This window comes from Vigna umbellata, chromosome 8, assembly GCF_029865625.1.
Source record: "Vigna umbellata cultivar VRB3 chromosome 8, Vumbellata_1.0, whole genome shotgun sequence".
Lineage (NCBI taxonomy): Eukaryota > Viridiplantae > Streptophyta > Magnoliopsida > Fabales > Fabaceae > Vigna > Vigna umbellata.
Window position 1 is genome coordinate 31,000,908 of NC_142172.1, and position 144,179 is coordinate 31,145,086.

The window sequence follows — 144,179 nt, forward strand, 5'->3', positions numbered from 1 at the left end:
CCTCATTCTGCAAAAAAGAATAGATCGAGTCTTCATATGATCAGAGATGATTAATTAACCATATATATGACTTATGGTTGAAGAATTCCTTGATAGTTTGATTCTTTATTTAAATGATGTTAGGGCTAAAGGTTATAATCAGGAGCAATTTAAACATTTGATATGAGTGTAAATGAAATTAAATTGAATTATTTTTTGGTAGATGCAATAGTGAAAAATATTAAAGTTTAGATTATATGGAATATTTTATATTGTGTAGAGAATATAAAGTATTTTGGGAGATATTTCCTCCTTATTGTTAATTTTTACCTTGGTAGTATTTGCACTATTTAGTATATCAAATCTGGATGAATATGAGTTTATTGAGTTTCCAATGCAGACATAGACTGAGAAGCTTGTGATCATACACAGAAGAGTAAAAAGAATCTCCTTTATCAATGGCCTTCAGGCCTTCATCTTTCGTGATCCTACTGGTATTTTATTAGTTTCATATATTTTATTTTTTCTTATCATTTTTTAATGATATATTCTTTTTCCTCAGTTCACTTGAAACATTGCCACGCAAATTATTACTTGTTTTCACCAAGTAATTTTCATGAAAATCGATTCATAGACACTTGAACTATCGAGATGGGGTACGTAATAGTCGAGATAATATTAATGTGAAAAATGATATACAGGATTGTGAAAAAAAAATATAAAAGAAAAATTAAAAATTACAATTATAGGTGTAGAATATTATTTTTTTTGTATTAGTTTGTTTTATTGTTTGAAACTGATGTTAATTATAATTTTGTATGTTTTAGGCATATGGTGCTTTGTTAATTCTGATTTTTGTGACGCCATGCTGGTATGTCATAGTCCTACGTATGGAAAAACATGTGAAATTGTCGAACTCAAAAAACAGTGTCTCGCAATTGCAATCAGAAATTGAACGGTTAGGTGAAGTGTTACGGCCAATGAAATCATCATCGACCAACATGGCCAGATTTTTTAGTTCAAGCCTTCATGATATTACCAATGTCTCATTCTCTGATATAAAGAGCAAGGTTAGTTTATCAGTGCTACTGTGTTTTAATATTTTTCAAAAAAATAAAAACTATAAGCAACCTCTTTTAAAAAATTTATACTTTCATGTATATTATGCATGACATGTTGTGTTGAAAGTTATGATAAAAATAATTAGTATGTATAATTAAAATTTTCAGAGTGAATATATTTATTGATTTTTTTTATCCTTCTTCTTACTCTTTTATTTTACTCGTTTTATTTATTAGTGTTAGTATTTAGTATTATGTACAAATAAAAATATCAAAACTTTTCAAATACATCATTTAAGAAAATTAATTATATATTAGTTGTAAGAAATTGCCTAATTACTAATAATAAGGATTTCTTAACTAGCTTTTTTCATACATTTTACAATCCTTATGTTTTTTTTATTGGTTTATTTATAATTTTAATATATAATAATAATAAAAAATTTTTATTATAGTAAAGAAATGGGCATGCAATTGTATTTTCACTATACTAATAATATTGATATTATCAATTTTATAATTATAAATACTATTTATTTATTTATAAATAACATATACTTAATTTTTTAAATAACGTATTTTAAAATTCTTAATATTATAACGAGGTAACTAATACTAAAAAAATAAATAATAATAATAATATAATTGTTGTTTATACATATATGATAACTAACATATAACTAATTTTTTCAAATAATATAATTGGAAATTTTTATATTTTAACATTTTAACTTGTACTTATACTAAGAAACAAACAAATAAATGAAAGGTAAAAGGGAAAAGAATCAGAGAAGAGAAAAAAAAAACTGAATAATGTAATCCCGAATGTTTGTAATGATTTCTATCGAACGTAAAACATATTGTTATTTATAATAATAACAATAATATATAATTAGAGTTGTCTTTTTCATACTAAGCAAGTGTTTGATAAAAACAAGTTTTTGGTTTAAACTTGGGAAAAATTTTGCTTGTATTATGGTACAGGTGGCTCCGTTTCTGTTTGCAGCATTTGAGACAATTCCATACTTGGCCGAAATCTCATACATAGGTGTGGAAGGTCTCTTTTTCTCCCACTACACTCATAATCATCAACTTCTTGCAATGTACTGCAACTCATCATCAACTTCTGTTGCTTCCAACAAAATCTTCACTCAACCTGTGAATCCTGAAACTGGAGAGCTTCATGGTGAACCCACAATCATGCTATCTAACCCCTTTATCAATGCAAGCTGGATTGGTGAAGCACTTAATGTCTCAACTGGGTTTTCCTCATTCAGAACCAACTGGGTCAATTCTGATCTTTTGTTCCTCACTTCAGCCAGAATCATCAGAAGAGGACTCGTCTCTCTTGGCTTTTCTGCAACGCCAATAACTGATTCTGTCATTCGCATTGACAAACAACATGGCACAAGCTCCTATTTAGCTACCAAAGATGGACAAGTTGTTGTGCCAGGGATTCAACTCACCCATTTCCTCATTTCTAATGATACAGTTTCGTTTCAATCACTGAATGCAAATGCTGATGGGGCCACTGTCTCATGCAAGGATCAAACTGCTGCTTCTAGTTTCAATATTAGAGATATTGCATATTCAATTCACTGCTACACCATCGATATAATGGGAATCGAATCGGTACGTCTTTATATTTGTAGATATCATAAGGAGATATTTACGTTAAATCGATTTCAGTATTGTGATTTCCTGTTACTACCCAATAAGTGAATTGAGTGTGACTGATTACTTTGTGTAAAAGTAAATTATTACAAATATGTGATCATAATTAATTTATAGGCATGGCTTAACGACAATTTTTTATACAACTATAATGGTTCTAACAGAAGTGAATTTTTGTATTACCAAATCGGAAGAAAAGAACATCTTGTGTTGTGTCAAAGAACATTGTCAAATAATAATGAAACGTCCTTTGTTTCTTTGGTTTAATGAAATTTCAGGTGTATGTGTTGGCTGTCCCAAAAGAAGGACATGCAATCATTGATCGGAATTACAAGGAAAAGGGCTTGATAGTGTTTGTGGCAACAATGGTGACTATATTCATAGCTTTCTTCAGTTTCCTATACGTAAACTGCAGAGCCTTTAGGCGAGAAATGCATTTGTGTGCCTCACTGATCAAACAGTGTGAAGCCACCCAACAGGCCGAGAAAAAGAATATGAACAAGAGCACCGCTTTTGCGAGTGCCAGCCATGATGTTCGTGCTTCTCTCGCAGGGATCACCGGTTTGATAGAGATATCTTCAGAATTGGTTGCCCCCGGTTCCGAATTGGAGACCAATCTCAAACAAATGAATGGTTGTACCCAAGACTTACTAGGTATGTAACTCTTACAAATCATATCTATGGTGGTTGTTAATTGTATTTAGCAAACTGATTTTTTCATTGTTTACTCCCTGTACTGTATTAGGACTGTTGAATTCTATACTAGACACAAGCAAAATTGAGGCAGGAAAAATGCAACTCGAAGAAGAGGAGTTTGATGTGTTCAATCTCTTAGAAGATGTAGTTGACTTTTACCATCCTGTGGCTGCGAAGAAAGGTGTGGATCTGGTGTTGGACCCTTGTAACGGTTCTGTAGTGGGATATTCACGGGTGAAAGGTGATAGGGGAAAACTAAAACAAGTTCTGAGTAATTTACTGAGCAATGCTGTGAAATTTACCGATGAGGGACATATAGCGGTACGCGCATGGACTCGGAAGCCAAAACTACTGCAGAACTCCACAGTCACTTTTAGCAAATTTGGTTTCAAGCAATATTTATCATGCTTATTTCGTAACAAAACCGAACCACGTAGTGACGTGGAATCCACGCGTTCAATCCAAGAAGATCCTCATTCTATGGATTTTATATTTGAAGTGGATGACACGGGAAAAGGAATTCCTAAAGAGAAATACAAGTCTGTTTTTGAGAATTACGTCCAAATCAAAGATACTGCTCTTGGCCAAGGGGGAACTGGTTTGGGACTCGGGATTGTTCAGTCGCTGGTAAGTATTACTAATTGCCAGCAATCGTGAATCGTCTGTTCATTAGTAATTGTTTTAAAAGTTGTATAAAAAATCATGTGTGTTCATTAGAAAAAATGTTATTGTGATTTCTTTAGGTGCGTTTGATGCATGGAGATATTGAAATTGTGGAGAAGGATACCGGTGAAAGAGGGACATGCTTCAAGTTCAATGTGGCTCTCAGTGTATGTGAGAATGAGGGAGTGTCAGATGGTAGCCGAAGGGAGGGTGTTGGTTGTGGATCAGAAGACAGAATAATAGAATGTGAGGAGCAGCAGACTGTGCAGGCTTCGTGTTCTGGTTCTTCTAGAATTTGTTCCATGAGTCCTAAGTTACGAATGTGCAGCTCCAGTCCAAAGCCTGAGGCTTCCCTTGTGGTTCTTTTGATTGTTGACCAAGAGCGCCAAAGGACTTCACGAAGGTTCATGGAGAGGTTAGGGATCAAAGTGAAAGTTGTGAATACAGGGAAAGGTTTGTTTTATACTCTGAGGAAGATCAACCTGAAGGCTAAGCATTCTAGTGGCCAAAATTCTCCAGCTTCTTCGGATTTGAGTCACTGGTCTACACCTCACAGTTCTCTCGACATAGCCACTAGAGTTTCTTTGAGTTCTATGGATGGAACTGAGCATATGCCTTTAGTTTTCAAGAAAACTGATGTGGGAGCTTCTCCCGGCTTCATCCTTGTTGTGATTGATGCAAATGCAGGACCGTTTTCTGAGCTTTACACGATTGTGTCCAACTTCAAGAAAGAGCTTCGCAACCCGTGTAAGGTTGTGTGGTTGGATAAGCCCTTTATGCGTAGAATAAACTTGAAGGCCCTTAGTCAAGATGACATCGTCACATCCAAACCATTTCATGGTACTCGTTTGTTCCAAACCATAAAGCTCCTTCCTGAATTTGGAGGTTCTTGGCAAAGCAATTCTAGTAGAGCTAAGAGGGAAATGGCCAATGAGAGAGCTACATTGAACACTTACAAGGATCCAGGTTTGTCAAAATACACGTCTCCTCTGCTGGACAGATCACACGTCAGTTCTTCAACCGACGAAAGTACATTCCAAACCGGTGAACAAATTTTGAAGGGAAAACGATCATCGAAGGCAAAAATAAGTCTTGTTCATCATGGAGAAACACAAGAGATTGGAAACTCATCAGGGTCTCAGAAACCCTTGAGGGGTAAGAAGTTTTTGGTTGCTGATGACAGTGCAATTTTGCGCAATATAGCTTCTGCCACTCTGATTTCTCTTGGTGCAACCGTGGAGCAATGTGAGAATGGTGAAGAAGCTGTGAGGTTAGTTGATGAGGGTCTACCTCGGGAGTTTCCTAATCCTCCTTACGATTATATCTTAATGGATTGTCAGGTAAGTAACATACATTATTATTTCTTTTTGTTGGGAATAATCTAAGTGTAACTTTTAATGAGCACAATTGATTCGACAGATGCCAATAATGGACGGTCTTGAGGCAACAAAGTGGATACGAAAGATAGAGAAAGCTTATGGTGTTCGGATTCCTATCATTGCATTGACTGCTGGAACAGAAAGAATAACGATAGAGAGTGGAATGGACTATCATATGGATAAACCCATCAACAGACAGGATTTACTTAAAGCCATCACATATATAAATGGTAAACTGTGACACAATGTATGTGTATATGTTGCTTCTGCTTATATTTGTGGCTATGTATATATATATATATATATATTGAAGAATAAGAAACTGAAATTTAACTGATGTAACTGAAGGAGTTGAAATTTAACTACCCTACATTAGCAATAGATTAAAAGCTTGGATATTGTATTCTAAAAATTAAAGTTAAATACTGTTAAAAATCTTATGTTACTATTCAAACAACATTAATTCGAACATAAAAACAAGTTTAATGCTTTTATCAAGAGAAGAAAAAAAACTTTTAAAGGTCTGTTTTGTGATGATTCATGTAGTGCGACTCTATATGACTGTATTAAAAATCTTTAAAAATTAAAAACTTATTTTCATATCATTCTCCAAGAAAGTAAAAGGCATTTCTTATGTCATAAGAAATTTAGAAATTGCATAACCTAAAGATACAATTTTTTATGTTCTACTTATTTGATGTTCTGCGAAAGACCTCCGCCTTAGTCCCGTAAAGCATTATGGCACAGAGATGAATACGTAGGAAGGTTGTAATTCAATTGTTATTCTAGAAAAAAAAAATTATTTTGACTCTGTTTTTCAAAACACCATCTCCTTTATAATTCTTTTTCATAATAAAATATTATATTACAATTAAATAATTATTTTATATAGTTGTAAAGTGAATATATAAAATCAGTTAAAATGTGAATGTAAAAAAAAAAATTCTAAGTACTACGTTTTGAGGCGGAGAATTCATCATTTCATGGCTTACTATTTGTGAATTATGACATAACTTACATAAATGATGACTTTTCAATCATTTTTTTTATAAAACATAATATGAAATTTTATATCCAAATTTATTTGAAATTTCATTTACATCAATATATTATACAACTGTAAAAATATTTACAAATATAAACTATTTGATAACTGTTAATTTTTCTTTTATTTTACACTAATCAATATAATTAATATATGATTATAATCTGACGGTGAAAATAATAAAATGATCCATACATACATATATATATATATATATACATACATACATATATGTATACATACATATATATATATGTATATATATATATATATATATATATATATATATATATATATATATATATATATATATATATGTATATAAACAATCATTTAATTCGGTTTATTTAATTCTTTGATTTATTTTATTTTTACATATAACATATAACTTTTACTTTGAACTAATCACACAAACGTATTTCCAGAAGGTAAAAGCTAATTTAATTATATGAATAACATGTTGATACTAAAATTTTATTTAATTTTAGTACAGTTTACAAAAAATCGTATTTACAAGCCGACGCTGCGCATGAATACTTTTACATATTTAATACATGTACATACATAACACATACAAATACAATCATTGACTTCTTTTAATTCATTCTTTTATTTCAAAATTACAAATAAAAATTTCCACTCTTTAATACTGTTTTGAAACAAAATATTTGTATAGCTTGACTCAAACTATATATTTTCTATTTATTACTGAATATTTGCATAAATAAAATCAATCTATTAATAATCTATATAAATGATTGTTGATAAAAGCTAAATCAATCAAATATTACACTAACTAAAATTATTTAAAAAATAATGCTAGTTAAAAATAATAGTCCCGTGATTATAGTAAACTACTTTAAAAATAATATTTTATACATTATACTTTAAATTAATTACTATATATATCTTTAAATTTATCAAAGAAAATGTAAATCATCCAGCACTACAGTAAATTAATGTCAGAATAGGAAATCATGTGGAATGGTGGAAGTTGAAAAGTATGAATTGGAAGGTTTTATTGGTTCTAGAGCACTCTATATTGAATATTAAACTCGGGTTCAAAGGAGCCTAGGCAAATCCATTAAAAGATTAAAATTTGAAATCAAAGTTATAAAGCCGAAGATGATTCAAAACGGCAATTGGCATTAAAAAGGATGAGTTCGTATATATACACGTGATAGCTGATATTTACCCACCACCTATGCCCTTCACCATTCTATAAAACCAACTTAAATACCAACTAATTCTCCAAAATTGGATTAAAGAATGAAAAACAATGTTAGAAGAAACCTATAAAACCCAATTTGGGCCTTCTATACCCTTTCAAGTTTCTTTCTAAACCAGTCTGATATTCTCCTGATCTTGCCCAACAGCTGAACACTTTTTGTAATTGTAAAGAAGTCTTCGGCATTTGATAACATTACCATTATATCATGCTTGACACCTTCCACAGTACGATAGTAGTCATTCTCCAACCTTGACTGAATCAATTCAGGATAGAGTGGGACGGGAAACCTGTAAAACAAATCCAAAGATGACAAATTAACTCAGGCTTAACCTAATTGCTAGAACAAGATTGTGTACAAAACGACAGGCATATCAATCCTCTCTTTTTTACTAGACAGAAACTTTGTTACCTGTTTGCAAACTCTAATTTTTCAGCTACTTTGTTCAATGCTTGGATATCAAATTTCTCCTGAGTTGAGGGAAATACAAACAATGAAAAACGTTCCACCCACCACCCTTTCAATCAAAATTATAACTTTGCATCTTGCAAGTATCAATAAGCCTCTAATTCAGTGAAAGAACATAGGCTAATAAAGTTTTATATTTACTTACCCTGCGATCTAATTTAGTGAAGTAGGAAAGCAGCTTATCTCTGATTGTGTGATCAATATGGGGATGCTTCCATTGAATCTCAGGATCAGGATCACGCAGTTCCCACGGACTATGCAGATGATTCTCGGTTGGATCATTCTTGTACTGGATCTGACACCGTTCCCAAGGACTATCAGGAAAGTCATGAGATTTGGCCTGCACTGAAATAATTCTACCATCCCACCAGTTTCCACCATCCCCGTCTCCATTTCTCCACCAGACCTTGCATTTATCTCTTGAAGACCAATTTCTCTTCATGGCAGTATCATACCATGTTTTCTCAACAACAAAATCAGAGAAGTCATTCAATTCAGGTAGGGTCAATTTAAACATTTTTCCATGCACGTATGAAGAAGGATCCACAAATTTAAGTTTAAGTTTACAACAGCTGTCCCCGGAGCCTGGGAGCTCAGCATACTCAAGCTCTTCAACCTTGCAAATTTCAGAAAAGCCTAGTCCTGTAATTGATCTCCATGGACCTGATTCAGATGATGCACATGACTCTAAGTACTCTTGATGTCCCTGGCAATCAAATATCAGGAAGATGAATTAGGAAGCAGATTACAAAACCAACCAAATAAGGATAAGAGCATAAACTAGGAAACAGATTAGGGAAACTTGTTTTCCAAGAGTCTATGAACTATTTATTACAAACCATAACGGGAGGATGAATTAGGAAGCAGATTACAAAACCAACCAAATAAGGATAAGAGCATAAACTAGAAACAGATTAGGGAAACTTGTTTTCCCAGAGTCTATGAACTATTTATTACAAACCATAACGGGAAAAAAATGTAACCTACCTGTCTAAAGTACACAACTTCATCACCATGTTGAGGAATATATCGGTAACTATCATCGTGCATTGACAGCATCAACCATGACGAATTTTTGACATGATGGTTTGACACCCTTCGAGTTAAAGAGCCACCAGGATTACTGGAAATATGTTCATCACGCCTATGTCTGGAAGTCCTAGTTCTACGATGAAGTTGATCAGACACTTTGGTAGAACAGTCTTCCCAATCAGATTTTCCCCTCGAACTTTGACCCCCATGAATTTTAACCCTTCTGTTTGAAGTGCTTGGCTCCTCAGAAGTTGTTTTTATCCTTACAGATCGTGATCGACGTATAGGATCACTTAAAACATCAGACAAACCAATTTGTAAACCAAGTTGATTGCTGAAAACAGAATTATGTTCTTCAATATCACAATCAAAAGATTCAAAACCATCTTGATTGACTTTTCCTTTATGCGACTTATCCCTTTCATGAACGTAATCTCTTCTCTTGTCAGAATATGAATGCAGTAGCTGTGGAGTACTAAATTTTATGTCATCTTCACCTTCAGGTAAAAGATTAGGACCTGTAATAGAGGAATTTCCAGATATAACAATACCTCTAGCACCAGTTGAATCTGCCTTAGAACTAACAAATTTTAGTTTGCAAGGAGCTTCAGTTTCAGATGAAATCTGTTTCTTTTTAATAATTAGCTTGGTTGATTTCATAGGTGCTTTCATTTTCAGGTCACCAGCGTGGCTTGAGTGAACAGCTTCATTGTTTTCTATCGAGTCCTCCGCACATTTGCCAGACCCAGACTGGCTTTTATTAACACCATTGAACTTCTCATAACCAGATGTCCAGAAGGCATCAGCATTTGGCTGAGCATTTCCAGATGAAAAAGGTTCGGGTGAGGAAATTTTAAGTGCATCTTCAAAACCAGTCAGCCCTTTATTAATCATACTACCGGAAGTCTCTAACTTGCCAATCATATGTTCTGATCTCCTGCAAAACATGGTAGTGAAAAACATTGGATTCTGAAGACATTGCCAAATATAGAAAGTGAAGCAGTATCATAAACATTTTTTTTACATTTATCTTTACTTACCCATTGGCATTGTGTTCGATATGGTCATCATTTTCAGCACCAGTCAGCAAAGCATCCCCTGATCTTGACAGTTCATACGTGTGTGTCTCCACCTTTCCGCACTGATCTGTGTTTTCCTCAACATATCTAGATGGATCCAGATTATTTGTAGCATTCTCAGTTTGAATCTTATCATCATTTTCATCTCCATTGTGCCTTTGGGGAAGTTCAGAATTAGTTGCAGTCATAGAAGATAGCACAGAGTCCAAAGATTTTGAATCTGGAAAAGTTTTATGATGGCATTCTTGGGGTTGAGGTCTAGAAGACTGACATACCATATTATCCTCAGTCTCACAAGTAGGTTTTGTGTCCTCTGTGGGCACACTCTTCTTAGAATCACGAAGTGAAAACTTAAGTACCAGTCTTGGTCTAGTTTCAACATTTGACTGGGATTCAGAGCATACAGGAGACTTCGACACATTTGCAAACTTTTTTAACTGAGACTTTTTAAATTCATCATGCTTCACGTCCATTTCCCTCTCAGGCTCACTAAAATCGTCTGGATCTTGGAAACTGTCTGATGATTCATCATTGGAATCATTATCTTCCTCATCAGTAGATGTTTCATCAATTTGAGAGAACATATGGCGAGCATTATGTGCAGCAACTCTCTGGGGTCTTGATCTCTTTGCTTTTGAAGATTTCCTTTTTGATGATTTTGAACTGCCCTTGGATTTCTTACTGGGTCTGTTACTTCCAGAAGTATTACCATTACACTCATCCAAATTCCTTTTTCTAACGCGCCTTCCAGAGGAAGTTGTTACCTCAACCTGAGAAACATTAAGATTAGATAATTTGTAATTAAGTATTGATCAAACAAAAAAGAAGACACTTACTCCAACGTTATGTTTTTTCCTTCTTGATCTTCTAAGGCCATCCTTATTACTAGAGTCATCTTCGCTGCACTCTAGATCACTAGAAGAGATGACACTCCCTTGTGCAGCTGCACTAGAAGTATCATCATTCACATTGTATTCAGAATCAGTATCCTCACTTACAATCATGTCATATTCTGGTTCCCATAACGTGGCATCTATGAAATCTGGTTGTGGCTCAACCATTACTTCAAAATCTACCAAAGGCATGACTGGGAAGTCTTGACCTTGGCTACCACTAAAATCTGGGCCGACAGCATATTTTATCTGCGAAGGACGCCATTCAATGCCAAGAGCACCAAGTCGACGTTGCTGAAATTGACTCTGATAAGGTTCTGGATATGGCACCATGCCTGGTATAAAAGAAAAATTGTAAGAAATTAGCATCCTATTAAACATAAGAATTACAAAATAAACCACAACATACTAGAATAAAAAATAACATACTAGAATCACACAGAGGTTCCTGAATGTTTCTTCGATGTGGTGGAAGTTGAGTCTCCTGCATCAGATGTGACATAGGTTAGCTGGGTATGCCACAGAAAATTTCAACAATCTTATCAAGTCAAACATACTGACAATCAACAAAGTACAGAAGCACATCGACTATCAACCTGATCAAGAACATTTCCCAGAGTATCTTGAATAAGGGGTCGATAATCTCCAAGAAAAAACTGCCAGAAAAAAAGAGATAGACATAAATTTACTTTCCATAAAGTTTATATTGATTTCAAAAAAAGGTAGGGGAGGAATATTTTACCACCTGATCATATTTTGCATCTTTTTGGGACTCGCCTTGACCTGTGTTCAGAAAATATATTTGTCCAACATCATCTGAGAGCACAATTGATGTTCCATCCCTAAGATGACAACATTTTAACAAATTATACTGTCAGAGATCGTGATGGCTAAAAAAATGACAATTCATGTGTGACACGAAACACTAAAGATCCGCAAGGTAGACATATAGTCTACAGGTTTTTCCCATTTGGACACAAAGCAGCTTAAGCTCATAGCTTGACATAATTAATACACAAAAATGATAATGGTATTTCAGTGTTAGCATGGGTCCAGACAATTAAAATTGGTAACAACAAAGTAAAAATATTACACAGTTGAACTGAATATAGAACAGATAACTATAGTCCACATATGACAAGATAGCGGTGAAGTGTTCTTATTGGCTTTCACTTTAAAGCAACATAGTGGTCTAGTGTTTAATGCTTGCTCTCCATTCTTATATTAAAAATTGAATTTAAGCAAAAATGTTGAGGACACATTTGGTTTAAATTTAAGAAGAATTACTTTTAAAATAATTGATGCTAAAACAACTATTTCAGATAAATTAATATTAAAAGAATTAGTTTGGGTTTGAGTTTCAGAAGTTACAGTAGAGAGAAAATACAATAAAAACTGATGAGGACCTCAAAAGAATATCAAACATTTGAAGATAACGAATGGACGAGATGGTTACTCAAGAGAGAGCGATAGCCGCAAGATTAAAGAAGGTTGAATACCCTTTGAAGTCCTTAAAGGTGTATAATGCCTTCTATTTCATCCCTAAATATGTCAAAAATTAAAAAAAAGATTTGGTATTCCCGTTTGTCCTTCAAATGGATGACACCATCAGTTTCGCTGACATGGCACATTATGTGCTGTGTCGTCACCGTGTTTTTCACGTGGCTGTCAACCAAACTGAAATATAATTAATGTTGACATTTAATATTCAAAAAGTTTTTATGTCTTCAAACAAGTCCTTTTTCTTATAGTAACCCATCCTTTCCCCAACCCATCACCACCACTCATCCAATTCAAAATTCTAATCCCCACAAACTGGATGAGATTTCGATTCTGAAGCTACTCCTAACAAGGGAACCCGTGTTCCTAAGTTAGGGTCAGCTCCAAAAATTAGTCATGTTTCTGAAGTTGCTCCTAACAAGGGCAACTCTGACCCTGAGACGGTCACATCTAGAAATTAGTTGTCCAGATAATTTCTTCCATATAAAATATCAATGGAGACAAAAGCAACCCAACCTGATCCATGAACAACACCAATGATCTGACCCAGGGGTAAGTGTTCCTTCTTCTGACACCCTTGAACATTTGGAAAATTCCTTGAATAATTGTGAACCTCATCTTGATGACTTGCCCATTGCTTTGAGGAAAAGAACTTGATCTTGCACCAAGTATCCTATTTCTCATTTTATGACTACTAAAAACCTATCTATGCAGCACCAAAGTTTCGTCTTTACCATTGATGCAATTAGAGTCCCTACTTCCGTTCAAGAAGCATTCAAGGATGAGAATTGGGTCCAAACCATGAATAAAGAGATGAGTGCCTTAGAAAAGCGCCAAACATGGGAAATTGTTAACAGGCTACTAGATAAAAATGTAGTAGGATGCAAATGGGTTTATAATGTAAAGTATAAATCCGATGGCACATTAGAATGTTACAAAGCAAGGTTAGTTGTTAAAGGATTTACTCAAACTTATGGTATTTGATTATAAGAAGACATTTGCTCGAGTGACAAAGATGAATACAATTAGAATCATTCTCTCATTGGCAACTTATTTTGGTTGGGAATTGCAACAGTTTAATGTGAAAAATGCTTTCTTGCATGGACAATTAAAGGAAGAAGTCTATATGGAAATTCCCACAGGTTTTAGGCCTACTGAAGAAGAGAATAAAGTTTGTAGGTTTAAGAAAACCTTGTATGGACTCAAGCAGTCACCTCGGTTTTGGTTTGGTCGGCTCACTCATGTTATGATCTCCATGGGGTTTCGACAGAGTCAAGGTGACCGTACCTTGTTCATCAAGCATTATCCAAAAGGTAAACTTGCACTACTTTAAGTCTATGTTGACGATATGATTGTTGCAAGAGATGATGAACATGAGAAACAAATCTCAAAGGAAAAACTTGCTTGGAAATGAAGTATCTAAGAAAGTTGAAGTACTTCCTTCGGATAGAAGTAGCTTCCTCAAAGAAAGGCATCTTTATCTCCCAAAGAAAGTATGTTATTGATCTTGTCAAAGAAACTAGTATGATTGATTACAAGACCACGTTATTGATCTTGTCAAAGAAACTAGTATGATTAATTACAAGACCACTGGAGTTGCTATAGAACAAAAGGATAAAATTGGGAGTAATAAATAAAGGCCAATATCAAAGACTTGTTGGGAAGCTCATTTACTTAGCTCACACCAAATTGGATATAGCCTATGTTGTGAGTGTCATTAGTCGGTTCATACATGATCCAAAGGAGAGATATCTAGAAGTTGTTGTTGGAAGTCCCACATCAACTAGAGATAAGATCAATTTATAATATATAAGTGAATGCAAACCTTACCCTATAAGTCAGTTTTATGGGGTTGAGTTAGGCTTAAAGTCCACTTCTTAACATGGTATTAGAGTCAGGTTAGAGCCTATCCTGGCAATATTTGTTGTTTGTTGGGCATGTTGTTTCACCCGCTATCAGGCCGTTATCGAACCACCCATTAATGTCTAGACTCACACTCAAGATATATATATCTCGACGTGAGGGGGTGTGTTGGAAGTCTCACATCGACTAGAGATAGGGCTAATTTATAATATATAAGTAGATGCAAACCTCATCCTATAAGTCAGTTTTGTAGGGTTGAGTTAGGCTTAAAGTCCACTTCTTTACAGTGGTAAACAAAATCCTTCAATATTTGAAGACAAGTCCAGGACGGGGATTATTGTTCAAGAGAAATGAAAATTTAAAAATGGAAATGTAAATTGATGCAGATTGCAGGATCTATCATAGATAGGAAATCCACCTCAGGATATTGCATGTTCTTGGGTGAAAATTTGGTGACTTGGAGAACTAAGAAAATATTGTTGCAAGGTCTAGTGCAGAGGTTGAATTCTGAGCTATGGCACAAGGGGTGTATGAATTATTATGAATGAGAATTATTCTAAATGATCACAAGGTGGAATGTGAAGAACCTATGATCCTTTATTGTGATAAGAAGCCAACTATTAGCATTGCTCACTCTTGAATTTAAGAGAGAGAATATATTATTTTCTATTATTTGTCTCCTTACATGCATTGGATATATATACAAGAGCTCATTGAATGAGCAGCCTATTCTACGAAATAAATCCCTAAAATTGTGGGATTGTTATTCTAATAATAATAGCAAGATACAGGGAATATAACAAATTAAATACATGGAAATAATGTTTAAAGTTTCCTAAAATATATTTTGACACTGCCCCTCAAGCTGGTGAATAAGGGTTTTCCATTCCCAGCTTGGATATAATTCTTTCAAAATTACTGCCTCAAGACTAGCATTCTTATTTCTTTTGAACAAAACTCTTTTTCCCGGAGTCCCTTTTAAATACTGGACAATTCTAAGTGCAACTTGTAAATGTGCTTCCTCTGGTTGGTGCATAAATTGGCTAACTAAGCTCACAGCAAAGGCAATATCTGGTCTAGTGTGAGATAGGTAAATGAGTCTTCCCTTGATACATTTCTTTATCCACAAAAACATCCTCCTCTACACTTCCCAACTTTATATTTGGATCAACAGGTGTACTTGCTGGTTTGCAGGTTGTTTTACCTGTCTCCTGTAGCAAATCAACGATATACTTTTGTTGGAATATGAAGATTCCTTTCTTGGAATGGGCTACTTCAATCCCCAAAAAATATTTTAGCTTCCCTAAAGTCTTGATTTCGAATTCCTTGGCAAGGCATTGGCTCAACCTTTGTTGTTCCTTTTTATCATTCCCAATAATAATTATATCATCCACATAGACCAATAGTATTGTCACTCCCCTTGAATCAGAATGTTTGATGAATAAAGTGTGGTCCCCTTGGCTCTGTTTGTATTTAAGACTTGTCATAACTTTGGTGAATCTCCCAAACCATGCTCTAAGTGACTGTTTCAACCCGTATAGCGCCTTTTTTAATTTGTAAATTGTGTTGGCCTCAATCTGTCCCGTATACCCCCGGGTGGTATTTCCATGTATATTTCTTCTTCAAGATCTCCATGTAGGAATGCATTTTTTACATCAAATTGTTGCAGTTCCCAATTGTAGTTTGCTGCCAACGACAAAATTACTCTAACCGTGTTCATTTTAACAACTAGTGCAAAAGTCTCTAAGTAATCCACTCCATATGTTTGGGTGAATCCCTTAGCTACCAACCTTGCCTTATACCTCTTAATAGTCCCATCAGCCTTGTACTTCACTATATAAACCCACTTGCACCCAACAGCCCTTTTTCCAGGTGGTAGGGAGACTAGCTGCCAAGTATTGTTTTTCTCCAACGCCTCCATTTCCAAGTCCATGGCTTGTTTCCATTTTGTCAATTAATGCCTTAGACACAGAAGGTGTAGTTGTGGTGTTTAGGCTTGTGAGAAAGGTTTTATGGGTAGGTGAGAATTTTTCAAAGGATAGATAATTTGTCAAGGGGTAAGGTTGTTGTTTGGTGCATGTTCTGGTTCCTTTTTTAATTGCAATTGGGAGGTCTAAATTATGATCTATCTGTTCAACTGGTTTTTCAGAAGGAAATTCATCACAAGCAGTAGAGATAGAATTTATAGGATCAAAAAGAATTACCTCAGGTAATGTTGTAGGGTTGGATTCTTGAACATGAGTAGATCTTGGAATGGACTTTTCTCTTCGTGTGTACACCAAATCTTTCCCAAATTTTGTATTATCATGAGGTTTAGTTGTTGGTCTTGCAGATTGAGGTATTTGATTCACCTCTACTTGTTCCTCTTCAGCTTCAACCTCACATATAGTGGTCATATCCTTTTGAGTTTTTGTTTCTGGTCCAAAAGACAAATTTGGTAATATCAAAGGTTCATCTTCCTCTCTTAAAGTCTCCCCCTGAAGATGAGATTGGTCAAAGTAGCTTACTCGTTCATTGAAAGTAACATCTCTTGACACAAAGAATTTTTTGGATGGGGGATGGAAACACCGATACCCTTTTTGTGTGGCTGAGTACCCCAAGAAAATACATTTTATTGCCCTTGGGTCAAGTTTTCCTCTTCCATTACTATGAACATGTACAAAGGAGACACACCAAAAAATTCTAGGTTGAAGGTTATTTGTATGGATTATATGTGGGTAGAACGAGTTTAAGACTTCCATGGGACTTTTTGAGGATAAAACAGTAGAAGGTAATCTATTAATCAAGTAAGTAGCAGTGAGAATGGCTTCCCCCCAAAATCTTTTTGGAACATTATTTTGAAAAAGAAGAGCTCTAGTTTGATCTAATAAGTGTCCGATCCTTGGGAGCCTCTGACCGTGTGTTTTGATTGCAGCCTTCATTGCTGCCTAACCCTAGAGTTCCATCACAACCTTCATTGCTGCCCAACCCTAGAGGTCCATCACAGCCTTCATTGTTGCCCAACCCTAGAGGTCCATCCCAGCCTTCATTCCTGCACATTATCAATCTTCGCTTTTTGTGCCTTAATTGCACATTTTTGTAATGGCTGAAATGGAAAATGTAGACAAGTTCCAAAGTACGAGAGAATTGCAGAGTGTTCATTCAACTTATAGATTGAATGGAAAAAATTATCTTAAATGGTCTCAACTCATTAAGACCATTCTAAAAGGGAAAGGAAAGGTTAGCCATCTCACTGAAGATGCCCCTGCGAAAGAAGATGCCCCTGCGAAAGAAGATGCCAGATTCAAATCATGGGATGAAGAAGACTCCATGATCATGGCATGGCTATGGAACTCAATGGTTCCAGAAATTAGCGATACATGCATGTTCCTCACTTCTGCAAAGGCTATATGGACTGCATCAGAGCAAACCTACTCTAAGGCAAAGGATCCTGCCCATATTTATGAGGTGAAAGTAAAAACAATGGCAACCAAACAAGGCACTAAAACTGTCACAGAATATGCTAATCAACTCAAATCTTTATGGATGGAGTTAGATCATTACAGGGTCATAAAGGCCAAGTGTTCTGAGGATTCAGCAATTCTAAGAGAATACATTGAACATGATCGGGTGTATGATTTCTTGGTAGGCCTAAGTCAGAATCCAAATATTAGGCAAGGAGAAGGTTCCTGGACTCAATGAAGTAATGGCAATTATTCGGAGTGAAGAAAGTAGAAGAAGTCTAATGCTAGAGACCCCAATTGTGGATAATTCAGCAATGCTTGTTGAAGGAGCAACAGTCATGGTTGCAGAACAAAAAAAAGTAGGTCCTCTTCCAAGAACAGAGAAGAAAAATGAAGGAGTTTGGTGCACCTATTGCAACAAGCCACGTCACACAAGGGATAAATGCTGGAAGTTACATGGAAAACCTCAACGTAAAGATTGGGGACACAAAGGAGGCCTTCCAAGGAGAGGGGGCAAGCTTATGTTGCTACTGGTCCTGAAAGTTAGGAAGGATCTATACAACTCAACCACGAGGAGTTAGAAAGAGTGAGGTCCTTTCTTAGTAAATTGGAAAAACCCACAGGTACGTGTTCATTGACATACTCTGGTAAGTTTCCATTTTCTTGTGGATTTAATGTCTCAAATACCCCAGTTTCTCATTATTGGATACTAGGCTCTAATACCATCTTGAATTTAGGAGAGAGAATATATTATTTTCTATTATTTGTCTCCTTACATGCATTGGATATATATACAAGAGCTCATTGAATGAGCAGCCTATTCTACGGAACAAATCCCTAAAATTGTGGGATTGTTATTCTAATAATAATAGCAAGATACAGGGAATATAACAAATTAAATACATGGAAATAATATTTAAAGTTTCCTAAAATATATTTTGACACTCACAATCCAGTTTAGCATGATAGGACCAAACACATATGGATAGATAGACCCTTTATTAAAGAGAAATTAGATAGTGACCTTATCACTACTTCCTACGTCCCATTTGGACTTTAGTTAGTAGATTTGTTACAAAAGGTCTTCCCACCGAGTGATTTTATGATCTCAGATGCAAGCTAGAAATGACAGATATCCCTTTCACCAACTTGAGAAGTGTTGTTAGTTGGATATTAAATGCAGTACAAAAAATTTGTTGGTAGCATGTTAAATTACTAGAAGTTGTTAGAAGAGTCTAGAGATCTCTTGTAATTATTACTTTAGGGTTTGAGTTCTCTATATATAGAAGTGAATATCCTGTTTTGAATCAATTGAATAAAAATCTTCATTCTTTTATATTATTTCTTTCAAGTATAGATATCCATTACCAGTTTCAGGGGGAGTTTTGTTAGTAGGATATTAGGTTTATTGTTAGAAGTTGTTAGAAGATTCTAAAGATTTCTTTGTAACCAATACTATAGGGTTACAATCGTCTATATATAGAGGGTGATGTATTGTTTCAAATTAATCAATTACATATAATCTCCTCTTATTCAGATTAATCCTTTTCAAGTGGCCCTACAACGGCTAGATGTCAATATAGATCCCTAAATGTTATGCTTCAAGATGAGATATATATGTCTCACCCCTCTGGCTTTGTAATGATTAGTCCTTGGTATTCAAATTAAAGAAGGCAATTTATGGTCTCAAATGGACTCCTATAGCCTAGTTTGACATACTGGAATCCACTGTTACAGTTTTAATTTAAGGCTACAAATTTGCCATTCTCTTTGTTTGTCTATTCACAGTCCTGCATTGGTCCTCATCTTTGTCTATGGGAATGATATAATTGTCACTACAACAATTATTTGCTGATTCAGTCTTCCTGCTGTACTCTCTTGCACCCTGTTTGGATAGTCATCAAAATATAAAAGAAATAGGAAATGGTAGAAATTGGGATGAATTGAAGTGGAATTTTAAAGCTGTTTCGTTAAATGGAATTAAGACGAGAAGAATTATTTCTTTTTAGTTGTTTAATTAGATTGAAAAATGAAAGGAAAAAATTAGTTGTGTGGTGTACTTAGTGTGGTTTTACTTTCAGGTTCTTTGTAAGGATATAAATAGTGAAACCTTAACTCAGTTCATTTTTCAGCCTTTATAAAAATTTCTATTATCTTGATACCTTAACTCAGTTCACTTTTCAGCATTTATAACATTTTCTTTAACTCTCAGCTCTATTATCACTTGACAGCGAATACATAGCTGTAAAGTTTGGATCACCCTAATGAGTTTCTGTACCAAACAGATTATGAAAAGTGAAAGACAGATGGGTGTGGAAGACATTCACTGCGTATCACCAAAGTGAGGAACAAACCAAAATCTATTAAGAGAAAAAAAATAGATACAAGAATGGAATTATTAAATGAAAAAAAAAAAAAGACCACTCAAGACAAGTATTCTAGATACTTACGGAGAAAACTTCCCATCAACCAACTTAAAGCGTCCAATTTCATACGTTCGAATTGGTATGCCCTCCCATATCTGGAAAAATAATATACCAGAAAAGCATAAATTAATGTATTGCAAAGAATGTTTAAACCTTGAGATTTTTAAGGACCCAAAATAAAAGAAGCTTACATCCCAAACAATGGTTCGTCCATCATATCCAGCACTCATAGCTATTCGAGGGTTGAAAGGGTGAACATCCAAAACATAAGACTGCCAACCATTAAAGAATCACAATTTAGTCATGATATGACTGTAAAAATTCAAATCAAGAAAGAAAAAAATAAGAGGCTATAACTTAACCCAATAAGAAAAGTATGAGAAAATTTTAACTTTTAGTCCAACAAATAAAAGTTAAGCATGTTTACCAATGGAGAAAAATTAGCCCCACACAAAATACAGAAAGGATGGGGGTAGAGAAAGATAGATGACAGATTTTGCAGATTCTCAACCAAAAAAAAAGAATTAGGTCTTACTGATTCAGTATGACCAGTCAAAGAGTGCACTAAGCTTCCATCAACTGCATTCCAAACACAGATTCTGCAATCTTCAAGAAGAGAAGACAAGTACTCAGTTAAAGCAAGCAACAACCTTCTCTCCACATCAAATAACATAAGATTGATTATCTATACAAGAGAAGGGAAGGGATCACAAAGTTGTGAATGTATGCTATGTCAAATGAATAAAATTATCATGGCAATTATCAATCAATGTGATTGGATAATATTGCAAATAAAAGGAGTTCTACGTTGGTTAAGAATGAGAGCAGCAAGGGGGGTATCACATAAGCAAAAGATGTACAAGTACAAATTGCCTGATGGGGATAATAAAATATCAATTGCATAGTAAACCCAGGAACATATAGATAGTATATAATGCTTAGTGATATATGAAACAATAGCAAGCATATTCTCTACCCCACAATCCACATGGGATAAAAAAATCAATTGTGACACTAAACTGATAATCTCTACGCCATGTGGTGATTATAAAATATCAATTGCATGTGAAACCAACATACATCTTGAGGCAATATAATGCTTAGTGATATATGTAAAAGCAGCAAGCAGTAGTACACAGTAGTGGCAAGTAGAAAATTATGTATGCTCTGTGGCAGATTTGTTTATAAGAAAATCCAATTAGACAACTTGGATCCTTTACATATTCCAGCTACTGTTCGGACCTCGAGTTTGTTGCACTGATAGAATACTCGTAATATCCAATATAGTTTCCACTTTCATGCTTGTCTAGGCCTCAATTACCATGAGGCTTAAACTCACAACCACAAAGGGTTTGAGCCCCACAGTGAGCACCAAAGACACTTTTTAAGAACAAAATCATAAAGCAACAATCTCTCAAATGTAGTGAGTCTAACAATATAGTGTACTTGAGGCCAGAAAAGTTCTATATTATGTAACTGTAGTTAGTTATCATATCAAAGAGTTAGTATTTAAAACAACAGATCTGCAACAAAGTGAATTGATTGTGATTGACCATGATTTGCATACAAGGTGCTACCAGTTTAATATACTTAAGTATACAAAAAATGTATAATTTGCAGGTTAAAATTTCCCTGCTACAGTATTTCTTTTAGCAAGTACATTACCCATAATAGCTGCAAGCACAAAGCGATTGTCCAGACTCCATATAATCATATTAACACCACGAGGAGTAGGTAGCAATCTCTGCCTTGGACCACCTCGTGGAGGTTGGGGAGGCAGCGGTGGTGGTGGCACTTTTAGATGATATGCACGAGTCCAACGTCCTACTTTTCCCTGAAACAGAAGAGGAAAACATATTTAACATGGAAAGCAAAGGGGGAAATGAACCTACTCATGCCACATAGATCCCCAAACCAATTCTGGAAAAGAAAATGTCTTCAAGAATAAAAATAGACCAAAATTCAATGGTAATCCAATTAAAGGAGCTCACATGAGATTTCCGTGATCTGGGAACCCATATAATTGCACTTCCATCACGAGAGCAGGTAACTATGTTATCATGACAATACCTGAAATATCATGACATAGGTATGCAACATATATTTAGTAATGAGAGAAGGGGAGTTGTTACATTAAATGAAACTAACCAGGGTAGAAAAAATTATAGCAAGCGCTAGCATATACCAGAAATTTCGAAACTTCAGTGTATTTTCTTCTTTCCAGGGGTCAGATGTTAAAATTTTTGAAGCCACAGAGCAACCACTGCATGCAGAATAGCAAAGATAATAAGGATCATTACAAAGCAAAACAAACAACCATAGATCTAGCTGGGATGGCTAACCTAAACTGTACATAATTAACATCATTTTCGTGACCAGATAATAAATCCATCTCATGTATTGGTTGTTCTGAGTCATCAGTGCTGGGCTTCATCGCACTCCACACCTGCAAATTGCAGTAATTTTCAACATAGCATAGAAGCGATATTAAATAAGCTAATAGTATTCCTGAGAGAAAATAGGAAATTTGTGAAGAGCACACCAATAAACCTACCCTGGCAAAAGTATCAGAGCTACCAGTAACAAAAACAGTTCCATTAGCATTATATGCACAACAAAGTACTTGATAGCTTTGTTGACCATTGCTTGAGGATGGCAAACTAGCTGGTGGAGCATTGCTCTTCCCTGAAAAAGTTTATAATTCCTCAATAAATAATAACCTAATAACAAAAAAGTAATTATTTCAGTCAGCAGGTCAGACTACTGATCTGGAAGGTTTAAGTAACAAGTCATCCATTTGACCTAAACTCGCATAGTTTGACTTGAACAAGATTTGATAATTCCATCCATTATTCCAAGTGTAGTGTTTATTTAAACAAACGTGTTGAAATATAAAAAGATCTTTTTTTATTTTTATATTGGATTTAGATTATAATAGAATATAACTTATCCAACTTAAAAACTGAATAGATTGTACCACCATATCAAATTTAATATGGTAAAAAATGCAAAACTCAGCCACTTCCAATTCCATGCCTGTTCTGTTAACAGAAATATAAGCAATTAACTGACCATTTATAGCATCTGGAGGCCGAGGCACATATATTCGGGGATTGTGTGAGTTCCTTGCATCCCATATTCTACAAGTTCCATCGTCGGATGACCTACATAAATCATAAAAGTTAGATTATTAACACTACAATGATGTACATGTGTGTAAAATAATGAAGAAATTAGTAGAACCCCACCCCCCTAAAAAAATGAAAAGAGGTCTGAAGTTGAGGATGTGATCACAGACACGGATCTATACAAAGGCAAGTGGATACAGCAATGTAAACAATGGTAAGCAGCATCTAAACTTGTGGGAATGAGGAAACAATGCAATAGATTATCAGTTGCTAAGAAAACAGATGCAAATACAGTAGAGCTCTTGATTTACAGAACTTGATGACAAACAAATGACATGGGGATGGCACCATTCTGATACGAAGTTGAAATTAAAAGGTTTTAAATATTGAGGAAAGGAAAGAAAAGAAAGACTTTGAAAAATGATTTTATTCATATTGTAATGAGTTTCAATTTGATAATAACTTGATAAACATGAGGTATTAACCCTTATTTATACCAATACTGGACTCTTAATCCTAAAGAACAAATAACTTCCAAAAGATAAGATAAATCCCTAAGAATAAGGATCCTAGAAGACAGATTTAAGATGTGATAAGTTATTATATAATATATGAACAAGATAGCATAAAATACTTTTCATATATTCGAACAGAAAAACTAAGTATAGTTGAATTTATTATAAATAAATAATTAATCTGCACAAGAATGAAATCATGAAATATGTTTGTCACATGACAGGTGAATCTAAAAAACATACAAACTTTGTAACTCATTTGGAATGGGGCAAAGAGATTCAATGTCATGCAAAGGAGTATGTTAAATTCACAACATTAGTCTTAGAGAATGAGCTTTAAGTCTAACTCAACATCATAAAAATGAGCTTGTAAGTGAAATTTACACTGACTTATATATTATAATTTAGTTATACCTTTAATTGATGTGAAATCTCTAACAATTATTATTTAGTAAAATAATAAATATCCAAACAAAACACTTGGTTTAACAAATAAAAAATAGTAAAGATTTTTGTATGACACAGAACATGACCTTAGCAACTGTTTTACAATTCAATTATGTATGAATGAAATAAATAGATTAACATCAAGACTTATCTATTGAGTCTCAAGAATCACTAGGACAATGTATAGAAAGGCAACAATAGGCCTAACTCCTAAACTTACGATAGCAGCTGGTATACAACACTGGGACTAAAAGTAATAGTATTAACAGCTCCTGTATGTCCCCGCAAAACTGATATTGGCATCCCATCTGGTAATCGCCACTGTTGTAAAGCAAATGTCAACTTAGATGCCCAAGGTTTGCATGACAACATACAAATTAAGCTATACTACTTACAACTCTAATGACAAAATCATTTGAAGCAGATGCCACCAAAGCATTGTTTGAGCTTACAGCCAAGTCAGTAATATCACCCTTCAGTTTAATAACAACAACATCAGATGAAATGATAATAAAAGGAAAACACTTGTCAAAATTACTTCCATAAACTATATTTTTTACTCACTTCATGTCCACGGCAACTAGCTAAGCAAAATGCAGTTTCCATAGACCAAATCTTGACAAGACGGTCATCGGAACCACTAATAACAAATCTCCCTGATCCGTCAAATATGGCTGCAAGGTAAAATCATTTTTTAAAAATTTATAAACCGTTAGTCCATCTATGAATGTAATGACTTATATGCATCTAAGTTCATAAAAAATCAACATTTAACTTCATAAGGAAACTCTAAGAAGAGAAAGCAACAATTATACTATAAAAATATTGGAATCAACTCTTATTGGTGTCATGTGATGCACATCTAAGTAGTGACTTTCATAAGAATAACTGAACATGAACTCAGATAATCCAGCTGCATAAAGTCACCATATTAATGGTAAGTTTAGAAGAAGAGCAACACATACCACAATAGACAGCCACACGATGCCCCCTTAGTTTTTTAATATTTTGCATTTTTTGCACCATAGTAGATGGTTTGGCAATAGCATAACATGCACTACGAATAGATGGAGCACGATGGTGTTTTGTAAAACCACCTCCAATCTCCCTTAAACTTAGCCCTTGAACCTGATTAGCCTTCATGTGAGGCCAGCGCATGTAAAGTGGAGGGCTCTTCACAAGCTTGTCAGCTGTTTTTCTATCACCTGTACATACACAGGAATAAAAATAGAGTAAATATCCCATTCCTCCACTTATCTATTTTGTGATTAATGTTGGGGCATGGCCAACTACAGCAACTTCCAGACATATTTAAATCCAACTTTGTTAATACAAGCTTCAGACCAGAACAACATTTGTCAAAAGGGAACACCAGGAAGAAATTTTAAACTGTAGACAACTACCTAATCAAGTTTTTAAATGTTTGGGATCTTGGACCTTCACATTTTAAACATGCTAATGACTACTTGCCACACAATGATGACATTGTATATGCTAGTACCAATCTTGGTGCAGAAGACCAAGGATGGCAACTGTAAACCGTGTACATATATAGAAGCAAACATAATTACGTAAGATTCATGTCTTCAATCAATTATCAATTTTATCAAAGCATATAAATCAAAACAGGGTTTGATACATACCCACTCCTAACCTTTAAAGAAAGCCCTAACATATGAATCATTGCCTTGAGAATATTTCAAATAACTAACAGAAACTCATTAATAAATGTGTATAAATTGCATATTCATTAAATTCATATAATAGACTGAAATTGCAGACATTATTTTCAGTTTATGCTTTAATGACTTGCGATCTTAGCTTGAATGATCAAGAAAAAGATTACTGTAACTTATCACGTACTGTCAAGAAGCGAAAATGAACCATATCCAAGTAAAGTAGGAACATCAACTGCATTAGGACTACTTCCTCCAAGTTTTCCATGCAAAGGATGGACCGTACTCAGCATCAATTGTTTCAGAAGCTTTACTAAGTGATCCTTAGTTATATGAGGATACCTAGTAATAAAAAAAAAGATGAACAATAATTAAGACTTAGGTGATATCAAACAGCAGCTAAGAGAAAAGATTTCAGAACCAAATAAGAAAACATATTTGGATTAAAATATGAAGCATTCTCTATTGGAAAGTAATCTCTAGATGGAGATACCTCTAAGAGTATTAATCAGACACTTCCAAAATAATTTTATGTTCGTTTTCTATTTTTAAAACAAACAATTCCAATATACCAAAATTCAAATAAATAAAAATTCTCTCTAAATGCTTAATAGCAATAAACATTTAAGTATACTGACATTGACCATAAAATTTGGCAGCCTTTTTTTAAATGATAATCATTCATATGCACTTAAAGGTCAAGTGATAACCCATCTAACTGAGAGTAGCAGTCAACTGTCAACCCTTCAGAGATAACTATAGTACAGAGTATCAAAGTACCACTAAATGTTGAAGTTTAACACTTTGACTCACGAAAATACAGGTTTATTTACTTTATATGTATATTTACTATATCTGTATTTATTCTCCAAGGAGATCTTGATGAGAAGGTATACATGGAGGAACCTCTGGGATTTACTGTTCAAGGGGAGTTGTTTGATAAGGTGTCATCTTCACAGGTCCATTTATGGCCTTAATACGGCTTGGGTGTTTTTGTGTTGTCATCCAGCAATTTGGAATGACACGAAGTAAAGTTGAACATTCATTATTTTAACATTATTTTTCCCATGGATGCATCTACCTAATTGTTTATGTGATAAGGAGGGTATAATCTATCCAAAACAATCTTGTTCAGAAGTTCCAGAAAAAAGAGCTTGGTAAATTGTGGTACTTCCTTGGTATTGAAGTTGTTCAATCCAAGGGTGGTTTGGTCAAACTGCAGAGGAAATATGCTCTAGACATTTTGGTAGGCATACCAATGGACCCAAGTATCAAACTTGTACCACACCAAAGAGAGTTGAATTCAAATCCTAAAAGGTACAAATAGTTAGTTGGTAAACTAAATTATCACATTGTGACTTGCTTGACATTGCCTTTGAAGCGAGTGTAGTAAGTCAAATTATGAACTTTTTTCTGTCAAGACCATTGGGATGCAGTTGTATGGATCTTAAGATATATCCAAAATAAATACCCCTAGCATTATTTATGAAGATAAAGGGAGTCCTCAAATTGTTGGATATTCTAATGTTGATGTATAGGTTCACCTAGGATATATGCTCTATTTCTAGGTATTGTGTTCCTGTTGGGGGAGATTTAATATCATAGAAAACCAGGAAACAAAAATGTTGAGCCAAAATCAAGTGTAGAAGCAAAATACAAGGTATGGTTTTAGTCACCTTTGAGCTCATATGGCTAGAGCAACTGCTCAAAGAGCTTAAATTGAATAAAATTCCAAAACTGACCTCATATTAGACAACCATATAGCATTACGTATTGTCTTTGATCTTATCTTTTATGAATGAACCAAAATTGTCATTTCATAAGAGCAAAGGTGGAGTCTAAGAATACCATCACTAGATTTGTAAATGAAAGTGAATAGTTGGCAGACATATTAGAAAGGGATCAAGGACCAATCATAGCTGCAACCTAATCATATGACTTGTATGTTCCATCTTGAAAGGAAGTGTTATAATTATGGATCTTTACAAAATAAGGTGTAGATATTCATAATCAAGAATATATTTGCATTATTAGGAACATAATTATTATTTCTAGTATCATACCTTTATTATTAGAGTACATCAAATCTCCTCAATTTTTTGTATTTATTCCGTTTTCTCAATATAAATGAGGCACTCGTACTGTCACAAAACATACAATTTCAGCTCAATGTCTCTCTATTTCTATGAACATATGCACGAAGCAAGTTCACAAGGATATAGCATATAAAATTTTAAAAGAGTCTTTTCAATGTAAACAAGTATATGCACCAAACTATGATCACCTTATCACAACATCTTCCACTTCAAAAAACATGTTTTGTTACAATTTTCTATCACTTGAAAAATTAAGAAAATAGTATAATGTTTTTCTAATTTTATCATTTGGTAGCTCCACTAAATAGTTGAGAGACTGCATTAATGAAGTGATCATACTTTGAGACTTTTGGGCCTTTAGGGGTGGTTGCAAGTTTTAGGTTTTGGGTTTTCAAAACAAAAACATGTTTGACAAAAATGAAGCTGAAATTGCTTTTAACTCTATTTCAAAACACTTTTACATTCATTTTCAAAACTAAAAAAAAAAATATTTGTAAATTTGGTTTATTGTTTAACAAAAATACATAATTGCTACCCATGGCAAATAGCCCTTCTCATCATCATCACGTGCACTGCAACCACCATTTAAAAATACCTTTAAACTAATTTAACAATTAAAGAAAATTTTAAACTAATTTATTTTGAGATCAAAAAATTTATAGAGAAAAAACTAATTATCAAAAACTAAAATTTATTTTTTTAAATATGAAAACTGATAGTAGTTTTTTAAATCTAAAAGCTTACAACTACAAACCATCCCAAAAGGACCTTTAACTTATAAGTAGCTTGTTCAAACAAAACTACAATCTCTTATTGTAATTAACCATATATAATAACCTTCTTAATCCCAGAGTATAATCTTAAACAACATATATTTTGGAACTTAGGGAATAAGTATGTTTCTCGTTTACTGATATAATGGAAGAAAAAACGAGCTCAGGCTGATATAATACATGTTTCTGGTAGGAGTTAAAAAACATACTAAAAGTGGATCATCTTTCAACATGAAGTGTAACGAAATTTAACTTCCCATTTTACCAACATCTTGCCCCGGTAAAAAAGTATCTATATTGAAAAACTATGCATAAAAAGTACAATCTCACATGGTAATAAAATCTCTAAATATAAAGCAAAAAATACCTGCCCACTAAATTGCTATAATCTAAAGGTAAAGAGAAGCCATCGTCATCTTCTTCGGCATCATCCCCTCCGAGGTCACCACTTCTTGAAAACCAAGCATGATATCTTCTGGGTAGAAGTTGATGCTCTAAAAGTTCTTCCTTAAAATGTAGAAACGTTCGCCTACATGGTCCCGCAGACAAAAAGTGCATGATTAAAAAGTAAACCTCCCTAAGGTCTATATCCAGATCAGTCGGAACAACTCCCACATCCCCAGGGGGCGCCACCATTTGATCCACCTTATTTGAAACACTTAAATGTGCAACACTAAGCGAAGATGCACGACAAGAAGATTTGCCCTTCCGAGAATCCATGTTTCTAAAACACCCTGCACATAACAAACTACAGTGCATAAAATGTCCTGAATAAGCTACAAACTCCAAAACCAATCCCTGAAAAACAGCAGCATACATACATTGTGCACTATTGCATCGTCACATCGTACAACACAAACTTCGGCTTAACAATATGACATCACCACATCATTCCACACAAACTATGGATTAACAAGAAACCTATCCGTTATAAATCTAAATTGAATTGAATTCAAAACAAGCGTCACTCTTCTAGTTCTCCTGCATGTATGGCAACGGAGAGAGTAATTGATTAAGGTAAAACCTAACCGACGTCTAATCAGTCTCGATTTAACATTTAGTAGAAGCAAAGATTTAAAAGGAACTGGCAAGTCGCAAGTCGACGACGCCTGGGAGCTCGCGCAAAGCGAAAATAAAAGAAAGCGAAACAGTAAACTGAATAAACAAAAGTAACTGAAAATCCTAAAGAGGAAGATAGACCTCGAAAACGGTTGAAGTTGCAGCTGCGAAGAGGGGTTGCACTTCAAAAGCCGCATGCAGATTGAAGAATGAGGGCAGAATCTGAAACCGAAAGGTGTTATTTATTTACGAGGTGGAACGGGCACTGTTCTCAAGAAAGGGTTCGGGAGTGTAATTCGATTGAAGATACAATTCCAAAAATGCAAATCCAGAAACTGCAAGAAAATTAATCGAACTTCCACCACCACTGACCTCTTCTGTTACGATGGATTTGGTGCAAGTGATTAACTAGGTCTTGCACTTGCAAGGGGATGGAAAAGGAAGAAAGGAAAGGATAAATCCCTTTCGAATTGGGGCTCTTGTTTCCGAAGCAATCTTGCGGTGTTTCTTGGGTGTCCGCGACGGAGCCGGGAAGAGAGCCGAATGAAACTTCAGGGGATTTTATTTACATAAAATTTGGAAGGATTTTATAAAAATATTAATTTCAAGAAATTACGTTCAAATAAGGTACGAAAATATAACTCGCTCACTGTATCTTGCAACAGACCAAATAGGTCAAAATAAAATCTCGAGTCTTGAGAAGTTAACGAGATTTTGAGAATTCGGGGTACTGCGGAGATATGCTCTCGAATCGTTTGCTTTAAATGACAAATGTACCCCTACGTGTCGTCTGTTTTGATTTATTTTCAGCAATAATCACTTCAAAAAAGTTATTACGTAACAGAATTTTTTTCAGAATAAGTTAATTAAACTATACGACATCATCTTATTATAATATAATAGAGAATATAAAACAAGTAGAACGTAATAATATGTACTTAAACAAAATTTTCAACAATAGCATTAAAATACATTCATTTATAAACAAATTACTTAATATTGATTTTTACTACATTTTTAAGAAAATAGATTAAGTTTAAAAATATTATTTCAACATATATCATAATATCATAATATCATAATATCATATATATATATATATATATATATATATATATATATATATATATATATATATTAAATTGTTTTATAATTATGCCCTCATAGGATATAGTACCTTTTTTATATTCGTTTACTTTTGATAAATTTTCATCTTGAATATATGATAACAAAATTTATTGATAAAAGATTGAATATTTTATTAAGACGTTTTTATAAATTATATTAAATTCATGCAAGGACATATTATATCTTTGAATAACATCTTTTGCATAAATCATATCAATGTATATCGCCAATCGACATGTTGGTAAATAATAATCCAATCTGAAAACTTTTGACCGATTGGTAACATAAAATAATTATTTGGCTTGCAATAAAAATATTTATTTTTTATTTATTAGATATTTATTTAAAATATATTTGTGAATATTTTAAAATTTCATGAATATACGTGATATTCACGAATAATTAAAATATGTAATTTATGAATTTTTAAAATAAAATCTAAATAAAATTTGAAAAAATATAAAATATAACATAAATTTAAATTAAATATAAAATTAAATTAAAATTTAATTAAATTTAACTTAGTTAATTTTAGTTTTAATTAAATTTAACTTAATAAAATATAAATTAAATTTTAATTTTAATATTTTTGCGGATAATGGATATCCATGTTCGTCGTATCTCACTCATTTATAAACAGGTTAAAATATTTAGTATTGTTAAAATAGGTTGAACTCATGAGTCAACCCAATCCACCACAAGTTTTGGTCGATTGGACTAAAAAAATGAAAATTTTGGTACATAGTAATTTTGAACTAAACTCACTAATAATACTTCTTAACCGGATTGAACTCATGGTGAGCCAGGCTGGCTCTTCAACCCATCTATTTTTTCTTTTTTGGTGTTTGCTTTTGAATTATATTTGAAGTTTAAGATGACTTTGGATTGTATTACATTTTTTTTATTTTGCATTGTCTTTGTGATTTAACATCATTTTAGGTTGAAATTTATTTAAATTTAAATTTTTAAAAAAATTTATTTTTCTAAAATTGAAAAAAAAAAAGTTTGTCAATGAACAAATCCATGTAACCCACCAACCTCTGGTGAGTTAGGTCAAGTTCGAATTTTTACGATTCGCTAATAAGTGAACTAGGTTACGTTAACTCACTAAGTTATCAACTCGTGGTGAGTCAAGTTGGATTGAACAGATGATTTGTTTTGACAATACTAAAAGTATACATTGTCTCAGATAATAAATATTCGCGAGTATCAACTATTCATTACGAATTTTAACCGTAGATACCCACAAATACTAAAAATAAATACATAAATTATATAGTAAAAACATGTAAGACTTTGTCATACACAACTCAGATGGAAGATTGTATGGAGTGACAATCATAGACCAACCAGAATATGGTTATGAGGATTCTTGATTATATGAAATAAATTCATCCAAACATAGACCAAATCGCACATTAGTGTGAATGTTTGTGCTACCCTGCATGGAACTTGAGAACCCTGCATACATAAAATCACTCAAATACTTATCCACATTGAGGTTCGTCGACAAAACAAGATCATTCGATTTCAAATTGGAATACGAAACCCAAACGTTTAACCCTTTGCTCGATCCATCAAACTCAGTCCACACATTAATTAGGTCATCGCTCCTTAGATTGATTCCAATGCTCTTCAAATCACCAACCTTAAACTTTATGTCCATAAACGTATTAAACTCTACGAGAATAAACCTGTCGCCATTGTTGACAAGATATATAACAATAAATGTTTGTTACAAAACTCGTTCCCTGTTATTTTCACACTCTTTCCAAAACCCTAGCTTTATTCGTCTTGAAATCCCTGATTAATCATGGTCATTATGCACTAAATCTTCAATTATTATGCTAACAAAGCTCAACAATTAACCAATTTCATATAATAAAATAATTCTCAATTTCACATGACAAAATAATTCACATTATCATGTTTACATTTACACAATGGTAACTATTTAAACTTATTTATTACACATTTTAAAAATAGAAACTCAATTAAAATTACTTAAAATTTGATAACTAAATTAAAATTTCAGTATTAATATGATATCATACGAGGAGGATTTTAACCAAAAGTTAACCAATAATTATAATAAGAAAGGAAAAAACATTAAAAATAATAAAATAGAAAAATAAAAAAAATACTTCTACAATTATGTATAAAATACCAACAAAATAATGTAATAAAATGGAAAAATTATAATAAAAGTATAAAATAAAATGTGTTAAAAATAATATAACGAGTTACAAAAAGAGTATGTTGTACTGATGTAAAAGAAATGAAAAATCAAATTAGTACAATAAAGAATAATAAATAATCACAAATTTTATAATAATTTTCAAAATAATATCTTCAATTTAAAAACTATGTTTTGAAAGTTTTTAACATTAAAGAAGAAAACAATAATGATTAACAAAAGCATTAATAACGGATGAAATTATTTTATGTAATTGACCATATTTCATTTCAGACTGAAACGAAATGAATTGCTATTATTTTTTACTTTATTTGATAATTTTATTTAAATGGTGTAAAAAAATTGTCTGGTACATATGATCACAGTGATAAAAAAATTAGGATCAAAACTGTTTCTGTTATTAAATATAATCTTAATTTTTCTATTTAATTTCACCGTTGTATAGTTATTATATATATCACTTTTTTTAACCTTATACTTTGGTAGGTTAAATTTGTCTTTTCGTACTCCTGTTATGTCAAGTGACTTACTTACGTTTTTTTTCTTCAACACTTATGATGTTCGTTTGGAGGGAAAACACTGTTCACGGGAATTACCGTGAACGGATTTCCAAAAATAAGGTCGTTCGTTTTGGTGGATTTGTGCGGATTTGGTAAGACAGATATTCGTTGATTTGCGGGATTCCACTGTTCAGCTCATCTTGCAAATGTGTGAGGATTTGCAATGATTTACGAGAGAAAGACTGATATACCCATTTGCTTCAGCCAAAAATAACACATTAATAACCGGTTACAGCAGAGTGTAACCGATTACAGAGAAGAAGAATTTAGAAGAATTTTGCTTGTACACGCGTAACCGGTTACGCGAACGTGTAACCGGAATATATATTTTTTCAGTTTTTTTATAATTATTTTAATATTATAATTTAAAAAGATGTACATTTTAATAAAATTAGGTATATTATATTTTCTAATTTATTAAAAATAAGTTGATTATTTAATTTTTATAATTTTTAAACATTAATTTTATAAATTATTCATAATTGTTTTTTATAAACATTTTTATAATTAAATATAACATTTTATATTACTTTTATAACTAGGGGCATTTTGGTAATCTTTAATTTCTAGCAATTAAATTAATTTTTAAAATCTATCACATCGATCAAATCCTACACTAATTCTCACAAACTTTACTCCCAAATCCACTCTCAATTACCCACAAATCCACTCAAAAAAACAACTAAAAAATTACCCTCAAATCCACTCAAATCCATTCAAATCATCTCTCCCAAATCATGTCCCCCAAATCTATCCAAATGAACACAGCTTTAATAAACACAATGCATTCGCTTTTCCCTCTCTCTTACTCTATATACATTTGTTCTTGCAATATAATAATATTCGTACGACTATAACTAATGTCAATGTTTGTTATCAAATGGAATTTTCTGAAAATTAATCATTGCCAATTCAAATTCTAGAAACCAGCTTGATGAAATATTTATATATAATGTTTTATTCTCCATTCTATCTATATTTGTTATGAAGTGATTTTATTTTAGAGGATTAAACTTAATATTTATATTAATTTTAATTTATATATGATGCTATTTTATTTTTACTGAGTTAAAATTTTATATTTGTATAAATTTAATTTCATGTATTTAAATTAAATTATTTGTGTTTTAAATTTGAAAACGTAGTGCCGGGGCCCACACTTTCACTTTATTAAATGTAGTTATTTGTCTCGCACATGTCACGATAAGGTTGTTTGTTTGTATGAATTGCATTGGAAAAATGGTTTAATACTAGAATAACAAATACTGAAATTAAAGTAATTTATATGGTTATAAATAATATATATATACATTACATTCTCCATTTTTTTTTATAAATGTTCATTTTTCTAAAATCAGATTCTTTAACTTCTCCAACAATTTAGAGATTATTTCCTTGTTTTTCAAGAGTAAATATTTAAAAAGAAAAGAAAAGAATAACTATTAATAAAAAGAAAAATAAATGATAGACATAAAAGAAAAATATAGATTAATTTGGTTATGCTTGAATGTCGAGTTCAATCCAATCATGAATTATTCCATCGTTTTTTTTTAAATTCAACATAAACATACATTTTTCCTATTAACTTATCATGAAATTTATTATTAGCCTATCAAAAAAAGCAATACTAAGTATAGAAATATACTACACTAACGCACTAAATTATGTGTAGAAACCAAATCAACTAATGAGAAAATGAATTGGAAAAGATATCACTTAAATGTCCCTGATTTCTGAATGTAAAAGGAAAACTTTTCATAAAGAGCTTGTAGATACAACTTCTTTCAAGAGCACTACATTTAATAAAACTGAAAAGATGTATTTTAAAACTACAGAGAATCTTGAACAACTCTTAGAGACCTTTTTAACACATGTATTAACGTAAAAAGTTTGTTTTAATTTTGTGAGAAATTCTTATCAATATATAATTGAGAAATAAGATTAATTGATATCATTTATGATAACAATTATATTGTTTTTATTAAGATATGAAATATACTAAATACAATTTAATTAATTATTCAAAACAATAATTTATTATTTGCACAAACAATATTAGAAAACTTTTAAATATATATTATATTTTCAAATAATCGATTATCATTTTATAATAATTTCACGATAATCGGTTATCTTTAAACTCAATTCTCTTCTTAATTATGACCATCTTAAAATAATCAATTACATTTCTCTCAAATCAAGTTCGTGCATCTTTTTAGATATATAGAAATTTTATTGTTTATTACATAAATCTTTAGTCATATTTCAGCTGTGTTCTTATTTTTATACGTTAAAAAAATAAATATAGTTTTGTTTAAAATTAGCAAATTTATTTGTTAACGTCAGTATTTAGTAAAGAAATTTGTTTTAAGATTATATTTAAATAATTATAAAGGGGGCGGAGGGAAAACCGAACCCGCTTTAATTGGTTTCTGGATCCCTCCATGAATGAATATAACTTCCTCATGTTTCAATGTTCACAAAAATAAAATGGCAATATGATATATGTTACAATAGATTTACAAAGTGAACAGAAAGTTAGTTTTCAACGGCCAAAACCAAACCATAAATTCTACGAGATGACAAACATATATATCCAATGCTTCCACAAAAATATTTATGAAGAATCTGTATTTTGCTGCTCGGTTTTAGCCAACTTTGCTCGTATAAGTTTGTCCAATATGGGAGGCTCCAATGGAACCGGATCTAGGCACCGTTCTGCGGTGGCAACAATCACCTACGCCCAAAAGATACAAAAATATAAATAAGCACAACAGATGCATAAGCTATTAAGAATTAAAAGAAGCTAGGGCATACGGATGAGTTCAGAACAGGGGGAAAAGAAAACTGCGTGACATCACCATGAAAACTATGTTTAAGAGAAATTTTCCTACCTCATCAAGCAAGAAGTCGATTGCAGCTTCATCTTCAACTATATCCCTTAAAGGGATCCTTAGGAACTGGATATCCACTTGAATTTGCTGGAATCCACTTCGGTTAAAAGTCTGGAGTCGGGCAAATTCTTGTAAACTTTTAAGACACAATTTAACTAAAGTTGTAACAACAGACTCCTGCGGCCCATAAGGAAAATGATATCAGGGCTCCCTCCCAACCAACTATTCACATTTAAGTCTCCAATATAATAGTCACAAAATACCTGTGTATATTCTACTTTGTTAAAAATTTCAACTTTTTGCTTAAACAACTTTGCCAGATGCGTTTCCAAAAGCTGGCTCCTTGCCCTTTGAGTGTTTGACCTACCCAGTTTCTCTTCCCGTAATGGGTTGCTCCTTGAGGAAGCACTACTTCCATTACTATCAGTCCTGCGGTGCTTACGTCTACCTTGAGGCAATATCTGCTTCACTTCCTTAACTATACCTTCAAGCTGGAACAAAAAGAAAATAAAGGAAATTAAAATTTCCTCCAGTTTGCTTCAATTAAAATTTGATCTTTAACCAAAGCGAACAGTGTTGTGTAATCCACAAAGTCAACCTCGCCGAATGGAATAAGATTTTTTTTATTGTTGTGCTTCAATTAATTACAGAATATTCTCATCACATAGACAAATGTAAAGCATCATGCTCATTCATTATATTCCAGATTTAATATGACTAGTATTCAACTGCGACGCTTAAACCATTCAGTGCAAACTTAAAAGACACATAAAAATGTGGTTGATCTTAAATATATAGATATACCAACCTCTTGAAGAAACAGATCAACAAACATATGAACTTCTCTTGGCTCTTTATGCTGTGTAAAGAAAAGAAAAAATTCCAGATTCAAGCTCTTTCAAAGACAATCAATCACCAAAAGACGGATACAACAGACTGACCTTAACCCAATTAGGGGTGGTAAACCTCTTCTTCAGGAGAAATGATATCCTCTGAGTTCTCATATTTACGTACTGAAAAAAAAAGTATAGGGAAACACTGTTCAATTTGAAAAATTTTAGATAATAAAAAAAATAGAGAACTTGTAACGGATCAGGCACAGATAACTGGAGATTAAATATCCACCAAAACCGGAGAACTCAAGAAAGTGTACTACGAAACAAAGAAAGTGAAGTAAAGCTCGCTAGTTCGCTTATAAGAAATGATCCCAGAACATCAAAGCAAAGCCATAGGAGCTATCCATCCTTAATAAATTCAAAGGACAATCAAATATTCTAGAAAACACGACCATTTTACAATCAAATGCACCATACGTACATAGGATTACAAAGTCCACTACCAGTCAAGTAAAAGCCAAGACAAAAATCAACAAAAGCCACAGAAGAAATTAATAAGAACTGCTCAAAACTCAGTTGTCAACATTCCTGAAAAAACTAATACATCGTTCCACATAAAATTAACCGACAGTGTAAAACTGAACAGGCAGCTAAAGTAGTCAGTTCATGAGAGAAAGCTCACAATACATAATGTAACAACTGCATCATTTCCAGGTTTTGAATGGGATTGTATTTCACATGCAAACAGACACTGTCAACAGGCTTAAATGGTCAATCACATTGGAACTCATCTTTTCCATGCAAACATAAATATTATCTGGTATTAAAATCAAGCTGAAAAACACTAAACATGCTTTAGGCATTACCTAGGGACTGTATGAATAAGAATGAGTGACATACGGACAAGGACAAAACTAGTCATCAATTGCAATTTCATTAAAAGCAAAATATGAACTTAAAAACGTACGAAGTGCAGGAACTTTTCACCAGCTGACCGAAATTTTCGACATATTTCTCCAGGAACAAAGGCAGGTCCAGATTCATGACCTCTAATACTACCCCCAGAAAAGGAAGAAGCTATTTCCTGAAGATTACAAGGAAAACTTTTAGGTATACCCAGAGGATCTGAAACAAAAAGCAACATAGTGAAATTCCAGGAATGGAATTATAAGTCTATAAAGTGAACCCTTGCCTCGGTGACTTTTGGGATGACAGTTTGTTCAATGAAAGCAGACAACTGGGCCAGCACAAGGACAAGGCCAGCAAAAGCTTTATCCCCTTGAGCACCCTCTGCCAAACCGTGTGCTTGAATAGATGAGTTACTTCTACCTGATAATAGAAGGAACTGATCCTCCATTTTCGTAAAAAAGTCCTGAAGTCCTTCTTGAACCCAATCAATAATTAACTCTCTTAATCTAACTACGATCCCAGAGTTTTCATCTAAAATTTTGCGGAAATCCTGAAGGAGAGTGATTAAATGTAAATCAAATGACATAAAACGGAAATGGGAGAAAATCTCAATGGCAATACATGCATGATGTATACATAATTGCATATAAACTTGGTTAGAACAATCTAAGCATAAAAACGTGCTTACCAACAAGACATTCAAGCTTCCTTGAAGAACTGATTTTGTACTTGCATCAAGAACAACATCAAGAGAGCACTGTTCTGCACCATCCTTTTTCAGGATTTGTAAGAGGGAGCCTACAAAACAGATGCTATCTCAGTGTACATTTAGGAAGACAACTTTCTAAAATTTTTCCAGTAGCCAAAACCATGTGAATACATAATAGAGCTATTTTTACAAGTGAGGATAAGCAACAACGTAATTTATAGCATTCTATGCTTCTGATCATTGTAAAAAAAATAAAATCTGTCACATTGGTGCAATCATCTAACTAAGATTTTTAATTTCTTGATTCTCCTACAAGGTAGGGAAAGTATTTTAAACTTTAAGCTGAAACCTAATATCAGAAACATTCTGATTACAAGTCAAAGAACTAACCTGAGATGTCTTGCAGAAGATGAGAAAATGCACTTCTAACAAATGACATGAGGACAACCTTTGCAGCCTGGAAATATTTAGGATTAGTTGATTGAAATTAACTTTTTAATGATTATATTCTAAAAATATGCGAAAGGAGAAAATTGAATAGCTTCAACTTAGGTGAACGAAAAAAGATAAATGGATAACCTCAAGAGAATGGTTTGAGAGAGCTGCTTCCTGCAAGACTTCATCTATTAGGAGCACATCATTCCAGATAACTCCTGTAATTACAAATTTAAAGAAGTTTTGAAACTGGTTTAACAATTATTCCCTTTGTTTCCTTTGAACTATCTAAATTTTGAAAGATTTTTGTTTTTATTTAGCTTTCTTCTTCAAATTTCAATACAATACTAATTACTCTTTTCTCATTTATACATTTACTCTTCAACCAATCTTGTATTAGATTACGTATATGCATTTATTGCAGCATAGAAATGAAAAAGAGTAAAGTAAGAAATCTTATAAATTTTTATCAAGATCGAGAAAATTTAAAACATTTATTGATTTCCCCAAAACAACCTTAACCATAAGTTTTTTTTAACTACACAAAACATAGGGAGTGAAGAAAAGTGAAGAAAAGTGAAGAAAAGTGAAGAAAACTTGAAAACAAAACCTTAAAAAAGGGAAAACTAAACAAAATTTCATACTTAACTTTCCCGACGAAAGTTGAAAATTTTGAACATAATAATTATGCTTAGGTACGTTTTATTATAATCTAATAAATAATTAAAATGAATAATATTATAATAATAAGTAAAACAACTTAAATATTAACATTTTATAAAATAAATTTTAATATTTAGTAATTGATTTTATAAAACATTAAATTTAATCAATTAAATTATAAATTAGTTTTATTATATTCTAATTTTTTAAATTGATAGGTAGAAAATAGATAGAAAATAATTATAATTAATTATTTAAATAAATTAAATATAATTTTAAAATAATTTTTATATTATTTTCAATTTTATAAAATAATTATTTTATAACTAATTATCTTTTAATTTTAATTTACATTTATTTTAATTAAATTTTAACAAGAGTGCGTTGGTAATTTATTATACTTTCAATTAATTTTATTTTTATTTTTATTTTTTTACATCAATAAACTTAACAACAACCTTGTTATTCATGGTTCTCCCCTTTCACACTCTCTTTTCTTCAATTCAAACATCCTCACCTTCCACTCTCTTTCTCCTTCTTTCTTTCCTTTTCCATTCCATCCCCAACAAAAAAAAAAACGTAGAAATGACACTAAAAAGGAAACGGAGAAAGTAAAATAATATAAATACAAAATCTTGACAAGTTTAAGAGAAAAAGAAAAGGTTCGGACACATCAATTACTGAAAATTAACACAAGGGTAAATGGGGAAAACAGGGTCAAGTGCTTCCTATTGTATTAAGCAGGGCAAATGGAATTTAGCTCTTCTCTTTGGTATAGCTCTTTGCCAAGATGTATTAAGGTGAATGCACTCATTAGCATCTTGAAAATATTTCGCAAAAACATATCCATATTACTGATTAATATTATAGTGGTTCCAATGGATTAAATACTGAAACCACATAAGTAAGAAACTTTAATTTATCATACATAACACAATCTATGAGATGAATATATAGCCAAATACAAATGGAGATAATGACGAGTTTCTCCTTATGGTCCAAATATATCATCTAAAATACATGATTAGAAAAACACTCCATTGCAATAAATGATATCAAAAAGACATAACCACATGAATGCATATAGGCAGCACTTTTTTTTTATCAGAAAATGTAAGTTGTTAGTATTTTGTTAGTATAACGACACACAGACCTTTTCAATACATTTGGACGCTTTGGGAAAAAACTTAGTTACATTATATAAGCATTTTTGTATAAGTTGTTTCTAGAATTATTTTCATAAGTCATCCTTGAAAGCATATCAAGATAAGCTGAAAACAACTAGGAACATATCAAACACTATTTTCATAAGTTCTACCATACAGTGTTTATGTGTTCATATTGATAAGCAGTAAATAAGGCCCACTAAGCACAACTTGTGCCTTTGAGAAATAGAACTGCATTGCTCAGAGAGAGAAAAATTCCATGTAATTTAAAAAATCCAGGCATATAACCAAATGGTAATTTTTATATTAAAAGTAAATATCATATAACGGGCATGGGACGAATGTCATTGACTCATTTAATGCAGTACTGAAAGTAAAAAGACATATAGTTTTAGAAATCAAGTATTTTTCCAATAAGCTATGAACACACACACAAAAAATACTGAAGTACTAACAAAGGGCAACTACTTACGAAGAACACCAAGTAGATCCTCTGGGCAAATCCGTGTCTTTACATATTCCTCAGCAATTACAAAGTTCCTGACATACAGTAAAAAAGTGTGCATATATGATATTATACAAATTTAATCAAATGTAAATAAAAATGTTTCCTGAGGAAAAATAATGATACGAACTTGGTGACTAAGTCTTCAGCAAGTTTAACCAATTGTTCATCGGAATCAGGAAATATAACTCTAAATGCACGAACTGCCTCCACAAATTCATGAACAGCTGCCTACATTAAGAAACGGGAACAATGATAATTCATCAATCTTATAACATCAGTTACAAGAAAAAAAGATACATACAAATGGAAGTAAAATAGGCTGAATAGAAGGGGAAAAAGTGGAATTGGATTTGAAGAGTAATAATATTTCATTCATGAATTCCCTTGGCCGATTATTTGACATAACCATCCATGTAATCATTACTTGTTTATTTCCTGTTATTGGCCAACTCCTCAACATTCTTGTCCAGCACATGAACATCAACAATTTTAGAGCTACTTGCATAAATACAATTTTACAAATTCATGTATGAGTAAAAAACCTCACATTGAATAGAAATGAGAAAGTTAAATAATATATAAACACCCATAAAAACAAAGCTTTAAGATTTTGGGTTGGAGGCAGTGTTATGATCTCTTATATAGTTGACTCACGGCTCAGTGGTGATGAATCTCCCAATGTATCCCCTAAAGAATTCCCAACAATAGTATCAGGTATGGTTTGTCTTGGAAAATGGCTTAGATGAAGGTAAGTATGTCTTGTTATAGTAAAAAACAACAATAGTTAGGATCAGGGAAAATGTGTTGAGGTTGATAGATACAAGCATGTTCCATTATGGTAAAACTCAACTCACGCTTGAAAGAGAGATTGTTAGGAATCCAAGTATGAGTTGAAAATTTCACATTGAGTAAAAATAAAAAAGTTGAGTAACATAAGAAAAAAAAAGTCAAACACAGTCTTAAAGTTTTGGGTAAAAGGTGGTGTCATGATCTCCTATATGATGACTCATGACTCATTGATGATGAATCTCCCCAATATATCCTCAAGAAAAATCCCAACATGTATATGCCTAACTGATGCATGAAAACTTAAGATTAAAAAAGAGAAAAATATATTTTAGAGGACTTGAAAGACCCCTCTTATGATCTTCTATTTATAATAATAGAAATCCAATGCAATGAGAATATGAAAGATCAAAAGACTACACTAGACTCCTAGGTACAAAACTAGGTACAACTCATAGGTACAACAGGAAGTAGTTCCCAACACAACTATTTCCTAGCCAGATTTTAATACTTATTCTAACAACTTCAATTTGTGTCACATATTCATATTCAACACTTCAGGACACTAAATCACTACTTATGGATGAAGTATGTAATCTATGGAGTGGTCATACTTTTATTATGACAATAATTTTGGTTGGTGAAGAATATCTTGCTTAAATTGGTGCTCTAGGATACACACATAACCTCAATGTTGTTTTGTCGTGAACATCTTAAGTAGCCAAAGATATGATAGTAAATTAGTAATATCAGATATCATTGGGTAAGAGAGAAAGACAATATACAAAAGGATAATGCTTTGGCACTAGTTACCTCGTGAGCAGAATAGTCTCTGGATGCATTGTTTATTTCTATAGGGTTAAGTCGAATGTCTGTAATAGATTGTTCTAACTTTTCAAATAACTTCGTCTTTAAATTATCCACCTGCCAATAAATTGAAAACCTAGCATCATGCAACATTTATTGATAACACACACAAAAATATGATGCGATTTCTCTCTGAAAGGTAGGGAAAGAGAACATGGCAGTTCTTCAACAGTAAAATTCAGAAAATATTTACTAGTTGATCATATTCCATCATATCTTATCTAGCATGAAAAAAGAAATTCTTCTATTTATAAAAAGTGAACAAACCGGAAAATCCAACTGCTTAAGAAGCACGGCTGCATCAGCTCTCACTTGTATTGATTCAGAATCTGAAAATAGCTTCCCCTGGTTAGAGAGAAAAATGTCAAATCATGATAACAAGCTTCTACTAAAAACAAGAGACTATATATGTATGTTAATTTTAATAGTGACCAATTGAACATTTTAAGTTTTACCGTGTTTGGAAGACCAGATTAGAATGGTGCATAGGGTAAGCTAATCCTATCCAAGTTTACTATGATGAATTCAGTTACTACAAAAGATAGCATCCAGCTATCCATCAATTGTATTACAACTTAGCAATAAAATAAGCCACGATTAATTTTCCGTGATTGCCAAAAAAGGAATAGATAAATAAATTCAGTGTCAACTTGCATTTTAGTTTATGGTTCATGTCCGATCAGTCTGACATAGACGAAAGAACTATACCTGTAAGTTTTTTACTATGATAGCCATTGCTTCCTCAGAAGCTTGCTTACAATCCCGGAATGATGAATCTCCATAGGCCTAATAAAGAAGGGGAAAACGAGATATTCCATCTGAGACCTGGATTAACATGTTGTATGTAAAAATAATAAAGGGATTGAATCAGAAACTATATAGGCCAGGCACAACCTTAAAAATTGGCATTGCTCCAGTATAGAACCTGACGGCATCTGCGTAAGCCTCTGACTTGATGCACTTACCTAGTCTATCGGGTAGATCATATATGAACTACTCTTCGGCAAAGGTGAAAAGTATGTCAGTCCTATTCCATTTCCACAAAAAACGCTCACAACTCATATCACTAACGGATATATGGAACACGAATATTCCAGTGATGCAAAGCCAGAATAAAGAAATAGGTACGCTTGCTTTGATAAGTAATACCTGAACTTTACGAAGAAGATTACAAGTCCGATGCACCTTCTCAATATGCTCCCTTTTGTCAAATAAAGAAGTGTTGACATTGTCACTTCTTGACTGCACAGACATGATCTGCGTTGGAGAAAAATGTGAAGTACCATCAAACTCCCTTTTCTTCCACTTGCTATTTTGATTCTAATATTTTCAACAAAGTAGGTACGTTACGGTTACCTTCTCAAGAAGCTGTTCCATGTTCGCCTCCATCCCTGAAATGTTACTCTTCATCCTGTTCGAAAAGCAAGCATTAGATGCTGGAAATTTTGATACGATAAAGCAAGTGAGGGAGGGTTATATGTATACATGCCTCTTTATAGTGTCTGTTGCACTAATGAACTTGTTGTAATTCTCGTAGACCAGCATTTGCAAGTCGGTGTCGAGATTCTTTATTTCAGCAGCCATTTCAACGTGACGTTGAAGCAGCCCTTCCAAATTGGACTTGTACGCCTGCATAATTCATTCGTTCGTTCAATGAAATCGAGTGAAAGTTCAATTCAAGTTAGTTCAAGTTCGTGTTTCACGATGAGAGTGATTAATTGAAGAAGAGTGATACGATTTTACCAGGATGTTCATGTACTGATCGGGATCGAAGGAGGTGGAATTGATATCGTCAAGGGAAGCGTTTTTGGAGGTGGTGTTGGAGTTGGAAGGGTCTGGTGAGTAGAAACTCGATAGCAGATCTCTCATCCTCTTCGCCTTGTCGTCCATTGGTACTTCATCAGTCCCCATTTTCTTCTTTCTCTTCTCGTTTCCTCTGTTGTGTCGGTTGAACCAACTCCGTTCTCTCTCCGATCTGTGAAATGTAGTGAAACGAGTTTGATCTTTGTTGAAAGTTGAAAGCGAATGACCATGTTCGAGGTGAGTGGAAAACGGGCCTACATGGCTCGTTGGCCCATGTCTAGTTGACCTGGGCTGACTACTCATTCGGAGCTCGATGTCAACGACTGGTCTGGCCCGGCTTTCTTATCCTGATAGATTCACCAAGAAATTAGGTTTTTCTTCCTACACCACCGTTGGATCTAATAAAAGTTCAAATAACCCTTGTGAGTTTCGTCCTTCAATTTCTGATAACATTTCTGACCAATAAAAAGTAAAAAATGAGAATTTTTTGTTTGATTATGTAATTTGAAAGTTTATCCTAAATTACTTGATTCGATAGTTTTAAAATCGTATAATTTAGAAAAAAAACTACAATTTTTATTTTCAAAATATGTAATTTATATTGCGTTATTCATTTTTTTTTTTAAATGACACATTAATATTATAGTAAAAGTATGTTTATCTACTTAATGAACTCATTACAAAGAAAAATTATATTTATTTCCCATCAACCAAAAAGGCTGGGAAGTCATTCTTACCATTTATTTTCAAGTCTTTTTAATGTCACGTAAGTTGATGACCTTCGTAAGAGAACTAAAATCTAATAAAACGAATTAAAATGTATTTAAACAATCTATAGTAGAAAAATGTGAAATAGACTTTTTTTTTTATATTTTAACTTATTTGAAGTACCCATATATTAATTTTAGAACAATAGTATGGATAACCAACTCTAAGTAAGTAGATTACCAAATCTATGTGAAGAAAATGTTCAAAAGTTGAAAAACTCATTTGATGTCTCACTTAACCTAAAAAGGGTAAAAAGTAAGAGAGATAGAAAAATAAAAGTCACAAATCACTTAGAACACAAGCATATTGAGAGAGGAGAAGAGAGAAAACTATTCACATAACTACGATTGTAAAATCGGTATAAATAACATGGCATTACACATGAGAAGACTTCTCTTAGAACTCCTCGACTAAATGGTTTAACTGAGAGGATGAACAACGTAACATCTAAAGTTTTTAAACCAATAAGGACATTATAATTAAAAAGATCTTCTACAAAACAAAATACAAATATAAGTTCACTAAAATTAGTATTACAAATATTTACAAATGATAACTGAAAATAATCATATTTGTCTTAATCCAATTATTCTTCTAGCATTTGCATCTATATTTTTGTTAGTGTGTATAGTTCAGAGGAATAAACAATTGACATTAAATCATAATACATATAACATTATTATCATTAATTTAATTCAAACAATTCATATCATATAAAAAGAAATATAACATAAATTCTTGATGAATTCATTGATTTCACTTTATATTACATTTATAAAGATTCGAATAAATTTTCTCAAGTGGCTGTTTAAGATAAATGAACTAATAATCTACTCATTTAAATCTCAAAGGCTACAGCTCTAAATACAATTAGTAAAATTATTTAGTAGTAACTAATTAGGATAAATGAACTGATATATACTCATTTAAATTTCCAAAATTATACTAATTATAGTAAATCAAATCTTTATTTATCATATTATATATATATATATATATATATATATATATATATATATATATATATATATATATATATATATATATATCTGTGTGTGTGTGTGTGAGATATTTATAATAATAATTAGATATTAAAACTTATTCTATAATTTAAACATAAAGTAATTAAATAAAAACGAGATTGAGGTTAAAAGTACGTCACTGAATATAAATATAGATAAATGAAAATGAGGTTAAATGCATCTCACTAAATAAATGAAAATAATAAAAATAAATAAATAAAAATTATTAACCCCTTCTAATAAAATAATAATAATAATAATAATAATAATAATAATAATAAATAATAAACAAAAATAAAGTTATAAATATCTTATTAAGAAAAATAAAATAATAACACTATATAAATAAATTTGAGTTATAGACACCTCACTAATGATAATAAATGAATAAAAATGAGGTTGTAATTAATGAAATAATAATAATAATATAAAAAAAATTATAAACACTGCACCCATAAAATAAGAACAATAAATATAATTATAAACACCGCACCCACAAATTAATGAATGTATTATGTAACATTAATACATTATCTATTAGTTTATAAATTAGTTTAATTAATACAAAGATATTTAATACACAATATTTAATTACTTATATTTTAAGAATTTAATTTATAATGTTAATGGTTTTTAGCTAATTTTTGTAATATATCATTTTAATAACATTAAACTAATAAAATAAAATATTTCATAATAATAATTAAAATAAATAATTTATAGTATAAAATATTTTAATACGTCCCTATAAAAAATATATTATAGAAATATGACATTTATATATTCATACTAAACCAACAAAAATCATATATAAAAAATAATAATTATTTATTTTTCTAGAAGGCTCCTTACAATTTTAACTATCTTTAATAGATATATCTAAATTAAATTTTCATTTGCTCACATCAATAAGGTAATCATTACAAAGAAAAAAAAAGAAACAACACACGGACAAACAACATAAGATGGTAAACTAATTTGCAAAACAAAAATCATATATTAATAAAACATGCTATATCACAAAACAATGTAATCAAAATAATCCACTAGATATAAACCATATAATCGAAGACTATTCTATACTCAATTTTCTGGATATATGCATTGACATTAGATTCACTAGAGGTGTGAACTTGTAGTGACCTCTATTTCTCTGTAGAGCCATTGCTAATGGATTTCACCCTGTCACACATAAGATTAATCCCTTCCACGCTCATAAACTCGAAGCTCCTACTACTATTTGTCATGTAATACATTCTATTCTATTTAAGTATGAATTATTATTAGAGCGTAAGAATACATTCTTACTTGAATCCATACATCAATGCATACACTATACAAATGTCACCATAGAATCTCCACACAAAATTCTTGGAATTACACCAAATACAATGCTCATATCATGTCAATCATCGTCATAATTTTACACATCTTCATAAACATGCATATTTATCCATAAATCCATAAATCATTCAAGCCATCAACATGAATGATGTCAACCAATAAAACTACCAAAAATAGCTAAAGAGCGGATCAGAACAAATAACGAAACTAGAGCTCAACGATGAGATTCAACACCAAAGCTTTTGCAAAAACTAGCACTCAATGACATTTTCTGACCCTCAGTGACAAATATTCTGGAGTGTCAAAGTATTCACAAAAAACAATGTTCAATGATACATTTTGACGCTTAACGTCTTGGAGTTAAAATGTTTTCAAACCTTACTAAAAAAACTAGCATTCAACACCATTTTGTTGCAACTCAACATTGTATTATAAATTAGAAAAAGAATTATGTGATAAAGTGAATTTGACTTATTGAATTGAAAATTTGATACTTTCCTCTTCGTGCTTTGAGTTAAATTTTTTTTACATATTATGTACTTGTTGGAAATTACTTAAGTACTCATATTTCAATTATTTCATTCACACACAAAATCAAATTACAATAAATCACAACCACTCAAGTATATAGTTATTATTCAATTCACACGATATCATATCAATTTTACATATTAAACTAGATTTAAAAATTAAAACTAATTTTATCCCTAATTTATTCTACAAGATATACAAATCACAACTAATAATTACAACATAAAATAACGTATAAATATTATAAATTTAGTTTTTCCCACTTGACTAAACTCTTCATATTGTTATCAACATCTCCAAATTTAAATATGCACTATTGTTTATGTGTTATTATTTCTCCAAATTCATAACTAAAAATAAATAAATTTCAGTTATTTTCTTTCAATATAAATTTGTTATTTCTTAACTATTTTTGTACTGAATATAAATTTGTTATTTATTGATTTTTTAAATATTAAAAACAAGTTAAAAGTAAAACAAAATAATGTGATTTGGAAGAAATTTTTTTCAACTAATATTGGTTAGAAAATAAGTTTGAAAGCAAAACAAAACAGAGGGATTTGGAAGAAAAGTTTTCCGATAACCACGTAACTACGAGAATAATGCATGAAATTTACATCCATGTAAAAATAATTTAAAAAACGATAATAACTTATAAAAAATATGCCGAATGGATTATGAACTTTTAAATACACAAGATAAAATATGATAATATTATTAAAAGTATACTTGGTTGTTTTTCTGTACAAATTTTCAAACTTAAATGTTTTTAATAAAATAAAATAAATTTATATTAAATTTTAAAATATAATTTTAAAAAGCCTGCGACGATCATTAATAATGTTAGATTAAATATATAAAATGCTTTTAATTTAAGCTTAAAAAAGCATGCTACAATAATTTACAAATGGAGTATTTTAATTTAAGTTTACTATACTTTCTTAGTTTACAAAATATTTAAATACTTTGTATTTTTCAATTTAATTTTTTTAATATTCCATTATTTTACATATATTAGGGATTGTAAATTTTTGTAATTAATATATACTTATATCGTGATTTATGTAAGACGATAATGTTGGACAAAATAATGAAATAAATATTAATCATACAGTATAATTAACAAAAAATAAAATATATACTCAATTAAAAGTATAATTTTCAATATAACAATTTTTTAATAAAAGTTCGATTAAAAATAATGATATTTATAAAAAATAGTCATGCCTAATATTTTAATATAAAATCATTTATGAAAAAAAAGTAAGTAGATAGGAAAATTGTTTTATTTTCTGGCCAAAGGTTAGGATTGAAAATGTTTTTATAATTTAACTGAAAATACAGCTTATATTTGAATGAAATGTGCGTTTCCTAGTTCTAGTCATGTTTTTGAATTACTCCGGAAGAAAAATAGCTGTTTCTTTCTCAGTCGTCACGTTGGCGCCAGCTGTGACGCGTTGTCATTAAGCTCTTAAAGGATCAAAATTTTCAATTAATTATTCCTACCCTAGTGCACCCTAGCACGTTTTCCACCCCAACCTAACCCCACATTTTTTCTATAAAACCTAACTCTTACACCTATTGAAACCTTCTTCGGATAAACCTTTTCACCTTCCCCAGATTCTTCTACCTAACCCAAATCCCCCTTTTGTGTCTTCATAATCCATATCCTATCTTCGATCAAGCTACTCTGTTTCTACCTTGTTCGAAATCAAATGTTTACGGAATTTCTATGACCCTGGCGAACCCCATGCGTCGAATCCGTCTCCTCCACTCCTTCTCCGTCGTCTTCCTCTACTGGTTCTACGTCTTCTCATGAACTCCCTCTCAATCTCCTAGCTTCTTCATTGCAGCCACTATTTTTTCGAATTTCTGACAATTAATTAGATCTACAAAACGCTAATTTCCCTAACCTTGGCAAAAACCACCAATTTCGAATTCAATGGCTTCGATTCAACGTCCTGCGAGTTCAGGATCGTCGGAGGGAGGAGATCCGGCCGTAGACGAGAGGAAGAGGAAGCGGATGGAGTCGAACCGCGAATCGGCGAGGAGATCGCGGATGCGGAAGCAGAAGCAGCTGGAAAACCTAACCGAAGAAGCGAGCCGATTGCAAAACGAGAACGTACATCTGGCGCAGAGCATAAAGGCGAAGGAGGAAGCGTACGTTGAGATGGAAGCCGCCAACGACATCCTCAAAGCTCGGACAATGGAGCTCGCCGATCGTTTGCGGTTTCTGAATTCAATTCTCGAGATCGCCGAAGACGTCGGCGACCTCTCCGTCGAGATCCCGCAGATTCCGGACCTTCTCTTCAATCCTTGGCAGATCCCCCACCCTATGATGGCGTCCCCGGACATGTTCCTCCATGGAACTGAAGGACTGTTTGCTTCATAATTGAATTAGGTCTTCGGGTGGTTAGGTTTAATTATTGCTGGTGTTGACAAATAAATTAAGGGAACGGTGGTGTTTACGAGTGATGGTGTGCGTGGGTTTTAATTTTTAAGTTTGTGTTTGCTGTTCTGAATGTATTTGCTTGTATCGATATTGTGTTTGAAACTACAAATTGGAGTATGTGTTGTATTTAGGACAGAATATCCGTCATGGATTGTGGTTGTCCCATATTCGTTAAGCATTGTGGCCCTCATTGATTTTTTTGGATCGATATTGAAAATGGGTTTTTTATTTCATTTTTAAATTTATTCATATTAAATAAAAAAAATCTATAAATTAATTAATAGTTCTTACAAATATAATGTACTTATTTACAAATTATAATAATGTGAATGTTGCAAAGTAACTTTATTTTTTCTTTTCCTCTCCTGAATTTATCAAATTATTATCCTCTCTAGGATAGTAATATGAAATGGTCTTTTAATTTTTACATAATAAATAGTGTATAGTCAGTTAAATATATATTTCGAGATATAAAAATGAAACGTAAACGTGTTTCATTGTTTTCGAAGAGATTCATAAACTAATCACGCAGGAAATACATTTTTGACGGATTCTTGTTTGTTTCAGTTGCAAAGCACTTCAGCATTATTGTTAGACTCTACATTTTGTTATTATTTCCATATATTCACGTTTTTGTTAGGAGTACACATTTCTACATTAGAAACATTTTATTAAAACAACAAATACATATCCAAAAATTATATGAAAAAAATATTTTAAATAACCTCCTGATAACATAGCTCATAAAGTAACTGAACAAACTTCATCTCCTCTTTCTTATTTATAGCCTGCTCAGTAATAAACAATTATATCATTAAATAAAAAGAAAAGTTATAAATCTTGATAAATTGTTAGTATGAAATTATTTACTCTTAACTAATTAGATAATACTGTAAATATAATTTCTTTTAGAATAATATTATGTTTAATCAGATTGTCAATAAATTAGCTAAGTCAAAATGAATAAACTTTATGTTGCTAATTTGATATATTGTGTGACGTGTTTAAATTTAAAATACAAAGTTGAATTGAACAATTTATCTTTCAATTTTAAACATATATTTTTAAAAATATCAGCTGATTATTTTCATTCCTAATTTAAATATAGTTGACTTTAATTCTTATAAAAACAAACCCCAAAATAATAATTATAAGTGTTACTGCTGAATAATTATCATATTTTGTTTTAATCAGTTGTTTGGTCTATATGCATCTCTGTCTACAATTCATTTTAGTTCGATTATCAAACAATCGTTAGAGCCAAATATTAAATTAAAGGCAGTTTGATTTTATTTGATTTAAATTTAGTATACATTTTGGATCAAATTAAACTAAATCAATATATTTACTTCGATTTGAATGTTGTTGTGACTTTTTGTATTATAAAATTATTAAAAATATTAAAACAATTTTTTAAATTGATAATAAATATAAAAAAGGCATTATTATCTTTAATCTTTTGTTTTTTTTTATTTAAAAAGTCTTTCTTATATAATTTCTTTTTGAATTATTTACCTAAATTTCTAAGGTATTTTATTTTTTCATAATACTTTTTTCATCACTTACACGTAACCGATTATATTTCTTTAAAAACTCATTTTTCTTCTAAAGATATGAGTATCTTTTTACGTTGATTCCGATTATTCCTTTGCTCACTGTTTGCGTTGCAGTACGCTCGTAGGTTGGCGCGTGTGATTACCAAGTGGGGTGAGATGCCGTATTTGAAATGTCTCGTTTTGATTAAAATAATGTCACCAACCACTTCGGGTTTCGCAGTAGTTGATTGATATTTTCACTTTCCATGGTTGGCAAAATTGACCTCTCAATTTCTTTCTTTATAGGCTGATGAAGATGAATATGAATGTTGCTCTTATATAATTAAATATATTATATACTTTAATTTTAAAGTAAGACCACACTTTCATTTCTTTAAAACTTTAGGTGACAAAAAAAGTAATATTAAATGACGATGATTGGGAAATCATTTTCTGAATGGACTAAAGTATAGTGCGTTTATTTATGGCAATTACATGGTGAAATATTAATAAATACTATTTTAAAATGAAATTACCGAATGATATAAGAAAAAAAGGATGGAACCGGTTCAGATAGGTAGCCCTAGTGCACACAAAAGGCCATTTTTTAACGACTAATGAGATATGGACACTTCACTTTTTTATTATACACTTCCTTAAAAAAAATAAAAATATTAACTTTTTTTTTATGTTGAATAGGTGTAATAATATTTAAAGATTTTCATATTAATGATTGTTTTGGAATTGATTAATAAATAAACTTGTCTGACTATTTTATTATCGCTAACAAAAAAAAGGGGTTAAATAAATCTATTGAATACATGTTGAAGCCAATATAAGAAGTTGCCTATTAACGTTTGAATATGAAATTCCTGATTTATATTTAATTATTTTTTTCCAGATATGTATTTTTTGTTGTTATTTATCTTGATTGTTATGTTAGTTTAGCTATTGTTAGGTTAATAACTTGATTGATTGTTGGAAATAATACAATAGGTATTTGAATTTTGTGTGTTTTTTTAATAGATCTTATATTTCATTTGATAATCTCAATAAACGCACTATTAATTAGATTAATAAAATGTCAATATACAATCCTATGTAGTTTTAAGTGAAAGTGAAAAAAACAGTTAATAACATCGTCATTGCAAAGTCATTTCGAGGGTCATAAAATCAAGACTCTTGTCAACAGAATAAAACAAAAATTGTTTTGGAAACATAAAGAAAACGAAATGTTAATTAGGGTGTGAGTTTTATAAGACCTTTCTAATAGAATAAAAGTTGCAAGAAGGTTTTAAAATTGATGTAGCTTAATGAAACCCATAAAAAGTAAATTAAGATTTCGTATTATAACTCTTATAACAATCAAAGATGAGTTAATTGTTGTTTTTAATACCACTCCAAAATACCTCTTACTAAGAGAGGTATATAAAGCTATGTGTATTTCATATTTTATCTCATGTTGGACTTTATTTGTACCCAACACTAATTAGATTGATGAAATATTTGAGTTCACAATTCTTAACATTGACTGTAAGTGAAAAGGTAATCAATTAGATCAATAAAATATCTATTAGTATATTATAGGTATCTTGGAAGAAAATAATTTGATAGACACAATATTAATAAGATTTAAGTCTAATTATATAAATGATTAACACTACTTTCAACAAAAAAAAGACCTTAAGATAATTGGTTCATTAGTCTTTCTTTCTATAAGATATTCAACTTTCTCACTTCTACTCAATGTGGGGATTGATATTCACTTGCATTCTCAACAATCTCTCTCAAGGGTGAATGTCTTCCACATTGGTACACTTCTCTTCAAGTGAAAACATTTCCAATCATGAGTATTCCTTTTGTACCGTCGTTCATTTTTCTAACTTCACCACGCGCGACTTGAGGCAGGAGTCATTTTTCTGACTTCCTGCGTTGAGCGGGGATTTCTGAAGCCATTTTTCTGACTTCCCCCCGAGCGGCTTGAGGCAAGAGTCATTTTTCTGACTTCCTGCGTTGAGCGGGGATTTCTGAAACAATTTTTCTGACTTCCCCCGAGCGGCTTGAGGCATGAGTCATTTTTCTGACTTCCTGCGTTGAGCGGGGCTTTCTGAAGCCATTTTTTTGACTTCCCCCTGAGCGGTCCTGAGGCAGGAGTCATTTTTCTGACTTCCTGCGTTGAGCGGGGATTTTTGAAGTCATTTTTTCTGACTTCCCCCGAGCGGTTTGAGGCAAGAGTCATTTTTCTGACTTTCTGCATTGAGTGGGAATTTCTGAAGCCATTTTTCTGACTTCCCCCGAGCGGCTTGAGGCAGGAGTCATTTTTCTGACTTCCTACGTTGAGCGGGGATTTCTAAAGCCATTTTTTTAACTTCCCCCGAGCGGTTTTGAGGTAGGAGTCATTTTTCTGACTTCCTGCGTTGAGCGGGGATTTCTGAAGTCATTTTTCTAACTTCCCCCGACCGGCCATTATAACCTGACCAAGTTGAGGCTTGAACCTTCCTGCACATAATATTTTATAATTTAAAATTAAGAGTCGTTAGAACCTGAAGGTTGAACGCAGCTCTGAACCATCCTGTGCATAATATTTTATAATTTAAAATTAAGAGTGGTAGAACCTAACAAGGTTGAACGCAGCTCTGAACCATCATCTGCATAATATTTTATAATTTAAAATTAAGAGTTGGTAGAACCTGACAAGGTTGAACGCAACTCTGAACCATCATGTGCATAAAATTTTATAATTTTTATAATTTAAAATTAAGAGTCGTTAGAACCTGACAAGGTTGAAAGCAGCTCTGAACCATCTGTGCATAATATTTTATAATTTTTATAATTTAAGAGTTGGTAGAACCTCACAAGGTTGAACGCAGCTCTGAACCATCTTGTGCATAATATTTTATAATTTAAAATTAAGAGTCGGTAGAGCCTGACAAGGTTGAACGCGGCTCTGAACAATGCATAATATTGTATAATTTAAAATTAAGAGTTTGTAGAACCTGACAAGGTTGAACGCAGCTCTGAACCATCCTTTGCATAATATTTTATAATTTAAAATTAAGAGTTGGTAGAACCTGACAAGGTTGAATGCAACTCTGAATCATCCTGTGCATAATATTTTGGCTTAATACCTCTTTTGGTCCCTCGAAAAGGAGAAATGTTCAAGTGCGTCCTACTTTTTTTAAAAAGTTAAATGTGGTCCTAACTTGTGAAAAAAGTGTTCAATTTAATTCTTTTTTGGTCACAACGTTAATTTTTTAACGGTCCAACTGCCAGCGTGAACTGAACTGTGCAACGTGTCTGTTAAGGGTGAATACGTGGCTGTCTGAGGGTAAAGATATAGATAATGTGGCTGTCTGACTCCATTGTCAACCACCGCAACCCTGGCGGCTCCACCGCGCAACCACCAACAGCCACCACAACCCTAATCGAAACAAAAACACCCTCCAACGTGAAACCCAGAAAACTCAAAACGTGAAAACAGAACCACCCCAAATCAAAAATGAAAACTCCATCATCGCTAAACTCAAAAACATAACAAGATTAGAAACCCCAATTTCAATTATTTTGAAATTCCAATTACATCAGAGAATCTTAATTTCCCACCCTAAAACACAAGAATCAGAATCCCCAAAATTTCCAATTTCAGAACCCAAATATGCGAAATCGGAAGATTAACTCCGTTGCCGCGTTGGTCTTCCTCAGCACGCGTCACCACCATCTTCACCTGTCATCACCGTTCGCACCTAGACTTGCGTGCGAAAAAAATAGGAAACCCCTAAACTCAAACGAAAACAAGAGAAGGAGGAGGAGAAGGAAGCTTAAACCCCTAGAAATTGATCTTTTTGGTTAGTTCCCAAATCGGAGGAGGAAGGGCTTAACCATGCTTACTTTGCTGCCGCCACTTTCAAAGGGTCTTCAAAATTAAAAGAACACCCATGGGAAGAAGCCATTCCTATCTCGCCCTAAACACTTCCCTCACCTCAGAGACCAAGTGGCAGGAACTGAAACCCTAACCCCTCAGATTGTTTGACCACTGCCACATTATCTGACACGTTGCACAGTTCAGTTCAAGCTGTCAGTTGGACCGTTAAAAAATTAACGCCGTGACCAAAAAGGATTTAATTGCACACTTTTTTCACAAGTTGAGACCATATTTAACTTTTTAAAAAACGTAGGACGCACTTGAACATTCCCTCCCTTTCGAGGGACCAAAAGAGGTATTAAGCCTAATATTTTATAATTTAAAATTAAGAGTCGGTAGAAGTTGACAAGGTTGAACGCAGCTCTGAACCATCATGTTCATAATATTTTCACTCACAAAAATATGAGTTAAACAATTATATTATAATTTGTAAATTATAATAAACTGGAACCTGTCAAGGTTGGATGTAGGGCTGAAGAAAGTTCTTAAAACAAAAGACATGAATTAAGTAAAAATGTATGTTTGCATTAATATGTTTGGTGTATGGATGATGATCAAGTATTATATGACCTATTTGAGTGTTAGACAGTGTGTAATTATAATGTTTCTGATGTTGTAATTGTGTATGGTGAAGTGGTTTGATGGTTTAAAACTAAGTTCAAGTGGTTGGAGTGAGGGTTGGTCAAATTCTTGAGTTTTAGGTCTAAAAATGGGAGGTTTGGATGAGTGAGTTTGAGAAAGAGATGTTGAGGTCAGAAAGTAACTGTCTTGGTGTTGTCATGAGATAATTTAAGTCTTGTTAGAGGTGTTATTTAATTAAAATTTGTAAGGAAACAAAATGGTAGTTCTTCGGTGAGTTTTGTAGTGTTTTTAGTGTACAACTCGTTATAGCTCGACAATCATTTTATGTCCGGACAGTCCATTCATAATAGTGTTTGCATAAAGTGTTTGTTGATTGTGTTGTGATATGTTTTCCTTATGTATAATGTTTAAATAATTATATATATAAATAATTTGTTTTGAATCTAGCTTACTCTTGCTTCTGTGTTGTTTGTCTTTGTGTATGTTTTCTTTTTTGCGATGATCACCTTAATGGTGTGAGCTTAGGGAGACATTCTTTAGAGTTGCTCCAGCGCAAGGTGAGGGTGAAACGATTAGGAGGTCAGATTATTCTATAAGTGTAGACTTTGTTTTTCGTAAGCTTGTTTTCTCATTGTAGTTCCAATATCATATATGTAATATTAATTTTAGTAGTATTTTATTATTAAAAATGGGATGTTAGAAACTATCTTTTAATCAATATTATTTTAGGAGTAACTACATTTTTAGATTAAAAGTTTTATTATAAATCCAAAGTTCTTTAAAGATTTTGAAAGTGAGATTCAGGGAGAACGGTAAATTAATTTAGTATGCAATGTAATGATTATTTTTTTCATTTTTATATCTTAAATGAGAGTTATTTTATAATAATAATAATTACTATTAGCCTTTTCTAAAATTGAATTTATTATGAACTAATCGAACCAAAGGCTGAGTCAGCACGGTGAGAGGGTTGAAGCTGTCTCATGGGAGTTCGAACCAGTAAAACTATTTTCAATGTCGAAGTCTCAAATGGGACAGCCTGGGTGAGCTGGAGTTTCTATGGATTCAAGAAGTGATGTATTGTAGAAATGCTTGCTTTTATAAATGCCATTTTTCATTTCTTTTTCAATTTTGCAATCTTTACTGTTTTTACTGATTGAATCTTTAATTTATCCGTTTCTTTACATTTCCTACCCTTTCTGTTCTTGAGTTTTGTTGTACCCTTTTGATTCTTGCATTGCTTTTTATGTTCTTGATAAACATTTCCAGCCTTTACAATTTCTCTGCACGTGTTATCTTTCTCTAGGTTAAGAATTATCTTTCTTGGTTTTGTTTGGTTAAATAGAATTTTTAAAGTTTTGCATGATTAAGGTTTGATTTAAACTGTAAGGACTCCAAAGTGAACCTTCTATGACAAGATGTCTTATTGAGGAAAGCTAAAATTGAGAAAAGCTAAAGTTAGATTTATCTATTGAACAAAGATCGCCCTGAATTTTATTTTTAGTTGATACTTTCCTGCACTTTACATTCCCATTACTTCAATTCACTTCATGTTATAATTCATTCTCTGTTACCTTTAGTTCTTTAGTGATTTAGAAAGTGAGAGTTAGGGAGATCAGTAAATTAATTTAGTATGACATGTAGTAATTTTTTTTCATTTTTATATCTTAAATGAGAATTATTTTATATTAAATAATTATTGTTATTGGCGTTTTCTAAATTTTAATTTACTATGACCTCAAAATTAATGTAATGATTTTTTTTCATAGAGAGTTATTTTATATTAATACCAATAATTATTACTATTTTTATCTTTTTTTAACACACTTAACTGTTTTTACCTTTTAAATATTGTTTAAATCTACGTTTTATATAAAATTTAATTTTAACAGTAGTCAAAAGATATCATTATCTTTTTTTTAAGATTTAAACCTTTCATCCACATTCATTTTCTGAAACTCTTGAGATCCTCAAGCATTCCATTGTTGTATTCTGGATGGCTTACGCAATACACCACAGATATTATATTATTATAAAATTTAAATATTATATTGCAAAATATATTATATTAGAAAGTTGATGTTGTTTCACAAGCTTCTCGGTGATTTCTTATGCAAAGATTGAGTTTTCTCTTTCCCAAAGCTCGGGATTAAATTGTTGAAGTCTTCCTTAAGCCACGAGATTTTTTCCTGATTTAGTAGGCACATTGACTCCCTCCTAGCTCTATAAATAGAGCCTTTCTTTCATTCCTAAATATCATCAGAAATTATTCTTCTCTCATTCTCTCTTCTCTTAGTTCAATTCTTTCTCTTTTTTTTTTCCCTAAAAATATTCAGGGTTTATTTTATTATCTTTTTAGAGATACTTGTTAGTTCTGAAATTCTCAAAAATTATGAGAAGTTTCTGTTATATCTTGGGGGCTTGTGCAATACACCCCGATAAGTCCTTAAGGACATTGATCTACACGCCTCAGAAAATCCTTTGTTCGTGATCTTTATTATTTTATTGTCAGCTTTTACAACACCCATTTTCTCTGTTTTCCTCCTCTCATCTTCACTCACTTAAACACTGATTCAAACAGGCTATTATCAATGAAGTAATGTACATCTTTGAAGAGATGCTAGTGATAAGGTATATCTTATATTTTATTTAATTAATTGTTTATATAATTTTTTGTTTTCAGGTTCCTTGAGACAGAAGTTAAGAATTATGTTTTCAATATTGGTCTTTGTTAATTATCTGGAATTAAATTTGAAGAAACCAAGGAGTATATCTTTTTTCTGTTATTATTGTTTTTCAAGAATTTATAAACTCTTTTGTTTTCTCTTTACTCTCTTAATTTTATAAACTTTAAATTTTTTTCTTAAAAGGTAAGATCAACCACTTGATTGGATCTTGATGGTTCTACTATTCGGTATGCATTGTATATTTTTTATCCCTTCTCTTTCTCTTAGATTTTTCACTAAATGCTTAACAAGATCACATGAATGGTTATAACTAAGTATAAGACTCACTCATGCATTAGTTTTGCCCACATTATGGTATTATCATGTGTTTTAGTAACATTTGTCCGATGGTCGGTCGTCCTTCCTTAACTCTTCAAGTAATTCTTCCCAATTGGTGGTTGACCCGCAGAAGACACTCCGACGCTCAAGTCAGATATGTTTCATAAAGAGGTCTATATTTTATTAGGATAGAAGAAGATGATTGTACCTGGACATCAGTTGTCTACTTATAAGACTTGTGACAGCCACCTCCATTCATTAACCATTAGTGCAATATATTTTAGGTAATCAAACCCAATAATTAATCATTAATGTAATATATTTGTAAAGCGTAAGGCAATCTGACCTATTAGTACCTGCTTAATGACAATCAATTCCGATCGGTATACTTCATATAGTACATAAGCCCCCTAAGTCCGAGCAAGCTCTTTACTAAAAGAGGTGCGTAAGGATTATTATGAGCTTTAAAATAGGTCTTTAGGAAGTCTATCTTCGATGCTTTAAGTCTTCATTGCTCTATGTACCGAGCGGCGAACTCTAGGAGTTCTCTTTGGATCTGTTCCTTAGACTGAACAGAAAATACTAAGAGTTCTCTTTGACACTTTTTCCTTTGCAAGAGATTTTCACTCCAAAAAATATGCTTTTAAATAAAGTAAACGCTTCAATATTTATTTTTATAATGAAAAGACATTGGAACCTAACAAAGCTGAACTTGTTGAGTAGTTGACTGATAAGAGTTCTTTTTCGAACTTCCTGCATTGAACGGGGATTTCTGAAGCCATTTTTCTCACTTCCCCCGAGCGGTCCTGAGGCAGGAGTCATTTTTCTGACTGTCTGCGTTGAGCAGGGATTTCTGAAGCCATTTTTCTGACTTCTTCCTGAGCGATCTTGAGGCAGGAGTCATTTTTTTGACTTCCTGCGTTGAGCGGGGATTTCTGAAGCCATTTTTCTGACTTCCCCTGAGCGGCCATTATAGTTGACCAAGTTGAGGTCTGAACCTTCCTGCACATAATATTTTATAATTTAAAATTAAGAGTCATTAGAACCTGACAAGGTTGAACGCAGCTCTGAACCATCATGTGCATAATATTTATAATTTAAGAGTTGATAGAACCTGAAAAGGTTGAACACAGCTCTGTACCTTCCTGTGGAAGATATTTTATAATTTAAATTAAGAGTTGGTAGAACTTGACAAGGTTGAACACAACTTTGAACCATCCTGTGCATTTTATAATTTAAGAGTTGGTAGAACCAGACAAGGTTGAACGCAGCTTTGTACCTTCCTGTGCATAATATTTTATAATTTAAGATTTGGTAGAACCTGACAAGGTTGAACGCAGCTCTGTAACTTCCTGTGCAGGATATTTTATAATTTAAAATTAAGAGTTGGTAGAACCTGACAAGGTTGAACGCAACTCTGAACCATCCTGTGCATAATATTTTATAATTTAAAATTAAGAGTTGGTAGAACCTAGCAAGGTTAAGAGTTGGTAGAACCTAGCAAGGTTGAACGCAGCTTTGAACCATCCTGTGCAAGATATTTTATAATTTAAGATTAAGAGTTGATAGAACTTGGCAAGGTTGAATGCAGCTTTGAACCATCCTGTGCATAATATTTTATAATTTAAAATTAAGAGTTGGTAGAACCTGACAAGGTTGATCGCAACTCTGTACCTTTCTGTGGAGGATATTTTTACACACAAAAATATGAGTTAAATAAATATATTATAATTTGTGAATTATAATGAAAACTGGAACCTGTGAAGGTTGAATGTAAGGTTGAACGTTCTGAAAGTTCTCAAAACAAAAGTCATGCCTTTAGGAATTATTACGGAATTTTTTACTCTTGTTACAAAACCTGGTGTTGATCTGAATAGCGATGTCAAGACCTAGCGCGTGTCTGGTTCTTCGTGGCTTCATGGGGATGCCGCTCGGCCCCACGGTGGGCGCCAAAATGTTTCTGTAACAATTGTCCGATGGTCGGTCGTCCTTCCTTGCTATGCTCCGATCGGCCAACTCTTCAAGTAATCCTTCTGGATTGGTGGTTGACCTGCATAAGACATTCCGACGCTCAAGTCATATATGTTTCATAAAGAGGTCTATATTTTATTATTTTATTAGGATAGAAGAAGATTATTGTACCTGAACATCAGTTGTCTACTTATAAGGCTTGTGACAGCCACCTCCATTCATTACCATTAGTGCAATATATTTTAGGTAATCAAACCCAATAATTAATCATTAATGCAATATATTTGTAGAGCATATGACAATCTGACCTATTAGTACCTGCTTAATGACAATCAATTCCGATCGGTATATTTCATATAGTACATCATGCAAGTAGGTTAATGCCATAAATTCGATCTTTGCCACTGTATTCCAGCACTTGGAAGTTTTCTGTCACCCATGTGCTTTCAGTTCTTCCTGGAAAAGGTGATTCTTTATAACAAAAATTAAATACATGCAACTTTGATTTTTTATGTGAAGGCTAAGGACAATCTCTCTTCTATCGCTGGAAAAGGTCTTGGGGTGGATGGTGATAATTGGGGTTGAAAATCTGGGTTGTTAGTGCAGGTTAGAGTTTGTCTGGAAAGAAATTGTGATTTGAGCGAAGGTTTCTGATCACGGCTCTGGAGCTTCTTGAGTTTGAGCGAAGGTTTGCTTTCTCAAAAGCCATAGGGAGAATGCATGGGTGAAAAGATTCTTTGCCACCAATGCCTGTAGATGGTGATACATGGTCTGTCATGCAGAGTTGGGCTCTGCCTACTAGATCCTTTTTGGAATTTGTAATGTTCTCCAGGAATAAACAAAGTTCATTTCGCAAAATAAGAAAATTGATCTCTTTGTAACTTGTTTGAGAATTAAATAACTGATTTAAACCATAATTTGTGCAGAATGTTTGTGGATGCAATGGATGCACAAATGTATGATTACAATTGATGCAATGGAGTTAAATATTCAACAGGACACTGTCCTTTGAGTTTGTCAAAAGTAATTTTCTTCCTCAAAGGATCAAGTATTTTTGCCCCCACTTGTGTAAAAACATGGATGAAATAAAATTCCAGGGTAAGCATTGTTAGTCACGACTTGAGATTAAAAGAGAGAGAGAGAGAGAGAGAGAGAGAGAGAAATTTAAGGCACAAAGCGAAGGAAAAGAGAAAACAAAAAAGCATAGAAAAACAGAACAAAATGAGGAACCAACAAGTGATCTCGGTTGAGATTAAAAAAATTAAAAACACTCTACTGCCTCAGTTGTCTATGAACTGAGGCAGAATCCAAACCCTTTTGACTCGGTTTATAATCGAGGCAAAAAACTACCCTTTTTTACTTCGCCTGTATATGCTTCGATTGCGGAACCGGTGCCTATAAGCAAAAATAACCACTATCGTTTTCCTTGACTGCACTAATATATACATTATTCTTTTTATAATATAATCTTTTCTTTTGAATTTGTCTTTCTGTTATTTCATATTCATCTTCAATTGTTTTTGGAATATCTTCTTAAGTTTATTCTTGATAATATCTCGTGATAATTTGTTTCTTTGAGCATCCTAGTAATCACATTGTGTGTAGTTAGCTAAACTTTTTTTAATCTAATATTTTATTTTAATCCTCAGCTTGCATCATCTCTTGGTCCACACTTTTATTCTAACATTTTCAAGTGCAAACAAATATCAGAAACTCAAGCTCTGACTATTTTAATTCCTTCCGTTATCATGCGAGCTGGTTTACGTTTTATGGATAAATAAATAAATTTATTAGAATGGAAGTACTATGAAGAGGATAAGGTATTTTCCAAAACCCAAAATTAAATTAAAGAAAGAAAAGAAGGACCTCTTAAATACCCTATTCAGATCCTAATCTTGAGCCCAAATGATTTTGAGAGAGTACAAGTGCAATATTGGTTGTGTAATATGCATCCACATTGAGACTTATGTAACATAATTTAAATTATTTAATCATAATCAGGATAGTGGATGAGTATATCTGAGTTAACACTTTGATTTTCTTTTAGATGAAAATTTTTCTTCATCATGGAAAACAATGACGGTTTAACCTCATTTCGTGTAGAATTGAGATATTAAAATTGGATTTATATTGAATTTATCGGTAACCAAGATTGCTTTTGACCTTCGTAAGAATTTGACAACTTACAAATATATTGCTTTATTCACTTAATAAATATGATTTTATAGTTTGACTCCAATTTTGTAAGCTCTATAACTCTAGATGAACATACACCCTAAATAGAACAATCGAATAACATTTTGATGTTTTCTATTCACACGGCAAGTTTCATAAAGATATATTTTGAATTGTCCCACGAGAAATTCTTGAATTGTACTTTAATTTCTTGATTCTCTGTATAGATTTCATGTAAATATCTGTCGGATATCCATTTAAAAAATACACATAAATATTATAGAACCATCATATGTAGATATCTAAAAAAATGTTTTATAAATTTTTAAAATAAAATCTAAAATAAATTAAAAAATATATAAAAACTACAATAATCCTGACAATCCTTAATGACCTAATCATGTTGAACAACCAATGACAAAAACCACGATCACTTTTATTTTTTATACAAAACGCACTCTATATGTTCCATCTCACTAAACCTTAATATTTTTAATAATATAAACAAATTCAAAATTTCAGCTATTCATGTGGTAAGTTTATTAAAAATGTTTTGGTGTACAAGTCACCATTTGCATCATTTACGTTGAAGTGTTGACATTTACAAGTATATAAAAGTTGCACCTAAGCATCCACCACAACACAACCACTGGGAAGAGTGGCAGAGTTTGAATTATTGGTATAATTTATAAATAAGAATTAATTAATACAAGTGGATTCATTGAAACATGTAACACAAGATAACTTAATTATCATAAGTGCGGCACTCATCGGTTTCGGGGTTATCCTTGCAGTAGCTCTCCAGCGGGTCAGACTCCTTCTGCTTCGCTCTGGCGTGGCTAGCCTCAGCGCTCAGCTCCTCCACCTCATCCCAAGCCGCCGCGCATTCCGCGTCAGTCCCGCCTCCCGAGCAGGCCTCCTCCGCGCTCTTTATGCTCTCCTCCACCTTATCCGCTATCTTTTCCGGCGTTGCACGAATGAGCCGGGCCTTCCCCACCCCTACCAAAGCGGGCCACTTATGTGTGGGCCTGAAGAGTGGGAAGCTAATTGCCTGGGCCTTTGGCGCAGAGTTTGATCCCTTGGCATTAGCAAATACTCTCCTTGGGCTCGAAAGACTGACACCACCTGCTATTGTTGCCATTGTTTTGTTCCTCTTTTCTTAGCTGAAACGACTAACTCTGCAATGAAGAGGTTTTGTGAGGGGATAGCGGCGATTTAGTTAGGTATATATAACCAACGCTGATGAATATGTGTACGCATATTACTTATCTTCTCACAACCACATGTTGTCTTCCACGTCCAACACTTAACCTTTCTTTGTTTTCTAGCACAACAGATATTTTCATTTTGTCAAGAGAACACATGCACAGACATTGCTCTTTCCAACCTTAGTTGCGTTTGGTTCGGTTTCTTCATAAGGAGGTTCTAGAATGTTGGACTGCTATTAAAATCTTGATATTTTGCTGCTCCCGAAAGCTTTTGTGTTTGGACGCGAAAATATCATTGACGCTCTCACATTATAGCCAACCAGATGTTGTGATAGTTGCCTAAAACATGACAAACAAAGTAGTTACAAAACGTTGGCTATCTATATATCTAATCTAATCTATTGCGTGCTTCTTCCAAATGTAAACTCCTTTTTATTTCTTTTTATTCGTTTAGAGTAATATTATCAACCATTATTATCTATAAAAAAATACACACGTGTATCTTGATTTTATTTATTACATCATATATTTTATAAATTTTTATTTTTTAACATATGTATTGATTGTTAATTAATCGATTGTAGTAAAGAATAATAATACTTTAATAATATTTTTTTGACAATATTTTGACACTATTTACTTTTTATTTCGTGACTAGAGTCTATATTGATATTTATGATTATTATTATTAATTGTGAAATAATTTTGGACTAATCACATAATTAGTATGCTGTAATAAATTCTGTAATCTGTAACCCTGTTGCAGATTGTCTTCTCAGAAAGAAACAAATAACTCGCAAGTTACTTTGACTTGGGAAAAAAAAATACACTCTTTGAATATATAACTATTTAAATTAAAAGTTAAGGTTTATTTCTTCAACTCTATGGAAAATAAAATAATAACTCTACTAGATGTATATATTACATGCGTACTTGTCGGTGTGAAAAAGAGAAAAATGGGCACACATACCTTCTTCTACACGCCAGCCCAATATATTTTGTTATTATATCTACGTTTTGAATATACAGAGAACCATCAAATTCTTATAGCTTTTACTAAATATTTTTGTTAATGCTTCTAAAATTTTCTCCATTTAAACGTTAAATTATATATTTATATAATTATAATTGTTTATGTTAAAGCTACATAATAATAATTAATTAAAATATTTCCGTTTTAGCATATTGTGAAAAGTACATATATGGAAAAGTAGATTGTTATCCTTCACGGATAGTATATATCTTATAAATTCTGACATTTCGTGTATCTACTATTTCTCTTTCTTTAAAGTGTCAGTATGTAATAAGTTTTTATAAGTATAAAGAAACTTTATTTGGAGATGGAAAACTGAGGAAAAAAATATAGTTTGGAATAAATAGGAAATTTTATACAAAAATTAAGGATGAAGAAAGACTGGGAATTAGAAATATTGAAAACTTCAACAAAGTTCTTTTGCAAAATGAAAATGGAGAATAAGTATGGATAACCAAGGTTTGTGGAAAGAAGTATTAAAATCTAAATATGAATCTTGGAAAAACTTAAATGAATCCAATAGAGCACATAACGAATTCTGATGGTGGAGCGATCTACGTATTGTACGTGGAATAGTAGCCACCAAGGTTTATGGTTTGTTAACAATGTTGGAGAGTAAGTTCTGGGAGAATAAGTGGGTACAACTATCTGTTGTAGGTTCCCTAGAATTATAGGGGATTTATGGAAGAGGGGGGCACTTGGAATTTAAGTTAGAAAAAAGCTAGACTACTATGAGAAAGTTTTCAGGAACAAGAATTTATGCAACTCATATCTAGCGTTCAATTGAGATAGCGTGGGCTCTTTCGTATGAATGTAGGAAGATGACAGATCATTTTCAATCAAGTCAGCATATAATATATTGCAAGGGAATCTAAGTAGAGAAGACAACAAAGGTTAACTTAGCCTGTAGGGGAGTACAATCAGTAACAACATTGTGTATAGAAAATGAAGAGAGTTTTAAACATCTGTTCTTTAAATGTAAAACAACTCAAGTTGTCTCGTAAATAAAATAAATCATGTTGGAGTCAACTTCAAACACTTTTATCTCGGAAAGGTTTAATGTTGTGTGTCAATTTGATCTCCATTTTTTAAAAATACGAACTTCATCCACACTTAGTTTAATGTATACATCAATTAAGTTCATTTCGTTAATTTTTTCATTGACAACGTTAATTGTATGATGTTAGTAACCCATGTTGTAACAATTAAACCTAAATAATAAAAAAGGAAAATGACACAGAGGAATTAAACCTAAATAAAGAATCATCATATTCTTTATCTCTGCACCTCTGTTCTTCCTTTCCACTCACATATTTGATCAACTTCTCGCAGCATCTCATTCTTCCCACATTTTCTCCACAGGAACAAGCATTAAGTTCAAAATTTTCAAGATTGTTTTTCATTCAAGACAATCAAATCTTCCCCTCGTTGTGTCAATCAAAACTTCCTCTTGTTTGTTGCATTGGGTTTGGAAAGAAAAAGAAAGGGTTGGGTTTGACGCGTGGCTGCAAAAGGGGCTGTGGGAGTGACTCTAATAAGACTGAATCTACTAGCTGTGAATAGTAACAGCTAATGCAATCAGCCAATTACTTCCATTTTTACGAAAACATCAAAACCCTGAAGCTATAAAATTAGCTATCTTAATATATTAAGTAAAAATATTTTTTTTCTCACCGGTAGGGAGACTAGTATATTAAATAGGGTAGCCTAATGTATGAGGCTCTAAACAAGTGTGTGATTTGGAGAGGGTACATATACGGTCTTACAGCTGCAAGCCATAAACAACCTACTATTGCACTAAGAATCACTCCTTGAAGACAAATATTACACAGAAATTTAAAGTTTTTATTCTAGAATTGGAATATACCACGTTTTGGAGGGATTTTATATCCTGGATGAACTGATGCCTATTTACATAATCCAATGGTACTAGTTTTTGAAATTCAGGGATAAGATGGAAAGGAAAGGAAATAAAATACTGATCGTTACCCTTACACTAATTTTCTAAGTCAAGCCCAAGTGCAATTGCAACAAGCCCAAACGTAGTCGAACAGCATATACTAACATAATAACATATTACATCTAGCAACTTCCAAAAAGGAATTGATTGAGTTCTTAACATGTGACCAAAAATATGCAGAAAACAATAAAACAGAAAATAAAAACATCTACAGCTGTGCAACAAGAAGAGAATAATCCAATCATAAAATTAAAGCATAACTGTATGAAATTTTACAAGGCGACATAGTACTCAATCAGTGCAAGAAACTTATTCTTTTCAATCTCATCAGTTAGTTGGCTCATTTACATTTAAAGAGCCAATTGAATATAGCAGGGGAAAAAAGCCTATATATATGAAGAGCATAGGCAACAAAGCAAGAACAGTTCTACTGTTCCTCCACAACAACACCGATCTCACCTTTTTCAAGTAAATCGTAGAAGGTCCTGATTTTCCTCTGCTCATTCCAGTGGTGCATCTTCCACACACTACCAGCAGCAATGCCGAGTGTTATTCCAATTAATATCTCCTTTACCACACTTGGACCTTTCAAGGTAGCATGGGCAATCCTAGGACCAGCCATTTGAGTGTGTCTTTAGGCTTGTCAATTCTACAAACTACAAAACATCGATTTTTAAATATTTAAATATATTAAATATGTAAATTGGAGACAGTTCAAAAGAGGCCAGTTAAACTTTATCGATCTGATAGCATGATTTAATAAAACAAAGCAAGAGAAGTAAAAGAGATGAGACACCAAAACATTTCATTGACTTCTTGTTGAAACTTTATCTTTAATGACAAAAGGAGGGAAACACAGGAGTTTGCCCCTCATATGTCCCCAAGATATTTTCGCCTACCAATAAAACTGGGGATGAAAATTTTAAGGAATTATTCGTAAATTTTCGATCCTATTTATCAGGATGTACCAAACTGTAGACAACCAAACAAATGATAAATGCCGACAGCTGCATTCTCAATTAAAACAAACAATCTTCCAAAATGAATACATCGATCATTAGAACATGAAAGTTATAGCAACGTAATGAATACATCAATCACTAGAATCTAAGGTCGATCCTTGGCGCAATATTTAGCCAGACTTTTCTTAGTTCCCGGCCGAGCAGAACTAGTCGGAGAGAAAGTCTTCAAACACTGGTGGTTCAAATCTATGGACCAAAAAAAGTAACCATTATTTAAACCTAATACACTTATTCATATCCACCAGTATAGCTTCGTTTGATTAATTATCCTTCAAGTGAAATCAATTCACGAATCACATCAAATCCTATGACACGAAACCCACACAACCCAAAACATAAATAAAAAATCTAACATAAAACCTACAAATTACTTCCCAACAAAATAATAAAAAACAATTCGTATAACCAGTCTTTCACCAGATGTGATCATGATGAACATCGATAGTTTAATCCGATGCAATGTTTGAACGTTTAACAACTATAATTTTAATCTTAACCCAATTGCCGACTTCCCCCCCAAAATTTTATTGTAAGTAAAAAATGGTCAACAGAGTGGACAAGAATTTCGTCGAAACAAATAACACTGAATGGGGAAATTACTACCGTTAGAAAGAAGAAGAACCAAAAGTTGTGGTGCGTGAAGAAGTAGGGTTTGAAGATCTACAATAATATCGATAACCGAGGAAGGGGAGAACTCACCAAAGGAAACCCAGGCGAAGACGATCGTCGAGAGAGTGCGGGAAAAGACGCGATGAGGGTATCCATTAGTGTATATGAAAGGCCACGGCTCGTCGTGGGCCCTAGGCCCAACTCCAATTGAGTTTGGGCCTTTACATATTTGTTTGAGATCATCCAACCCAATATATCCCATATTTTTCTTCTGCACATTCATAAAAACGAAAATTCTTTCTCTGATTGTAAAACATGACTATTAGATTGTTTTTACTTTAAAACTGTGCAACTTATATTTCTTTTTGACTTATGAATTGCAGAATTTAAAAATTATTATTTTTAAGAGAAAAAAATTCAGTATTTACATTTTGAAAGACATTATTTTTGCATAAAAAGAAGTTTTATATCATGTAATCTAAAAGTATTTTCTAGACCGTACAATTCAAAAGTTATTGTTTGATTTTTAAATTGTGTTATTTAGAAGTTTTTTTTTAAATTGCACAATTAAAAAAAAATTCTGTGAAAAAAAATATATTTCTACATTGTATAACTCAAAACACATTTATTTAATTTTCAAATTATACAATCTTAAACTTTTTTTCTTGAGTTGATTCACAATACAATATATAGATAATGATAAAAGAGACACTTTAGTCTTTTAACCACCTATAGGATACAAAATAGAAAGTATGAAAGTGCATAAAGAAATGCCATTATTATACCTTTTACATTTACTTTTCAACATGTTTGTAACAATTTGATGGAGCTACACTACGAAGCACCACCACTTTTTTTTTTTTTTTTTAACTGAAAGGGCTCTCTTTTTTTTACCCCGATAATAAATATATTTTCATGGATGATATTCTATTAGATATTTGTTGTGCTAAAAATTAAGTGGTGTTTGGATTTTTTATATGACATAATTAACATTTTAGAAAACTTAGTAATTTTTCACTCTTGGAGGGAGTTTTATGAGCTTTTATAGATATAATTAATTAAATTAAATTTTAATCTACAGTTTAAATTAATTAGTTTTTAAGTGATAGATGCTTGTTAAAATATATTAATTTAAAATTTTGTGAACTTAGGAGTAAGGTAATTAAAATCAACGTTATAGTTAAGATAAAGAAGGAATTTGTAATATTATGATCAAAGGTTTCTGTAAAAAAGGGTTTGTTTGATGAGGCATTGACGGTCCAAAATGGAAGACAATGGTTGCTTGCTTGATGCACTAACTTAGGCAGAGACATTTCGTCGTGAATTTATCTCTAGCGGCTCGTTGAAATCATAAAAGGTGAAACCTCATTTCTATATCAAGTTATGTTTATTTGCTATATAGTATGCTCGAATAATTTGTAAATTTTGTATCTGTTTGATTAGGGAATGTGACCTCTCTAAACCTGATGTTTTCCTAGCTGCATATTAGATGTGAAGAGTTGATATTTTTTTTATTTTGCACCCTGCATATTAATTGCTATGTAACTTCTGTTTTCTTTGTCATTGTAATTTTATTGTAGAATTTCTTAACTGATTAATACAGGGATTGGAATCAATGATTTCATTGTCTGTCAAGACCAAAACTGTGACCTCACTCCCTATGTCTAAAATCCTAATGGTTTTTTGTTCCAAGTTCATTTTACTTCCAGAGGTTCTCTACCCCATAACTCATTACAAGTTTTAAATTATGTAAATAAGCTTCAATCCAATGAAATTAGTGCCCACTGATAAATATTTTAGCCCGAACTTCTTCAACATATCCCACACTATCACACCATCCTTCGTGTGTGTATGATTACAATAAAGTTGGATCATTATCACAGGTGACTGTCCCATATATATATATATATATATATATATATATATATATATATATATATATATATATATATATATTCTATTCATTTTTTTATGCTTCATGCATCTGTAGTTTACATCTATTACCATATAAATTGTAGGGAGAAACCAAAGCAATTGAAGGTCAGTCAACTAAGTTTGATGTGGAAATGTACATCACAGATATGTATTAATGTACGTGGTTTACGTAGCAAAAAATGCGTTAGCTGCGATAGTGAAAGTTTGTGTGAAACCTGATGATATTACATATAGTTCTTTAATATATGATTATTACTTAATGTTTAGCGCTACAATATCACAATTAATAAATTATATGAGTAGAAGGGTGGATGAGATTATAAATCTCTTAAAATAGATGCACAGAAGAAATTTAGCCATGTCTACTCAAAACTAGGACCAAGGTAGAAGACCATCCTAAAAAACTCACATTCATTAATTCATTCAAACACATATAGCTAAATGAATTACTAATTCACTTCTTAAATGGCTTGAAATGAAAACTTGATTATTACCACTGCTATAATATTATGCATTTGCTCCATTCATTCAATTGATTTTCTTTAAACATGAAGAGGATGTAATGGTTGGAATGTCTGTATCATCTGTCTCAAACACAACTTCATCAATGCCAATTGATTTTATTTTAAAATCTTACAGCATATCAGAATCGGATGAGCTTTGGACAATGTTACTATTGGTTTGTTGGTATTGTTAAGAGAATTTATCTTTAATATAATTAAATACTTTCCTTAATAATGATTCAAATATTTCTTTGCAAAAAAGTAATTATTCAAATATTAAGTCATCAGATTATAAAAAAAACTGAACCTATTTTTATTTTTTATAAAAATGGACAAAGACATAACCGGACAAGCAGACAGTGAGGCTTAAAAGACCTAAGAAAACAATTCCTTGGAGACATAACTAAATTGTGGATCAAATAGTATTGAAAACACAACTTTGAATGGTCTAAACATGTGTTCATGGTTTCTAGAGGATGCTGGTCTCTGGAATCATGGAGGTGACTACATAAGGATCCATGTTAGAAGCAGACCTTCTATCCTCAAAGTAGACTTTCCTTTCTTTCTCTGTGTCTCTTCCACTTCCACCATTTGCCACACCCTTTAGAAAAAAAATGTCAAACTATTAATTGCTAATCTGTGTATAATTTTCAACACTTAAAATAGAGAATTAGTTAAGGTTGGTCCCTTGAAAATTTTATTGGGACGCTGTTTACTTCCTTTCAATATGATTCATGCTAACGAAATATTGGGTGCTTTTGTCAATCCCATCAAAACAACTTTTATCAAGTTAAAAAGAACTTGATACAATGTTGGTCTTATCCAATAGACAACAATTGTACAGTGGTCTATTTTGCAGTAATAATGTTGTAGATGCATATACTACTGCAAGCATATTATGCAGAAAACTCACAAGGATGTGTATCTTTTCCTCTTGGTGGAAGTATATTAAACTTCGAGAATAAAAGTGATTATGGTGTTAATGAAGCAAATAAGTTTTGTTATCAGAAAGGGTCAGGATGAAATTGAATTATTCCAAACTGACCCTATGGATCTACCTAAATTACTTTAGTAGTTAGATAGATTCAGATGCAGGTGTGGTGATACATGCATACAGTGCAGGAAACATTTTCTTTAATAAAACTTGTATGATAGTTTTGCTGTGTGCTGGTAATCACAAGGCTCTGCAAGTGTATATATTTTCAATTTTCCATTGAAGATCATAAGTTACAACAGTTAATGATTATATTTACAGTAGAATAAAGTATTCTCTGCTGAGGTTATTTCTCGGTTTGTGCTTCACTAGTGGTCAAAGTGATTTGGAAATTCTTGATGAAATTAAACAATGGAAGTTGTTTTATTTTAATCCTATACTGATATACTAAATACTTTGTCAAATTGGATTATTTCAAGATGCTATTGATTATTAAAAAGTCAAATTAACAATTTATCATCCTTTAAAATAATTTTAAATAAAACAAATAATTAAAATATTGGTTATAAAATTAAGAAAAAAATAATTAATATATATTTTGGAATTTTCAAAATTAATATATATAAATTTATAAAAATGCATGCAGACTCATAAAAAGGTCAGTCAAGATTGTTTTTTTTATGAATACCAGCCTTTAAGTGCACATTTTTGAAATATTTATAAATTAATTAAATTTTAAAAGTAGTAATTGAAAGAGTGAAATTGAAAAAAAATAAAAGATATATATAATTATAAATATAGTTATAGATAAACTAAATTATAGTTATTAAAATAAAAATTATTATAGGTAATACGGTGTAAATAGTATTATTAGTAATTATTTAAGTTTGAAAATTAATTATTAAAATGATAAAAGAATAAATATTTTTTTATAACGATTAATTATTTGAATTAAAAAATGTAATTACTAAAATGCTAAAATTTAAAATTATTTTTTTATTATGAATTATTTAAAATCAGTAATTATTTTTTTATTTAAATTTTAATCCCATTTTCTTAACTACAGCTAAGGAAAAAAAAATAAGAATTAGACACAAAAATTTTAAAAAAGGAAAGAGAAAAAAAAATGAAAGAAAAACGGATAAAAAAAGACAGGTGTGTGGGTCTTGCAGAGATTTAGAACATGAATAATATTTAACAAAAATACTGACATTAAATTAATCTTTAATTTTGATAAGTTAACGTTTAATTATAATAATTAACTTAGTTTTTATTTTAGAAAAACTAAAATGCAAATAAAAATTATAAAATGAAAAACCTCTTAATATAGTTGTTTAAAAATTTGCCACATAATCACTCAATAATATATTAATACCACATAAAAATTTATTACAATACCTTTTTCACTTGTGGGGATACTTAAAGTGTCATCGATTTTGAGAATGAGCTATGTGGTGTTGCAGACTGTGTTGTGTTGTTGTGTAGTGCAATTGGCTCCTAATTAATACTCCTTTCTAATTTCATTTTCATAACACTTTCCAACATACCCAACACACATTCCAAAGCTCTCTCATGGCACTCTCTTCAAAGTTTCTGATCTTAAATTTCTCTCTTCAAAGTTTCTGATCTTAAATTTAAAATGTAAAACTTAAAAAAAAAAAATCTATGGAAGTTCAAAAATTAAAACATGAATCTTAAAAAACAAAAGAAGTATTTTTTCAGAATATTTAACACCTTAAAACAAAACATAAAACATATAACATAGTCAGTCTATATTTTAAAATAAAAAAGATAAAATCATTTCTAAATCGTGTGTCGAACACGAAATTAATTCCTAATAAATTAATTTTTAAGAAAACTGTATAAAAGGAATTAGCCAAATAAAACAATAAAAGTAATAAAAAAAGACTAAAATAAATAAAAAATTAAATAAAAAAAATAATAGTAACACCAATCCCCACCCAATGAGATCCCTGCTCTGCCTCTCTGTTTTCTATGTGTGTGAAGGTAGAAGAAGACATTTGGGAAAACAGTAATCAGTAAAAATGTATGGGAAAGGAGAAGAAAAAAAAAAAAAGGCGTGAATGAAAAATAAAAAAGTGAACCTCCTCATTTCCAACAAGGCTTAGAAAACAAAACCAAAATGAAAAAAGAAAATATAGCCACGTGGAACCTGCCACGTAAGGTGTGTCAGAATGGAATCAATAGAACTGGGTAAGAGTATCATTTTTTCCTTTAAAACCCCTTCCTAATTTGATTTGCATAACTTGCTTCTGTCACCTGCACTCTCCAACACCCACCCCAAAGCTCTCTCTCTTTCTCTCTCTCTCTCTCTCTCTCTCTCTCTCTCTCTCTCTCTCATGGCTCTCTGTTCTCCAAAGCTTCTGATCTTTCTGCTTCTCCTCACTGCTATACCCATCGGAATCATCGTCACGTTGGAGCGAGCCCACCCCGCCACCCATGTCTACCACTACCACAGTTCTGGCTGGTTCCGAGAATGCGCCAAGTGGGATTCTCATCACGGTCGCTTCATAGTTTCTTTCTTCGAAGGTGGTGTTGGCCAGGTTAAGTTGCCGGAAAAGGATTCCGACTTATCGCTGCCGTTAGAGGAAGTGATGGTGGTGAAAGAACCCAATTTGGCCGGAAACGCGTCTTTGGGTATCGCCATCGACCCACCTAGAAATCGAGTTCTCGTTGTTAACGCTGATGCCATGGGCAATCGATACGGTGCGCTTGCTGCATACGATCTCTCCTCCTGGAATCGCCTATTTCTCACCCATCTAAGTGGCCCTAGTAAGCTTCTCTCTCTCTTCACTTTTAACTGATTTTTCTTTGGATACTTTCTTTCTTTTAATCTATTAATCTTACTGTTTAAGTTTTAAAATCCACTAATTACAAATAGTAGCAAGCATGGAGCATGATTATGATGAACTAATTAATTTATTTTTGAAATCAATTAATTAGTTTAGTATAAATTATTGATTGTTGTTGGATGATAGATAGTGGAAGTCACACGGTATTTCTTTTCGTTATTAATTTTTAGGAAGTTGTGTATACATTTGGTGGGATATTATTATGTTTAACATGAGAAGTTATTATTTTTATTGAATCAAGTAAATAAAAGTCTAATACTTTGTCTAGGAAATTATTGATTTTCTATATTTTTTTCTAATTAAGTTTTGTAAAATCATCACAAGTTATTTTTCTACCTTTCTCAGAAGTGTCCTAAATTAATTACAAAAAATTGTGGAAAATTAAATATCCAATTTTTTTATTAAAGAATCCATTTTAAATTTTCAAATATTTAGAACCTATTAGCATTTTTAACCATAAATTAATGCATGTTTGCTCATTGGAAGAGAGGTGTCAGAGTGAGTCCGTGACCACCTTTGAGGTGAAAATTAGTCCTTTTAAATTCACTAACTTTTTATGAGTTAAAGAAATTATAAAAATTGTGAAAGAAATTTTAAATGACTAAAGTTCTGTATGATTTGTGGGTTAAGGTAGCTGAGTTTAATTTCCAGATTTAAGTAAGTTGAGTTTATTTATATTCATATTTAAGAAAATTACAATTTTTTTTCCACTAAATCAATCCAAATCAAAATTTATAATGAAACTGAATTGACTCAGAAGTATCAACTCATTTTAATATTCCTTATTGTGAAGTATAGACAATTGATATGATATAGATATACAACGAGAATTTTTCTTTATAAATCTAGGAAATGATACGGTAATATCAGTTTGTAAAATATTTTACCTACGACGAATATTGTTAAATAAGGTAACAATGATATTTTGTCATTAATTCATAAGTAGGATGGTCACAACTTTCTTATTAATAACATTTTTTATATAATAAACAAGTGTAGTTTTTGTCTGTATCATAACCAATCTGTACTATTTGATTAATAAATTTCAAAACAAATAATGACTCCACACAATGGCCTAACATTTAGAAAAAAGCAATGTCAAATTTCTATTTAATTGTATACGTTTTTTCTCCCACCTTGTTATCATTTAGAACATACTCTCTAAATTTATTTTATTAAAAGATAACTCCAATTTAAGAAGTCCAACACCAAAAATTTATTTTATCATTCACTAATATATTATGTAATCTTCTCTCTATTATTTTATACAATAGTATCTTCAATCTGTTTTAAACAAAAGGCAAAGTTTCCATATACTATTAAGACATATTCAATTTATATATAGAGGAAAAATAAAAATCAAATGCAATTGTTTTATCGTAAATTTTGTAATGGCATTTGAAATTTAATGAGATTACATGGTATGGATCGTTGCATAAAACTTAACGATGTAAAATGTTAGTTTTCTAGGTGCGAATTCCACGAGGAAAGTTTGACACGCAACATGCCATCAACATCATTTGCAGTTATTTTTTTCATCTCAACAAGTCTTAAAGCGTTAAAGTCTTTGTTTTTTTTCTCAAACTAAAGCCATGAGAACTCCCTTTTGAAAACTAACCACTATCATTTCAACTTCAGGACTAGATGATTGAAAGAAATGCTAACATTTTTAATTTTGGTGGTTTTTTTTGTTGGGTATTTTTTGAAGTTAATAAAGAGTTTTTCTTTTCTTAGCTTCTACCATATCAGAGGAAAAAGTCTTGTGTGTGGCTTACCTAAACAAAGTCATTGGGAAATCGCAGGGAAAATGGGTGGTAGTTGGTACTTGGTAGTTACGATAGTTAAAAAGTAGGAAAATAATATATGAAAAATGTTACTTTCACCCACATAAAATTTTTTACATTATTATTTTTTATTTTTATTTTTTTTTCTTAAATAAAATATAAAAATTCATATCTTTATAATTATTTTATCTTTATACTGCATGTTAAATAAAAGTAAAAATATCTCGTCTCATCATTATTCATAATCTATATATGTTTTGTTGGATGTTAGATGACACTTCCTGTTAGAAAAAAAAGAAGTCAGTGGTAATATATTCCAATACATCCTCTCATATTAACCTGACTTTTTTATTAATCCATTAATCAACATGTGAAACACAGACATAGTAAGAGATCATTATGGATATTTATTCGAACATACGTAATTGTTTTATGATAATAAAAATGTATTTTTTGTCAAAATCTTTTGACATTTGATCTATACCATAAAGTTGGTTTGCTCTGTCTGATATGCATAAAAACATTCACATCAACGCCACAAAAACTTGTCAGCGCATGCACGTATGCATGTGGGCAAGAAGGAAGCAAGAAAGAAAAAAACACAGGGATGGCAGTGAATTGCATTGGCCAATGTGAGTTATTATGAACCATGCATGACAATAATAAAACCAAAAGGAAATGGCCTACCTATTCAGTACCAGCTATTTATTGCATGTCCTATTATCTTGTTCCGTCGGCAAAGAAGTAACTTTTCTATTTGGGTTGGCTCATGATAACAGCTAGTGGGTCTTGGTGACATTATTGTGACAGTGTCGATTTTGTAATGGATGCAGGTGATGGAAAATCTTTCGCAGACGATGTTGCAGTGGATGCTGAAGGCAATGCCTATGTTACTGACGTAAAAGGCAATAAAATCTGGAAAGTTGGGGTGGAAGGGAAGCTTATATCAACCATTACAAGCCCGTTGTTTTCTGCAAAAGAGTGGTACAAGAACATGGTTGGGCTAAATGGAATAGTTTACCACCCAGATGGGTTCCTGATAGTGATCCACACTTTCAGCGGGAATTTGTTCAAGATTGATTTAACAAAAGGAGAGGAGGTGAAGATGATAAAGGTTAAAGGGAGTCTTTTTTTTGGTGATGGTTTGGAACTAGTGTCTCCTACCAAGCTTGTAGTTGCAGCAGGGAACCCTTCGGGAAGATTAGTTGAGAGTTCAGATGGGTGGAACACTGCTTCTGTTGTGGGAACATTTTCAGGACCTAGGCATCGTTTGGCCACAGCAGCAACTGTTAAGGATGGGAAGGTGTATTTGAACCATATGGTTGGAATGGGATACCCCAAAAAGAAGCACGCACTTGTTGAGGCAGTTTTTTAGTTCGTACTTTCTACAATTCTAAACATTGGGGATGTGGGGATCATAATTTAACAGGACTTTTGGTTTAGATTTGTTGTACCTTCCATTATTTATGTTTGGTTTTCGTTGCATTACTTGTTCCAATGCTTTTTTCTCTTCAATCTTAGCTTCGCATGATGCCCGAGTAAGTTAATTGCCTCACCTGCAAATGTTTTCTTATTTCCGTTTTTGATGATCATGTACTTCTTTTTATTCTAGGAATTTAATACATGCTGGCCCAATCAATTCTGCAACAATTAAGTTATTTTAAATTATAGATTTTTTATTGATGAATATGCTAGATAAGCATTCTTTAACACCATTTTTTTCATTTGTTATAATTTATTAATTATGTGATTAACTATAGATAAAAATATGATGAATTGTATTTTATTAATGGTTGGAATAAAAACTAAGTTGAACATTAAGATTTGAAAGGGTACAGTCAACGAAAGGGATACTTCATAAATATCAATAACAAAATGTATAAATAAATTCCATCCAGTTATTCTTGCATAAATGAGTGGGACCCATTTTAGTTTATTTTTAATATGTTATTTTGATTCCACGTTTTAAAATAAAAATATTTAATATTTAATTCAATTTTTCCAAAATTAATAGTTTTAGTATAATCATCCAAGTTACGACATTGTCAATAATATATTAATTAATGCTAACTTTTACATAACACTCAACTGTGTTTACTAAAATTATTTGTTTATTTTAAAGAAATTTAACTTTACCTTTCATGTAGTTGCATAATTTTTTTCTTAACTTTTTTTATGACAATTCAAATGAGAAAGAAAAATATCATTAGAATGTGTCAGATGTGAATCAAAGTTAATATCAAAGTCTTAAATTAGATTGTTAAATAACTATTTGTTGAAAATTTTAAAAATGAATGCATTTCTTTAAGATAAAAGGATCAAAATTGTAGAATGCAAAAAATAGGAGCATTACATTTTTTATGTGAATCTTCATAATTATACATCCTAAATTTGAAATAAAATAAATACTTAACTATACATAAGCTTTTAAGTAATATTTATTTATATTGTTTAAAAAGTAAACATGAAATTCATCGATAAAAATTAATAAATATAAAATATCAGATCTGATTGACACCAACAATAGTAGCGTGTAACGTTATGACTATATAATACTTCAAGTATAAGAGTATATCTAATCTATGCATTATAGATACTGTAATACTGTACTGAACTTAAGATACATATTTTACAAAAGAAAATTCCATTTGAACATATTAATTTGACGAGAAAACATTGAATTTGTGATTTAAATCATAAAGATAAAAAAATTGTTTTTCATTTTGGAAATACTATATTTGCATTGAAGTATAAATAAAAAATTATAAATGTATAATTTTTTTTAAAAGTATCTTTAAAATGATAACATGTAATAAAATAAAAACGCATAGTATTTCTCTTTCTCTGCTGTCAGAAATGTCCTAAAGAACACTTAAAATATATTTCTTTTTCATTTGGCAGCACTTTATTCTATTTATAAATATCTTGGATGACTCGTAAAATGAAGGGCAAAATCAAGTTGGCCGAAATGTCATGCCTAGTATCGAAATGAAATTCTATTGCTTTTGTTCCCAACGGCTAGGCTAGTTTTCAGCTTGTTGGCCTCAACATTACCTGCTTCATCATGCCTTCATCTCTTGCCCATTTTATTACCTAGCTCTGTCCTATCCATAATTTAAGGCATATTAGCATCAGCAAAACCGATTATTTGTTTCCTTCTTCTGTGACAGTTTGATGAGACCTTCTTCTGTGACAGTTGATCTCGAACCTATCCCATGGGATGTCACAAATTTGTTTATGCAGAGAATATAAGGTAGTAGAAACCAAAAATATGTATGTCTGGACCTTGGTCCAGGATTCCAGGATCATCAATGAGACTGGTGTTTCTTTGCTCTGCCTTGACAAACTGTTGATTCGTCGCTCTTGGAACCCTCAGGTTTACGTGCCCATGGCGGTGCTTGATCTGGACCATAGCGATAATCATAGAAGAGCTCCTCGCTAGCATCTATGTGTTCCTTGGAAAATATGCCTACTCGGTGATCTCCAGCAACCAGCATCACCTATGCCACAAGTACAAAAAGAGGCCAACAATTATAACATAAAGCAACTGAGTCAAAAGTGTACTACTTTAAATTCCTAAAATTTGAGTTTCTGAACTCACCTTTGCATAGCAGTTGGGATTTGACGAGTGGTTTGCAAATTTTAACTTGTCTCCTTTGCGATAAGCATCAAGAACGTACTGTTAAAAAACAGAAGGCAGCTTTAAGGTCTAAATTAGATTGCAGTGCCAACTTGTTATAGCTTGCCTTGAAAGAAATTTGACAGAAAAGACTAGGTTGGCAAAAGTAACAAAAATATAATAAAACAATTATACAAGGAAACTTATTTCAATTGAGAAAAGAACCAGAGCAGCACAAGAACAGAAGAAAAATGTAGAAGATGCGAGATACCTGATCATTCAAGTCAAAAAGGAAAGAAGAGTTGGCACGGTCATATATTTTCCCACGCTTATCGGCTTCTCGGTGGGAGATCAGTTCTCCTGTGTACTCTCCTAGATAATCATTTTTGTTAACAGGGTTCTGAAATATCATCATCTTAGCAAGGTGAACAAGCTAATGTTAGAATTTAGAAAATAAACGAATCTGTTAATCTTATCAATAACCTTCAAGAAAGCTCCCCATCCTGCAACATCAGACTTTGCCAAGAGAATCTGACAGACACCAATAAAGCAACAGTGAGACCCAAATGCATGAGTTATGCATCAATGGTCTTGATTCATGACATGAGAATGAAATGTGGATAATTTTAAACGCCTAGTGACTTACTCTCTGTTGTTGCCTTAAAAGAAGCCTCATATTTCCACATTGACCTTCTCCACGCCGGGGTGGCTCCCCTAATGAACCATCACCACAACTGTTTACAAAGAACATAATTTTAAAAGGAAATCACAATGATTTGAGGTGGAAGGGCAACATATAGTCAAAGTAACATACAAAAGGGGAAACCGCTGAGAAATGTTTTACTTAAACAGCATTAAAGGGAAATACTGTGGTTCTAAACTAGAAGATACTCGCTAAATAGAGAATTATCAATTCATGGTTTCTAAAGTTTTGGGTGGGGCAGGTGGGGCTTGTGGAGGATATGAGTTCCTGTGATGAATAATTTAATAGCCTAATTATCTGTTCAGATTTACCCAATTGTTTCCGCACAAGAATTGCTTTACCTGTATAAAAAAAGGATAAATTCACCTAATAAAAGTTCTAAGAAGTAAATGATTACAATCAATGTAGTTCATTAAGAATTTAAAGGAATTTAGGATAGTTAAATCATAGAAAAGAGAGCCATCGAACTGAAATAGTATGTTTTTGAGACAACATAAATGCTTTATATTGAGAAAACGGAATAATACAACATATAGAAAAGATTTAGTCTCCTCTAATAATGAATATGTGATAAAGGAGTAAATAAAGACATTCCTAATAATTTATATATAATCTAGTGGTATTGTACCAAAACTCAATTTTTCACTTATGAAATAACAATCTACCCCAATTGAAAAACTGGATTAGAGGTAATGTGTAATGCTACCTGGTTGCCACATACAAAGTTTTCTTCAAATTTAAGCTCTTTGAGAAGTTGTTTTAGCCATATTAGATCATAAGTGACAACTGCCATTGCCTATATTTTGCTTTTGCATTTGATGTTGTCACATTTTGTTTCTTACTTTTCCACAATACTAAATTACTTTTAGTAATAACACAATATTGCTTGGTGATCTTGCCAAGTCAACATCAAAATACCCAAAAATTTAAGTATTTCCCTTAAATGAGGTCTTTGTTATGAACATTTTTAATATATTTTAGGATCCTTACGACTCCCTGCAAATGGTCTTGACAATGAGAGCTTAAAAATGGACTTACTGCACTCAGGATGAGTTAAAATGAAGTCTTTAGTAGGATAACAAAACAAATAATGATCAGTATCAGTTTGTATCATTTCAAACTGCTAGATGATAGTTTGAAAACCCCCAAACCATAGGTGATTGCTCAAGGCGGCATACAATATTATTATATGACTCCTCCAAGAGATTGCTTCATGTAGACTTCCTCATCAAAATGACCATGTAGAAATGCATTATTGATGTCAAGCTAATAACATCTAATGGTGAATAGTAGTTGCAATGGAAAAGGGAAGTCGAATAGATATCCTTTTGGCAACTGAAAAGAAAGTCTCAATATAATTTTGGCCATAGATTTGTGTATATCCTTTGACAACCAAACAAAACAAGTTTTATACTGATCAATTTTACCAACAGGTTCCATTTCAAGAGTGTAAAATCACCGACACAAACAATTAATTTGCCAATTGGAAGAGGAACAAACTCCTAAGTATCTACTTTGAAGAACATATCTCATCAAGCACGCTTTGTAACCACTTTAAGTGAGATAAAGCTTTACCTGGAGACTTAGGAATAGGAACAAAAGATAACAAGGACAAACAAATATATGTATGGTGAAAGGCGGTGATAAATTTAGTTAGTATAGTGAAACAGGTTATGCATCGAATGTGTACCTTTTCAAATTACAATAGGTCAATAATTTCTAGAAGAGACTGAATTCAGTATGAGAGATAGGGAAAAGATCAGACATAGCGTCCACTATAACATTATTCGGTGAAAATAGGTCCCATATTAGAATTTTAATAGGCCTTAAACGACATTGATATATTTGAAGAAGTGTTGGAGAAGCATCTGGGTCATGGAAGAGTTGCCAAATGGTGATGAGAGAAGATTGATGTACTGTATGACCGCCTAGTCAGCTATTAATCGAATGGTCCACGTTAGAGAAATGGTCCACGTTAGAGTATCCCATCAGAGCTTGAGTAACCAACCGCTCAGCCAGATCTAGAGATGGCCAAAGGGTTATGATAAAAAAACTTAAACATCACTAATAATCAAGTTTACCGATAAAGTATGTTTATTGATTATTGGGCCATGATTAGGCATATGCTAATCATAAGTCTACCTCCAAATCTGTAAATACGAATCTTAGGTAAAATGATAGATAATTGGATTTATTGTGAATTTAAAATTTTATTGTTCTAACCAAATTGTCATATAGTGACTTGAGCATTTTTTTTGGAGACCAAGTTAAGGGTTTTCGAGAAAAGAAAAGTGTGACTGTGAAGTATTTTTGACTGTGATCCTAGATCTCGGACCCGAAACAATTGATATTGGTGCGAAAGTGACTACATGGAAGAACTTGTTATGAAAGTTGATTTGGTGCTGGAAGATATGTTTTTTCCTTGAAATTTAGAACAAAATAATCCAAGGAGAGAAAAATAGATTAGACCACCGAACAAACTCCGATGGAGGCACTACCACAGGGGAAGGAATGTATGGAGGAGGTGACCTGAGCACAGGTTGGTCAGTCATCAGGCATTACCATGCACCGGTTGGAGTTGTGCTTGGAACAGGGGAGAGATGTGAGAGAGGGCACAAGGATGGATGACCTGCGTTGGCCTTGATGTTTGGATAGTTCAATGGTTAAGCACGACACAAGCCCAACCTTGTGTGTGCCGAAGAAAACAATGGTCTCCAGAAACTTGTAGGAGGTAGCACTAGAACAGTGCATGTGAAAGTCAGAGAGATTCGCCAAAAAAATCCTCAAGAAACAATGGATCTACTGGGCTAACATGATTATACTTCTGTTAGAATAATTATTAAATCTATGTATGTTAGAGTAATTATTAAGTCTAAAGTAGGAGGTAGTTGGAACCTCTTCCAGCTGTACTTAGTTCTGTGCCTAGAAGTCTAGGGTAGTCTTTTGATCTTTCATGTTTCCATTGTATCAATTTTTTATCGTTATGCAAAGGAAGATCATACGAGGGGTCTTTCAGGCCCTGCAAAACATATACATTCTCTTCTCTCTGTTTTAATATTTATAAATCCCTCTTATCCTTAATATAAGACACTTCTAGTGCAATCACAATACACCAATAAAAAGTAATTTATTTCAGTAGATTTTGTTGAAATTTTAAAACAACGTTACCAATGTATCAAATTTACCCACATTATTAATGAATTATAAATTTTTTTCTTGCTATTTATTAATAAAAACAAACATTCATTATATTTAAAAGGGACAAATTAATATTTGCTAAAATGTATGCAAATTAATATTTGGTAAAATATAATATATTTATATAAACTAGATATAAAAAAAATGATTGCAAGAGTTTAACTTTGGTTTCTCAAGTCAGTCAATATATATGACTGAAAATTTTCCAAAAGTTTAATACACAGAAACAACCAAATTGAACTGATACTACTGAAATACTGGATTATTTGTGCACAAATATTACAGGTGATTTTTTGAATAATCACTTTCTTAATCAGGTGAAGCAATAGAATGGAGATATGTTCATTCAAAAACTAGCAGTCTTAAAATAAATTTCACAGCAAAAATACTAGGCATATTACCTAACCCAGCAATTCCGACAAACATCTGGGTCACATTCCCGTCCTGCAGCAAAACACGGACATTGTCGACTTCTGCACTGACTCTTGGCACAATGGCATCCTCTGAATCGATTTTTGCAGCTTTTTGAACAACTGAAGGTAGAAAAGCCAATTTATCACATTAAATCCTGACTTACGAACACAACTACATTTATCAAGTCTTAGTTCACACATTAAGTTGAAAGTTGCATTTTATAGGAACCTAACCACTGAAAAACGAGTTTTGTAGAAATAGCTTTATATTGACAGTTATACATCTGTTGCTCCTCAGAAATAGATGATTGCTTCTTGTATTATGTTCAAATGTTTGCTAACCAAGGGAAACCATATTTGACCATCAATCCAGATTACCCTTGTTATATTACAACCACCAATCCAGATTACTGCCAAATTACTTAGTGTTAACAAGAATAATTCAAATAGTGCAATATATTACACACAGCTACGAGAAATACAAGATGTCTTGCAATTTTCTCTTCCATTATATTAATAGAAAAGCTACATACTTAATTAAAGGAAAAGTGAAATACCCGCAATACTTTTCACAGCATGTTCCACCATTAACACAAGTACATTCCTTTCCACACATTGACTGACATCCACATGGTGTATACTGCTTGCAAGATTGGTTTTTCCCATCAGCAATTCTTTTCCATATTGATGGGTGGCCAGTAGACTTCCAAGAATATTTAAACTTCCTAGTTTTGCCCCTTTTCCTCAGCAATCGTGACCTAGATGGCATCTCCTGGTCCTAACATGAAAACCCAGATACAAAGGAATTTAGTGGGCATCTAAAGTAGAATGTGCTCATAAAGGTTGGTAGAAGTTTTCAGAACAAAGAGTAGCACAATAAATTTAAGTGCGGCCAATGTACAAAATGATGTTTTATTTAAAAGAAAAAAAAAAAAACTCATCATACAAATGGAGTATGTGGCAGAGGTAATAAAGAAGGAATATTTATCAACTCAAAAGTAACTCAATCTCTTCACATGTTCAACGCATAAGCACCCTATTTATGAGGCAGCCAAATAAGAAAGCCAAAAGAATTCCTTCAATCAAAGATAATTCGTATATTTTAAGTTCGGTGCCTAACTAGCCTATTGAGATACCAATTATCTTATTTGCAAAGAAATTTCAGAAAATATTGATGTTGGTTCTATAATTTTTTTAAATAAAAAGATTGGCCATATAACCTATTGGTATATTACAAAACCTACACAAGAATGTGGTAGGGCAAAGAAGATGGAAACAGGAAAGATTGAAATTCTCACTGTGTACTCTGCATCAAATTTTCCCTTGTCATCCATGATTGAACTAGGTGCAATGATAGATCCGTGGGGCATTGACACTCCTCCAGCATGCATGTAAGTAGCTATTTCCATGCAAGTCTTTAAGCCAGAAAGTAAGTTCCTTGCTATGAGGCAGCTGCAGAGTACGAGTTTCACTTTACATGAGCACAAAATTAAATTAGAACTAACATGAAGTAAAATTATATAACAGGAAAATGCAATATGCTTTAGTTTCATTTGCGTAAGAACCATTAGTAACAATTGGAGAAGCTTCCTACAAAGCTTTCAAATTATGCACTGAATGGGTTGCTTATTACTTTCCGTTCAGAGAAAATCAATAGTTATTATTAATTGCATAATACAATGAAAAGGGCTGTTGCAAATTGCAATAGACCACAACACTAGCACAAGAAATAAGATTATTTCACAAATAACTACATGATATGTTATATGGATATAATGTGTAATACATCAAATTCCACTGACAGTTGTGAAGGTTATTTATTTCAGAGGTACAGAGTTTCCACTACTTGGACACAGGTATTAATCTAAATTGTTAATACAATTTTGTGATACAGGCGAGGCTACTACAAGATGACATTTTGGCAACATTTGAAGTTGCTTGTTGCCCTCCCCTTCCCCCACCACTCCATTACCCTCCCCTCACTAAACCCCATCAAGCATGTGGAGGGTGGGTTCCCTCTCATTTACATGAACTCTTTATTTCTTCTACCCATTTTTATTTTCTTTTTTGGAGGGTACTGGAGGGGAGAGATCAAGTGCTCAATGATTTCTTCCAGAACATGAGTGCAAGACAATTTGTTACTTTCAAGAAACACAAAGCACTCATTTCACTCAGTAGATAACATATGAAAGTACAAAAAATTTACAAACTCCTTCGAAGTTAAAAGCTTTATTTTCAGTAATTACTCACATCTTCCAGAGTATTAATTGAAATTGAAGTTAAAAGAGAGGTTGAGTTTGTAGCATTTATAGACAGAAAAGTGTAACTTCCACATCAACAACAACAGTGATAAGTGAAATAAAATAAAATTATACCAAAACAGTGTGCAAACAGGCAAAAGAAACATGCTAGACATGAGAAAGTGAACAAACACACTATAAATTAAATTTGGTGACATCCTTGCATTTCTAAAATAATAATGTAAGGTGAAACACAGAAAGCTCCATACCTATTTCTTCCAAACATCTCTACTCCCTTCAAGTATAATTCTTTCTCTAGAGGTTTCCAATCTGAGAGACCTGGCATCCCATCAACTTTCCCTTCCATTGAAGGGGACAACTTCTTCAATTCTGTTTTATTTGTAGGGTCTTTGGGTCCATCCCCAATACTTTTGTCATGTTCATCCGTATCGCAAGTGCTAGAAGAGTCTATTAATTTATTGGAATTATTATTAACAGATTTGTCCAAAATTGCACAAGTAATAGTATGTTTACTTTCATCGCATGCACCCAAAAGGTTATTGCTAGAATCACTATTTACAGTAATTACATCATCTGAGATACTCTTCAGTTTTTTATTAGAATTTTGAGAACCATCGGGAAGGGGAGTTGAGTCACAAAGTGCTGTGTCAGACACATTTGTGACTTTCCGTTTCTCCACACTTACTGAGATAGGAACATTTAAATTGAGAGATCTATGACAATCAACTTCTGTTGGAAAAGGTGATGTACTCTGATTACCAGGTTCCTCTATAGTGGAGGGTGCCAATATCCCATCTGCCTCTTCCATAGTTGTAGTTCTCTTATTTTGATCAGACCCAGAAGTTGCATCTTCTGACACACCTTTGACTTCATTTAACTGCTGGTAATTGAAATGGAAATCAAATACAAGAAACACCTGAGTTGAAATTGAAGCTGGGTGCAAAAGTGGGCACCCATAGATAAACAGACACACGCATAGAATCAATCAGCATATACTACATCTAAAGCACACCTTAATAAGTTAACATGCCTCATACAAAATTATTGACTGGGATTACTTTACTTCCAATATAAACCAACAGAGCACAGAAATGCCACCATATCTATTGTATAATAGTCTACAGTCAATGAAAACCTGTTCAACTGAATACCAAGAGAGGGGGAAGGGGGGGACGGTGTGATTAATTTCATCTTTGAGAATTGAAATCTAGTAAACAATTCAAAATTTGCAAATATATATCTCAGGCAAGGAAAAATACCTTAAGGTAACACTGATCACTGCATGGTTTCTTGTCACCTTCAGGATCAGACCATACTGTCTGTTTTTCACTCTGAAGTAAACCATCAAATTAGCCTTGTGGATGAGGTGATTATGAATTGAGTTTAAAATAACACAGGATACAGTTACTTACAGGATATACTAAAGGTTGAGAACAGCCATGAAGACGACAATCAAAAATCTGCTGTATGAAAAGCAAGAAAGAATGGATGCACTTACTATGAGATGATAGAATGATAAAAGTATCATGCTTTTAGCACATACCAGGCACCGGCGACAAAAAAGATTATCAAAAGAATCTAATGCAGCACTCAGGGTTTTCTCTGGAGAGATGCCAATAATAGATTCAGGATCTCCTGAGTTTTCCGAAGGCTGATCCAACCTACCAATGTTCTTTTCCTTAATACTTTTGTACCTCTCCTGCAGATTGTTTTCAAAATTTCTTCCAGAAATAAAAATGGCTTCTCAATATAAATCACCACATGCATTTTTTTCTTTTGAAGTTAGATTAACAACCATGAAGCATAATCTCGTTCCACAAGTTATGCAAGATTACCTGAATTTCTGAACTCTTGCCCCCAACAAATTCGCTAACAATATTCAGTACCTCCTCATTTAACCCATATTCCTCAAATGCCATCCTAGTAAATCAAATAACCAAGACAGTAATTATAGAAAGGGAAAGCCTTGAACATTTCATTAAAGTTTATAAATGTTATTAAAATTCTTGTGCGATCACAATAAAAGTATTGTTTCCTGAATACTAAGACAGTTATTTGCACTCCAACAGAACATTGATCTTACTTGTCAATTAAATGCTATTCATATAGCTAATGAGAAATGTTACAATCAAGATTATTCTACTTCCATTGAATCTTCACAAATAAATGGACCTTGTAAACACAGCTCTACCCTATTCATTCTAACTTACCACAGAACACGGTCTTCAGCCTCAGAAAATTCATGTTTTTCTTCCTCATGTTCTGTTAACTCTTCCTCACTGTCACTACATATCAGTGCTTCACTTCCATGTTGATCATAGTAGATTCGTCTTCTTCCAACAACTGACTGATCTTCAGCCATTCTCTGATTTCTGATGCATGTGAAAGATTTAAAATAGCATAAAAATATTATACAATCTGGGTACTCACTGATCAATAAACTTTGAAATCTTGGTTTCTGTTTTAAAATGGAAAGTAGGTAGCTTCAATTTGAAAAACAAAATTGCACAACAGGCCCATCAGGAGAGAACAATAATTATTTGAAAGTTAAAACACCTGTCCAGAAATATCCAAGAGGTATATGGCGGTAATCTTTCAATATATGGTATTTTGATACTTGTAGCAGATAATACATCTTGATTGTTGTGGTCTTTGTCTCCTGAGACCGGAGAGAAACCATTGAATTTACATAAAGGACGGTCAATTCTAGAAAGAATTGGAATTTTCCTATTTTCCTCTGTCTGTGAATAACCCCTTGTTGATATTGTTGATAGGACTCCTGAGGTATGACATTGTAGCTTCTTCTCATTGCTCTGAATTTTTTCCTGCAGAAATATAACTAAGGTTGATTGCAATGAGTACAAAAAGAGCCCTCTCAACATTGAAATTTTCCATTAAGTGAATTCAAGTTCAAATTAGCAATCATAACATAAAGTTGTACCCAGAAACATTAAAAGGAAAACTGCTTGCACCTCACACAAAGACTTGTCACCAATATAACCAAATTAGACTAATTGACTCTCTGAAAATGTCAAACAAGAACTGAAATAAAATTTAAATGTTACGAGATAGAGATTAAGACAATCTTCTCGAATAAATAGAAACAAAAAGTTATGTCTTCAGCAAACAAACTATACAAGTCTGGATACTTTCCTAGAAGAATAAAGCTAAGGCAGCATAAACCCGGTGTCAATCTTACTTTAATGTATACAATTCTCTCCGCCTGGATTTGCTTTTTCAACTGATTTATCTTGAGGGACAAGGTTCCCAATGCATCATTTGCAGCCTCTCCAAGTTGTTTCTGTCGACATTACAGAAAAAAGTTACCACGTTAAAAATACAAAAATAGAAAATCATAAAACAAAATCCGCTATATGCAGTAGCATGTAAAATTTCAATTCTCACTCATGAAGCAAAAAGACCATTCAATTAGTAACGGAAAATCTACAAGAAAGCAGAAACCAACATTGAAGACTAAGCACAATCCAAAAGCCCTACTCGCAACTCAAGTGTTGCGATATTCAATTACAGAGAGATAGAGGAACAGAGAGCTCTTAATGATGTTCGCTCGTGAATCCCATCAAATTAAAAATTCTATACAGGCATAAGCAAATTCTGAAAAGCAGTTACAAGGTGAATCAAGAAGAAAAAAAATAGGAATTGAAACATTAAACAGCAAGTTATTCAGTTATTCTTGAATTGAAGGAAGAGAGAGAAACTGACTCGAGGTCTGGAAACGGAGTCTGTAGGTTTGGACACCATCGATGATGTGCCGTGCAGTGTAGAGTCGATCAAAGGAGGAAGAAAGACTCACTAGCTGTGTGCTGTGTGCTGTGTGAGAAAGAAAGTAACAGTTTCCTAGCTATGACACGTTTGGTTACATGGCCTACCGCGGAAACAAACGCAACGTAATTTTTGGTGGTTGCGTATAAATGGTAAGGTATGCACTGCTATTTTCTTAGTTATATTTTACACTATTGCCTGTATTGTGGGAGTTAATTAAGTTTCATTTGGACTGATTCTTGCACTTTTTTTCTTGTGGTTGTGGTTATTGGGAAACGATCATGATATTTTAACCATTCTTTTTAATAATTTTTTGACAATATATTACTATTTTATTGTTCTATATATTTAAAACGGATGAATTATAAACTATTACATAATTATTAAAAAATTGTCAAAAAATGTTGTTAAAATTATTGGGAACGTCTTTCATTCGTCTGGTTCTTTTAACTGTACGAAAAAAAAAAGTTCAAAAATATATGCTAAGACCATTTCACTAGGTATAATTGCAATGAAAGTATCTGATGAGTTTTTTTCAATTTCTTCTTGCAAAAATTATATATATATATATATATATATATATATATATTAAAGATTGAGATTATTTTTAACTTAAAGTTTCAAAAAGGAAGTTTATAATTTTTTTCTTATATAATACATAATTTTATCATTTTTATATAATATAAATATTAAAGATAACTTTATATAGTTTTTTTCTTAATATAAATTTTAAGATTCATTATTCCAACAGCATTCCCAGTATTCTCGGAGTCAACCTCACGAAATAAGGGGTTCGGGTAGAATGATTTAGTGCTCTGTGACACATCGGAATTGATTTAACCTACCCTGTCCTACATTTATTGTGTCCCCTTCATCTTCACCATTGAAAATATTAAGATTTTTTTAGAATATGATGATGGTGAAAAAGTGTCAAACTTCATTGAAGTGATTTTTCACAAAAGTTCATTTATTTAATATGATCCACTTTCAATCAAAAAGTATATTTGAAAATCTTGAAAAACAATTGGTCAGGGTGTAGAAAAAAAGATGACTAAGATTTCAAAAACAAAAAGAAATAAATCTTGAGCCGGTTAAAGATACAAAATTTCTGAAGAAAACAACACTTATAAATAATTTCAGGTGATTAGGAGAAAGACAGATTAAAACAAGTGATGACAATGTAGATGATCAATGCTTAGGTGTGTAAATCTTTTAATTTAATCATTAAGCCCACAAGTTTGTCATTTTAAGGACAAAGAGAAATGCAAATGTGTAAGTGTTATTCATAGAAAAATAAATCGAGAAAAAAGTAATAAATAATGGTGGATTATTTGAATGAAAAAAGAAATATAAGTCTCCTATTTCTAAAATATATGAAACTATTCGACTAAGAACAATTTCATGTTTCTACAAAAGGATTTATCTATTTTGTTAAATTGAATTTTGAAGTATTACTTATCAAAATTTTAACTTTTTTTTATATATATAAAAAGTGAGAACTTAATGATTTTTTTTCTTAAAAACAAAAATTTAATTGAGTAAAAAATAATATAAAGATCAAAATAAATTAAAAATTTAAATACAAGAATGACAATTCTTTTTAAAAAAGAATAAGAGTAAGTAAAATAAAAATGATGAAATGTTAAAGGTGGTGAAAGACACATGAATCTGAACAAAAACAATACATAAGGAACACAGAAGGAAAAACACCTTTCAAATAAAAAGTTTCAAGTTATTATAAAATATAGGTTTAACAAATACATGGATGAAAGAAGCATGAAGGGGAATTTCATGGAAAGAAACCACAATTGAAATCAAATTAAAGAAACTTCCAAGCTGAGATTGAATGAATTGTGGTTCCTTTCCATCCAATTATTAGGCATTTCCCGTTTCTTTCCACAGTGCAGAAATTCCCACACTCAAATTTTTTGGTAACCAAGTTAGCTTGGTACAATGATGAATCGCTAAATGTAGTCTCCACCATTCTATACCTTGCAAAGAATCTTCTCCAAACATCTATCTTTACATCTCTAACCTTTCTTTCTCCATCTTCCATAGCAACAATGTTCCGTATCCCTTCTGATAATATTCCCTCAATTCGCATTCTGCACTCATAATCTTGCTTCATGCAGGTGTAAATGCAGTCAAAATATGCTGCATAGAAGAAAAATGCTTCAATGAAGCGATTCACAAAGGAGGGTGAATTGTGCTTTGCTTCCAACTCAAGAACTATCATTATAGTTGGTCTGATTTTTGTCATCACCCGCATCAAGTGTTCCAAAGAGACAAAATCCGACACCATCGTCCTCAGCATATAAGGAGAATAAACAGCTACAGCTTCGTCATCTTCAATTCCAAATTGCTCAGCCTTGATCTCTGTGATGCTTCTGACGAAAACTATCTTATATAAAAAGGGCAAGTTCAAGGATTCAGCAAAACTCACTAACCTTTTCCCTGTTTCTTCCAGTCTGGTCTTACCTTGAAGTCCAATGGCAGTTATCTTCAGAAGCTCAACTTGCCTTTCATGCCTCTCAACCAGTGCTTGCATCAAAGCTGTGCATTGCACCCCACATCCAATATCAAGGTTTATGAGATGGATTCTGGTTTGAAATGCCACATGTTCCACAATTGCTTGCACCCCAGCAAACTGCATTACTTGATTGAAAGGAATTTTTTCATGGCACGTAACAGCCATGTTAGTATCCAATCTTAGCTTCTCAATCATTTCCCTTTCCTTGTTTTTTTCACACTTGTTCAATGTCACTTTTCCTCTCGTTTGTCTTTTGATTCTTTCGAGAAGTGCTTGAGAGAAATGAAAGACAACTCTCTGAACGGGGCTTCCACCACCACCTGAGGAGTTCCACAGCAAATGGGAAAGTAGCATGCTGGCACGTTCAAATTGCTGGCACCCTACCCTATCAACAGCTGCCAGAAGAAACTGAGCGAGCTCCACGCCTCTATTTTCTTCTTCCGATAAAACCTGAAGGCTCATTCCATAAGGGTGCACGGGGATGCAAATATCATGATGCCACTGTGTAGAGTGTTGAAGATACCTTGCTCCGGCCAATCTTATTAGTTCTTCAGTTGATAACTTCTGAGGACTAAAGCAAGTTTCAACACTACACCTGATGTTTTGCGTCCCTAGCTTATTGAACCTGCTTCCATAATTTCTCAGGAGCTCTAATGATGCTAGAGAAGATGGCAGCACTTGTTTATCCTTTTGTCCCTTAGTTTCTTGAAAAGAAGACTTCTTTGGTGGCTGAACAGATTCGAAGTTGAACTCCTCTGTCATCACGTGATCAAAATCGAAACTACGTTGCTGCTTTTGAGTTTGATCTACGTGAGTATCTATCCCTGTTAGTTGCTCCGTTGTTGAAGAGAAAGTGTGCTCCCTTTGGAGCACAACATCCTCTCCTTGTATTGAGCCATAACCGCCAAGGAATTCGTTGAATTTGAAAGGTGTGAAGGAAAAAGGACCGCTTCCCATGTTGCGTTAGCTGAAATCTTGGAGGGTATTAACAATTTAAACTCGAGAGAATGAGCTTATAAAGAAAAATATCGACAATGGTGTTTGCACAATCATTATTCATGGTCGGAAAGGAATATTTGTGAGGGGATATATAATATTTCTAGAAGAAATCAAATGCCGCCGTCATCCATGGTTGGTTTATCATTATTGAAACAAATGTTCGAATCAATACAAATTATGAGTAATACTTAAAAGTTTTAATCCGATAAGTGTTCCTAAGAAGTTCAGCCAGCGTGACCAAAGAGTTGAGGAAAACGATGGATGGCCTTTTTTAATTAGGGAGTGGCCATTTCCAAGAAAAGTCCCACAATACCAGACAGACTTTACCATGCACAAAAATACCAGAAATATGCTATAGATTGCTGATGGTATATCTCTAGATCCTTTGGCTAAGACTAAATTTGTCCTGCAGCAGGAACTGTGCTACATTATGAGATGTTTCCTAGGAATTTTTTGGTTATATTTATGGCCATATGTCTTTGTCTAGTCTGGTAGGATGCATATACGAAGGCTTTTAATTGTAAGACCATTTTGTTGAAACTAAAGAAAAAGAAGTACTTCTTCTTTTCAATTAATACTTTGTTTGCATTATAGGGAGTCAAAAAGATGAAAATGGAGAAAAAAATGATGGAAAGTTAGATTGTTTAGATTAAAAAAAGTGAAGAAACACCAAAGAAAAATTGTGAAAGTTTGAGTTACCCGTACAACAAATTCCTTCAACGCATGACCTACATTACACCATTCCTATATTATTCAAATTCTATGCTTGAGTTTCTACATGTCATTGCAGTGAATTCTAAGTCATGGAAAAGAGTTTACCAAACAACTAGAAAATAGGCTAGATGATGAGGAGGTAGATGTGTGTGCGCATAATTTAAGGATGAGAACAAAACTAACCCCACATGGTTTAAGAAAAATATAAGAAATTGTTGCAACCCAATCCGGTAATACCTTATGGAACATCTGATTCAGAAGATTTATTTTTAATGTATTTTAGAATACATATTTAGAGTATACTTTTGGATCCAAATATATATTTAAAAAATGTTTTTAAAATACATGCTAGATTGCGTGATTTGGAAGGTTTTTCTAAATTTAGAAATACACTCAAATGTATTCAAAAAATATATTTCAAAACATGCAAGAAGATATGTTCAAATATGAAAATACGATTTGAAATACACATGTCAAATATATTTTTTAAATGTATTTCAGAGTAACTTTTACCTTTCATAATTTTAAAATGAGGAATAATTTAAGGTTTATGGGATTTATAGGGGTGCAGAAAGAATAAAAGGAGGTGGAAGAAACAGCCAGAAAGAAAATGTCAAGATCCATGCACCAATTACTTCGAAATTAAGTTTAAACAAAATAGTTTTACACTAAAAGAGTCCTACTAATTAAGTTTAAATTAAATAGACTGAGGGTTATATCGAAAGAAAACACAGTCCCGTATCTAATATATTAAAGATTATATAAACGTAAAAGTAATTATATCTGTAAACACTCTTTCACTGTTATTACATTTTAACTCAATAAATGGCAATGTAATAGGTTAACCCACTAAAACCCCTCACCTGTGTCAGCTAACCTTGATTGTCTATAGAAATTTAGGATCTTTGCAAAATTTAAAATCAAGTTATAATGTAGTTTCATTCATTAGTTTTACTGTATCCTTTCAATAAATAACACGTTTAATGGATTTATTCTAACTAACATTATAGTTTATCTTAAATGAGATTTAAGAAAAATTCATAAAAAATAGTAATGATGGTATTCGTAAGTATTGGCAATATTATTATTTTGGTTAACGTATCTATTTTAAAAACAATATACGTTGACATTATATGTATGATTTACGTGTGACACTATTTTCTTTTATTATAACTTCTTTCAATATTTTAAAAATCAATAAAAAAACTATCAATATTAAAATATTCATAAAAACTTAAAATTGTTTGAGAAATAATACAATACTTTTAGTTCATTATAATCTTAAATTTAAAATTTTTAAGATTCAAATAAAACACCAAGCACGATTTTATTTCTTGAAAACCAAGCAAGTTGATGTACAATTATCAAAACTAAACGACTTTAATGATCAACTACTAATAATATGCCTTTAATCATTGATGCCTATAGCGAGTAATAATCCAAAGTTTTGCTAACATATCCAATACGATCGAGTTTGTACTTTGAAAACTCTTGGTACACCTATCTTTAAAAAATAAATAGGACGACATTCCTTTGGTGAAGTAAAGGTATATAGGATTAACACCATCACAACGAAATCACGACATTAGAGTTGGTCGTGGGAGATTAGCATCAAAAACCAATCTTATTAGACGGTTTGGAATGATTATTTCAGACGCGGTTCTAACAAAACAACTTATATATTATCTAAACGATAAAAAAAATATATCATATTGATTTGTCGCGGGTCATGCCAATAAATAGCCACATCAAATAATAAGCCATGTTAAAGAACTAATCATCGACATGTTGAGCAATAACACGTTTCCAATACAATATTAGTGGCGCGTTTGTTACAATTTTGCAAAAGCATACAATATTGTAATGTCTCTGACCAGAGAGAAGAGGAAAAAATTTGAGGTAAGAGATGGTGAATTTGAAAGTAAACAAAAAAAAAAACAAAAGCAAAAGGAGAATAGAGAAAATCGGTCAACTCTATCTACACCTTGTCGTCGTTCTGATTCGATTCCACCTCTATTGTTGTTGGCCTTCTTCTACAGAGAGAAACCATGAACATCCACATCATACCTTTCACAATCCTCACCATCCCAATGGTCACAACGAGATAATACAACCACCATCCAACAAAGTCACAAATTCCCACATCCATCAATTGCTCATTCTTCACTTGGGCCACAACCACCAGAGTCTCCACCTCCTCCCTCAACCTCCACCACCACAAGATGCCCAAGCCCGCAGCCAGGCCCACCCTCTCCACCCACCTCTCTTTCCGGGCCCCGGCGAATACAGTGTCATCCACGACGGGCCTCACCACCATCCGACACCATACATAGGTGGTCTCGTGCAGGCCCAGCAGAAAAATCATCCTGCTCAACAGGCTTCTCTCCGCACCGAAACCGGACACGTCATCATCGTACTCGTAAAGGCCAGCTGCAATGCTCCCCTCGATGCCCAAACCGACGCAGACTTGGAACGCGCATAGGAGAATCCAAGCTAGGGAGAGAGAAGAGGAGTTGGAGGGTGTCTGACTAAAGATTTTGTTTTTACCCATGAGCCCCTGGATGAGGGTCCCTACGCTGACAATGGAAACCAAAACGTAGAGAAGACATGGGTTGATGTGGAGGGCAAGGTGGAAAAGATAGGGAAAGTCTTGTGTTGAATACTGGAACAAAGTTAGGGTCTGAAGGTAATATTGGGCACCGGAGAGAGTGGCCAAGAGAAGAAAAGACAGAGGTAGAAGGAGGCTGAGGATGACGACGGTGAGGAGGTAGAAAACCTCTCTTAGGTTGAACCACTCTTTCATTTGTTTCCAAGCTCCAATCATCATGAATCACTCCAACCAACACCCCTCTTAGCTCTTTATTTTCAGCCCACGGGAAGTTCAACGTTAAGCTCCCTCTGTTTGTGACTTAACAACCATTTTCTCCACCTCAAGTTTAAAAGTGGTTGCCACGTCCATTGCTATTGCTTACTTCACATTTTATATATATAGGACATGCTCTTCATTTCCTCACTATCTTTTCATATTTATTTTCGTTTGGCCTAATTAAATATACGTATCAACGTGATTTATAACAAATTCCTTGTTTAGTTATTTATCCTCTCCCGTGGGTTTGGTACAAATGAAAATACTGCTTTGAATAATGGTATTGTGTTTAGCTGCATGTTTGACGGATGATGGAGCCACTTTGAATTTTCGAGGACTCCTCTTCCTCCTTATGATCAAGCATTAGTTACTAATTTCACTCACTCAGATTTACAACTAGAATAATTAGTATATGTGTAGTTATTTGATGTGCATTTGCATGATAAATCGTATGCTGTGTGGTATCTTGTTGTGTTGAGTTTATCTGAAAATGATGGGTGTCGCCATGTTGAACTATACCTGAAGTTACTACCTTAAAATATCATCAATTGTGAACCACATTCTATAACTTTTGGCTTGAATTAGATATAATTGCAGTTGAAGTTATTAAGTGAAGAGGAAGTAGGAATTGTATCTCATATAGATATTTAGTTGAAAGTAGGATCTAAATCTATTCTTAGAGTTTAGGCCGTCCGGTAAAGTGCAATATTGTGTAAGAGTGTTAAAATCAATTTTACTCCTTTCTTCTTCTTCTTTATATTTTACCAAACATTTTTTTAAAAAAAAATATAAGTCAAATTAGTCATGAGAATCTAATAGTTATAAGGAATGAGCTCACCCACCCGTACTTTTAAAATACGCAATTTGACAAATAAAATAAAAATGTGTACCAAACTTGATTGATTGTGAAAGTCAAAACAAGAGATACAAATCAAAATTACAATTTGACAAATCTAGATAGATGGATATAACTCGTTCAGACCACTGTCAAACTGAATTGGTGAATTTCTAAAATCAAACTAATTAACTAGTTAATATAGTTTGATCGATTCATCAATGCTGCTGAAGGGTTATAATATTGGTCCCTGTTTTGGTACGTTGAAAAGGGCTTTGTCTCTACTATAATCATTATCCGTATCGCTGTCCACAGAGTTTAAAATTTATATGGAAAGGCACAATGACTAAGAAGATCCGTATGGATTATATATTTTCCTCTTTTTCTCATAGCTGCTTTGACATCTTCTGGAAATGAACGTTTAAAAAGTAAGTTAGATTAAATATCTGTGAATAGCGAAATAAACAACAAATAAACCACCAATAACTGCAATCTTAATTCTGGTGAAACTCTAATTCCGCAAGACTCCAAATTAGAAAAAAAAAATTATGTAAAGTGATATTTGCTGAAACTTTGTTATCACAAACCCTTTGCAGATTTAAACATATATAGGGTATTTGAAATATAATTATAACAACTCCAACGTGGGAACAGGTTTTTTAGTTTGGGAAGGGTTGACACGGACGCAAAACTCAAGAAAGTATTGTTGTTCATGCTTAGAAAAAAAAAAGTATTATTATTTATAAAATATAAAAGAAAATGAGATAAGGGTTATGGAAGTGTTAGGTGGGGATGACGTGGGCCCCAGTAGGCAAGGAACATCCTCTGTCGTGTTCTGAAGTGAACAGGATTCAATGGTATGAGACCCAACATCCCTGTAATGCCAGATAAATAAAAGTCATAAGTGGGTTTATAACCCAGTTCAATCTCCCTGTATCATAGCACTAAACAAAAAACATAAAATAGATAATCTAGTACTAAAAAATAATGGTATACATAGATTGATAAAGTAGACGATAAGCGATTATCTAAATTAATCTACATCATACATATTTCTTAGCATATGTTTCTCAACCCTAATTAGTTTTCTCTCGATTATTTTTAATTTTTTATCTATTTTTTCTGTAGTTTTTTCTTTATCTGTTTCTTTATAGTTTTATGTTATATCCATTTTTATTATCTCATTTTTTTTATATGTTCACTTTGTTCATAATAATCAATGTATGTAGTCAATATTATATATAATGTTTTTCTTTTTAGATATTCTCACATTAATAATTAGATTCTTTATTTATCTTGGTAACTCTCATCTTTAAGAAATAACTCTATTATTTCTTATAGCATCATTTGTGAATATCATGCCCTAAATACCATCGTCTTCAATAGCTCACCTGTTTCCTTGACGATGTAGTATTATGTTTCAACATTAAGTTTTAATCGATTTGCTCTTTTCGAGATCTTAGTTCTAAGTTCGACATTTTTAATATAAATTTGAGGACAACTATAATCAGTTTTTGTTTTTTCAATGATATTCAGTTTCCTGTTTATTTGTTTTTTTTTATAATTTTTCTGTTTATTTGTTTATTCTGTTATATTATCTCATTTTGTATGTATTCATCCAGTTCACAATAATCGATATACCAAGTAAGCATTATCATGTTTCCCTTTTAAGATTTCTTCCCTTCTTTCTTCAAAATATTTTCGCATATTTATGCTTATTTTGTTAATGGTTTTTCTGAATGATTTATAAGACAATCACAAATTTAGAGTCAAGTATTACATTATATTAGTATAAAATACATTGCTTTTTAATTTTTACAAAATAGTGAATTGTTTAGAAAAAAAAATTAGTATCCTAAATTTAAAATAATTATATATTCATATGAACAATTCGAAAAAGATGAATAAAACTTGAAAATCCACATACCTAATGTTACGTGGAGTGCAGATGTAATTTGGAAGTGATGAAAGTTGACGATGATAAGTGTCTGTCAGCAGTAGGTCACTTTTTTCAGAATGTTGCTGACTGGTTACCAAGAAGCAGAGGTGGTAACTGAAAAATCCTTCATGTTTACATGCGTTTTTAAAAACAACTCCTATGATATCAGTGTGTACGCACGTCTTTTTTTTCTTTTTAATTGAATAATATAATAATTATTATTATTATATTTAAATAAACAAGTTATATATATATATATATATATATATATATATATATATATATATATATATATATATATAATTGTTATAGTGATATACAATAAATAGATGTGCTTCAGAAAAGTTTAGAACTAGTTCAACCTTTATTCATCTTGATTGTCTTGTTATAACATTTCTGGTTGATAATTGTCCAGCTTGAGTTTCATGTGACAGTTGATCATTATTATTAAAAATTAAAGAATAATTGTTATACACAATTATTTATTTGAATCATGATGTTTTTGATAAACTATGTTGGTAAGATAAAGTAGAAAACAATATATCTTTGTCTAATAACAAAATTTATTATTTATGAATTCTTTACAATACAACTCTCATAATAACAACACCTAAATCACATTGTGAAACTAATCCTACAACAAAATTAAAGCAACATGAAGTTTAGATTTCAAATTTTAAATAGAAACATATATAGAGAGCTTAAAAGACTAAAATATATTAACATACGGAATCAGAAAAAAATAAAGTCAAATAAACAATGTTCTCAGCATGCATATGACACTAACTAAAATGAACAATAAGAATAATTTTAATCCAGGGAAACAAATACTCAACTCAATATATATAATCTTAAATTATTACCTCTTTATTCAAAGGAACTTGCACCTGATATTCTTTTTAACATAAAAAAAAAGTCACAAATGTCATGATACAAAACAAAAACCACAATCATAGAAGTAAAAAGGCAACTTAAAAACATATCTCTTTACCACTTGTTCAACTAAATTCAATCTTATAACTCTTTTTAGGAACACATCTCAAACAAAGTTATCACATAATATAAATACACAAAATAGATTTATGCACATATTACAAAAGGCAAAAGCCCAATATATATACTTATTTTCTTGAATTCAAAATTGGAAAAGCTTATGTGAATCCCAAAATTAAAACATGTACGTCAGGTAGCACATAAAAAATCGTATAGTAGAACCAACATACGAGTGGGATGAATGTCTTCCTGAAAATATCTTTGGAATTAGGCTAGTGCGTTCCGAAAAGCAAAATCCAGTTTGATGGGTGAGATGCAGGAATAAATTTGATGGGTGCAGAAAGAAACATCATATTTAATGTTATTTCCATGAGAGTTTGGGCTTGAGTACTCATCCAAACCCAACCATTATAATTTTGGGTCCATTTTCAAGCCTAAAATGTAAATTGAAAAATCTTAAGGTCTGTTTGGCGTCATTATCTTCTGTGTTCGTCTTCAAAGAAAACAAGAAAGTATCGGAAGAACGTTTAGTTGATAATATTTTTTATAGAAAGGAACAAAATACATATTAGTTGATGACCTTCAAATATTAAATCGTATTACTGTTTCCGCTGTTTCCAAAGAATCCAAAGGAGCAGATCTTTATTTTTATCATCTAAATTTAAAAGTTATTACTTTTGAGCTCTTTTTTTGAACAAAAATGGCAATTTTTAATTGAGAGGTGTAGCATATCGTTTCATTATTTAACGAAGCACGAAGCATGTCAGTATCAGATAATCACAGACGAAAGGGTGAAGGAAAAATTACATTCAGGATTCATTAATTAAAGAACCATCTGTGAGTATAAAATCTAAAGCAATAAATAGAAGTATGAATTTGACCTCATTTTGGTACAGGTACACAGATATCAACATCCGTTAAAAAGTTCAGTTGAACTCAGTAACCAAAAACATCTTACAGTTTAACCCTACCTCGGTAACTAAAGTGCAACAATGTGGTGCTCAAACACTGGCCCGATCTTTACCCTCTGCTGCAGCCTCTAATGGCTGGAGAGCTTTGAGAGGATTCATAATCACACCATCAATCAGTCCATAATCCTTGGCTTCTTTTGCACTCATAAAAAAGTCACGGTCTGTATCCTGGTTAATCTTCTCCAAACTTTGGCCGGTGTGATAGGAGAGATATCCATTCAGATTTGCCTTGTGATGCAGCATTTCATTAGCCTGAGAATTTTCAATCATAATCAGTTATGTCCATCAAGATATTGTAGGAAATTAGGAATATATGATGTGTACAAAATAGTAACAAATATGTAAGTTCTACACTTTCCTTTTGTAGTGTCATACACAGTATCACTTATTGCAACGGTGCTCACACTCACAACTAGTGGAACAGTTTGATTCAATACAATCTAAAAAAATGCTGGATAATTCCAAATATATAATAGTAGGAAATGGGATATAAATAGCAGGTTAGTAGTATAGGAAAGAAATCATAGTATGTATGAATGGAGAAATTACTAAGCATATTTGTATACTTAAATTTAGGCTATTAGGAAACTCACTACGATATTAGGCATTCATCTTGATTTAAATTAATTCATTAAAGAGTTTAAGTACTATCCTAATATTTTAGTTTTCTATGATAGAAAATGTATATAAACTATTAGAAGTAAATCTGACATTTGTTCAATAAAAATTAAAAGGAGGAAAATGAGGTTTGTACCTGAATATCTATGTCAGTTTGGCCTCCTTGAGCACCACCAAGCGGTTGATGAATCATAATCCTTGAATTTGGCAAACTGTATCTCTTTCCTTCAGAGGTTTTGTAGAAAGGGATTTAAAGTTAGAAAGAAGCATTTTTTCACTTTTGGAGGAGTAGAGATGACACATTCATCAAGAGAAGGATACAATGATTTCATACAATGATTTCAAGTTACAAGAATTATTACCAATGGTCCCAGCGCTAAGCAGAAAAGCTCCCATACTGCACATGAAAAGGTTTATATAAGTAAGAATGGGAACTAAATTTTCTTCAACAAGAAATGATAAATAACTGTAGTATATAATTGACTATCATTCACTTTTCATTCTCAAACTGTAAATATTGATGTGATTTTTAATTCTTGGGAGTGTTAAGAATATTTTTTCAGAGGCAAAAAGCCTAAAGACTTTCAATTCAACAGTTAATATTTATCTTCAACAGCACTACCAGTCCCATTTCACTATATGAAAGTAAGAGGGAAAATCACAGCTCCACCCCCTTTACTTTCGCAAAGGTATCGGGAACTAATATCATACTGGAAGATTGGATAAAACGGCTATAATATAACCAACCACATAGCAACTACCAATGGAGTAGATTTTTTCAAATGAAATGCAGCAGCCTTTAAATGCACACCATGATAGGGAAACTATTTGTTCTCAACATTGACAAATGACTAATCCTGAAGCCGGTGGAAACTCATTTGAAATATATCATTCCAAGATACAAGGCTGCACTAAACCAAAGAGTAAATGAGCAGATTGATATGCCTTATTTTATTTTTATTAATTGGCCTTACCAGGGTAGATATACAAGTCAATAGTGATAGGGAAAAGACAAATTGGAAAAAGGATCAAGGGGTCAACCATCCAAATTAAAGAAACACAGATAAAATTGTAATCTCGTGTTTTTAACAACGTAAATTTACATGATACAGTGTGGCAGCCAAATATCTAATATAATTAACAATTAATCATCTTAATTCTCCATGTGTTTTCAGCATAAATAAATAAATCAGTCTGTTCTGCCAGCAGCATGCACCAAGAACAAATTGGGATAAAACTTTTAACTTTCTACTAGCGGTGGTAACCAGTAACCTGTCAGCATTAGGGTAATATTGTCCGGAGAAAGAACAAAATGTTACCTAGCCGCTAATCCAACACAGACAGTAGACACATCAGGTCGAATGTGCCTCATTGTATCAAATATTGCCATACCTGAGGAAAGAAATAACAAAGGAAGCATTTAACATTTGAAATACACTAATATTCTTTTTGAAACCATGTGTAGATTGAATATAATAAAAACAATGCAATATAGAAGTTAACTCAAATAATTACCAGCTGTAACCGACCCTCCTGGAGAATTTACATACATGACAATATCCTGTTCAACATAATGAGAAAATTGGTAGTTGACTAAGTACGTGCACAACAAGATTGAGTTTATTACACAACAAAAATTACCAAAATACAAATTCAAGATAACAATAACAGCTGAATGAAGAAATACCAAACTATAATCATTTAACATCAGCTCAAAAATTCAACAGAAAACTTTTATATGGAGAAAGATTAAGAAGATACACCATGAGTTTTCAATGTCAAAGAACAAACCTTGTTAGGATCAACAGCATCTAGGTACAGGAGCTGAGCAACTATGATATTTGCCATATCGTCATCAACAGCTCCACCACAACGAATTATTCTCTAAATACCAAAACACATTATTAATACTAGCCAGATTAAACAGAAGCTGAATACTCGACCTCAAGTAACAAGAGTAAAAATTGCCTACATATTGGAAAAGCTGACTTATAACACTTTGGAAACGCTCCTGCACCATAGGAGGTGGCCCTTGTCCTTGTGCATAGGTGGGGAAATAAGGGGAAGATGGGACTTTCAAATCCCTCCTTCAAGAACACTATCCGAGTCAATAAATGAGGCCTAAAAGCTAAAACATAAAACTAATAACAGAACTAAATCTACCTTATGGACCAAATATCCTGACGTGAACTGCTCTCAGGTGTCCAAAATTGATCACCATACACTGCCTTCACAGCAGAATTTTTATTAATCTTTCTACCTTCCACCGATTTCCTTAGTTTCCTGCAAACCGCAGCAAGACTTCATCCCCTTAATAGACATAAATATATCCAGCATAACAGAGAATACTATAGTCTCTTCCATGATAAATTGCCAATCTTTTTAAAAAGGGAAATTTAAGCACAGATAAAAGGTAGATAATAAAAATTCAAGCTTTAGCTATTAAAATTTTAAAAACCCTTCACAGCAGACCCACCCTAGATTAATCATTTTAAAACTCAGACAATTCAAATTCTATAATGATATTTTATCAAACCATTTTTCAGTTCGAAACACAACCCAAAAGTGACCCAAAATCTCACTTTCACCCTTACCCATCAGCATAAAAATTTAGGGTCGTCTTCCACAAATCGGGTGTCCATAATTCTCTAAAATAAGCAAGCAATAAAATGTAACAAATCGAAAAACCACAAACTCGCATATTAGTCATCAAAATGCAAACTTTACGGCAATTGAGTGTTTAAAAACCACCGCAGTACATGGGGTGCCATAAACAAATTGATAAAGAAAAAAAAATACCTGGAGAGGGTGGGGAAAGAAAGGTTGTGCGGAAGAGAAGAAGAAGAAGAGGGAGTGGAGGAAAGAAGAAGAGGGTTGAATCTGAGAGAGGAAGAGGGAGTGAAAAGGGACGTGTGAGCCATTGTTAATGGGTGGAGGAGAAGGAAGGTGCAATGGTATGAGAGTGTTTGTTTAATAAGAAGAAGAAGAAGAAAGAATAGGGATAGCGGAGTTGAGTGTTGGGGCAAAACTTGTCGACAGTGAACTCAACCCAGCGTTTGTTAGTGTTGAAGGAAAGCCTCCCTGTATCTGATAATCAGGTCAAAAATAAATAAAAGAATAAATAATAGATAATATTGTCATACATAAATATCTTATTCTATTTCGCAAGGTAATTTAGTAGGAAATAAACTACTAATTTAAATTATGTAATATAAAACAAGTTATTTGAATAAAATATTATGACTGAATTTTTTAAAATATTTACTGACTTTTACAGTTTAGTTCGATAAGTTGAGATCTATACAAATTTTCAACCAAATTCACCTATTAAATTTTACGCATAATTTTAATTTTTTTAATATATTTTACTATGTTTGCTTGATCTTGAATTATTTTTCTACAATTTTAATCCTTTGATTTTTAATTATATAATTTTTTTTGTTTCCTGGATATTTTTATGTAAATTTAATTCTTTATTTTTAGTTAGTGGTAATTTGTTTCATTTTTAGTTTTAAAAATATATTAAATCACTACTAAATTACATTTTCATAATATGATCATATTTTTGTTATTATTTCAATAAAAGTCATTAGAGTAATGCTTTTTGTCCATTTTCATTAATTCATGTCTAAATAAACATAAAAATTATAGATGGATGATTAATAATTAAGAAATTAAATTTGCCTACAAATTAAGAAAGAAAAGTTTATGAATGATTAGAATTGTCTTTATTTTCATAATATGTTTGGAGTGTATGATATTTTTTTTATTTGATTTGTCCGTGTGTCGGGTTTGAATTTTTTCACTTCGCTAATAAGTTAGTCGAGTTGGGTTGACTCACTAAGTGACCAATCTGTGGTGAGTTGGGTTACCCATTGGGTCAGGTTCGAATTGTTTCAGCTCGCTAATAAGTGAGCCGGGTTGGATTGGCTCACTAAGTAACCAATCCGTGGTGAGCCGAGTCGGGTCGAGCTGTGTTACCTGTTTTGATAGCTCTTGGTGATTGAGAATATGAAGAAAGAAATAATAAATATTTTTAAGTTTATAATTAAGTTTTGAATATAATCAATCTAAAAAATGATTTATAGGTTTAGAAAGTTAATATATCTATAAAAATATAAATAGTACAATTTGTCAAAATACAAAGGATAAAGCATGTACAAAAATAGAGTTGTCTTTCTAAAAATATAAAGGATATGCAGAAATATGTAAAGTAGACGGGTTAAAATTACAAATTAATGTATCAATAGACTGTCTAATGTATATTGTTAAACTCGTCTAATTAGTACATTGACTAACTCGTTTAAAATGTGATGTTAGATTTAGGGCTGAGCAAAAATAACTGATCTGTACTATACTATAGTTAACTATACAATATTATACTTAAAAAAACTGATCCACTTTTACTAAAAGTTCTGGTTTAGTTTTAAAAACTGAACTTATAACAGTTTCGGTTTAGTTAACTGTAAGAACTGTATCTACTCTTTTCTATTCTCTAGTTCCCGTTCAATTGCTCCGTCTTGTTAAAAAAACGTTATTTAATAATAAAATATTAATAAAAGAAACGTTCAAATAAAAAATTAATAATGAATTTTTTAAGCCAAATTTTTTTATCACAAATTTTTATATTTTTTCATCAATAAATATATATTACTTTTTAAATAATATTATTTTAAGTCATAAAAGTAAAATATATTTTTTTAAATTTAATTTTATTAAATGATTAAGTAATATAAATCATAAAAAAAAAGACTATATAAAAAAGATAATACGTTAAATATATTATATTCTTTAACATATTATTAAATATGTAAAAATATGTTAAAAAAACTTTTAATGATATTAAAATGTGTGTAAACGCACACACTAAAATAACTATTTATTTTAAAAATCAACTTACTTTAAAATAAATATCAATATTATTATTTTTAAATGATATTTTACATACTAAAACTAAAATATATTTTTTAACGTTAAATTTTATTAAATGAATATATAATGAAATATCATAAAAAAATAGTAATGTAGCAAAAATAATTAATATTGTAAAAATATCAAATGACAAAAAAATTAACAAACGTTTATTAAGAGTAATTTTTCTAGTATCAGATCTTTTATTATATTATAATAATTAATAAATATTAGTTTAATTTTTACATAATAAAATATAAATAATAAATAATTGATTAATAAACAATTTTACGAGGGAATAAAATAAATATAAATAAAAAATTATTTTAAAATAAAATAAGTAGCTAAAAAAAATAAATTATATACACATATAAAACAAAAAAATATAAATAAAAAATTAAAAAAATAAATATAAAAGTAAAATAATATTCATGACAAAATAAATATAAGTAAAAAAATAAAATAAAATATAATAAATAAATAAATAATAAAATAATTTCCATACACATATAATAATAAAAGAAATATAAATAAAATAGAAAATAATAATATCAAATAATTAAAAAGTTAATTTGTAAGACACTGAATAAAATAAAATAAATATTAAAATAAATTTCAATTAAAAAAAACATGTATTGATATACTATTAAGTTTAAAAACTAGTACAATTCAGTTTAAAAACTAGTACAATTGAGTTTAAAATTAGTATAATTCAGTTTAAAATTAGTATAGTTAGTAGTTCACTTTAGTTTATATTGTAGTTTAGTACAATTTAGTATAGTTCAGTTCAGTCTAATTTGATCAAACAAAAAACAGTTAGTTCAGTTTGTCTGAACTGTTTTACAGCTTAGTTCAGTTTATACAAATTAGTTTTTAGTTAACTACAGATTTTAGACTTGTCTAATTTATATATGAACACACTTAACTAATGTGTATTATTAGACTTGTCTAATCAATATATAAACAAATTTGTCTAATATATACGATAAAACTCATGTATTCAGAAAATGGATAGAGTCGTATAATGTGTATATTTCTAGACTTATCTGAAGTTTTTTTTTTGCTATATAATGTTTTGTTATAATTGTCTAGTCAATATTTCTTTAATATATATTTTTGAATTTAACTAATAGTAATATAAATACATTAATAATATATTTTAAAAGAATTGGTTTGTTAGTTTTACCTTTTGTTTTGGTTTTACTAAAGTCCTGAACTCTACATTTTCAAGTTAAAAATAGTAAAAAGTTCATTAAAAAATATAAAACAAAATTTATAATATTAAGAAGTGTGATTTTTTTATTACAAATATATATTTTAAACCTTTCAAATAAACTATTAAATACATTATCTTAACTTATTTTGTTATAAATATAATTATTTATCAATTTCTATACACATATAATTCATGCTAGTTTTTTAATAAATAATATCAGTTTAATTTTTACAAACTAAAAATACGAAAAATATTAAACAATTTATATTACAAATTGTAAAAAATAAAAAAATTTAACTTTATTAAATGATCAAATAATTACAAATTATAAAAAGATAATATTAAGAATAAAAAATGAATTAATATTTTTAATATATGTTACTAATAATAAATACATTGAAAATACATTATAAAAAAATTAATAATAGTTACTGTGTGTCTAATGGCACACATTAATTTTCTATTTATTTTAAAAATCATCTAATTTTTAAAATAAATTTTAGAGATGCATATCTTTAATTAAATTGATTAATAAAATAATTCAAACTTATATATTAAATAATATTATTTATGAAATAAAAGTAAAGTATATAAAATAATGAAGTAATTAAAAATTATATTAAGTGATGAAGTAGCTATATAAAAAAATTAATAGTTAAATATAAGTAATAGGTAAAAACATATAAAAGAAAGTACAGGGATAAGAAGTAACTTTTCTAGGATTTTTTTATATATTATAATATATATAATATTATTGCAAAAACCAATATATAAGAATGATAATTTGATAATATTTGAGTCTTGGGTGTATGTTAATTAAATGTATATACTGAAATTAGTTTAGGGAGAAAAGAGATAATTATATGTAGCGCGTTGAAGGAAATAAAAGTTATTGTAAAGGATTTTATTGATATGTTATCCAAAACCGGCAAACATACATGTAGGCAACCTTGGTCGAACTCGATTTCGATCAGATTCATACAAATAACCCGTAAATATATATATATATATATATATATATATATATATATATATATATATATATATATATATATAACCATTAAGCCCTCAAACGCTCAAGAATGCATGCATGCATGTGTCATTCCTTGTCCGTGATTACACCTTGTGAGTGTTAACGATGGTGTCCAGGACGGTGACGCAATTGCCACTCAACTCGAAGAGCGTGGTGGCTTCCTGGCGGAAGGGCATTTCGACGCCGGGAGACTCGGTGTAAGCGTCGTCGCAGCTGGATTTGTAGGAAATCACGGCGCTCATTTTGTGATAAGCATCCGCCACGTTCATCTGAGCCACCAGATTCAGAGACTCCTTTATGCTGTCCAACATGTCATCGTACTGAGACTTGCAGATGTTGAGCGCGTCCAAAGCGTTCTTGGCGGTGGTGGGATCTTCCAGCTGCTTGGAGATGGAAGCAGCGATCTCGCTGGCCTTCTGGAGGGTGGCGTTGATCTCGCTCTCCAGTGCTTTGACGGGGTCGAAGGAACCAGATAGGAAGGGGGCGATGGTATCGACACATAGGGATGGGTTATCGGTGCCGCTGCAGAATTGTGTAAGCTCAGGGGGGACAGGTGCGGCTAGAAGTTGACGGGCGGAGACGGCGGTGGATAGGAGGAGGCAAGAGAGTGCTCCGATGAGGAGAAGGGTTTTGTTGAATCTGAAGTGATCCATTGTCTCTCCTCCTTGATAGAAACGCGTCTTCTTCTTAGAGTAGAGAAGAGAAGCGTTTTGGAGGAGAGACAAAGGATCAAATCGAGTTGCATTTTGTTCCAGGTATGGACGGCCTTTTATACCTAACTTTGCCTTCTTCTCAACCACAACTTCATCGACAGAAAACCACCGGCTGACCCGGTAAAACTCACCTAAACGCGCTCTCCACCTTATGATTTTCGTATGGACCCTAAATTAAGGGCTGGAATAGTTATAATAGTAACATTAATTCAGCTTCGTTATAATAATAATGAGAATATTATAATGTCCATATTAAACTCAAGAAATGTTTATATTGACCTTGTTTCAGTGTGTGCAAGTAATGGAAATTATTACAATATTATGCTATTATTTATATTTGACACAGGGTGAAAATAATGAAAAAAAAGCCACGTTGAGGGTCGATTATTTACATTTTTGTAGTATATAAAAGGGGTGAGTCGATAAAAATTTAATTACGAAATTATAGAATTGAAGAAATTTTGTTCAAAACTTCAAAGACCTACTTAATAATATAAACTAGAACAAGATCGTTGGAGGCCACATTGATGTACTATTGAGAAAGAATAGGAGGCGTATTAATTATTTATCCTTCACATTTCGATAGGTTAGGAAAAAAATTCGACTTATAAAGTAAAATAGTCCTAACTAGAGTGAACTTTTGTATTTATAAAAAAGAAATAAAGTAGACGATTAGTGAGAGATAGTGTTAAATGGGAAAAAAATTTGAATGTCAAATATCATTGTCCAATTGGTTATGTGCAAAGATGGAAATACCTCGGATGAGAGAATATGTATATGAGTTAAAGTTACACATGGGATAAAAATGATAAAAGTAAATATTATATAACAAAAAATCTTGAGATTTTAAATTAAAAGTAAAAATGATAATTTAGTGAAGTAAAATATATCAATATCACACATATATAATATTTCTCTAATAAGCTCCTATGAAAAAATAAAAATAAACTCATCATTGATATCTCTTTTGAGTATTAAGAAAATAACATAAAGACATTATTTATATAACCAAATTATGCGTACATGCATGTTATTAATATTAGATTATTAATTGATTATGTAGTTTAACATATATTATGCGCATGTTATTAATATTAGATTATTAATTGATTATGTAATTTAACATATAGATTATGCCTCCATCAATAATAAATTATGATTTGTTTTAAACTTGCTCATTCTACTTTTTAAATTATCAAATTATATTTTGAAATTGAGATTTAATACATTTGAAATATGGATAAAAAATATGAAATACAATTTAAAATATGTTTTATATTTGCAAATTTAACGTCCAGTTCTCATTTTTTTTTCTATTTGCAATTCTTTTATTATACTTTTAAGTTTTTTGAACGGTGTATGTATGTATAATTAACTTTTAAGTAATTTCTTAATATTATTTTTTAATTTTACAAAATAGTTATTTCATAATTAATCACCTTATATTACTTATTTATATATTTTTAAATCTTAATTAGGGTGACATAACTCAATTAAAAGATATAAAATTTTGAGTATTCAATGCACCAAAAATTTAATAACTCACATGAAAATAGACACATTTATGAGAGACTTGAAAATTAATTAAGCCTTTTTTTTAATACTTAAGTAGTATTTTAGTTTCAATAGTTAGGAGATTTATTCAATCCGATCCCTTAAAAAATAAGAATTATCATCAATTCAACGCTCAATATTTAAAAGGTTCGATGTGATGACATGTCACTCTAAAATGTCTTCTCCCTCTCCAATCGTCTTTTCTCTAGTGACACAACGTCACTCAAGCTCCCTTCCGCCGATGTAGTGTCACACATGAGCAACAACACTGTCACGCATGCTGCCAACACCCCTGTAGTAGAGCTCCATCTCCCTGTCGTGCCTGAAGGAGAATAGCGTTCCCCATAATACCCTGGCCCAGTCTCTCCTCCAGACTCCTAGCCACTCCGATGAACATAATAGGAGAAAAGAATAGTGTTTGGAGAACTTGATCCAATTAATTCGCACTAGGACACTCCGAGCAATGACAAATTTCCTTAAAAGCTCGAAAAGATGAGGCCAGAGTCATTCTCTGTCTTCTTATTCTCAACAAAAGGTAACAATTTGATTGATATTTGATGATTCTAACTCAAACTATGTCACAGGCGTTGAAGCGGAAGGAGGTGGGGAGATTATGGCGATTAAGGCTGGGAGAAGAATTGTGATCACCTTCTAAAACAATATTAACACTAATTTAAGCTTCATGGGATCGATACTACGCCATCTTTTTTACCCTCGTTGAGTATGATTATCACAGTGAAGCTATGCGGATATATATATTTATAATTAAAAAGGCTTTTGATGCCAATCTGTAAAAACAAACTAGATTACACATATATACAAAATTCATCCACACGTGAAAACACTGTCTCGTAGGGGAGGAAAGGATGGCAGTTTACCCAGGAGGATGGTAAAAGCGACCACGGAAGAATCCTCTCCAATCAGCAACAACACCCGGAAATCTCCATTCACTCCTCAAAAATCATGGTGTGAAAACCTTGGGGTACACATTCTTGGTTAGCTTGTTCTTCCAAGCATTTTCATCGTCCTTCGTGAAGATCTTCCGAGAAAACAGCCGTCCTTGAAATGTTGTCATGGTCAAAGGCACTTAGACCAGAGTACGGACCCGAAGAAAACATTGAAGATGTCCCATCCGACTCATACGTGGTAGAAGACTGTCTCATGTTGGGCCGTGTAATGGATGAGGCTAACACAGGATCATGACTTTCTGTGATCCGCTGCACCATTTTAAGTGACTGTACCACTTCACCCATTGTAGGTCGCTGGCTTGCTTCGGGAGCAACACAGGCTGCAGCAATAGTGCAAACACGTACAAAATCTTCTTTTGGATACCTTCCCCCAAGCCTTGGATCAGCAAGTTCTTCCAACCGATCCTTGTCTCTAAGAATAGGTCTTGCCTGAAAGGGATAACCACGTAATTATTGTATAATCAACATAAAACTCCAAATGAAAATTTTGAACTCAACAAGGGAATGCCAAGGTATGAATCTAACCCAAGTAACAAGGTTCTCTTGTCCAGTTGGCTGTGACATATCCACTGGTTTCCTTCCGGTCAACAGTTCCAGCAAGACAACCCCATAACTATAAACGTCGCTTTTAACAAGAAGATGTCCAGTCATAGCATACTCAGGAGCTACATACCTACATAAAAGTTTGATTTCATCTTAAAACTAAATTAAATGAAAATGATTAGTATAATACAAGAAAGAATAGACTGAGACTAACCCAAATGTGCCCATGACTCGAGTAGATAAATAATTGGCCCTGCCTTCAGGTGCCTGTTTAGCTAGACCAAAATCTGCAACTTTTGCATGAAAGTTGTTCTCAAGTAATATGTTGGATGCCTTGAAATCTCTGTGTATAACACAGGGCTGTGAATCTTCGTGCAGGTATGCAAGTCCTCTTGCAGCATCAAGGGCAATCTTCATTCTAGTGTCCCAATCCAAAGGGCAATTTATTCCCAGGGGACCTAGGACAAGTCGGCCAATTTCAATTAAGCATAATATATAGTTTCAGAAACAACACCATTGTAGAAAACATGTACAAGACTACAAAGACGATACGAGAAGTTGTATTACCATGAAGCCAGGCCTCTAAACTTCCATTCGGAACAAGCTCATAGCAAAGTAGATTTTGTGATGCCTCACGATTACTATAGTATCCCACTAGTTTTACAAGGTTACGATGATGCAGCCGACTAAGCATCTCAACCTCAACCAAAAATTCTTTGTCACCCTGTTGCCCTCCACTAGTAAGCCTCTTAATTGCAACAGCAGTTCCATCATTCAAGACACCTTTAAAAACTCTACCAAAACCTCCTTCTCCGAGTACGCTTGCTAATTCAAAATTATTGGTAGCTTCTTTCAGTTCTTCATAAGCAATAAAGCGTGTACTGGTTGGATGGGGAAGAGACCCAACAGCTGGCACTGTGCTTTCAGTCCTTGGCTTTTCTGTAAAAAAGAGAGCAAACTTAGTAGCAAACCTAGAAGACAAAAGACTAACACGAAAATAATGAACAGATAAGAGTGCCATAAGTTCCTGTATTTTCTCTTCAGTCTGAGTTCATCAATGCACATCTGATTTCTCCAGAAATACTAAGTATATAAGTTGAATCACAAGCATTTCTACCTTTTAATATCTGAAAAAGTAAACTCATGTTGGGTTGAAATCCTAAATTTAAGTATCTCAATAAGGTAAAATGTGGCCTTCGCTATTTTCCTCCAAACAGACTTATAACTATGTGAAAAATTGGCAACCTTCACTGCTCCAACAGCATAGATATTCTTGCTTCAGTTGAAAAAATTATAAACTATATTAATTTTCACAATCAATGATCACAATTTACAATATACACAGCCATATTGAATTCCAATGAATATTTTGTCGTGCAACTAATAAACCACTCTGAAAATACTCATAATGAACACTTGCAATTAATAAGCTCAGGGAACTTCTTCTGTCCTTATTTCTGCGTCATGAGAAAAATTTTGTTTGAGGGAACCCAGGTTGCCCTCTTCTAGTTGATATACTTATTGCCTTTACAACATCCAAATATAAAAAGGACACCAAGCATAATCAGTACCGGCTTTTAACTTTAATATGCTGTTATAGGAATGAAAAGAAGAAAAATAACACGTTAGAAATAGAAATATTTACCAGTTTCCATGGCAGGTGTTTTTGTTTTTGGCCTCATCGTACATAAGCAAAGTGTAAGTACACATACAATGGAAATGAAGAGTACGCCAGTCACAATTCCAAGAATAAGAGGCAAGTTTGAATGCTTTCCCCTGGAAGAAGTACTCGATAATGTGGTTGGAGGTGCTCTCCTGTGAGGAGCTCTCTTAGGTGATGTAGCAATTGTAGGAGCTGCATTAGAACCCAAATATATGTTATCATATTATATTATACATATAATGCACTGATTTCATTATTAACACATCCTTGAAGGCCCCCACGAAGAGGCGGTTGTTTGAAGTTCCTCTTCCAAAGGAGTAAATTCAGAAACCACAAAAAATCTGGTATCACAATAGACTAGTTGAGTGCATCCTCTAGAGCTATGAGAGACCAGAGAAAGAACATTGGACAATTTACTACAAAATTACTTATAACTCATTGAAATTATACAAATATGTGGCAACAAGCCAACGAGAAAGACTAACACATGCATTGAAGTGTAGTAGTTGTGGAATCACAGATGCAAACTCTGGGATTTGGGTTTGGTTCAACTCAATTTTGGTTTTATCTATAGTCAATAGGGATCTCTTAGAGCGCACTACCTAGGATTGTACATCTAAAGCATCAATATTAAAAGACTTTGTTTATAGTGGGAAAGCCAAAGGGACAATTAGTTGTATTGTATCTATAGTTAATAGGGATCGTAGCATACCCTCCTCATGCATAGGATTAGACATCTAAAGCATGGATATTCTTTTATACTAGGAAAGCCAAAGAGGCAACAAGTATTTTGGACAGTTGAGGGTTGGCCGATACAAAATCTATGATAAGTCATCTTAAATTTTGGCTAGGTCTAACTCCACCCCCAAAACTAATTTATGAGGTGAAGATAGTCCAAATCTTAGAAACCCTAAGTCATATATATCTATAATTGATATGGGATCCTAACACAAACCACAAGCAAGCAGAGCTAAACAGTTCGATGTTATGACTTAGAAGCAATATACAAGGAACTATCTTAATTAACATTTCACAAATTTGGATAACACTTTCATAAGTATCAAAGTTACATGATTTATATTTATTGGTACATGTAGGAGAGCTAATATCTACTAGAGATATAACCAAATTTTTGTATATAAAAGGATGGAGACCGTACTTTGTAAACTAATTTTGTGAGGCATATAGTTAAACTTAAAGTTCAATTTCTAAGATAATATTAGAGTCTATCCTAACAAAATTTGTTAGGTCCGTGTCACTTGTTATCAATGTATTATTCCTTAGAGCATCAAAATATCTCTCTTCTTTCCTTACCACTTAGCAAAAACATTAAAAAAAGGATGTGAAATTAAAACAGTTAAATGGAAGTAGTCAAGACAGTAAGATTTACATATTTTAAAAAGTTCCAAATAAACATTATATGTGGCTGTTTTTATACAACAATGTTTCACTGTGTTAGTTCCAATTATCAACAACAGTAAAGTATAATGATTTGTAATGACATGTTCAATGATTTTAGATACCTTGAGAAGGAGGTGGAGCTTTAAACCAGGTTATATTGAGGACACTGTAGTTGCCCACATATCTGCTGTCTAGTTGAACCTTATGCAATGAGAGCGACGAATTTATTTTAGCGGCTTCACTGGCGGAGAAACTGATCCCTTTATTTGGAGTGATATCCATCGATATATTCAATGTCGACAAGCTCAGTAGGTAAAATTTAATAATTTCAATTTGGGTAGTGTTCAGCTCAAGTTGGGTGGCCAAATCATCGAGAAAAACAACATTCCAGTCAGGGTTTAGAGAGACATTCAAAAGAAGCAAGTCTAGCTTTATGGGATAAGCACATTGGCAAATCTCACTGCCTCGTTTCCACACCATGTCATGTCTGCAACAATCTGTTCGTGTTTTATAATAAAATTAATCGAGCAATTACAAGTTTAAAAAACACAATCCAACTAACAGACAGTGGCACTAAAAAACGAATTTCAAGTGAACTCCCATTTAGCCCCTAAATTTGTGAGAGCAGTCAGAAGAATCAGAAAATAATCAATTTAAAAATATTTGAAACAAAAATTCTCATCATTTTAGTCTCTGGAATATACAACTCACTATCATTAGTTTCTAAATTTTATAACTTGCGATAATTATAGCTCCTAACAGAGATTCCGTGACAGCACTTTCCAAGTTCAGGACTAAAATGAGGGTTAACTTAACTCCATTAGAAAACAATTTTGCTCGAATTACCGGAAACAAAAGGGGACAGTGGTGGTTGAGCGAGAGCAGGAATTGCATCGGCAATGGGATGCACAGGGGCAATATTCTTAAACGCAGAACCCGGAGGTTCTAATTGTACTCTTCCTTTGGTGAAATTGGCACGTGATGGGATTGGTGCAGGCAAATGCTTCAACCCAAAAGCATTTGCCAGTAGTGGCAGATCACCATCAACCACAGGTGGAAGAGCAGCTGGAGATAAAGAAGGTGTTTGCTGTTGCAGGGTTCTACCACATTCACCATACTCAACCACAAACCACACCGTGCAAGATAACAACCCAAGCAACAATTTAAACCCACCTGCATTATTTGCCAAATGTCAAACAGACCCAACCTAACAAAAAAAAAAAAATCAAGCTTGGTCTGCACACGAAAACCTATCATTACCGATTGAAGAGGTGGAACCGGCGACCAGCGACATCGGCGATGCCGGGAACGGTTCAGATCAGATCTACGGGGTTGCGATAAAATCAACGGTGGAAATTGAGCTGGGGGAGTGAAGTGGGACTCCGAGTGAAGAAGGTGTGCATGACTGAGCTGAATCGGAGGTGTCACTGTTACCGGTTACTCACGGTTACTTGCCGGTGGCCTGACGGAGAAGGTTTGGGTTTGGGGGAAAAAATGGGTGTGGGTGAACGACGGTGTTATTTTTTGTGGATTTTGGTGTGGAAGGGGTTAATTAATTGTTTTGGGTCCCCCAAAGGTGGTGGCCACCGTTGACGGAAAAAGAATGACATTAACGGTAAACTAACGGTAAGAAGTTATAAGGACAGGTAGCTCTCTTGAAACACTACATAAGTGCAGTGATAAGACGCCTCGTCACGTCTCTTCTATATCTTTCCACGCTGAGGAGGTTTTTTTTTCGCAGAAATATTATTAAAAAAAGTTTTAAGAATATTGGTAAGTTTATTCTCTGAGTATTAGTTGACAATTCCTTCTTCTTTTTTAACTAATTCAAAAAACATTTTTTTGTTTTTCAACATTTACAAAATATGAAATTTGATAAACTACGCCTTTAAAACACTATTTTCATTAACTAAAATAATTGTTAAATTAAACGAAATCTTTAGTGTGTTAGAATTTCAACCTTAATTAACATGTTCAAATGATTTAAGTGAAAAATATTGTCGCGAGTTCAAACAATATAAAAACAAGAAACATAAATAAATAATAATGTTAGGTTTTAATTAAAAGAATCTTTTTTGTTTCTATTTTGCAGTTGTGTTTTTATTTTATAGGAAGAATAAGAAGAACACTAAAATATATGACATATTATGAATCTGGGAAATGATTGTATAAAGAATAAAATTTAAATGTGATGTTGATGATGACCAAAAATGATCCAATATCATTTGAAGAAGTTGTGATAAGTAAACACTGGAGAAAAGCAATAACGAAAGAAATTGAAGCTTTAGAAAAGTCAAACCAATTGAAATTAAATGAGTGTTTAAAACAAAACTGGGTGCAAATGGGCAAGTGGAGAAATACAAAGTAAGGCTCGTGACAAAAAGGTATGCATAAAGGTATGGAACTCATTACGCTGAAATTTTTGTTCCAGTGACAAGACTTGATACCATAGGAGTGATGTTGAGTATAATTGCTCAATTTAGCTAGGTGGTATTTAAACTTGATGTGAAGAGTGTCTCTTTCATCAAAGAAGAGACTTTTGTATTGCAACACAAGAAATTTCTAAAAGAAGGAGAAGAAAATAAAGTTTATCATTTGAAGAAGCCATTATATGGCCTCAAATAGGTACCACGAGCTTGATATAATTAGATTAAAGCCTATTTTGCACAAGAAGAGTTTGAAAAGTGTCTTAGTGAATACATCTTGAATCAAAATAAGGTAAATTATTAATAGTCAACCTTATGTTGATGACTTAATATTTACTAGGAATGTAAAACTATGTGTGATGACTCTAAACATTCAATGATGTTACTTTTTGATATTTCTGATTTAGGAAGACGAGTCATTCTCTCAGGCTTGAAGTTAAGTAATAATATTCAAATGAAGTATTTATCTATTAAAGAACGTATGCACAGGAGGTGTTATCCAGATTTGCAAATGCAGGATAACAATTATGTGAAGAATCCAATGGTTATAGGAACAAGGCTATATCTAAGAATCAAGATATTTAAACAACTAATTGGAAGTTTGATGTATGCAATACTTACTACACTGGATCTAATGTATACAATGAGCTTAATAATCAAATTTATGACCAGTAATACTATGGAACATTGGCTTACAACAAAGAGAGTTATGATATGTAAAAGGAATAACAAATTTGGAAATCCGATACAAGATAGGAGCTGGTAGTAGAACATTACTATCCTTTACATATAGTAATTATTCTAGTGACTTGATGACAAAAAAAAATTACGTATGAATTTGTGTTTATGATGAGAATAAGAGCAGTTTCTTGGGCTTGAGGCTTGAAAGAAACAAATAGTGCTTGCCTTATCTACCACTTAGGTAAAATATATAGCAGCACATTATGCGCTTATTGATAGGTTTAGCTTGGACATGATTATGTGTGAACAATTTTACTATACAAGTATCCAGATATCTAATGTTTCAGGGATAAAATAAACACATTGATATTAAGGTTTTTTTTTTTTCGACATTTGGTGAATGGTGAAATAGTCAAGTTGAGCTTTTGCAGCTCCTAAGACCAGCTTTTAGATATTATGAAAAAAACTTTAAAATTAGAACAATTCAAGAAATTTTGGATCATGATTGCAGCAGCTAGTATAAATGCATTGGCTTTAGGAAGGGAATGTCAGGTTTTAATTAAAAGTATTTTTGGTCTGTTTTTTTTTTATTATGTTTCTATTTTTCAGTTATGTTCTTATTTTATAGGAAGGAATAAGTATTAGTTCCTAGAGTTTAGTGTTGGATAAACGTAAATGGGATCCACACCCTAAATTAAGGGTCAATGTTTTGCTCCATGTTTTCAGCTTTGTTGTTTGGTGTTTTGTGTGAAGCTCTTCTATAAAAGAAGCAAAGAAGAGGAGAACCAACAGAGAAGCAGAAACTAAAACCATCGTGAGAGAAGTGAAGCCACGGTGAAGGAGAGGAAAATTAGAGAGAGTGTGCTTCTGTGAGTGTGAGAGTTTTGTATACCATCCGAGAGTGTGAGATATTTATTGAGAGATTCTCAGAGAGTGAGAGAAACACTGTAATCCTACTTTCATAGTGGAGATAATTTTCAAGACTAGGTCCCATGGTTTTTTCCGAGGGATTTTCCACATTAAAATTTTCGGTGTTATTATTTCTACGCTTTCATTTCTACGCTTCCGCATAGTGCCTATTTTAAGTTCACATAGGAGGGAACAAGTACCGCTGTTTCCCAACATTTAGGGATCACATCCTAGTCATGAATATGATCGGTGAAGTTTAATTTTTTCTGTAAAAGATTAAAGAAAAACACATGTTCAATTGTCTTTCTATGCTTCTGTTAGGAAATACTTTTAAATATTTATATAACAAATAGAAGTTATTTACTAGCGTAAGAAATATCAATAAAAAATCTATATATAAAATAGAATAAGAAAAAATAAATGATAAAAATTATTCATATAAAAATATAAAATAAAACACTTAAAAATATTCTTAAATAACAACCGATTTAAAAAACAAAAAATAATTAGTCCATCACTAATTTAGATATTAATTTATAAACTAAAAAAAATTAATGTCTAAATAGGTTTATCCAATCTATTTACTATGGCTTATAATATCTTTTCATTATTTTAATTTCATTTCCAAAAAAATAGCTAACTCTAAAAAGGAGTTTAATATATTTTTGTAAAGCTTAATCGAAATACACAATTTAAAGACTACTTTATATACTAATTTATAAATTAAAAATTATTGATAGTTTAAAATAATTTTTATTATGAATAAAAGAGTATGATTAGATTTTAAACTAGTCTTTAATATTAATTACTAAGATTTTGGCTACCAACCTAACTCTAAAGAGTAATTTAATACATTTTGTAAAGTATATTGTATAACCGATCATCAATGTACTTTCTTACGACAACCAATATACCAACTTCCTCGAAACTAAACATCTTGCCAAACTTGGAGAGACCTATATACATTATAATCGGTCGATCTACGTTTTAGGGGTGACCGATCGTTAAGTACAATGTAAATTACTCTTCATAAAGCCTACATGATTAACAACAAACATACTTATGAACTCTTGGGTCGTAATTGGATCAACACTAATTAAAAGCTCACTTCAAAACCTATAAAAGGTAAAGATGTAAGTGATTACATTTATTGTAAAATTAATACTCATTGTTATAATTGATCCAATTCCGTAACTAACTTGAGAATTAGGATGACTTTGACAGGTACATCACTGCTGGACTTGAAGACTGAACTAAGAATATTGAGAATAACGATATCGAGAATAGAAAGTGACAAAGGAAGATCGACAATTAAGTGTACAGAAGTAGTTTTTGACTTCACTATCCGAAACATAAAGCTTAATCGAAAAATAAAATCCTAGTATACTATTTAACCATCATCAGTGGTTCGATGGAAACTTTTCATAAATGAGTTTTCACAACAGTTGTGTACGAGAGATTAATGGTAAACATAATTTACACATGTAATAGAAGAAAAAATATGTATAAATGCTTGTTTTATATTGATTTACTTAAGTTTAACTATGTTCAATTTTTTTTTTCAATAAAGTCTTGAAAGGTTGTATTACAATAAATTTATTACAAACAAATAATATTTGCTATCATTTTTTACTTACAAAAGTATAGAGTGATTTTTCTAATACATCCTTGTTTTCTCCTTCTAAAATAAATAACACAAAAGGTAATGATTAATGTAAAGAAAAATTCTCAATGCATAGGTTGCTACTATTTTTTTTTTTTTATAAGAAGTTCTAACTAATGTTGGAAAGTCTAAGGAGTAAGACTATTTACCAATGAGCCATCAACTAATTACATAAGAAAAGATAAGAAAACAGTAAACCAAACTCTTTAACATAAAAGGTTTGTAAATCTTTGCCACTTTTATGTTTGTTAACTTGTCCATATAAACAATATAAGATTCTACGCACTTAAAACTTCAACATAATTTTCCAGCAAAGTGTTACCAAAGTCAACGTCAGTTTTAGGCTCTGTTAGTTTAAATAGATGTTACTGATTAGACCAATTATCGCAGACGGATATACTAGATAGAATATGTTTTAATTTAAGAATTTGAGAGAGAATGCAGGAGCCAATTTTCAGGATCACCTTCGTAATAATGGATCTCACTGACCTCTTTTGACAATGCATCATCTCTCTCTGTATATAAAAACTTTTCTTGGCAGGGTCTAGGTTGAGGCGAATAATACGACAAGCAAGAGTCATTATTGAGTATTTACCGACAAACAAGAGCTTTCGCTCAAAGGAAGCTTATAATCACACTTAAAAAAGAGATAGTTAGAGTTTAAATACGAGTTGATGTCATCAATATGAAATATTACAAATTAAACAATGCACCAGTATGAAGGATTCATAAATATAAGTTTTAAGTTGAAGATGTCAAGTTCTCTACTGTTATTCATTAACGAAGATCTCCCTAGTATTTTCTCGTCTTTGATTTCCCATCAATCAAGTTAAATTTTGGACTAAACCATCAAAAGACAAAATACGTTTTTGTATTATATCATTATCGTAAAATGTCTAAATCCAGGAGATTAAATATCAATGTATTCAAGTACAAAATATCAGCACTCCATATAATCTAGTTGGAAAAGGATAAGTTGTATTACTAATTTCATGGGTTCTCGCTGTATTTCCTTCTTCAAGAATGTACATGAGGCTTTGGACAGTGAACATAAAGGTGAAAACCCCAAGTCTCAGAAAAATGAATTCATGCCTTTGGGCACGTAGTTACATCTGCATTGTTGGCTACCATGCGTCGTCGGGAAGCGTTTGGACAGGCTTCCAAGCATGGCTCCTTCAGGATGGTATCATCTTGTGGGGGAAGAACTCCGAATTTGAACTGCAATTTTAAAAGACGAGAGAGTAATGACAAGTACAAAGTTGGTTTTCAATAAAGATTACTTAATATTACCTGACAGCTGTAATCGCCAAAGTTAGGCTCCATAAGTAATGGAACCCCCATATGATCCTTGAAGAAGGTCTACATAGAAAAGAGTCAATACAGTCCTCTAGAGAAAGCAAAAACTTCGAAGCATGCATAACACGCTTACATCTGTTTATAACATAAAATAAAAATAAGCAGGTGTGTTAAAGATCACTAACCTGTGTCGGAAACTTACAGGTGTTGGTACAAATACCAACACACTTGCTTTCCTCCAGATACCTGCATCTTTCCACATACACCTACAAGATTTACAAATACACTGCTTTGAATATTACAGATTTTTGGTATTATTTTACCAACACTTAAAAATGATCAAACACATTGAAAAGTACAAGTGCTCACCCCACTACTGCATGAGGTTCCATCTGTTAGATCAACAGAATTCACTTTGCAAGGGCCCATTAGCCATTGGCAAGTCAATACAGTAACCCTAGCTTCAAAACCAAAACGTTTTAGGATATCTAACCAAATTTCTTAGGGGAACATGAGGCAGGATAAAGATTCGGGATTCATCTAAAAGAATTGAAAAATGAAATATATCTCATCAGACTCACCAACCATCATAGCCGCAATTTTGCCTCCTCCTATGGGAGCTATGAGCATTTGATAGAGCTCCAAAAGATATGGAGGGAACAGAGACCTCAATATTCGTACCTTACACAAGTTGTCACAACAGGTAGCGAACTTACTTTCGGACAACATGACCATTAAAAATTCGTAACATACCATATAGACTCAAGATGAGCTCAATTTGTAATAAACTTTTAATTTAATACAAGATTATCTCAAATAAAATCACACTCAAAACAATTTTTCATTTTTACCGAATAAGCCTTTTAGGTTTTATTTGAGCCGAAAAGTTTTACTGTTTTCTACTTCACTACAAACGATTTTATCAATCAATATCCGTTGTAACATCTCCGACAGTGCAACCACAATGGAATAACTTAACTCACTTTTCGGTGTGAGTCCTACAGTGGCACGTGAAATTTAAGTAAATTCTCAAACACGTTCTGCAATTATCTAAAAAATGTTAAGAACTCTGATAAGAAAATTGCTTATAAACAACAATTCTTGATTTCTTATATAAGAATTGTCACGTCAATTGTCAGTTGCCTGAATTGTAAAACTGCACAAAAACTTGTTAAGTTTAAGACCTCCATAAACAGCTCTCCTTTCGAGACGCTTAAACAAATTAAATTGGCTATCTAATGTTATACACTTTCTCATCTTAAAGGAGCCAAATAATAATAAAATTACAGTTCTAAGGGGCCAAACAATTTACGAAAAGTGATATAGCATATAAGAACGTTTCAGAAAAGGGGTAATTGAGAGAGAGAAACAAATTGAAATACCGCTGCTTCCACGGTAGTAGAATTGGAAGTGCCCTTCATCATTAGACGATGCGCAACTTCAATTAGTCCATCATATCCAGGTTCCTTCGAGTCCCATCCAACTTCCTGTTACATTATTCACAACCACTCAGCTACTACAATAAATTAACCATCGTATGAGAAGAGCACTCTACAAGGTTTTCTTTACCTGTACCAATTTGTTGCGGAACAAATTGAGAAACATGTCATCAAACACCCCAGGCTTGTATTCAGGTTTCGCAGCTGCAATTCCCACTTGTTCCACCTGATTCAATCCAGGAATATGGGAATCGTGCATTGGCCAAAGCGAATTTTGTAGCACGAATATGAAAAACAAAAGTAGAAGATACGCACCGCTTTGGAACCTGACGAAGGAGAAGAAAAGGAAACGCGAAAACGATGGTTCCGAGCACGCGAACACAGCACGGGCAATGGGGCAGCACCAACGACAATGCCTAGCGCCTTCATTTCTCTCTAACCGTAACTAAACCGCATAATCACTTCAGTTAAAAAAACTCAAAAAAGACTACCGGTTACCGGTTTTTTCAACTCAGAATCAAAACGACGCCTCGTGGCGCGTTTTGATAAACTCTAACGAAACCCTTTTAAGGAATCAATAAGAGACAGAGCACCCGATCCGACTGTGAGACGATCCAATCGACGGTGATGAATCACGCCCATCTGATTCCTGGTGGAGTATGGCTCCTCCGGCGAATTTGTTCGGTGGCTGACAGACCAGTGAAAAGTATTTCTCTATCGAATGTTATCGGCCTTGGACGTAACTGTAGGTAGCGTGTCGGAAACTTTGGACAACTACATAATGCAATGCAAAGCCATAAAAAATGCAGAACTCGAAATATGCGTGGAGCAGCTCCGAAGGTATCGCAGATTCCAGCACTCGACGTATCAAATATCAATTTATAATTTTTTGTTGTTGTAATTTTGATGTTGAAGTTTATAAATTTATAATGATTGCAGATAATAGAATGGATGGAGACGAGGAAAATTGACCTTTCCTGGAGTAATTATGCAGTGCAATTAGATCTTGTGTCCAAGACCAAAGGGGCGGTTGCGGCTGTGAATTTTTTCAGTGGTCTTCCTTCTCCAGCCAAGAACAAACAACTATAAGTAGGGATGGACAAACTGCACTATTTGCACTGCACTATAAACTCATTACAATTAACTATAAAATAGTTCAAAAAAATTGAACTGAACTAAAAAATAGTTCAAAAAAACTGAACTGATCTATTTTTTAGTTCAGTTAACTCCAATATAGTTCAGTAAACTGTTTTGTGAAAACAGTTTTGGTACTGCTATTAAAGTATTGGACACTTCTACAATACAAATCACTCTAACAGTTATCACTGACAATTAAAACCACTCTAAACCACACATGCTTTGTGGCAAGAAATTTGGAGCAACCCCACACATGCTTTGTGGCAAGACATGAGGTTGAAAACCATAGCCTGTTGCCTGAGGTGAGACAAACCCACGTGTTCCTGGACCAAAATAAGCTGGATGGTATCCAGTAATGCCAGCAGAGAAAGGTGCAATTTGCATATGAGAAAACTGGGCCTGAATACAGTAAAAGAATATATATTATAAAAGGCTAAAACAAGATTCATACAAATTTAAAACAAGATTAATTCAAAATTTAAAAACAAGCACACAATCACCTGTAAATTAGACTTCCTTTCTTCCTTTCGCCGAGCTACTGCAACATTTATTATCATTTATTAACATGCCGTTAAATTTTTTGATAGCATTCTGAGCAGACTCGTCATTGTCAAAGTGCACAAATCCATACCCTTTTGATTGACCATTCTCATCAACCGCTACCTTACTAGATAGCACAGTTCCAAAGGCAGCAAAAGTGTCATACAATGTCTTGTTATCTACTGATACATCAAGATTCTTAATGAACACATATGCATATCTGCTTTTCCTGGGATCACGGTGAGAAAACATACACATTAACACTATATATACCTTCCAATCTATTACACTACATCTCTCTATATCCTATGTAGCCCACACCATTTTCATATTATCATTGTTCCATCTTATTACTCCCCTTTGACTTCATTTAATTCTGCAGAGAGCTGTGCTAATTATAATCTGCTCTATTATATATGAGATAACGCTCAACAAACTCTCCTACCTTCATTATTCAATTCAACTTTCAACAAAATCCAAACCAAATGCACATTCAAATCTCAGTGCTTTAAGAAACTTTTCTCCTATAAGATTTATTTCAACTTGTTTTATACCAATTTAAAAGCTTGGCAGTCACAATATAATCCCATAATTTAAGCCCATTTTTTCCTTCAAAGCCTAATTACTTAACCCAGCTCACTCCATTGCCTAAAAACCATCAAGTAACCCCATACAAATCTAAGCCTAAAAACTACTGAGTCATGACTGCCTCTCTTCTATAAATAAAAAATGTTGTGTATACTGCTCTCCATTGAACAAAATATGCTGCCAATGCTACTCTCCCTTTACCAAAAAACAAATAATTTTGCTCTCCCTTTGGCTATTTAATATCACTTCTACTCACTCCCATTCCATTCCATCTTTCTTCCTCTTTGTGTATTACCACTGAACTGTAGCATACCACTCTGCTCTTCCTTTACAATGAACCAAATTGCATCTCACAGTAAATTATTACTCATCCTTGCCAGCTGAATACGACTCATCATTCACAAATCCAGATTCTCGAAATATACGAGGAACTACATCTTTTAGTAATTTTCTCTAGTTAACTGTACAAAGGTATGTCATGCATCTCAACCAAATACACCATTCATTCACAGAATCTATCCTTATCCAAAAAAAGCAAATAAAATCAAAAATTTCTAAATAATTAAAGCTCCCACAAAATCCAGAAGAAAATCAAGTGTTACCACCACTAGGATCATCCTAGATGAATACACCCTCATGAGTGCATCGCTTTCCAATTTTGTTTATCCCTTTTGAAAGAGAAATGAAAAAACATTAGTACCTTAGAGTGAAATGGTGGTAGAGCCTTCAACAGTTAGGAGGTGACGACAGAGCACGGAAAAACCTTCGATGGCGGTGAGCCTTCAACGGCGACGAGTCTTCGACGGCGGCGAACCGTGTAGAGCCTTCGACAGTTCGGCGATGACAGAGTACGAAAAAGTCTTCAACGGCGGCGGCGAACCTGCAACGAGCCTTCAACAACGACAAGATTCCAATGGGCGAGTTGAAAAAAGGAATGTAATGGAATGTAAGGGGATGGGCAGAAAATTGTTACAGTGAAGTGAATGACCTAAACTCCAATTAACCCCAGACCTAAACTCCAATTAACCCCAGTTAACATTTTTTGGTAAAGGGAGAGTAGCATTGGCAGCATATTTTGTTCAATGGAGAGTAGTATACACAACATTTTTTATTTATAGAAGAGAGGCAGTCATGACTCAGTAGTTTTTAGGCTTAGATTTGTATGGGGTTACTTGATGGTTTTTAGGCAATGGAGTGAGCTGGGTTAAGTAATTAGGCTTTGAAGGAAAAAATGGGCTTAAATTATGGGATTATATTGTGACTGCCAAGCTTTTAAATTGGTATAAAACAAGTTGAAATAAATCTTATAGGAGAAAAGTTTCTTAAAGCACTGAGATTTGAATGTGCATTTGGTTTGGATTTTGTTGAAAGTTGAATTGAATAATGAAGGTAGGAGAGTTTGTTGAGCGTTATCTCATATATAATAGAGCAGATTATAATTAGCACAGCTCTCTGCAGAATTAGATGAAGTTGCAGAATTAAATGAAGTCAAAGGGGAGTAATAAGATGGAACAATGATAATATGAAAATGGTGTGGGCTACATAGGATATAGAGAGATGTAGTGTAATAGATTGGAAGGTATATATAGTGTTAATGTGTATGTTTTCTCACCGTGATCCCAGGAAAAGCGGATATGCATATGTGTTCATTAAGAATCTTGATGTATCAGTAGATAACAAGACATTGTATGACACTTTTGCTGCCTTTGGAACTGTGCTATCTAGTAAGGTAGCGGTTGATGAGAATGGTCAATCAAAAGGGTATGGATTTGTGCACTTTGACAATGACGAGTCTGCTCAGAATGCTATCAAAAAATTTAACGGCATGTTAATAAATGATAATAAATGTTGCAGTAGCTCGGCGAAAGGAAGAAAGGAAGTCTAATTTACAGGTGATTGTGTGCTTGTTTTTAAATTTTGAATTAATCTTGTTTTAAATTTGTATGAATCTTGTTTTAGCCTTTTATAATATATATTCTTTTACTGTATTCAGGCCCAGTTTTCTCATATGCAAATTGCACCTTTCTCTGCTGGCATTACTGGATACCATCCAGCTTATTTTGGTCCAGGAACACGTGGGTTTGTCTCACCTCAGGCAACAGGCTATGGTTTTCAACCTCATGTCTTGCCACAAAGCATGTGTGGGGTTGCTCCAAATTTCTTGCCACAAAGCATGTCTTGCCACAAAGCATGTGTGGTTTAGAGTGGTTTTAATTGTCAGTGATAACTGTTAGAGTGATTTGTATTGTAGAAGTTTCCAATACTTTAATAGCAGTACCAAAACTGTTTTCACAAAACAGTTTACTGAACTGTATTGGAGTTAACTGAACTAAAAAATAGATCAGTTCAGTTTTTTTGAACTACTTTTTAGTTCAGTGCAATTTTTTTGAACTATTTTATAGTTAATTGTAATGGGTTTATAGTGCAGTGCAAATAGTGCAGTTTGCCCACCCCTATTTATACTGCTCCATAATTAACTCTAGGTTGCTGCTTTTCTTCCTCCGTAAGAATTGGACTTGGTGGGCTGCTGATTTCTTCTCCAACGAATCACATATTGCGGAATCTTCTGCAAGGCTTGGGCTTTTCGTGCTGGTCACTTCACACATCTAAAACTCGAGCACCTCTTTCATTTCAAGGAAGGCACCAAAACAAACTCTCTCTTCCCCTTCATATCCTAGGTTTCATTCTATTGCAAAGAGACTACTTGCTACTTCTAATATCCTCACAAATTTTTGAAGAGTTCTTGTTGTATTCTAAGAACTTGCGCAACTTATCGTGAATAAGTCCTCAAGTACAATGATTTATATGCTTCGAAAAATCTTTGTTTGTATTTTGTGTCCATTTATCTACAACTTATCTACAACATATCTCATGAAAGGTAGGATTGTGAGTCAGGTATACAGCAAATTGATTTCAAAAAAATAAATTGAAATAAGGACAACATTAGAAAATTTTAAATCAGTAAGTGGATCTCCAAGAAAAAGTATCACCCAGATGGGTCTATAGAGAAGTATAAGGCAAGATTAATAGCAAAAGGTTTTACTTAGAAAACTAACAGATTATTTTGACACTTTTTCTCCTATGACTAGGATTTCCTTCCTTTATTTGAGTATTGTTAGCCTTAATAGTTATCCTTAAACTAGTGATACACCAAATGAATGTTAAAACTGTCTTTTTGAATGATGATTTAGAGGAGGAAATTTATATGACTCAACTTGAAGGATTTGTTGTACCTAGTTAAGAGAGTAAAGTATGCAAACTTTTAAAATCTTTGTATGGGTTGAAACAAGCACCAAAATAATGGCATGAAAAACTTGATAATGTATTGCTAAGTGATGGGTTTTCACCTAATGATGTTGATAAATGTGTGTACTCCAAATCTAAAAATGGTGATTGTGTTATTATATGCTTGTATGTGGATGACATATTAATCTTTGGTACATGTAATGAGATTGTCACTAAAACTAAATTGTTTCTAGGATTGAATTTTGAAATAAAAGACATAGGTGAAACCAATGTAATTTTAGGTATTAGAATCATAAGGAATTGAGATAATATATTACTATCCCAAGAACAATACATTGAGAAACTTCTTAAGAAGTTTGGATATTATGATTCCAAACTCGTGATACCCCTATGATGTTAACTCTAAATTGATGAAAAATAGAGTAGAATCTATCTCTCAGACTCAATATGCCCAAATAATTTGGAGTTTACTATACATGATGATCTTTCCTAGACTTGATATTACTTATGTAGTAGGTAGATATAGTGGGTACACTTAATGTCCTAATTAGGAATATTGGGATGTATTTGCTAGGCTTATGAGATACTCAAGAGATTTAATGGATTATGTTATAATGGATATCCCACTATACTAGAAGGGTACAATGATGCTAATTAGATCTCTGATTTAGATGAGACAAAATCCATTAATGGTTATGTATTCACACTTGGGGGTGGTGTGATTAGATGTAGATCAACCATGCAAACATTTATTGCAAGATCAACAATGGAATCTGAGTTTGTTGCTCTTGTGATGGTTGGTAGTGAGGCTGAGTAGTTGAAAAAACTTCTTTGTTAACATTCCACTAGGAATGAAACCAACCCCATAAGTGTCAATACACTGTGATTGTCAATCGGCAATAGCTATTGCTAAAAACAAGAATTATAATGGGAAAAATAAACATATACAATTGAGATACAATTTGGTGAAGCAGTTGCTAAAGAGTTGAACTATTTCCATTGATTTTATGATGTCAGAACAAAATCTAGCAAATCATCGACTAAACCCTTCGGAAGAAATATGATCTTAGAACATCGAGTGGAATGAGATTTAAGCCACTAGCAAACAAACAAGTGGTGGTAACCCAACCTTTGTGACTGGAGATCCCATGAATAAGGTTCATATGGGTAAAAACAAGTCACTTATTAGTTCTAATAGCACCAATTTGATTTTAAATCAAATATGTTCATTGTTATGATGTGTGTGAAAATGCTAGAGACTATATTATTAAGAGGGTAAACTTTGTAATTAAAATTCTATATCTTGAAAGAATTTTAGTTTAAATAAAAATTTTAATGATTTTCATATCCTTTATAGGTGGTGTATGATTTACAACATACACTTGATGAAATCACCTATATGAGTGTTAAGTCGAGCCGCTCACTTGGGATCTTGACATGATCTTTAGATCACTCATGAATATTGGGTACGTGCATGACCTAGTAAGCACATAACAACGATAATAATAAGGATTATGAGTGTGTATTGTGATTGATAAATCTCTAACACATGTCAAATGTCCTTAGTTTATATAGCTTGCTATACCAACTACACTATATTTTAAGTTTATCAATGTAGGACTAGGGGTGGACAAACTGCACTATTTACACTGCACTATAAATCTATTACAATTAATTATAAAATAGTTTAAAAAAACTGAACTGCACTAGAAAATAGTTCAAAAAAACTGAACTAAATTATTTTTTAGTTCAGTTAACTACAAAACAATTCAGTTAACTACAATGCACCTTTTTCTAATAAATAAATGTGGTTTTGCACTAGTACAACTGTCAATGGCTAATCATCGATAGAGTTAAAAGAATTAGTTCAATTTGATTTTTTTTAATAATTATAAACAAATAAATTAATATTCAATAACATCACAGCATTTAAAAAAATTAAATTATAAATCTATATAATTAGAATTAGTAAATAATTATAATAAAAGATTTAAAAAAATTAATGAAATATTATTGGTACTATTTTATCATATTATTAAAATTAAATTAATAACTATAATTATTTATCATTACTATTTATTATTAATTTAAAAATATAAAATGTCTAAAATTTGATTCTCATATTAAATATAGTTTAATTTAATAATATAAATTTGTTTATATATTATTTTATATAGATTAAAAACTTAATCTCTAAAAAATATTTCTGTTTATCTCTGTTTTGCGTTATTCGAAATATTTTTATTTTGACAATTTTCTAGTTTAATATAAAAACTCTCATCTTTCTTCTCTTCTCACATTTTTCTGAATTCTCATAATAATAGTTAACTTTTTAAGAGACTTGAAAAAAAACATTTATTTATTTATCTATCTATCTATCTATCTATATATATATATATATATATATATATATATATATATAATATATATATATATATATATATATATATATATATATATACACCCGTGCCTTTATTTCTTATGTTTGTGCTGCTGGAAATAGAAGAAGGGCAAAACAATTAAACAAGCAAAAGTAAAATAAAGTACATAGTTTGAAGTAGTTAACTAAACTGTTAATAAAAGAAGTTCAGATTTTTTGAACTGAACTACAAATAAGTATAATTCAGTTTTTATAAAAAGTAGTTTAGTTTTTATAGTGCAAAATAGTATAGATAATCCATAGTTTAGTATAATTTAGTTAATCATGCCCAGCCCTATGTAGGACTAGTTCATATAGCTTGTTATACTAGCATTGATACATTACATCTTATAAAACCTAGGATTTCCTCTTTCTTTTTCTTTCTTATCTTTTACAATATGTGGGGGATTATTATTAAACTTGTTATTTTATACTATATTGCAAAAAAACACCTATTGCAAAGGGTTTTGTTTCAATGTGTCGTTAAAAGTTGCTCCATAATTAACTCAACATAGTTGCTCTTCTTCCACTACAAGAATCAAACTTCTCCCTCTTTTTGTGGGTTCCTAATTTCTTCTCCAACGAACCACATATTGTGGTATCTTCCGCAAGGCTTGTCCTTTTCGTGTTGAACACTATACACATCCAAAACTCTATAAATAGATGTCATCACCCAATTTTGTCCGAATAAATAAAATTCATCGCAAAAATAAATATAAAAAAGAACAAAAATAATAAAAATACTGTTTGTTTTACTGTTTGCACCCATAAATTACCTTTTTAATTCTTAGTCCAATGACCCAAAATAATCCCACATTTTTTTAACTTCCTCACCACCTCTTTTTTCTTACCACCTCTTTTTTCTTATCACACTCTACTCTCCACATCACCTTCCACCTCACCCTCCACATCAACTACCTTTTTCATTTATTTTTCCACATTTCCATGTTAATTTTTATAAACAACTTTTCTAATTATTCTACTCACATTTTTAAATTATATTTTATCCACCACCTTCTCCACCAACTTTTTTTTATTCTTTCCTTCATCCATTTTCTTCATCTACTTTTACACCACCTTTTTATATTAATTTCTCTTTCTAACTTTTAAGTCATATTTTATTCACCACCTTCTCCACCAACATATTTTATTATTTTCTTCATCCATTTTCTCCATCTACTTTTCCACCCCACTTTTATATTAATTTATCTTACTAACTTTTATTTATTCCATTCACTTTTATAAATCATATTTTATTCACCACCTTCTCCACCAACATATTTTATTATTTCCTTCATCCATTTTCTCCATCTACTTTTCCACCTCACTTTTACATTAATTACTCTTACTAACTTTTATTTATTCCATTCACTTTTCTATATCATATTTTATTCACCACCTTCTCCACCAACATATTTTATTATTTCTTTCATCCATTTTCTCCATCTACTTTCCCATCTCACTTTTATATTAACTTCTCTTACTAACTTTTATTTATTCCATCTACTTTTCTAAATTATATTTTATCTACCACCTTCTCCACCAACTGTTGTTTTATTTTCTGCATCTACCTTTTTTTCTCTAATTTTTTCACTCACTTATTATATTATTTTTATTCATCAAGTGTCTCCATTCATAACTCTATAAATATCCATTCATTCTTCACTCCACACACACACAATTACATAATATTCATCTTTTCTCTCTCACACTAAATCTCTTCATTTCCATTCCAAAACTCTACTTTATTCTTCTCTTACACAATACATCTCTTCTCCATATTCCACCATCATCCAACACTTCAACATCTCTTCTCCTCCATATCAACTTCTTCATCTCCTAAAGCTTCCATTTTCACTTCCATCTTGGGCTATCCTTGTCTTCTCCATCCAAGCTTTTATTCATTCACCTTTTTTTTTCTTTAGTTTGAATTATTTTGTTAAAGTTTACTTTTTGTTTAAGTTTTACATTTTCATAATTACTTTACTGTTTTTTATTCTACATTTTCATTTATAATTCCTTTTGTTTTTTTTTACAAAAACCTTAAAAATATATTGATTATCATGTCAAGTCTTGGATTTGCTTGATAATTCAATTTTTCATAACAATAGTTATTGTCATGTTAAGTCTTGAACTTGCTTAATAATTACATTTTTCACAATAATAATTTTGATTGTCATGTCAAGTCTCGGACTTGCTTGATAATTATGTTTTTCATAATTATTTTGATTATCATGTCAAGTCTCAGATTTGCTTGATAATTAAATAAAAATTAGAAAAAAATATTTTTCTTGCAATTAAATATGTAAACATTCGGGTGATTTCTTTTATCATCTTATTTTTTTTCTTAATCATACCAATTATATTAAAAATCATAAAAAAATACAAAACTTTTAAACATCACAAAAATAATTTTATCTTATACTTGTTTTGTTTCTAGCTTATTATTCATGTCATGACACTTTTTAAATAATTCAAAAACATCAAAAAAAACATAAAATATCCAAAATAAAAAATATCAAACTTTCTAAATGAAAAGCTAGAACTACGTGATTTTGATTCTCCCTAAAAAATGCAGATACGTAGGAGCAAGACAATGCCTTGTCAGGTTCATCTCCTTAAAAATCCAAAATTATCCTTAATCATTTTCTAAACAATTTTTCAAAATATTTCTAATTTTCCAAAGAGATTTTTCTTTCATTGGTATTGTCTTCTACTATAATTTTTGGGAAAAATAACCATTTTGAAAATCACATCAACTTTGCACGTTTAATTAAAGATATTGCTTTCAGGCAAGCGCTATAGGGGTGCTAACACCTTCCCTACGCGTAACCGACTTCCGAACTCAAAACTCTGATTTCGTTAGACCATGCCTTACTTTTATGGTTTTTCCGTAGTTTTTCAGAATAAACTATGGTGACGACTCCAAACTCCCTATTTTTAAACTTCTTTTATTATTTTTAACGAGTTTTGCCGTCTTCCCCGTCACAATTCCGGTTGCGACAATAGAACACCTCTTTCATTCCAAGGAAGGCACCAAAACAAAACTCTTTCTCCACCTCTCAAAAGGAAATATTATTCCACGAACTACCTTCTCAATTTTTCTTTCTTTTCTTATACTCTTTATGTCTTGTGTTTCATTCTACTTCAAAGAAAGATTACTTGCTAGTTCTAATATTCTAAAAAATTTCTAGAAAGTTCCAGTTGTATCCTAGAGAACTTGTGCAACTCACCGCAGATAAGCCCTTAAGAACAATGATTTATACGTCTCGAAAAATCTTTGTTCGTGTTTTGTATCAACTTATCTACAACTTATCAACAACATGAATGACATAATAGTCAATTTCTACATGCTTTATTCGTTCATGAAAAGTAGGGTTATGAGTTAGGTATATAGTAGATTGATTTAAAAGAAATAAATTGAAATAAGGATAACACTAGAAAATTTTAAATAGAGTAAATAATGAAGCCATTGCAACTCGACTCAGAGCTGCAAAGGGTATGTATTTAGCTTTAGAGGAAGACCGATATATTGTGATATATGCTTCTTGGTTTTCCAAGAAATTAATGAAAAGCCCATATACACACTATCTTGTGCTAGATTTCCGGATTTCCATACAACAACCCCAATCAGAATCACTAAAACTAAAAGGAATGAGAGATGAGTGGCAGAAGACCTTTAACCGGAGATCCTTTGAGATAACGAAACACTTTTATGGAAAAACAATGAAGAGTACCCATGTGTTGGGAAACATATTGGCTCAGTTGTTAAGTGACAAAAGCTAAGTCTATGGTGATTGTATGATACATCAGTTGACCAATCAATCAAAATAAACTTGAGGGTTAGATAAAGGGATGTTGAAAGACCTGTTTAGTCTGGTAAAAGGTTCCATAAGATTGGATACTGGTTTGGCAGCAAACATACCATTTTCTTCGAATATTTTTAACACATATTTTCTCTTATGGAATCAATTGTCTTGAATATTTCTTTTAATGTTACATAATTATTGGAAAGAATATTGTTTATATGATTTAGTAATTTTTTTAGTATAAATAATTATATAATTAATATTATAATTTTAATTTAAGTTAAAATAAATAAATAAATTTTAATTTTAGTATTTTTTAAAATTTAATTTATTATTATAAAATAATTTTTTATCTTTCAAAATTATATACTACTTTTTATTTTGATATAGAATTTATTTTAGTTTTATTTTTTAATATATCAATTTAGAAAACTTATTTTTGTCACATCAATAGTGATAAAATCTTCACCTATCTATTTTCAATCTTTTTCTATCCCACAAATCTTTTCTTATTTTTTCTACGCACTCTCATGTTAAAAATACACAAAATTGTACCGGTTACCTGTTGTATCAAGTGACAATCGAAACGACGCCGTGTAGCTCGTTTCTATAAACCCTAACAAAACCTACCATGGAATTGATCAAGAGAAAAATAGCACCCGCGTCAGCTGTGGCACGATCCCAGATCAACGGAGATGAATCACGGCCGTCTGATTTCTGGCGGAGGATGGCTACTCCGGAGACTTTGCACGGCGGCTGAGAGTCCAGCAAAAAGTCCAAACCTCTATCGAATATTATCGGCGTTGAAAAAGACTGGAGGAAGCGTGTCGGAAACTTTGGACAACCATGTAATGCAAGGCAAAGCCATAAAAAAAAGAGAACTCGAAAGATGTGTCGAGGAGCTCCGAAGGTATCGCAGATTTCAGCATGCACTCGAGGTATAAAATGTCAATTTAAATTATTTTTGTGATTTTGATGTATGTTGAAGTTTATAATTTATGATGATGGCAGATAATTGAATGGATGGAGATGAGGAAAATTAACTTTTCCTGGGATAATTATGCAGTGCAATTAGATCTTGTGTCTAAGACCAAAGGGGTGGTTGCGGCTGAAGAGTTTTTCAGTGGTCTTCCAACTCCGGCCAAGAACTAAGTATACGTATGGTGCTCTCTTGAACTGTTACTGCAAGGAACTAATGAAAGACAAGGCATTGAGTCATTTTGACAAAATGGATGAATTGGGTTATGTCTCTTCTCTGGCTTTCAACAATATGATGAGTCTGTATATGAGAAGTGGTGAACCCCAGAAAGTGCCTCACCTGGTGGAGCTAATGAAAAGGAGAAGCATTCCCTTGTCTTCATTCACGTATCATGTCTGGATGAACGGATGCGCCTCTTTGGGCGATCTTGATGGGGTGGAGAGAGTCTATGAGGAGATGAAAACTGAAGATAAAATTGGTTGGCAGACTTACAGCAACCTTGCTGCTATTTATGTGAAGGTTAAGGACTTTGAGAAGGCTGAAATGATGCTTAAGGAGCTGGAGAAACGAGTGAAGCCAAGGCAGCGTGATGCTTACCATTGCTTGCTTGGCCTCTATGCTGGGACAGGTAATCTGGGAGAAGTTCATAGAGTGTGGAATTCCCTTAAGTCTGTCTCCCCTGTGACAAATTTTAGCTATATGGTAATGCTTAGTACCCTCCGAAGGCTTAATGATATAGAGGGCTTAACAAAATGCTTTAAGGAGTGGGAAGCTAGTTGTGTTAGCTATGATGTGAGGTTAGCTGGTGTCTGCGTTAGTGCTTATTTGGGTCAGAACATGGTGGAAGAAGCTGCATTGGTGTTTGAGGGGGCTAGCAGGAGGAGCAAAAGCCCTTTGTTTAGGATTGAGGAAATGTTCATGTTGTATTTCTTGGAGAAACGTCAATTGGATGCTGCTCTGAGGCACTTGGAGGCTGCGGCTTTCAGAAGAAGTCAAGGGTGATGAATGGCATCTTTCACCAGAAGTTGTTGGGGCTTTTCTGAAGTACTACGAAGAAGAGACGGATATGGATGGTGTTGATGAGTTGTGTAAGATTCTCAAGGCTAAGAATTTTGATGATTCCTGGATTAAAACTTGCATTAATGAGGCCAAAGCGTCTCCTGAAACTGATCCAAGATTGAAGGAAGATGATCCTCAAAACTATCGTGCGCAGGAGAACTAGACATCATGAAAAATCAACTGTGTGCAGCTTGTAGGCGCAGTTTACGATGCAAGTGATTTGGCAGTTATCTTGGTTTTCATAAGATTAAGAACACTTTTTCCCGAATCGTTTAGAATTTAATACTTCATTTTGGAAACCGTTAAATGCTTTGGGCTCCTCTTCTGTACTTTACCTCCCTCCTCCACCTCCTATAAAAGGAGAGGCAACCCTATTCTAATTTTTAGAACTAAGTTGAATGGAGAGTTACTTTTCTAAAATTACAAGGCTACTATTCCTTAGTTTTCACCTTATGAAATGTCTTTCTCTAAACTTTTTTTTACCTTCTGTTTCATGGTTGGTCTCACTTCTTGGAAGAACTTTTACTAAGACTATCCAACACTAACAATAAAATCTCTTCATCTTTGATAGCTTCCGTAACCTTCATCATTTCACATAGAGTCCATTCTTTGAAGAGTTTCATCAACACACCTTAAGAGAGCATCTCTAGTTGAAGGAGTATCCTCAAAGTATTCTCCATCAAATAGTCTTACACACCTTAGAGAGCATCTCTATTTGAAGGAGTATCTCAAAGTATTCTCCATCAAATAGTCTTTTAAGGTACTAGACTATAAAACACTAACTACTAATAAAATTATAAAATCATTTCAAAAATATATGTATTAGTTTCTATTATTAATTATAAAGATTAATTAATTTAGAATCTGGAGCTAAAATATTGTATTTAATATTAGAGATCAATTTATATTTCATTCAAAAACTAATTATAAATTTTTATTAATAATAGAAATTATTTTAGACATTAATAATTTTTAGTTAATAAAACAGTGTATAACACAATTAACATAATAATAACTTACTTTTTGTCTTTAAACTAATTATTATTTAATTATTTTTCCTTTTTTTTTAGTGTATACTAATGTGATATAGCGTAATGTATGTGTAATTGTGTGTTAGACCACACTTTGTAAACTAATCAATCTCATGATTAGGTACATGGTTCATATAGGAAAAGCATTTGTTGTTGGTTAAGCATATACTTAAGTATCTTAATCTTATGTTTGGATAAGGAATTTTAACAATTTTAAGAAATTAAAATACATAGTAGTTGAATTACTTAGAAATATTTGTCTTTGATTTGGTTAATTCTGTTTAATCTTTGGCCTCAATTGGTTTGTCTCGATTTTTGATCCAAGTCCACTCATCTATTCCTTTAGCCATAGTTGACTATGTTCATCATTCGTCACAAACTGAATTAAGTGGACCATTGTGTTATTGAGCTAAGTTGATCCAAGTTGAATGTCAAGACTAGTCGGTCTTGATCAAAGGTTAAGTGTTATAGTTTTTCACACAATTACAAATAGACTTACACAAAACAAGTTAACACAATCAATAGTATAATTAATCAATTATGTCTTAATTTTTTAATATTACACAATAATTAATTACATTAAAATAATATTGATGAGATTATTTAACAATATAGTACAATTAATCATATGATTAATGTTGTAATTTTAATTGTAATTAAAATAAATTCATAAATTTAAATTTTAGTATTTTTATGAATTTAATTTATCATTTCAAAATAATTTTGTATCTTTCCAAATTACATACTACTTTCTATTTTTACTTAAAATTTATTTTAATTTTAGTTTTAAATATATCAATTTTAAAAAATTATTTTATCACATCAATTATAACAGTGATAAAATTTTCACTCATCTATTTTCACTTGTTTTTTCATTTTTTTTTCTCTACTTAAGAATGTACAAATATATTATTACCTGTTACCTGTTGTTTGAAGTGATAGTCGAAATGAGCTATTCAAGATGAAGAACAAGTTGTTAAATATATTAAGTGTTGAATTCTGTGTTGACTTGGAATCAAGTGAAGCTTCTTTATGCTTGGAAAATCATATCATTATTCCACCAATACATCCTCCTCAAATTCAGTATTTGCACATTCAGATTCCTCTTGGTCTTCTTGAGGTGAGATTTGAGAAATTGAGGGTGATAACGAATTAGAAAAGGGACATTCAATTTCATGGCTTTGAATGTGTATATGTCGAAGGGTGCAAATATTCTTCAAAGAAGTGTATATGGTTGTCTCTCTAAGAACATCTAATTTGGCCACAAGTGAGTAATATAATAATCCATGACTCAATGATTGTGTAGAACTAGGGGAACAAAATAAAGAAGAGAAAATCAAAGAGAGTGTACCTAATGTTCGCGAGGTGAAGAAGATGACAATGATGAAAATAAGGAGACATTGGAAGGGAAGGTAGATGGGTTGTGAGTTAACTTCAACTCATTTCATTTAGACAGTGTTCATTTAAATGGATTTACTATTAAGAGAAATATATCCTTTTAAACAGTATGCTCTTTATATACAAGTTAAGAGAGTGTGGTGTTAATTCTACTGCCAATTGGGTTCGTGATGTTCTTCACATTCTTCTCCTACTTGCATAACTTCATTCTCTTACTTACATCATCTCATTCTTTTTTTTACGTATTCCTCTTTATAAACTTCTTCAATATTTCAATTTTTATATCCTCAACAATAATGTAATTAATTAATGTTAAATAATTTTTTCAATCTTACACAATAATTTATTATATTGAAAGAATA

At 32.2% G+C, this 144,179-nt stretch overlaps 13 protein-coding genes and 3 pseudogenes across 23 annotated transcripts; 5 read left to right on the plus strand and 11 right to left on the minus strand.

The window, feature by feature from the left end:
- Window positions 1-2,126: 2,126 nt before the first annotated feature.
- Window positions 2,127-5,693, plus strand: CKI1 (Signal transduction histidine kinase). Its single transcript, XM_047291523.2, has 5 exons — window positions 2,127-2,672; window positions 2,993-3,368; window positions 3,460-4,037; window positions 4,154-5,413; window positions 5,493-5,693. Exons 1-5 carry the CDS (start codon window positions 2,142-2,144, stop codon window positions 5,691-5,693), a joined length of 2,946 nt encoding a protein of 981 aa, XP_047147479.2. The 5' UTR covers window positions 2,127-2,141.
- Window positions 5,694-7,623: 1,930 nt separating this feature from the next.
- On the minus strand, window positions 7,624-30,716 carry LOC124819917 (WD40 domain-containing protein). 2 transcript variants are annotated; one of them, XM_088096220.1, is made up of 26 exons: window positions 30,497-30,716; window positions 30,266-30,346; window positions 29,433-29,813; window positions 26,384-26,538; window positions 25,486-25,725; window positions 25,085-25,194; window positions 24,916-24,993; window positions 24,741-24,841; window positions 23,503-23,594; window positions 22,985-23,115; window positions 22,773-22,876; window positions 22,616-22,693; window positions 22,422-22,500; window positions 22,096-22,264; window positions 20,966-21,036; window positions 20,622-20,702; window positions 20,455-20,525; window positions 11,944-12,040; window positions 11,795-11,854; window positions 11,628-11,682; window positions 11,142-11,533; window positions 10,267-11,075; window positions 9,182-10,163; window positions 8,340-8,900; window positions 8,138-8,196; window positions 7,624-8,015 (listed from the first exon to the last, which is right to left on the minus strand). In XM_088096220.1, exons 2-26 carry the CDS (start codon window positions 30,319-30,321, stop codon window positions 7,814-7,816), a joined length of 5,214 nt encoding a protein of 1,737 aa, XP_087952346.1. In that variant the 5' UTR covers window positions 30,322-30,346; window positions 30,497-30,716; the 3' UTR covers window positions 7,624-7,813. The 2 variants fall into 2 exon arrangements, with proteins under 2 accessions (XP_087952346.1, XP_087952345.1); XM_088096219.1 differs by having other exon boundaries at window positions 29,433-29,799; window positions 30,497-30,715.
- Window positions 17,643-20,269, plus strand: LOC148194459 (uncharacterized; annotated as a pseudogene).
- A 5,769-nt stretch (window positions 30,717-36,485) lies between the features above and the next one.
- Window positions 36,486-45,799, minus strand: LOC124842474 (Vps51/Vps67 family (components of vesicular transport) protein). The gene is made up of 20 exons (XM_088097028.1): window positions 45,526-45,799; window positions 45,272-45,411; window positions 45,139-45,193; window positions 44,932-45,039; window positions 44,677-44,775; window positions 44,491-44,568; window positions 44,050-44,127; window positions 43,729-43,839; window positions 42,257-42,357; window positions 42,094-42,161; window positions 39,937-40,010; window positions 39,748-39,814; window positions 39,337-39,446; window positions 38,932-39,198; window positions 38,707-38,823; window positions 37,845-37,916; window positions 37,712-37,762; window positions 37,167-37,394; window positions 36,904-37,080; window positions 36,486-36,746 (listed from the first exon to the last, which is right to left on the minus strand). The coding sequence occupies exons 1-20, from the start codon at window positions 45,691-45,693 to the stop codon at window positions 36,627-36,629; spliced, it is 2,289 nt and encodes a 762-aa protein (XP_087953154.1). The 5' UTR covers window positions 45,694-45,799; the 3' UTR covers window positions 36,486-36,626.
- A 4,958-nt stretch (window positions 45,800-50,757) lies between these two features.
- On the plus strand, window positions 50,758-51,935 carry LOC148194460 (bZIP transcription factor 53 pseudogene; annotated as a pseudogene).
- A 13,620-nt stretch (window positions 51,936-65,555) lies between these two features.
- On the minus strand, window positions 65,556-66,095 carry LOC124840775 (calvin cycle protein CP12-1, chloroplastic pseudogene; annotated as a pseudogene).
- Window positions 66,096-69,322: 3,227 nt separating this feature from the next.
- On the minus strand, window positions 69,323-70,911 carry LOC124841654 (cytochrome c oxidase subunit 5C-2-like). Of its 2 annotated transcripts, none has more exons than XM_047318323.2 (2): window positions 70,815-70,911; window positions 69,323-69,749 (listed from the first exon to the last, which is right to left on the minus strand). In XM_047318323.2, exon 2 carries the CDS (start codon window positions 69,713-69,715, stop codon window positions 69,521-69,523), a length of 195 nt encoding a protein of 64 aa, XP_047174279.1. In that variant the 5' UTR covers window positions 69,716-69,749; window positions 70,815-70,911; the 3' UTR covers window positions 69,323-69,520. The 2 variants fall into 2 exon arrangements, with proteins under 2 accessions (XP_047174279.1, XP_047174996.1); XM_047319040.2 differs by having other exon boundaries at window positions 70,719-70,856.
- Window positions 70,912-76,362: 5,451 nt separating this feature from the next.
- On the plus strand, window positions 76,363-80,238 carry LOC124843111 (uncharacterized). Its single transcript, XM_047320130.2, has 2 exons — window positions 76,363-76,889; window positions 79,587-80,238. Exons 1-2 carry the CDS (start codon window positions 76,457-76,459, stop codon window positions 80,126-80,128), a joined length of 975 nt encoding a protein of 324 aa, XP_047176086.2. The 5' UTR covers window positions 76,363-76,456; the 3' UTR covers window positions 80,129-80,238.
- Window positions 80,239-81,563: 1,325 nt separating this feature from the next.
- SWN (SET domain-containing protein) lies at window positions 81,564-92,881 on the minus strand. Of its 9 annotated transcripts, none has more exons than XM_088096463.1 (18): window positions 92,671-92,875; window positions 92,147-92,248; window positions 91,504-91,772; window positions 91,158-91,319; window positions 90,783-90,867; window positions 90,491-90,646; window positions 90,360-90,410; window positions 90,207-90,278; window positions 89,707-89,824; window positions 89,196-89,394; window positions 87,985-88,138; window positions 87,244-87,464; window positions 86,675-86,806; window positions 83,019-83,106; window positions 82,856-82,903; window positions 82,644-82,772; window positions 82,355-82,432; window positions 81,564-82,253 (listed from the first exon to the last, which is right to left on the minus strand). In XM_088096463.1, the coding sequence occupies exons 1-18, from the start codon at window positions 92,707-92,709 to the stop codon at window positions 82,062-82,064; spliced, it is 2,295 nt and encodes a 764-aa protein (XP_087952589.1). In that variant the 5' UTR covers window positions 92,710-92,875; the 3' UTR covers window positions 81,564-82,061. The 9 variants fall into 9 exon arrangements, 7 of the variants coding, with proteins under 7 accessions (XP_087952589.1, XP_047179911.1, XP_047179218.1 ...); XM_047323955.2 differs by having other exon boundaries at window positions 89,707-89,827; XM_047323262.2 differs by having other exon boundaries at window positions 89,196-89,824; window positions 90,360-90,407; window positions 92,671-92,876.
- A 1,668-nt stretch (window positions 92,882-94,549) lies between these two features.
- LOC124839021 (scarecrow-like protein 23) lies at window positions 94,550-96,022 on the minus strand. The gene has a single exon (XM_047315109.2). It carries the CDS (start codon window positions 96,020-96,022, stop codon window positions 94,550-94,552), a length of 1,473 nt encoding a protein of 490 aa, XP_047171065.2.
- A 2,716-nt stretch (window positions 96,023-98,738) lies between these two features.
- Window positions 98,739-100,035, minus strand: LOC124839896 (uncharacterized). Its single transcript, XM_047316190.2, has one exon. The coding sequence runs from the start codon at window positions 99,798-99,800 to the stop codon at window positions 98,952-98,954; it is 849 nt and encodes a 282-aa protein (XP_047172146.2). The 5' UTR covers window positions 99,801-100,035; the 3' UTR covers window positions 98,739-98,951.
- Window positions 100,036-104,398: 4,363 nt separating this feature from the next.
- Window positions 104,399-108,273, minus strand: CLPP5 (nuclear encoded CLP protease 5). The gene is made up of 9 exons (XM_088097041.1): window positions 107,995-108,273; window positions 107,359-107,478; window positions 107,168-107,282; window positions 106,987-107,079; window positions 106,711-106,756; window positions 106,515-106,587; window positions 105,558-105,592; window positions 105,332-105,420; window positions 104,399-104,829 (listed from the first exon to the last, which is right to left on the minus strand). The coding sequence occupies exons 1-9, from the start codon at window positions 108,114-108,116 to the stop codon at window positions 104,608-104,610; spliced, it is 915 nt and encodes a 304-aa protein (XP_087953167.1). The 5' UTR covers window positions 108,117-108,273; the 3' UTR covers window positions 104,399-104,607.
- Window positions 108,274-112,438: 4,165 nt separating this feature from the next.
- Window positions 112,439-113,008, minus strand: LOC124833907 (Plant invertase/pectin methylesterase inhibitor superfamily protein). The gene has a single exon (XM_047308477.2). The coding sequence runs from the start codon at window positions 113,006-113,008 to the stop codon at window positions 112,439-112,441; it is 570 nt and encodes a 189-aa protein (XP_047164433.1).
- Window positions 113,009-115,364: 2,356 nt separating this feature from the next.
- LOC124833906 (uncharacterized) lies at window positions 115,365-120,833 on the minus strand. Its single transcript, XM_047308476.2, has 8 exons — window positions 120,458-120,833; window positions 120,044-120,370; window positions 119,320-119,694; window positions 117,779-117,988; window positions 116,701-117,072; window positions 116,348-116,591; window positions 116,116-116,263; window positions 115,365-116,019 (listed from the first exon to the last, which is right to left on the minus strand). The coding sequence occupies exons 1-8, from the start codon at window positions 120,489-120,491 to the stop codon at window positions 115,642-115,644; spliced, it is 2,088 nt and encodes a 695-aa protein (XP_047164432.1). The 5' UTR covers window positions 120,492-120,833; the 3' UTR covers window positions 115,365-115,641.
- A 4,894-nt stretch (window positions 120,834-125,727) lies between these two features.
- On the minus strand, window positions 125,728-128,644 carry LOC124833908 (beta-carotene isomerase D27). Its single transcript, XM_047308479.2, has 8 exons — window positions 127,927-128,644; window positions 127,742-127,837; window positions 127,555-127,659; window positions 126,754-126,853; window positions 126,542-126,633; window positions 126,358-126,438; window positions 126,167-126,235; window positions 125,728-126,094 (listed from the first exon to the last, which is right to left on the minus strand). Exons 1-8 carry the CDS (start codon window positions 128,038-128,040, stop codon window positions 125,963-125,965), a joined length of 789 nt encoding a protein of 262 aa, XP_047164435.1. The 5' UTR covers window positions 128,041-128,644; the 3' UTR covers window positions 125,728-125,962.
- An 11,336-nt stretch (window positions 128,645-139,980) lies between these two features.
- LOC124822846 (pentatricopeptide repeat-containing protein At1g02370, mitochondrial-like) lies at window positions 139,981-141,808 on the plus strand. Its single transcript, XM_047294918.2, is given in 4 exon segments — window positions 139,981-140,288; window positions 140,362-140,499; window positions 140,501-141,310; window positions 141,312-141,808. Coding segments are annotated over 4 exon segments (1,431 nt in total). The 5' UTR covers window positions 139,981-140,045; the 3' UTR covers window positions 141,552-141,808.
- The last annotated feature ends 2,371 nt before the right edge of the window (window positions 141,809-144,179 follow it).

Coding starts and splice junctions, on each gene's coding strand:
- CKI1 (XM_047291523.2), top strand. CDS start 2,142: ATGTACTGCAACTCATCATCAACTTCTGTTGCTTCCAACAAAATCTTC. Junction 2,673..2,992: donor ATATAATGGGAATCGAATCG/GTACGTCTTTAT, acceptor ATGAAATTTCAG/GTGTATGTGTTGGCTGTCCC. Junction 5,414..5,492: donor ATATCTTAATGGATTGTCAG/GTAAGTAACATA, acceptor TTGATTCGACAG/ATGCCAATAATGGACGGTCT.
- LOC124819917 (XM_088096220.1), bottom strand. CDS start 30,321: ATGCGGCTTTTGAAGTGCAACCCCTCTTCGCAGCTGCAACTTCAACCG. Junction 22,265..22,421: donor CCAGATCACGGAAATCTCAT/GTGAGCTCCTTT, acceptor CTTCTGTTTCAG/GGAAAAGTAGGACGTTGGAC. Junction 11,076..11,141: donor GGAAAAAACATAACGTTGGA/GTAAGTGTCTTC, acceptor AATGTTTCTCAG/GTTGAGGTAACAACTTCCTC.
- LOC124842474 (XM_088097028.1), bottom strand. CDS start 45,693: ATGGGGACTGATGAAGTACCAATGGACGACAAGGCGAAGAGGATGAGA. Junction 45,040..45,138: donor TGGAACAGCTTCTTGAGAAG/GTAACCGTAACG, acceptor TCTCCAACGCAG/ATCATGTCTGTGCAGTCAAG. Junction 44,128..44,490: donor TCATAGTAAAAAACTTACAG/GTATAGTTCTTT, acceptor CTCTCTAACCAG/GGGAAGCTATTTTCAGATTC.
- LOC124841654 (XM_047318323.2), bottom strand. CDS start 69,715: ATGGCTGGTCCTAGGATTGCCCATGCTACCTTGAAAGGTCCAAGTGTG.
- LOC124843111 (XM_047320130.2), top strand. CDS start 76,457: ATGGCTCTCTGTTCTCCAAAGCTTCTGATCTTTCTGCTTCTCCTCACT. Junction 76,890..79,586: donor CACCCATCTAAGTGGCCCTA/GTAAGCTTCTCT, acceptor TAATGGATGCAG/GTGATGGAAAATCTTTCGCA.
- SWN (XM_047321194.2), bottom strand. CDS start 92,709: ATGGTGTCCAAACCTACAGACTCCGTTTCCAGACCTCGA. Junction 90,411..90,490: donor TTTTTTGTCGCCGGTGCCTG/GTATGTGCTAAA, acceptor CTTTTCATACAG/CAGATTTTTGATTGTCGTCT. Junction 83,107..86,674: donor TGTCGGAATTGCTGGGTTAG/GTAATATGCCTA, acceptor CTTTGTAAACAG/TTGTGGTGATGGTTCATTAG.
- LOC124839021 (XM_047315109.2), bottom strand. CDS start 96,022: ATGACAGAGGAGTTCAACTTCGAATCTGTTCAGCCACCAAAGAAGTCT.
- LOC124839896 (XM_047316190.2), bottom strand. CDS start 99,800: ATGATGATTGGAGCTTGGAAACAAATGAAAGAGTGGTTCAACCTAAGA.
- CLPP5 (XM_088097041.1), bottom strand. CDS start 108,116: ATGGCTCACACGTCCCTTTTCACTCCCTCTTCCTCTCTCAGATTCAAC. Junction 107,479..107,994: donor TCTTTCCCCACCCTCTCCAG/GTATTTTTTTTT, acceptor TGCGGTTTGCAG/GAAACTAAGGAAATCGGTGG. Junction 106,588..106,710: donor AGGAGGGTCGGTTACAGCTG/GTAATTATTTGA, acceptor TTCTTTCCTCAG/GTATGGCAATATTTGATACA.
- LOC124833907 (XM_047308477.2), bottom strand. CDS start 113,008: ATGGATCACTTCAGATTCAACAAAACCCTTCTCCTCATCGGAGCACTC.
- LOC124833906 (XM_047308476.2), bottom strand. CDS start 120,491: ATGTCGCTGGTCGCCGGTTCCACCTCTTCAATCG. Junction 116,264..116,347: donor CGAGTCATGGGCACATTTGG/GTTAGTCTCAGT, acceptor ACTTTTATGTAG/GTATGTAGCTCCTGAGTATG. Junction 116,020..116,115: donor AAGAGAACCTTGTTACTTGG/GTTAGATTCATA, acceptor TATCCCTTTCAG/GCAAGACCTATTCTTAGAGA.
- LOC124833908 (XM_047308479.2), bottom strand. CDS start 128,040: ATGAAGGCGCTAGGCATTGTCGTTGGTGCTGCCCCATTGCCCGTGCTG. Junction 127,660..127,741: donor TCCGCAACAAATTGGTACAG/GTAAAGAAAACC, acceptor ATAATGTAACAG/GAAGTTGGATGGGACTCGAA. Junction 126,236..126,357: donor CCTGTAAGTTTCCGACACAG/GTTAGTGATCTT, acceptor TTTTCTATGTAG/ACCTTCTTCAAGGATCATAT.